Raw genomic sequence first — 144,179 nt, forward strand, 5'->3', positions numbered from 1 at the left:
ACGTATGCCTCTACTATTTTGCCGATTTGTTTCTCCAGACATGTCTGAATCATGCGCTGATATGTTACGCCGACGTTTTTGAGCCCAAAAGGCATTGTGTTAAAACAGAAGGGACCGTATGGTGTGATGAATGCCGTTGCGGCTTGGTCGGACTCCGCCATCTTGATTTGGTGGTAACCGGAGTATGCGTCGAGGAAACACAATGACTCATGTCTTGCGGTAGCATCAATGATTTGATCGATGTGTGGGAGGGGGAAGGGATCCTTTGGGCAAGCTTTATTGAGGTCTTTGAAATCGACACAAAGGCGCCAGGATATGTCCTTCTTTGGTACCATCAGCAGGTTTGCTAGCCAGTCCGGGTGTTTTATTTCTCTGATGAATCCGGCCTCCAATAACTTGGCTAGTTCCTCTCCCATGGCCTGTCTCTTAGGTTCGGAGAAATGCCGAAGAGCTTGCTTGACCGGCTTGAATCCCTTTAGGATATTGAGGCTATGCTCGGCCAGCCTGCGTGGGATTCCTGGCATGTATGAGGGATGCCAGGCGATTATGTCCCAGTTCTCGCGCAGGAACTCTCGTAGTGCAGCGTCCACAGCGGGGTTTAACTGTGCCCCGATGGAGGCTGTTTTTGTGGGGTCCGTTGGGTGGACTTGGAATTTGACTATTTCATCCGCTGGTTTAAAAGAGGTGGACTTGGATCTCTTGTCAAGTATCATGTCGTCCCTATCCACTGTGGAGCTTAGCGTGGTTAATTCCTCGGCCGAGAGGGCTTTGGATAATGCCTCGAGGGCCAGTGCGGCTGTTTTGTTTTCGGCGCGGAGTGCTTTGTCCGGATCACTGGCGAGAGTGATGATTCCGTTGGGCCCGGGCATTTTGAGCTTCATGTACCCGTAATGGGGTACGGCTTGGAAGATTGTGAACGCCTCCCGTCCTAAAAGAGCGTGATAACCACTGCTAAACAGGGCCACTTGGAATGTAATTTCTTCGGACCTGTAATTATCCGGCATGACGAATACCACATCTAGTGTGATTTTCCCAGCACAACGTGCTTCCCGACTGGGGATGCTTCCTCTGAAGGTTGTGCTACTTTGCTCAATGCGGTTCCAGTCTATTTCCATCTTTTGAAGAGTTTCCTCATAGATGAGGTTTAATCCGCTGCCGCTGTCCATGAGTACTTTGGTGAGTTGAAAGCCGTCCACGATTGGACTGAGGACTAGTGCGGCTGGTGCTCGGGCTGTTCGGAATTTAGGTTCGTCACTGGCATTGAAGGTAATAGCCGTGTCACTCCATGGATTTATTACTGCTACGTGGCAGATTTCGGCCATGCTGCGGAGTGTTCGCTTGCGCCTATTATTTGACGCGAAGGTCTCAAACACTGTTAACACCGTATTGTGATCCACGGGATGGTGCTCTGTGGTATTTGGGATAAGAAGATCCTCACCACTTTTGGCCACCTGCCGGAGTATCCAACATGCTCTAAGGCTGTGCGTTGGTATTATATCCACTGTACTATGAATTTTACAGGGTCTGTTGAGCCATCCCTCCAGTATGGTTCCATGTAGAGGGTTTTTGCTTTTTGGTAGTTGACCCGAGTGTATTGTGATAATGCACCCTTTTATTTCGGACTGGGTTTGTATTCGGGGCCGGATTATCCCAAAAGTTTGTTTCGGTTTTCCAGGCACTTTCCATCGCACAGTACTTTCGTACTATGGACGCCAAGTCAGCGAAGCGTGTTATCTCACGGCGATTTATGGCGTTAATGATTCCCTTGTCCGTGCAATTATTGCAGAAAAATAGGATTGCGTCTTCCTCGCGACGGTCCTTAACCTTGTTCATTGCAAGGAGGAATCTGGCCCAATAGTGATCTACTGTTTCCTGGGGCTCTTGCCTGATGTGGGAAAGATCACTTATGTTTGGGTGGGTGGGTGGAGTTGAATCCGAACCCCTACCCGATCTGGGATCCAGGGCCGAGGAGTTTCCAATTTTGGAAGTTCCAGTTCCGGGATGTTACCCGATAATCCTGGCCCGCTGCCTGACTCTAAGTTCAGGGATTGGATGTCCTCCCGCGAATGGGCGTCCGACTCGGAGAGCTCGGGAATTTGGACATAGTTGGTCCTCAAGATAGAGGAAAGGTCACCGCATTGTTCTTCCACCACTTCAATATGATGGGTGACCGGTGGAGAGTTAATCTCCCTTTGATCGGGTTTAAGCCCAATCCGATCATCGTCCGTAGCGACTCCCAAGGCAGCGATGCGATCCAAGAGCTCGTTTAAGGAGGCGAGCTCCATTGGATCCATCTGTTCGGCGAGTGCCGATTTGACGTGGAGGTTGTTTTCGATGACCCGAGAAGTCATCGTCGGCGCAGCGGCCGAACAGGCGGTCATGATGAAACCACCTAGTCGGAGAGTTTGGCCGATAGCCCAAGCTCCTCCAGCAGTAGTACCGTCTCTAAAGACGAGACGAGACATCCTTCCTTCTAGCGATGGCACAGAGGAACTCTCAATGAAAGCACCAATGTCGGTGTCAAAACCGGCGGATCTCGGGTAGGGGGTCCCGAACTGTGCGTCTAAGGCGGATGGTAACAGGAGGCAGGGAACATGATGTTTTACCCAGGTTCAGGCCCTCTTGATGGAGGTAAAAACCTATGTCCTGCTTGATTAATATTGATGATCTGGGTACTACAAGAGTAGATCTACCATGAGATCAGAGAGGCTAAACCCTAGAAGCTAGACTATGGTATGATTGTATGTTGTCCTACGGACTAAAACCCTCCAGTTTATATAGACACCTGAGGGGGCTAGGATTACACAAGGTCGGTTACCAAGGAGGAGATATACATATCCGTATTGTCTAGCTTGCCTTCCACGCCAAGTAGAGTCCCATCCGGACACGAGACGAAGTCAATCTTGTATCTTCATAGTCCAACAGTCCGGCCAAAGGATATAGTCCGGCTGTCCGGAGACCCCCTAATCCAGGACTCCCTCAAATCCCATCATCGGAATATACAAGCCAAGTTCTATAATGAAAATTCCCACTAGTATATGAAAGTGATAAGTCAAGAGACTCTCTATATGAAGAACATGGTGCTACTTTGAAGCACAAGTGTGGAGAAAGGATAGTAGCACTGCCCCTTCTCTCTTTTCCTCTCATTTTTTTTGTTTTTTTGGTGGGCTTCTTTGGCCTCTTTTTTTTATTTGGGCTTCTTTGGCCTCTTTTATTTTTTTGTAAAGTCCGGAGTCTCATCCCGACTTATGGGGGAATCATAGTCTCCATCATCCTGTCCTCACTGGGGCAATGCTCTAATAATGATGATCATCACACTTTTATTTACTTACAACTCAATATTACAACTCAATGTCTAGAACAAAGTATGACTCTATATGGATGCCTCCGGCCGTGTACGTGGATGTGCAATGATCTAGCGTAGCAATGACATAAAAAACGGACAAGCCATGAAACATCATGCTAGCTATCTTACGATCATGCAAAGCAATATGAAAATGATGCTCAAGTCATGTATATGATGATGATGGAAGTTGCATGGCAATATATCTCGGAATGGCTATGGAAATGCCATGATAGGTAGGTATGGTGGCTGTTTTGAGGAAGATATATGGTGGGTTTAAGGTACCGACGAAAGTTGCGCGATACTAGAGAGGCTAGCAATGGTGGAAGGGTGAGAGTGCGTATAATCCATGGACTCAACATTAGTCATAAAGAACTCACATACTTATTGCAAAAATCTTACTCATCGAAACAAAGTACTACGCGCATGCTCCTAGGGGGATATATTGGTAGGAAAAGACCATCGCTCGTCCCCGACCGCCACTCATAAGGAAGACAATCAATAAATAAATCATGCTCCGACTTCGTTACATAACGGTTCACCATACGTGCATGCTACGTGAATCACAAACCTCAACACAAGTATTTCTACAATCCACAACTACCCACTAGCATGACGCTAATATCACCATCTTTATATCGCAAAACTATTGCAAGGAATCAAACATATCATATTCAGTGATCTACAAGTTTTATGTAGGATTTTATGACTAACCATGTGAATGACCAGTTCCTGTCATCTCTCCAAATAGATATAAGTGAAGCAAGAGAGTTTAATTCTTTCTACAAAAGATATGCCCGTGCTCTAACAAATCTAAGTGAAGCAAAAGAGCATTCTACAAATGACGGTTTTCTATGTAAACAGAAACAGGCAATCCAAACTTCAAATGATATAAGTGAAGCACATGAAGCATTCTATAAAGCCATACTCAAAAGATATAAGTGAAGTGCATAGAGCATTCTATAAATAAACCAAGGACTATCTCATACCAGCATGGTGCATAAAAGAAAATGAAAACTAAATGCAAAAGATGCTCCAATATTGCACATATCGCATGAATGAAACGAATCCGAAAACATATCGATACTTGTTGAAGAAAGAGGGCATGCCTTCTGGGGCATCCCCAAGCTTAGACGCTTGAGTCTCCTTGAATATTTACTTGGGGTGCCTCGAGAATCCCCAAGCTTGAGCTCTTGCCTCTCTTCCTTCTTCTCACATCAAGACCTTCTCGATCATCGAACACTTCATCCACACAAAACTTCAACAGAAAACTCGGTAAGATCCGTTAGTATAATGAAGCAAATCACTAATCTAAGTACTGTTGCAAAGCAATTCATATTTTGGTTTTGCATTGTGTCTACTGTAATCTAACTTTTCATGGCTTAATCCACAAATATAATTCGATAGTTTCATCAAAACAAGCAAACTATGCATCAAAAACAGAATCTGTCTAAAACAGACCAGTCTGTAATAATCTGAACATTCACCATACTTCTCATACCTTAAAAATTCTACCATAATTAGGAAAAATAAAAAAATTGTATAGGAAGACAGTGCAAAAAGAATCAGAACCATTTGACGTTCCAGCTAAAAATGTAAAATCGTGCACTACAGCAAAAGTTTCTGTCCTGCACCGTACAAACCATCAAACAAATGTAAACATCCTAAAGGCAAACCTTGGCACATTATTTTTATAATACAATGGAATTTTATAAGGGGATAATTATTTTTATTGAAAAGTTTCTGTAATCAAGATTCACAAAGTTTCCGTGAGCATGAACAAAGTTCAAGGCTAGCTCCCACTTCAACAATGCTTGTCTTTCTCACTTTCGCTTTCCTTTTTGAAAAAGTTTTGGGTTCCCCTCTTTATTTTTGTTGTTTTTAAACTATATGAAAGCACTCAACAGAAATAAATGACTCTATAAAACTTCTGGGTTGTCTCCCTGGCAGTGCTTTCTTTAAAGCCATTAAGCTAGGCATATAGTGCTCAAGTAATGGATCCACCCGGATCCCAAGGTATATCAAAGCCAATTTTAATTAACAATGATTTGTAATTTACTGGCGAGCACAAGGTAACATATATCATGCAATAACGAAGTCTAACTCTCTTCCTATGCATCGGCATGCCATAAAAGAACAATTCATGCACACATAGTAAAGGCCAATGCATAGTATAAACAGTTTCTTGCAATTTTATCATATTGGAAACATAGAGAAGTGGAGATATAGTTCCTCTCTCATAATAATTGTAAGTAGGAGCAGAAAGCACATGCATATTATATTCATCAAAATCATCATGTGCAACGGTAAAAGGCAACCCATCAATATAATCCTTAATAAGTGCAAACTTCTCCGATATAGTGTAGTCGGGAGAATTCAAAAACATAATAGGACTATCATGTGTGGGTGCAATAGCAACAATTTCATGATTAACATAAGGAACTATAGCAAGTTCATCTCGATAAGCATAATTCATATTGGCATCTTGGCCACAAGCATAGCAAGCATCATCAAAAAGGGATATTTCAAGAGAATCAAAGGGATCATAATAGTCATCATAGAAATCATCCTTCGGTAAGCACAAAGGGAAATTAAACAATGTATGAGTTGAAGAGTTACTCTCATTAGAAGGTGGGCACGGGTAGCTAATCCTCTCTTCCTCCTTTGGTTCTTCGCTCTCTTCCTCATCTTTTTCATCCAATGAGCTCACAATTTCATCAATTTCATCTTCCATAGACTCCTGCAAAATATTAGTCTCTTCTTGGACATCGGAGTAGTACTCAATATATGGTTCAACATAGGCATTAGAAGCATAATTATCATAGCAATATTTAAGTATGTCAAATTTTTTAGATTTGTAAAGAGTAGCATCATACTTTTCAATCAAAGAAGCAATTTCGTAAGCACCCTTAAAAGCAACAAGTTCTTCAATTTGTTGAGCATCATAGTAACTATAAACACCCTTAGCATAAGAGGATACGATTCCGTTATCACTAAACAAACATTGATAGGGAAGGTGTTTCTTAGGGTCTTCAGAACAACAAGTATAATCATATATTTCACATAAATTCCAAGCATAACATTGCAAACGATGAATTTGATCCAGTAAATTTTTCCCTTTTTCAGATATTAGGTGTCGCAGATAACAAGCATGCTCATCTAAAGATTTTCCCTCAACTAAGCTAGTTGGGGTTTCAGCACGAGCACATAAGGATCGAAGATGATCCAAGTAATAGGCTTCAGCAGTGTGATAGATTTTGAGTGGTTCTTCAACCATTGGTTTAGTAGGTACAACTATTTTTTTGGTATTTTGCGTTTCCTACCCATAACTAAAGATAGAAAACAACTAAGAACAGCAAATAAAAATTACTTAGTGATAAAGCAAACAAGCACACACGAGAATATTCACCCCACGCTATTGCTCCCCGGTAACGGCGCCAGAAAAAGGTATTGATAACCCACAAGTATAGGGGATCGCAACAGTTTTCGATAAGTAAGAGTGTCGAACCTAACGAGGAGTTAAAGGTAGAACAAATATTCCCTCAAGTTCTATCGACCACCGGTACAACTCTACGCACGCTTGACATTCGCTTTACCTAGAACAAGTATGAAGCTAGAAATACTTTGTAGGTGTTGTTGGATAGGTTTGCAAGATAATAAAGATTACATAAATAAAAAGTAGGGGCTGTTTAAGTAAAGAAGCAATAAAGTAAATATAGCGAGTGTGGAAAAGTGGTGGTAGTAGTTGTGAAATTGTCCCTAAGCAATTGACTACTTTACTAGACCGATAGCAAGTATTATGTGGGAGAGGCCACTGCTAGCATGTCATCCCTGACTTGGAATTCTATGCACTTATGATTGGAACTATTAGCAAGCATCCGCAACTACTAACGTTCATTAAGGTAAAACCCAACCATAGCATTAAGATATATTGGTCCCCCTTCAATCCCGTATGCATCAATTTCTATGCTAGGTTGAAGCTTCTGTCGCTCTTGCCCTCCAATACATAGTCCTATCAACATACAACTAAACCTATGGTGTGATCCACGCGCGCTCTCATATAATGGGAACCAAAGGACAACAACATAACCACAAGCAAATTAAATCAATCATAGCAATACATCAACCACCGATAGGACAACGAAAATCTACTCAGACATCATAGGATGGCAACACATCATTGGATAATAATATGAAGCATAAAGCACCATGTTCAAGTAGAGGGTACATCGGGTTACGGGAGAGTGGACCGCTGTAGATAGAGGGGGGAAGGTGATAGAGACTTTGGTGAAGATGGCAGAGGTGTTGGTGTAGATCACGGTGATGATGATGGCCCCCGGTGGCACTCCGGTGCCACCGGAAGCGAGGGGGGAGAGAGCCCCCTCCTCCTCCTTCTTCCTTGACCTCCTCCCTAGATGGGAGAAGGGTTTCCCCTATGGTCCATGGCCTCCATGGCACGGGAGGGGCGAGAGCCCCTCCGAGATTGGATCTATCTCTCTCTGTTTCTGCGTTCTCAAATTCTACCCTTTCATCATTTCTTATATTCCCGGAGATCCGTAACTCCGATTGAGCTGAAATTTTGACATGATCTCTATCCGGAAATTAGCTTTCTTGCGGCGAAAGAAGGGCACCAACTGCCTTACGGGTGGCCCACAAGGGTCAGAGGCGCGCCCCCTGCCTCGTGGCCACCTCGGGCACCGTCTCGCGTGGATTTTTCTTCCCAAAAATCATATATATTCCAAAAAAAATCTCCGTCAGTTTTTATCCCGTTTGGACTCTGTTTGATATGGATATTCTGCGAAACAAGAAACATGCAACAAACAGGAACTGGCATTGGGCACTGGATCAATATGTTAGTCCCGAAAATAGTATAAAAAGTTGCCAAAAGTATATGAAAGTTGTAGAATATTGGCAAGGAACAATCAAAAATTATAGATACGACGGAGACGTATCACACACCGCAAAAGAAGATTACATCGAATAGATCTCCAAGAAGATCGAGGAGAACTTTGTATTGAGATCCAAAGAGAGAGAAGAAGCCATCTAGCTAATAACTATGGACCCGAAGGTCCGAAGTAAACTACTCACACATCACCGGAGAGGCCATGGAGTTGATGTAGAGGCCCTCCGTGATTAATGCCCCCTCCGGCGGAGCTTCGGAAAAGGCCCCAAGATGGGATCTCTTGGGTACAGAAGGTTGCGGTGGTGGAATTAGGTTTTCGTGGTGCTCCTGGATGTTTGGGGGGTACGTGGATATATATAGGAGGAAGAAGTACGTCAGTGGAGCAACAAGGGGCCCACGAGGGTGGAGGGCGCTCCTAGGGGGGTAGGCGCGCCCCCTGCCTCATGACCTCCTCGATTGTTTCTTGACGCCCACTCCAAGTCTCCTGGATCATGTTCGTTGAGAAAATCACGTTCCCGAAGGTTTCATTCCGTTTGGACTTCGTTTGAGATTCCTTTTCGGCGAAACTCTAAAATAGGAAAAAATAGCAATTTGGCCTGGGCCTCCGGTTAGTAGGTTAGTCCCAAAAATGATATAAAAGTGTAAAATAAAGCCCATTAACATCCAAAATAGATAATATAATAGCATGGAGCAATCAAAAATTATAGATACATTGGAGACGTATCATTCAACATTGTGGCACGGTCGGATCGTGCCGACCTTCCGAGGTGGTGCCGATATCCACCCTGCTCACAACGACTCGGAGTGCAACAGGCGATGGGACCAAGACCCCGAAGTGCTTAGGATGTAGACCGACGAGGACCTCTTTGCTGAGCCTAGGTAGGGCTACGACGTGTTGATCTTCAAGGCCTGGCATTAACCCAGGAAAGTGTGTCTGGCCAGAGTAATCAAGCGTGGTGGGTAATGTGGTGCACCCCTGTAGGGAAGATTATCTATTTGAATAGCCGTGCCCATGGTAATGGACGCTCGGAGTTGTATCATGATCTATTACTAGTTTACAACTAGAAATGGATACTTGAGACATGTGATGGATATGATGGCTCCGGGATTGATTTCTCGCAGGGAGTTGAGGAAGGATCTCTAGGCGTTAATGCTATAACATGCTTGTTAATTATAAACTGCTATTATATATGTACTCTTGTGAATGCTGCAAGATGCTTGAAGATGCTAGTCTTCGATAGGCTAGGCCTTCCCCTCTATTCTGGCATTATACAGTTTAGTCCACAGATACATCCCTTCCTTTGATACCAATGCATACTTAGTATAGATATCATGCTTGTGAGTACTTTGGATGAGTACTCATGGTTGCTTTGCTAACCCTTTCCCCCCTTGTCCTTCCTTCTTTACGGTTGCTGCGACCAGATGGCGAATCGCAGGAGCCAGATGCTGCCACCCCCGTCAACTACTACTACTACCCCGAGGGTGCCTACCACTACGTGGAGATCGTCGATGGCCAGGAGTAGTTAGGAGGTCCCATGCAGGAGGCCTTGCCTTTTGATACGTCTCCAACGTATCTATAATTTTTGATTGTGCCATGCTATTATATTATCTATTTTGGATGTTAATGGGCTTTATTTTACACACTTATATTATTTTTGAGACTAACCTACTAACCCAAGGCCCAGTGCAAATTGCTGTTTTTTTGCCTATTTTAGTGTTTTGCAGAAAAGGAATATCAAACGGAGTCCAAACGGAATGAAACCTTCGGGAACGTGATTTTTGGAACAAACGTGATCCAGAGGACTTGGAGTGGACGTCAAGAAACAAATGAGGAGTCCATGAGGCAGGGGGCGCGCCCTCCCCCCTCGTGGCTCAACTGACCTACTTCTTCCTCCTATATATACTCATATGCACTGAAAACATCCAGGAGCACCACGAAACCCTATTTCCACCGTCGCAACCTTCTGTACCCAAGAGATCCCATCTTGGGGCCTTTTCCGGAGCCCGGTTGGAGGGGGCATCGATCACGGAGGGCCTCTACATCAACTCCATGGCCTCTCCAATGATGTGTGAGTAGTTTACTTCAGACCCTCAGGTCCATAGTTATTAGCTAGATGGCTTCTTCTCTCTCTTTGGATCTCAATACAAAGTTCTCCTCGATCTTCTTGGTGATCTATTCGATGTAACTCTTTTTGCGGTGTGTTTGTCGAGATCCGATGAATTGTGGGTTTATGATCAAGTCTATCTATGAACAATATTTGATTCTTCTCTGAAATCTTTTATGTATGATTGGTTATCTTTGCAAGTCTCTTCGAATTATCAGTTTGGTTTGGCCTACTAGATTGATCTTTCTTGCAATGGGAGAAGTGCTTAGCTTGGGTTCAATCTTGTGGTGCTCGATCCCAGTGATAGAAAGGGAAACGACACATATTGTATTGTTGCCATCGAGGATAAAAAGATGGGGTTTATATCACATTGCTTGTGTTTATCCCTCTACATCATGTCATCTTACCTAATGCGTTACTCTGTTCTTATGAACTTAATAGTCTAGATGCATGCTGGATAGCGGTCGATGTGTGGAGTAATAGTAGTAGATGCAGGCAGGAGTCGGTCTACTTGTCACGGACGTGATGCCTATATACATGATCATGCCTACATACTCTCATAATTATTCGCTTTTCTATCAATTTCTCGACAGTAATTTGTTCACCCACCGTAATACTTATGCTATCTTGAGAGAAGCCACTAGTGAAACCTATGGCCCCCGGGTCTATTCTCCTTTATATTAATCTATTGTCAACAAGCTATTTCAATTACCTTTTTATTTTGGAATCTTTACTTTTAATCTTTATCATAAAAATACCAAAATATTATCTTATCATCTCTATCAGATCTCACTCTCGTAAGTGACAGTGAAGGGATTGACAACCCCTTTATCATGTTGGTTGCGAGGTTCTTATTTGTTTGTGTAGGTACAAGGGACTTGCGTGTGGCCTCCTACTAGATTGATACCTTGGTTCTCAAAAATTGAGGGAAATACTTACGCTACTTTGCTACATCACCCTTTCCTCTTCAAGGGAAAACCAACGCAGTGCTCAAGAGGTAGCAAGAAGAATTTCTGGCGCCGTTGCCGGGGAGATCTACGCACAAGTCAAGACATACCAAGTACCCGTCACAAACTCTTATCCCTCGCATTACATTATTTGCCATTCGCCTCTTGTTTTCCTCTCACCCACTTCACCCTTGCCGTTTTATTCGCCATTCTTCTGTTCGTCTTTCCATTTGCTTTGATGTATTACTTGGCTCGTTTGCTCATTTTGTTGGAATAGTTGTTTATTTATTGCTAAACAGAGAATCTAAGATCTATGGATCCTCATCCGCTTTCTAATCTTTTAAAGAGATCCAATTACGATGAACCAATTGCTAGTGAGTTTTGTGCACTAGATTATCTTTATGAAGTTTTGCTTGAAATTCATAAATCTGAAATTTTTGATGAAGTACTTTATGGAGTGATTCACGATGGATCTCTGAATAAAAAGCATGATTGCAATGATGATAGTATAAACTCTATTAACATCAATTGTGCTTATAATATGCAAAATCCTAAGCTTGGGGATGCTAGTTTTGCTATGTCTACTACTTGTTGCAATGATCATGATTGGGGTGATTCTTCTTTTGATCTTGAAAAATTATTTATGCCCCATGATGAATATGAGATTGATAATAATGTTTGCAATAATATTGAAAGTGGGTTTGGAAGAGTGTCAACTTTATATCCCTCATATTTGGAGAATGTTCAATCTTATGAAGTTTTTGATAAAAGTGGGTTTGGAGAGGTCATGACTTTAGTTAATTTTAATCCCACTATTTTGGAAGGGTGTCAACTTTGCATACATGTGGATCGTGTTAATAATATGTTTTGTGATATCTATATTGTTGAATTTGATTATGATCCTACATGTAATTATTATGAGAGAGGAAAATATGGTGGTAGAAAATTTCATGTTACTAAATTACCTCTAGTTATGTTGAGATTGCTATTGTTTCTTTCTGCTTCCTTCCATATGCTAGTTTTTGCTTGTCTTGATAATTTGTTTTCCTATAAGATGCCTATGCATAGGAAGTATGTTGGACTTAGATGTGTTTGTCTCGTGTTTTATGATGCTCTCTTTGTGCCTCAATTCTTGTCTTTCATGTGAGCATCGTTGAAATCTTATGCCTAGCTATAAGGCTTTAAAGAAAAGCGCTTGTTGGGAGACAACCCAATATTTTTCCTTGCTGTTATTTAATAAATAATTCATCTAGACTCTGTTCAGATGTGGTTTTATGCTTTTAATTAGTGTTTATGCCGAGTGTAACCTTTGGGAAGACTTGGGTAAAGTCTTTGCGATCTTGCTGTAAAAAACAGAAACTTTAGCGCTCACGAGATTTGCTGCCATTTTTTACTAGAGAGTGATATTTAGTTAATTATTTTTGCAGATGATTAATAGATAAATCCCTCACGTCCAGAAATTTATTTTAGAATTTGTGGGGTTCCATAAGTATTCGAAACCTACAGATTACTACAGACTATTCTGTTTTTGACAGATTCCGTTTTTCGTGTGTTCTTTGCTTATTTTGATGAATCTATGGTTAGTAATAGAGTTTATGAACCATAGAAAAGTTGGAGTACATTAGGTTTAACACCAATATAAATAAAGAATGAGTTCATTACACTACCTTGTGGCGGTTTGTTTTCTTTTACTAACGGAGCTCACGAGATTTTCTTTTAAGTTTTGTGTTGTGAAGTTTTCAAGTTTTGGGTAAAGATTTGATGGATTATGGAACAAGGAAAGACAAGAGCCTAAGCTTGGGGATGCCCAAGGCACCCCAAGTTAAAATCCAAGGACAATCAAAAGCCTAAGCTTGGGGATGCCCCGGAAGGCATCCCCTCTTTCGTCTTCGTCCATCGGTAACTTTACTTGGAGCTATATATATTTTTATTCACCACATGATATGTGTTTTGCTTGGAGCGTCTTGTATGATTTGAGTCTTTGATTTTTAGTTTACCACAATCATCCTTGCTGTACACACCTTTTGGGAGATACACACATGAATTGGAATTTATTAGAATACTCTATGTGCTTCACTTATATCTTTTGAGCTAGATAATTTTGCCCTAGTGCTTCGCTTATATCTTTTAGAGCACGGTGGTGGTTTTATTTTATAAAAATTATTGATCTCTCATACTTCACTTATATTATTTTGAGAGTCCTTTAGAACAGCATGGTAATTTGCTTTGGTTATGAATTTAGTCCTAATATGACAGGCATCCAGGATTGGTATAATAAAAACTATCATAAAAAGTGCATTGAATACTACGAGAAGTTTGATACTTGATGATTGTATTGAGATATGGAGATGGTGATATTAGAGTCATTCTAGTTGAGTAGTTGTGAATTTGAGAAATACTTGTTCTAAAGTTTGTGATTCCCATAGCATGCACGGATGGTGAACCATTATGTGATGAAGTCGGAGCATGATTTATTTATTGATCGTCTTCCTTATGAGTGGCGGTCGGGGACGAGCGATGGTCTTTTCCTACCAATCTATCCCCCTAGGATCATGCGTGTAGTACTTTGTTTCGATAACTAATAGATTTTTGCAATAAGTATGTGAGTTCTTTATGACTAATGTTGAGTCCATGGATTATACGCACTCTCACCCTTCCACCATTGCTAGCCTCTCTAGTACCGCGCAACTTTCGCCGGTACCATAAACCCACCATTTACCTTCCTCAAAACAGCCACCATACCTACCTATTACGACATTTCCATAGCCATTCCGAGATATATTGCCATGCAACTTTCCACCGTTCTGTTTGTTATGACACGCTTCATCATTGTCATATTGCTTTGCATGATGATGTAGTTGACATCGTATTTGTGGAAAAGCCACCGTTCATAATTCTTTCATACATGTCACTCATGAGTCATTGTACATCCCGGTACACCGTCGGAGGCATTCACATAGAGTCATTTTTTGTTCTAAGAATTGAGTTGTAAGTAAATAAAGTGTGATGATCATCATTATTAGAGCATTGTCCCAAGTGAGGAAAGGATGATGGAGACTATGATTCCCCCCACAAGTCGGAATGAGACTCGAACGAAAAAGAAAAAGAAAAGAAAAAAGAGGCCATAAAAAGAGAGAGAAGAAGGCCCAAATAAAAAATGAGAGAAAAAGAGAGAAGGGACAATGTTACTATCCTTTTTCCACACTTGTGCTTCAAAGTAGCAGCATGATCTTCATGATAGAGAGTCTCATATGTTATCACTTCCATATACTAGTGGGAATTTTACATTATAGAACTTGGCGTGTATATTCCAATGATGGGCTTCCTCAAAATGCCCTAGTTCTTCGTGAGCGAGCAAGTTGGATGCACAGCCACTTAGTTTCTTTTTGAGCTATCATACACTTATAGCTCTAGTGCATCCATTGCATGGAAATCCCTACTCACTCACATTGATATCTATTGATGGGCATCTCCATAGCCCATTGATACGCCTAGTTGATGTGAGACTATCTTATCCTTTTTGCCTTCTCCACAACCACCATTCTATTCCACATATAGTGCTATGTCCATGGCTCACGCTCATGTATTGCGTGAAGATTGAAAAATTTTGAGAACATCAAAAGTATGAAACAATTGCTTGGCTCATCATCGGGGTTGTGCATGATTTAAATACTTTGTGTGGTGAAGATAGAGCATAGCCAGACTATATGATTTTGTAGGGATAACTTTCTTTGGCCATGTTATTTTGAGAAGACATAATTGCTTAGTTAGTATGCTTGAAGTATTATTATTTTTATGTCAATATTACACTTTTGTCTTGAATCTTTCGGATCTGAATATTCATGCCACAATAAAGAGAATTACATTGAGAATTATGTTAGGTAGCATTCCACATCAAAAATTCTGTTTTTATCATTTACCTACTTGAGGACGAGCAGGAATTAAGCTTGGGGATGCTTGATACGTCTCCAACGTATCTATAATTTTTGATTGTTCCATGCTATTATATTATCTGTTTTGGATGTTAATGGGCTTTATTTTACACTTCTATATTATTTTGGGACTAACCTACTAACCCAATGCCCAGTGCAAATTGCTGTTTTTTGCCTATTTCAGTGTTTCGCAGAAAAGGAATATCAAACGGAGTCCAAACTGAATGAAACCTTCGGGAACGTTATTTTTGGAACAAACGTGATCCATAGGACCTGGAGTGGACGTCAATAAACAAACGAGGACTCCACGAGGCAGGGGGCGCGCCTACCCCCTGGGCACAACCTCCCACCTCGTGGGCCCCTTGTGGCTCAACCGACCTACTTCTTCCTCCTATATATACTCATATACCCTCAAAACATCCAGGAGCACCACGAAACCCTATTTCCACCGCCGCATTCTGTACCCAAGAGATCCCATCTTGGGGCCTTTTCCAGAGCTCCGCTGGAGGGGACATCAATCACGGAGGGCCTCTACATCAACTCCATGGCCTCTCCGATGATGTGTGAGTAGTTTACTTTAGACCTTCGGGTCCATAGTTATTAGCTAGATGGCTTCTTCTCTCTCTTTGGATCTCAATACAAAGTTCTCCTCGATCTTCTTGGAGATCTATTTGATGTAACTCTTTTTGCGGTGTGTTTGTCGAGATCCGATGAATTATGGGTTTATGATCAAGTCTATCTATGAACAATATTTGATTCTTCTCTGAAATCTTTTATGTATGATTGGTTATCTTTGCAAGTCTCTTTGAATTATCAGTTTGGTTTGGCCTACTAGATTGATCTTTCTTGCAATGGGAGAAGTGCTTAGCTTTGGGTTCAATCTTGCGGTGCTCGTTCCTAGTGACAGAAAGGGAAACGACACGTATTATATTGTTGCCATCGAGGATAAAAAGATGGGGTTTATATCACATTTCTTGTGTTTATCCCTCTACATCATGTCATCTTACCTAATGCGTTACTCTGTTCTTATGAACTTACTAGTCTAGATGCATGCTGGATAGCGGTCGATGTGTGGAGTAATAGTAGTAGATGCAGGCAGGAGTCGGTCTACTTGTCACGGACGTGATGCCTATATACATGATCATGCCTAGATATTCTCATAATTATTCGCTTTTCTATCAATTTCTTGACAGTAATTTGTTCACCCACCGTAATACTTATGCTATCTTGAGAGAAGCCACTAGTGAAACCTATGGACCACGGGTCTATTCTCCTTTATATTAATCTATTGTCAACAAACTATTTCAATTATCTTTTATTTTTCAATCTATACTTTTAATCTTTATCATAAAAATACCAAAAATATTATCTTATCATCTCTATCAGATCTCACTCTCGTAAGTGACCATGAAGGGATTGACAACCCCTTTATCGCGTTGGTTGCGAGGTTCTTATTTGTTTGTGTAGGTACAAGGGACTTGCGTGTGGCCTCCTACTGGATTGATACCTTGGTTCTCAAAAACTGAGGGAAATACTTACGCTACTTTGCTGCATCACCCTTTCCTCTTCAAGGGAAAACCAACGCAGTGCTCAAGAGGTAGCACCTTTTCGATCGATGCTACTTTTTTGCTAGCCTTCTTAAGGCAAACTTGTTTAACTTATGTTTGTACTCAGATATTGTTGCTTCTACTGACTCGTTTGTACTCGAGCTTATGTATTCGAGTCCTCGTGGCCCTTGGCTTGTAATATGAAGCTTGTATGACTTTTATTTGTGTTTAGAATTGTGTTGATATCTTCCCGTGAGTCCCTGATCTTGATCGTAAATGTTTGCGTGTATGATTGAATCGGGGGTGTCACATGCACATCCTGGCGTCACTTTTCCACACTCGCTATATTTCTCTTCTATTTAAATAATACCTAACTTTTACTTTCACGTTCTTTATTATCTCGCAAACCTATTCCTTTACACTTGCAAAGTAGTTTATTTCTTGTTTCTAAGTAAAGCAAACGTTTAGTGTGTGTAGAGTTGTATACATGGTCGTTAGAACTAGAGAGATTATTAGTTCTACCTTTAGCTCCTCATTGGTTTTGACACTCTTACTTATCGAAAAGGCTACAACTGACCCCCCCCCTACACTTATGGGTTATCAACACCTTTTCTGGTGCCGTTGCCGAGGAGCAATGGCGTGGGATGAATATCTCGTGTGTGCTGGTTGGCTTCATCTCTAAGTAGATTTTATTTATTGTTCTAAGTTGTTCTCTATCTTTGGTTATGGATATGAAACACGAAACACCAAAAAATAGTAGTACTTACTACACATGGAGAAGGGGAACCTCCTAAAATCCTCGATGCTGCTTATGTGTGGAACATTAATAATTACTTTGATAATCCCGAGAATCCCCATCCAATATGGTAATGAGATATACTTTGGATCAATGTGTATACTTTAGGGATTAACGTTTGACACAAAAAGGGAAACACATATGGGATCAAATAAAAATGTTACATTTTGGTATGCTTATAATTCATGCTCTATGTGTTATTTTAATTTTTGCTCTGGTATGGAGATTCAACACCTTCCCTTCCAATGTGAGTTTAATGATAATGAAACCTTGGCTTCTTATGCTAATGCTATATATGATTACTAGGATGTGGATCAAATAGAAGAATTTGTTACATTTAAGGATTCTTATGAAATTGCTTCTTTGTTTGAAAAATATAAAAAGTATGATGATGCCCTTTACAAATATGAAAATATTGCCATACTTAAATATTGATATGAAAACTATGAATACAATGCTAACATTAATGAATTTATTGAGAGAATGTCTGTTGACCTATAAGAGACTAATATTTTGCAGGAACCTATGAAAGAAGAAATTGCCTAAAATGTGAGCTCATCAGCTGAAAAAGATGAGGAGGAGAGTGAAGAACAAAAGGAGGAAGAGCGAATTAGCTACCCATGTCCACCTTCTAATGAGACTAACTCTTCAAGTCATACATTGTTTAATTTCCCTTTGTGCTTTTCAGAGGACGATTGTTGTGCTGATGAATGCTATGATCCCTTGGGTTCGTTTGAAATATCACTTTTTGATGAACTTGATGTTTGTCATGTTAATGGCCATGATGCCACTATTAATGATGCTTATGGATCAGATGAACTTGTTATAGTTCCTTATGTGAAGAATGAAATTGTTGCTATTGCACCCACACTTGATAGTCCTATTACCTTTTTGAATTCTCCCAACTATACTATATTTGAGAAGTTTGCACTTATTAAGTATTATATTGATGGGTTGCATTTTACCATTGCATGTGATGATTCTATTGAGTATAATATGCATGTTCTGGCTATTCCTACTTGCAATTATTATGAAAGAGGAACCTCATATCACTGGTACATTGACGTGCTATACAAACGGTTTTTAACCTCTTTCCACGATGGCATTTGGAACTGTCGCCAAGTGAGTGTGGGCGATAGGGGGTCCTTTCCACACGACCCAAAAACCATCGGGGATAGGACCTCCTGGCACACAAAATGAGCTCGTGTGCAATCTGGCGGGGCATCGAACCCAATTGTTTCTATTCGTATGTACATCCCACACGGTGAATCCCAGAAAATCATTTCCGTTCGTATGTATATCACACACAGTTCTTTGTGTGGAAACATTTGTGCAAGGTGGCCTAACGCAAACAGTTCGCTGCCGGAAGCCGTGTGTGATTGTTAGTTGATCAAACACGCCTACTTTCTAGAAACCGTGCTGGTTGTTTGAGTTCATCGCCCACAGTGTTGTCTGAGTATCCGTCTGCAATAGAAAACCCCAATAAGCAGCGTAATTAGCCTATTAGTGATAATCCATGTACTAATCAAATTGATATTTCTTATAAAACACACCAGATATTTCATATCCGTATAACAACAACCAGGATTTCATTATCGAATTACATCAGATAGCTTCGGCACTCAGTTACGCCATTACACAACAGCACCAAGTTTCACATGCGACATCAAAAACCTTTGGAAAGTAGCATCATACACGGTAAATAGACAGATGAATCTCATCTGGGAAACTGCAGAAGCGGAAGGCAAATATTGAGCCTTCAGTGATGTTGAACGTCCTTGCAACTTTAGGCCAGTGGCTATGGATAATGCCTGCCCAAACTTCGTACTCTTCAGCAAGACTTCAATATTGTACCATGGGTGTTGAATGAATACCTTCCTCGCCTCTTGACCATGCAGGTGGTTTGAGAGGTAATCATCGGTGAACTGCTTTGAAAAGTACTGAAAACAAAGATTTGCATAAATCACTGTTATAAATTTTGAAATGGTGCAAGGGGTAAAAACAAGGTAAAAGAGTTAGTACCATCCTATAGTTGACCGATATCTTCTTCATTGTGCAAACAAAGATCTTGCTATTATTCGTCACAAGTTTCTTCATCCTAACAATCTTTCTGAGTTCTTGACTTGACTGATATTCATGGACATCTCATTTTCCCATATGCAGAATGATCGAACAGTGGGTCTAAGTCTCTGACAGCAGGACCTACATGTGCAAGACCAAATTGTAAGAAACCTAAATATTAGAATGATTCCTGCAACTGCACAATAATGTGCTATTAGCCAAAGGACCATGCTTGAACAAACCTCGATGGTAAACCACAGTGTCTCCCATTGTTTCCCTGTGATGTCTACTACACAACCTTCTTCTTGTAGACGTTGTTGGGCCTCCAAGTGCAGAGGTTTGTAGGACAGTAGCAAATTTCCCTCAAGTGGATGACCTAAGGTTTATCAATCCGTAGGAGGCGTAGGATGAAGATGGTCTCTCTCAAGCAACCCTGCAACCAAATAACAGAGAGTCTCTTGTGTCCCCAACACACCCAATACAATGGTAAATTGTATAGGTGCACTAGTTCGGTGAAGAGATGGTGATGCAAGTGCAATATGGATAGTAGATAAAGGTATTTGTAATCTGAAATTATAAAAACAGCAAGGTAACGAATGATAAAAGTGAGCGTAAACGGTATCGCAATGTGTTGAAACAAGGCCTAGGGTTCATACTTTCACTAGTGCACGTCCTCTCAACAATAATAACATAATTGGATCATATAACTATCCCTCAACATGCAACAAAGAATCACTCCAAAGTCACTAATAGCGGAGAACAAACGAAGAGATTATGGTAGGGTACAAACCACCTTAAAGTTATTCTTTCCAATCAATCCGTTGGGCTATTCCTATAGGTGTCACAAACAGCCCTAGAGTTCGTACTAGAATAACACCTTAAGACACAAATCAATCAAAACCCTAATGTCACCTAGATACTCCAATGTCACCTCAAGTATCCGTGGGCATGATTATATGATATGCATCACACAATCTCAGATTCATCTATTCAACCAACACACAGAACCTCAAAGAGTGCCCCAAAGTTTCTACCAGAGAATCACGAGGAGAACTTGTGCCAACCCCTATGCATAGGTTCATCGGCGGAACCCGCAAGTTTATCACCAAAACATACATCAAGTGAATCACGTGATATCCCATTGTCACCACAGATACGCATGGCAAGACATACATCAAGTGTTCTCAAATCTTTGAAGACTCAATCCGATAAGATAACTTCAAAAGGGAAACTCAATCCATTACAAGAGAGTAGAGGGGGGAAGAAACATCATAGGATCCAAATATAATAGCAAAGCTCGTGATACATCAAGATCGTATCACCTCAAGAACACGAGAGAGAGAGAGAGAGAGATCAAACACATAGCTATTGGTACATACCCTCAGCCCCGAGGGAGAACTACTCCCTCCTCGTCATGGAGAGCACCGGGATGATGAAGATGGCCACCGGAGAGGGATTGCCCCCTCCGGCAGGGTGCCAGAACAGGTCTAGATTGGCTTTTGGTGGCAACGGAGGCTTATGGCGGTGGAACTCCCGATCTATTGTGCTCCCCGATCGTTTTAGGGTATATGGAGATATATAGGCGGAAGAAGTACGTCAGGGGAGCCACGAGGGGCCCACGAGGGTGGAGGGCGCGCCCAGGGGGGTGGGCGCACCCCCCTGCCTCGTGGCTTCAGTGTTGCTTCCCTTACGTGGACTCCAAGTCTCCCGGGTTGCTTTCCTTCCAAAAATAAGTTCCGTGAAGTTTCAGGTCAATTGGACTCTGTTTGATTTTCCTTTTCTGCGATACTCTAAAACAAGGAAAAAAACAGAAACTGGCACTGGGCTCTGGGTTAATAGGTTAGTCCCAAAAATAATATAAAAGTGTATAATAAAGCCCATAAACATCCAAAGTTGATAATATAATAGCATGGAACAATCAAAAATTATAGATACGTTGGAGATGTATAAGCATCCCCAAGCTTAATTCCTGCTCGTCCTCGAGTAGGTAAATGATAAAAACATAATTTTTGATGTGGAATGCTACCTAACATATTTCTCTAAGTAATTCTTCTTTATTGTGGCAAGAATATTCAGATCCATAAGATTCAAGACAAAAGTTTAATATTGACATAAAAAATAATAATACTTCAAGCATACTAACTAAGCAATTATGTCTTCTCAAAATAACATGGCTAAAGAAAGCTATTCCTACAAAATCATATAGTCTGGCTATGCTCCATCTTCACCACACAAAGTATTCAAATCATGCACAACCCCGATGACAACCCAAGCCATTGTTTCATACTTTTGATGTTCTCAAACTTTTTCAATCTTCACGCAATACATGAGCGTGAGCCATGTACATAGCACTATAGGTGGAATAGAATGGTGGTTGTGGAGAAGACAAAAAGGAGAAGATAGTCTCACATCAACTAGGCATATCAACGGGCTATGGATATTCCCATCAATAGATATCAATGTGAGTGAGTAGGGATTGCCATGCAACGGATGCACTAGAGCTATAAGTGTATGAAAGCTCAACAAAAGAAACTAAGTGAGTGTGCATCCAACTCGCTTGCTCACGAAGACCTAGGGCATTTTGAGGAAGCCCATCATTAGAATAAACAAGCCAAGTTCTATAATGAAAAATTCCCACTAGTATATGAAAGTGACAACATAGGAGACTCTCTATCATGAAGATCATGGTGCTACTTTGAAGCACAAGTGTGGTAAAAGGATAGTGGCATTGCCCCTTCTCTCTTTTTCCCTCATTTTTTAGTTGGGCCTTTCTCCCTTTTTTACGGCCTTTTTTTATTATTTAGGCTTCTTTGGCCTCTTTTATTTATTTATTTATTTTCGTCCGAAGTCTCATCCCGACTTATGGGGGAATCATAGTCTCCATCATCCTTTCCTCACTGGGACAATGCTCTAACAATGATGATCATCACACTTTTATTTACTTTACAACTCAAGAATTACAACTCGATTCTTAGAACAAAATATGACTCTATATGAATGCCTCCGGCAATGTACTGGGATGTGCAATGACTCATGAGTGACATGTATGAAAGAGTTATGAATGGTGGCTTTGCCACAAATACGATGTCAACTACATGATCATGCAAAGCAATATTACAATGATGAAGCGTGTCATAATAAACGGAACGGTGGAAAGTTGCATGGCAATATATCTCAGAATGGCTATGGAAATGCCATAATAGGTAGGTATGGTGGCTGTTTTGAGGAAGTTAAATGGTGGGTTTATGGTACCGGCGAAAGTTGCGCGGTACTAGAGAGGCTAGCTATCGGTGTCAAAACCGGCAGATCTCGGGTAGGGGGTCCCGAACTGTGCGTCTAGGTCGGATGGTAACAGGAGGCAAGGGACATGAAGTTTTACCCAGGTTCGGGCCCTCTTGATGGAGGTAAAATCCTACGTCCTGCTTGATTGATATTGATGATATGGGTGTTACAAGAGTAGATCTACCACGAGATTAGAGAGGCTAAACCCTAGAAGCTAGTCTATGGTATGATTGTATGTTATGATTGTCGTCCTACGGACTAAAACCCTCCGGTTTATATAGACACCGGAGAGGGTTAGGGTTACACAAGGTCGGTTACAAAGGAGGAGATATCCATATACGTATTGCCTAGCTTGCCTTCCACGCCAAGTAGAGTCTCATCCAGACACGAGGCGAAGTCTTCAATGTTGTATCTTCATAGTCTATCAGTCCGGCCAATGGAGATAGTCCGGCTGTCCGGAGACCCCCTAATCCAGGACTCCCTCAGTAGCCCCCGAACCAGGCTTCAATGACGATGAGTCCGGCGCGCAGTTGTCTTCGGCATTGCAAGGCGGGTTCCTTCTCCAAATTCTGCGTACCTGTCGAAATAATGTCCGGTTCCTTCTGATGGTTTGTATTTCTTGGCTTCCACGCCCAATAATGGCTACTTTCCACGTGTCGAGCGAATGTGTAGAGCCAGGGTGTTTTCACATTTACCCCCTTAGCTATGCAAATGAGCCGCCTATTTAAAAAGACGAGGATTCAGATCCAAATCACATCATCCTCCCTTGCCGAGTCTTCATCAGAGCGTACTCGACAGAGATCCATTCCACCATGGCCGGTCGACGTAGCTCCTCCTCTCGCACCCCTAGGTCCAAGCCTGGAGATTGGGAGAGATGTTCCATCCCGCATAGCAAATTGGTGATGCTTCAGTCCAAGGGATTTCTTCCCCCAGCGTACCTGGTCCCAGTTCAAGCCGGGCTTGCCACCTATAATGGTGGAGAGCAAGCGGAGAGCCATCCCAATCCCTCCAAGGGAGAGCGGGTGTGCCTTGTCCCTTATCTGGTAAGAGGGCTCGGATTCCCAATCCATCCGTTTCTCCGAGGGCTCCTGGAGTTCTATGGCCTCCAGCTGCACAACCTCATGCTTGCTTCTCTGCTGCATATCACGGGATTCGTAGCCCTTTGCGAGTTATTTTTGGGCTGTGAGGCTCATTTCGCTCTGTGGAAGAAGATGTTCTGTCTGGTGCCCCATTCTAAGAAGGGATCAATATATCAAGTGGGCGGAGCTGAAGTGTGGCGTATCGCCGGGACCGGATACCTATCCGGGACCCCAAAGAAGACGTCCAAAGACTGGCCTTAAGAATGGTTTTATATAGAAGATGTCCCCCTTCCGGACCCTATTCGGATCGGCCATCCAGAGTTTGACAACGCCCCTTTGAGGAAGCGTCAGAGCTGGCGTCCACAGAGCCCCCTGGAGCAAGACGACCGGGACATTCTTTATCTGATGAGCCGGATAAGCTCTTTAGCTCGATCCGGATTGACCATGATGGAGGTCATGGCTATATGCATTATGCGAGGGGTGCAGCCGCTCCAGTATAGAGGCCACCCCATGTGGGATTTCAACGGGGAGGATGACGCCACCCGCCATGGCCGCAAAGGGCCGGGATCGGCTGCTGATCTAATAAAGATCTTGTCCACTCTGTACAAGGGAGAAGAGGAGGAATTCCTCCGTGTCAACCCGCATGGCGGATTCTCGATGTACAAGCCTCCGAATTGGGTAAGCGGAGATCTTTCTCGCCCATCTGTTTCGTATTCCTGTAGTTTTAAGTATTCATTCTAGCGATTTCGTCACAGGAGCTGCGCCAGGCAGTAAAGGAGATAAACAGCCCCCCCCCCACAGCCTAAGGACCCTGGACGGTCCCTTGACCCGGCCTCCCAGGAGGATCCGGACATATCGGTGGAGCTGATCGACGGGGTGTTTTACCAAGGGAGTAATGACAATACCTTGGTGGCCATTACGACCGATTACCCTGGGCTAGTTCCAGCCTCACAGGTGACTGAGACCGAAATCCCAGCAAAAAAGGGATCCGTCCTTGTGCTCTTTTTATTGCCGTATAACAGCCGTGTTTTGCAGGGGAGATCCTCGGGGCAGAAGGCCAAGCCCGTGGCAACTAGCCAACAAGGGGCCGCTAGGCCAGGCAGGCTGAAAAGATCCGCAGTCCGGATTGAGGCACCGGCGTAGAGGTATGGCGCGCCGTCCTTATTACAAGACATTATTTACAGAGGCATACTAACGCCCATGCCTTCTTTTCAGGAAAAAGAGCGCTCGCCAGACTATACCCGGAGAGGCTACCAATCGCGCCTCCACAAGCCAGGCTCCAAGGCCAGACTCAGAGTTGGGTACGAGTACAAGGCGTGCGCCGGGTGCTCCTCCGACAGAGGGTACGGATAGACTGTCCGCCACCCATTCCAAGGTGGAAAGAGCCATGAACCACAAGCGTCGCCGGACTGTTCTTCGTGACGCTTGTTTCTCCCTAGAGGCATTGGATGCCTTCAACTCGGGAGACGCACACCTCCGTGCCGCTCAAGATGGTCTAGCCAGAGCCACGAAGCAGTATATAAAAGACATACGGGTGAGAAAATTGGATGATTATATATATCAGTAGCCCCTGAGACTTGAAACAGTTAGTATAACGGATTTAAGGATCATTTGTTTTGTAGGTTCTGACAGAAAAGAATACTCAACTGTCCCAGGAGCTGGAAGAGTGCAAAGCCCAACTTCAGGCCACACTGTCCGCTGCAGGGGAGCACAAAGAGACCCCTGCTGGTAACATATCCGTTAAATGATAAGTATTATATTAGAGTGCAGCTTTATATGCAAATCGGACGAAAAAATTGCAGATGACGCTGGAGTGAATCTGGATAAGCAACAGCTCAAACGCCAGCTGAAGGCTGGTGAGAACGTGCTTACAAGGGTGAGGCAGGAGAAGAATGATCTCCAAGATGCCAACGCCAAGCTGGGCGTGGAACTGAAAGATGTTCGTGCCCAACTGTCGGACTCTGTTAAGGAGAATCGACGGCTTCGGCGCGGCATATTTAGTAAGTGCTTGAACGAACTTAAAAAGAGTTCAGTAGGGAAGCTAACTGATAGAGTTATGTCTGTAGGTATGTTAACAGGTCGTCCTGCCGAGGAGATGCCTTGTTCGATGGGTGATCTTCTTCCCGAGCTCGCACAGTTGCACGAATGAGTTCGGCAGGTGATGCGAGGCGTTGCCCAGGCCTTGTGGCCATCCGTCTCCCTACCCAAAGGCCTTGGAGACCTTGTAGAAAAGCTAAACGGAGCATGGTGGTGCTTCCGATGATGGAAGATATCGGCCTGCCATCAGGGTGCCTGGGAAGCTTGGGCGATGGTGAAGACACAGTACACGAAGGCTGACCCGAACCAGATGGCTGAAGTCGGACCTGTGGGGCCTGATGGCAAGGAGATCCCTGTAAATTTAGTGTACGGCCAAGTAGAATTGGCTGCAAAGTATTCCCAACAGGACTTTAGACTAGACAGCCTATTGGATGGCATTGAAGAGGAATTCAACCAGTCAAATTGACTATGTAATTGTAAAGTGACATATATGATGCCTTCTAGCCGGATTGTAGATCGTTTGTCGTGGCGGACCTTTTCGCTTCAACCTCGGGACCCGACAGTCCGGAGTGTATCCGAATACCCTCGCGGTTATATAAGAACCGAGGCATGCGTGGAGACTAGGCATAGGGGTCATTAGTGCTTTATTAGACAAGTGCCCAACTAGTTATGTTATATTACATGGGTAGTAAGAAACATCTTCCAGAGAGAATAGTTCCGTTAAGGGTTCCTTTCCCTGGGTAGACATGCCCTAAAGTGCATCTCCGGACTGCAACAAGAAGCGCAGTAAAAATGTCAGGGGGCAGATATGGTTAATAAATAAAAGTCATCTTTTGTTCACCGACCGAATATTCTCTTAAGAACGCTAGCTTTCGGCTTCACCCAGTCTGAGGTACACGTCCGGCTGACCCGGCGGTAACAATTGCAGAGGTGCTCCCCTTATGCCCTAGCCGAATTAACGGGAACGTAGGGCATAAATACAAGAGCCAGGCAACCCAGCTTGGCCAAAACTTAAGTCATATCGATGCATATAATGGTGAAAAAAGGTACATGTGGAAGTATAACGCATGTGTTGGGCGTAATGCCCAGGTAAATAATTTTAGCTTCTGTGAAAGAAGCCCCCAGGTGTAGATAGTGCGGCTAGCACCTCTGTAGTGTACAAGTGAGGCACAAGGTGACCCTTGAAGACCTAGAGGAATAAAAGAAAGAAAGGGAAACAAGATAGACGACGCATATGCAGAAAATGGACAAAGGGAAGGGACTAACATAAGGTCCAGTGTTAGGCGTAGAATCTTCGGAGCCTGGCTGCGTTCCATGGGTTCAGCTTGAGTCGACTAGTCGATGCATCCCGCAGTCGGTACGCTCCGCCGGTCAGAACTTGGTCGATGACGAAGGGACCGTCCCATTTGGGCTCTAGCTTGTTCTTTTTCTTATTCGGCAGCCGGAGAACTAGTTCGCCAACGTTATAATTTTTGGCTCGTACTTCTCTGCTTTGGTATCTGCGGGCCTGTTGCTGGTAAAATGCGGAACGGGCTTTGGCTACATCGCGCTCTTCCTCCAAGGTGTCTAGACTGTCCTGCCGATCGAGCTCGGCTTCTCTTTCTTCGTACATGCGCACTCGAGGTGAGTCATGAATTATGTCACAGGGCAGGACTGCCTCTGCGCCGTATACCATAAAAAATGGTGTGTATCCAGTACTACGATTCGGCGTGGTCTGAGCCCACAAAGTATGGAGTCGAGCTCTTCTACCCAGTGTGTGTCCGACTCTGTTAAGGAGCGCACTAGTCTGGGTTTAATGTAGCTCATTATAAGACCATTTTCTCGTTCGACTTGACCGTTGGTTTGTGGATGGTAGACTGAAGCATAATCGAGCTTGATGCCCATTTTTCTACACCAGAGTTTTACCTCGTCGGCCATGAAGTTCGTGCTGTTATCAGTGATGATGCTGTGGGGGACGCCGTTGCGATGTACAACCGCGGATATGAAATCTATCACCGGTCCGGATTCGGCTGTTTTAACCGGTTTAGACTCTATCCATTTGGTGAATTTATCCACCATGACCAATAAGTATTTTTTCTTGTGGGTTACACCTTTAAGGGGTCCAACCATGTCAAACCCCCAGACCGTAAAGGGCCATGTGATGGGGATTGTTCGGAGGGCGGTGGGTGGAATATGGCTTTTATTTGCAAAGAGGTGGCAACCGGCGCAACGCTGGACTAAGTCATGTGCGTCTACCCGGGCCGTTGGCCAATAGAATCATGTACGGAAGGCCTTGCTCACAAGAGCCCGGGCTGTGGCGTGATGACCGCCGAGTCCGGCATGAATTTCTGCCAAAAGGTTCCGCCCTTCCTCTTCGGAGATGCACCGCTGAAGGACTCCGGTAGCGCTTTTCTTGTACAATTCTCCCTCGTGGACCCTGTAGGCCTTTGATCACCGCTGTCGGTGTCAAAACCGGCGGATCTCGGGTAGGGGGTCCCGAACTGTGCGTCTAGGACGGATGGTAACAGGAGGCAAGGGACACGGAGTTTTCCCCAGGTTCGGGCCCTCTCGATGGAGGTAAAACCCTACGTCCTGCTTGATTAATATTGATGATATGGGTAGTACAAGAGTAGATCTACCACAAGATCGGAGAGGCTAAACCCTAGAAGCTAGCCTATGGTATGATTGTTGTTGTGTATGTTGTCCTACGGACTAAAACCCTCTGGTTTATATAGACACCGGAGAGGGTTAGGGTTACACAAAGTCGGTTACAATGGTAGGAGATCTACATATCCGTATCGCCAAGCTTGCCTTCCACGCCAAGGAAAGTCCCTTTCGGACACGGGACGAAGTCTTCAATCTCATATCTTCATAGTCCAAGAGTCCGGCTAAAGGTATAGTCTGGCTATCCGAACACCCCCTAATCCAGGACTCCCTCAGTAGCCCCTGAACCAGGCTTCAATGACGACGAGTCTGGCGCGCAGATTGTCTTCGGCATTGCAAGGCGGGTTCCTTCTCCAAGTACTTCATAGAAGATTTCGAACACAAAGATAGTGTCCGGCTCTGCAAAATAAGTTTCCGCATTTTGCTATAGAGAGAATAATATTTACACAAATCTAATCTGTTGACGTATTCTGTAGTGTGACACACCACAGCCAAGCCTTTATCCGAGTCGTTTCATTATCTCACCTCAGCGCGTCATGCGAGGCGGTTTCCTTGGCACGTCTTGTTAAAGCAGATAACGTGTCCCCTTATTCCGGGATTCTCATCAATACGGGCGTGGGTAACCCAACTGCGCCATTGATTACGGCGCTTGGAGATAAGTGAGTTTTACCAGGCTGGTGGGGACACGTAGTTGCGTCCACCCATATAAGGGGATAAGGATCCACCTTTTCACCTACGCCTTCTTCCTCCCTTGCTTATCCATTCTCGCGCACTCGAGCTCCAGCGCCCAAGCCCGCACTCCCCACCTCAACCTTCTCCAGCCATGTCCGGAGCGGGAGGCAAGTGGATGGTCTCCTCCGTCATGGAGGGACACATCAAAAAACTGAGGAAGGTCGGATACTTGTCTAATGACATCGCGTACCGGCTTCCCGAAAAGGGGCAGCTCATCCCCACCCCTAGGCCCCATGAGAGGGTGGTGTTCCTCCCCCATTTCCTCCACGGACTAGGCTTCCCTCTCCACCCATTTGTCCGGGGGCTCATGTTCTACTATGGCCTGCATTTCCACGATCTGGCCCCGAACTTTGTCCTCAACATCTCGGCGTTTATCGTCATGTGTGAGGCTTTCCTACGCATCCGCCCCCATTTCGGCCTATGGCTCAAGACTTTCAATGTCAAGCCGAAGGTGGTGCGCGGCAACCAGGCGGAGTGCGGAGGCGCCATGGTGGGCAAGATGCCCAACGTCTTATGGCTCGAGGGCTCCTTTGTGGAGACCCTGAAGGGGTGGCAATCGGGGTGGTTTTACATCACCGAGCCGTGCGACCCCGAATGGGTCGCAGCCCCCGAGTTTCGATCCGGACCCCCTACGTGGCTCACCTCCTGGAAGGAGACGGGCCTGTTGTGGGGTAAAAAAGGAGAGCTGACTGGACTCCAAACATGCGTCCAAACCCTGGCAGACAAGAAGCTCAAACTTGTCAACGTAGTCCAGGTTATGCTCATCCGCCTGATCCTCCCGTGTCAACAATGGGCTTTCAACCTGTGGGAGTTCGACCTGGCGCGGCACCGAACTCTAAGCAGGCTCTTCGACACGACATACGAAGATGCCTGCAAGGTGCTTTTCAAGGGTGCCGAGGCCCCCGCATCCGCTACCGAGGATCGCGGATTCAGTACGCAGCGTCACGCTCATGCGGTATGCTGTTTTTTTCCTTTTACAGGGTATCAGTTTTTCATAGTTTGACTCCATGCGGGATCTAAGCTTCCTTACCTTTGACAAGATTGGCAGGAGACGTCCGGACAGATCAACTGTCCGGCTCCTTTGCCCGAAGGCCCAGCGGATGCTCGTTTGGCGAAGCTGCTGGTTCCGGCACCCCATGTGGTGCCGGAGAAGAAGGCCAAGAGGAAGGCCACGGGGACTCGAAAGAGTGCCCGGCGCCTGGAGGTGTCGGATCCCTCATTCGACGACTCCAAGACGCACTCCTCCCATGAAGACGAGGAGGAGGAAGAAGAGACCCCTCCCCCTCCAGCGGGGGAAGGGAAGAAAAGGAAGGCCACCCCAACTGGGGAGGCCGAAGGGTCCAAGAAGGGGAAAACCCTTCCTCCGGACTACTCCACTGACGCCGATGATGGCGGAGAGGAGTGGCCGCTCAGGGCCATGCCCCTGGCCAAATCGTTAAGTATCCGGATACCAGAGTAATTCATAGTATTCGTTTATTGCACAGCTTTCCCTTATGTCGAATATGTTTATGCAGCCCACCCAAAGACCATCTCGACGCGTCGTCGAGCAGCTCACTGGACTCGTCGGATGTGAACTCGCTTCCGACGGCTTCCTCCCCCCGCCCTACGGACAACACGGAAGTGTTGTCCCAACAGGTTCCAAGCTGGGAGGAGGTGGTCCTAGAGGCGCGCGAGGCAACCTCCCGGACTCCAGGAGTAAAGGGGATGAAACCCCCCAGGGCTCCAAGTCCGGCTCTAGGCCGGACACCGCTCCGGAACCTTCAAAGGTTCCAGAGTCCGGCGGGGGACCTCCTTCCCAAAGGAGCAAGCCCATCGTGCCGGTGACCCCCGTCCAACCGGAGGCGCCGGTCAATCTGTTGGAGGCGCTCCAACGCGCCTCCATCGACGAGGAGCACCGCACCATTATGAGTGCGGTGGTCCAGAAGGTTCAGTCCGCCAAGAGCAGACTGACTGAAGCTTGTACTAGCCTTTTAACAGGCATTGAGGTAAGTAAAGAATGTGTAAATAATATTACCGCATAGACAGTAGCCCCTGATGCTCTGTTTGGCGTTCGGGAAGAAAAGCCGAATAGAGGATCAAATAAAACTCGCAGGAGTCTAACAAAAAGGAGTCAATATGCGTATGCAGGCTTCTCTGCTTGCGTCCGCCGCGCTGACTGCGGAAGTGGACACGCTAAAGCAGAACCTCGAGCGGTCCGAGCAAGAGCTCGGGCATGCCAAGAAGCAGCTCGAGGACAATGAAGGTAAGAAATACCTTGTTTAAATATATATATAAAAAGGTGCAATTGCAAAAAATGACAGGATTATCGTGGCTATTGTAGGGGCCACGTCTGAGGTGGCGACCCTTAAGCAAGCGCTGGTCGAGGCCGAGAAGAGGGCAGCCACGGAGCGCACCGAGCGGGAGAAGTACGAGGCCCAGGTTGGCAAGGTGCAGCAAGAGCTCCAGGTTCTCATGAAAAAACATGAGAGTTTGGAGCTTGACTCAAAGACGCGAGTGTCCGAGCTCGCGGCGGCTATTGAAAATGCCAAGTCTGCCAAGGCCGAATCCCAGAAGACCCTCCAGGAGTTGGATGAGGTGAACAAGATAGCGGCGGGTAAGGCATTCTTTATGCAAAGCAAACACATAAACATGAGTTACTTGTTACTTACCCGAATCCGGAGCTCTCCAGGAGCGTTCGCAGATCTTCCCTGGAGTGTGTCCGATGCCGCCGCATTCTATCGAGCCGAGGAGGGCAGCTCGACAGAGAAGGTATTCTAGTCTCAGTATGCTGAGGCCGGACACCCCGTGCCCCTGAGCGACCAGCTGAAGCAACTGGTCGAGCTCCACAAGGCAGCCGAACAGGCCATGAAGGGCCTCATAGTTCGGCTATGGCCTGGAGAGGCTCTGCCTGGGAGCTATTTCGGGCTGGTGCGGCGGCTGGTGGAGGCCTGTCCAAGGCTCGAAGTCATCAAGCGCTCCGTCTGCATTGAAGGTGCCCGTAGGGCCCTTGCCCGTGCTAAGGTGCACTGGGGCAAGCTGGATGCTGAGAAGCTTGTGAAGGACGGGCCATTGCCGGGGAAAGAGCATCGCAAGCACGAGAATTATTATAAGGATGTTCTGAAGGGTGCCTGCCTTGTGGCGGATGAATGTTCTAGGGATGTAATTTTTGAGTGAAACTTGCTCGTTTTGTCCTGCGCGCTGAAAACTTGTTCATATGCGCTAAGCAATGCTGTTGGAATTTAAAATATTACCTTTTGTGCGGCTGTTTATCAATTCTGAGAGATGGAGAGTCGTCGGCTTCTGCCCCCGTGCTGCTAGTGCTGGGGGTGTTCGGGGATAAACCTGAGCACTCTTTTTCCCATGTTTGGGTCCTTCGAGGGAGGTGCTCAGCCCAACGAACAAGGCTATCGGACTATAATGCTTGAACACTCTCACTTAGCAATAGAATTCTATAATTTTAAATTTCGGCGAAGCCCCTGGTATTCGGAAGACTGAGTTTGGGGCGCTATCCACGCCTTGGCCGGACAGAGCCGACTCCTCGCTCTAAGCGGCATAAGTCTTTAGGGACTCGAAAAACCTCTCGAACAGCGACCAGCTCTCGCTTCATCATGACAGTTAGTTTTAGCTTTCTCCACTGAGGTGCTCAACGCAGCTCAACTGGGGCACAATCGCAGTGGTTCTCCTAGTGCTACCTTAGCCGATATAGTGGGACGTAAGGCACCAAAACATAGGAGCCGGGCAAACCCAACTATTGACCCAAGACATGATTCGGAGCCGATGCATATAATGCTATAAGTTCGGGGTGCCGCACTTGTTAAAGTGTTCGGACTTCTCACACCATATTGAGGGGTACTAAAGCCCCTGGCGTATTTTGGCCGTACCAAAGTGTATGGGTGCAACATGTCGTTAAGGAACATATATAAAAAAAGCATAATGCGAAAATAGACAAAAGCTATGCATTGTTTATTAAAAAGGGCTGCGATCAAAGCAGAACGATACAAATAATGCGATAAGCAAAAGGTTGGACTATTTAACTTGTCCGTTACAGGGGCAGGCTGCGGAATGGTATGCGAAACAGGTATACTGCTCGTGATAGAGACCACCTGGGAGTTCCGTAATGCGGCGTGGCTTGTGTGCTTCCCTGGTTCTTGCATCGTTTGTGCGGCAATTGAACTACCGAACAGGCCTTCCGAAGAATGGAGTCCTGAAAGTAAGAGAAAATTAAAAAATCGGCAGCCCCTGGTGCGGTTTAAGCCGTGTTTCGGGCGTGCCGTGATGGTGCCCCTCCCCCTGTACCCATGGTATTTCTAGAGCGTAGTTGTGTATGCGAAGCACTGGCGTCGCCTTTTTGCGAGGGCTGGGGTTGGGGCCGCATTGCTACACCTGCTCGGATCGTGCTAGGTGGTCTTGTTGTAGGTTACTCCGGGCGCGCTTGACGGTGTCCGGTCGTTTAATGGCCGGACTGGAGAACTGCGTGGAGAGGCTGCTTTGTACTTCTGCTGCAAGGGCCGCCGTGTGCTCCTCTATTCGGAGGGAGCGTTTAGTGTTTCCATTGACCATAATTACTCCTCGAGGGCCTGGCATTTTGAGCTTAAGATATGCGTAGTGCGGTACCGCATTGAACTTGGCGAATGCGGTTCGCCCGAGCAGTGCGTGATAGCCACTGCGGAATGGGACTATATCGAAGATTAACTCCTCGCTTCGGAAATTATCCGGAGATCCGAAGACCACTTCAAGTGTGACTGAGCCTGTACAGTTGGCCTCTACACCTGGTATTACGCCTTTAAAGGTCGTTTTGGTGGGCTTAATCCTCGAGGGATCTATGCCCATTTTACGCATTGTATCCTGGTAAAGCAGATTCAGGCTGCTGCCGCCATCCATGAGGACTCTAGTGAGATGAAATCCGTCAATAATTGGGTCTAGAACCAATGCAGCGAATCCGCCATGACGGATACTAGTGGGATGATCCCTTCGATCAAAGGTGATCGGGCAGGAGAACCATGGGTTGAACTTTGGGGCGACTGGCTCTACCACGTATACGTCCCTTAACGCGCGCTTCCGCTCCCTTTTGGGGACGTGGGTTGTGTATATCATGTTCACCGTCCGCACTTGTGGGGGAAAACCCTTCTGTCCACTGTTGTTTGGCGGCCGGGGCTCCTCGTCGTCATCGCTATGCAGCCCCTTGTCTTCATTTTCGGCATTTAACTTGCCTACCTGCTTGAACACCCAAGAATCCCTGTTGGTGTGATTGGCCGGCTTTTCGGGGGTGCCATGTATCTGGCACAAGCGGTTGAGTATTCGGTCCAAACTGGACGGGCCCCTAGGATTCCTTTTGAATGCCTTTTTCCGCTGACCGGATTTAGAGCCTCTGAATCTGGCATTAACTGCCGTATCCTCGGCATTGTCGCCGTTAATGCAGCGCTTCTGCTTGTTGCGACGCGACCTGCCACTACTGTCCCTGGTATCCGAATTACTAGGGTTCTTGGTCATATTGTTGCTATGAGCAAGCCAGCTGTCTTCTCCCGTGCAAAAGCGGGTCATGAGTGTCATGAGTGCTACCATAGACTTCGGCTTTTCCTGTCCAAGGTGCCGGGTAAGCCACTCGTCACGGATATTGTGCTTGAAGGCTGCTAGGGCCTCGGCGTCCGGACAGTCGACTATTTGATTTTTCTTTGTTAGGAACCGTGTCTAGAATTGCCTGGTCGATTCATCTGGCTGCTGAATTACGTGACTTAGGTCATCGGCATCTGGGGGTCACACATAAGTGCCCTGGAAATTGTCGAGGAATGCGGCTTCCAGGTCCTCCCAACAACTGATTGATCCTGTTGGCAAGCTGTTAAGCCAATGCCGAGCTGGTCCTTTAAGCTTGAGTGGGAGGTATTTGATGGCGTGGAAATCATCGCCGCGGGCCATGTGGATATGAAGGAGATAATCCTCGATCCATACCACAGGATCTGTTGTGCCATCATATGATTTGATGTTTACGAGTTTGAAACCCTCGGGGATTTGATGATCCATTACTTCGTCTGTGAAGCATAGTGGGTGTGCGGTGCCTCTATACTGGGCTATGTCACGACGTAGCTCCAATGAGCTTTGTCTACTGTGTTCGGCCCTGCCGAATTTGTGGCCAGCGTGACGGTTACTGTCTCGAGTCGTGGGGCGCCCACACGATCCGTAGATCGATCTTGTTTGCCTTTCCTTGTCCTCCAACATATCTCGCAAGTCCGGCGCATTTTCCCGTGCCTTCGTACGGGGTGCGGCTTGAGTGGAGGGCCGAGAGGCCTCTCTGTCACGGCCACGAGGTGGCCGATCGGCCGTATCGAGTGTAGGTGATGTAGGTTTAAGTGCTTCCTCCTCTAATCGGGGTAGCAACCTGCGCTTTGGTTAGCTCTTGGAGGGGCGTTCGAGTTTATGCTCTTCGGCCGCAAGGACTTCAGTCCATCTGTCGACTAGCAAATCTTGATCAGCTCTAAGTTGTTGCTGTTTTTTCTTGAGGCTTCTTGCCGTGGCCATAAGCCTGCGTTGAAAACGCTCTTGCTCGACGGGATCCTCTGGCACGACGAATTCGTCATCGTCGAGGCTTGCCTCGCCTTCGGAGGGAGGCATATAATTATCGTCCTCGACCTCTCTGTCTGCCGCTCTCTCATGAGGGCTGGTTTCTCCATCCTCCTGTGCTAAATCTTGCTGGAGGGGGTTTTCTTCGGCACTTTCCGGAGTATTATTATCTCCCATGCTGGAAGCACCGTATTTGTTTTGGCGGGATTTTGAGCGGCGCCGCTGACGCCGGCGCTTAGGCTGTTTCTTGGAGGGGTCATCCTCCGCTGTTCCATCGCCATCTCCTTCTTTTGGGGTGTCCACCATGTATATGTCATATGACGAGGTGGCTTTCCAGGGCCTGATAGGCGCTGGTTCTTCAACGTCTCCTTCATCGGCGTCCATACCGTCGATTTCTTCGGAGTCGAAGTCGAGCATGTCGGTTAAATCGTCGACAATGGCTACAAAGTGGGTGGTGGGTGGGCTTTGAATTTCTTCATCATCCGTACCCCAACCTTGCTAACCGTAGTCCGGCCAGGGCTCTCCTGATAAAGAGAGAGACTCCAGTGTCTTCAGAATATCGCCGAAAGGCGAGTGCTGAAAGATGTCTGTGGAAGTAAACTCCATGATCGGCGCCCAATCGGATTCGATCGGCAGGGGCACGGAGGGTTCGGAGTCCGGAGAGGAGTCCGGCTCCTTGGAATCACGAGTCTCGTGGAGTGCGGGGCTGGTGTTCGTCTCAATCGCCGTTGTGATCGCAGCCCCCGAGGCGGCGTCCAACCGCCCATCCTCGATCGGCGCAGTTGGCTCCGAATTAAGGGTCGAAGCCGATGCGGGTGCGGCCTCCAGGGCACGTTTTGGCGGCAGAGCTAGATCATGCTCGTCGGGACATTGCGGCGCGCTCGGCAGTGGCTCGAATCCGTCGAAGATCAAGTCCCCGCGGATGTCAGCTGTGTAGTTTAAACTTCCAAATCTGAACTGACGGCCAGCGGCGTAGCTTTCGATCTGCTCCAGATGGCCAAGTGAATTGGCCCGCAGTGCGAAGCCGCCAAAGACGAAGATCTGTCCGGGGAGGAAGGTCTCACCCTGGACTGCATCATTATTGGTGATCGTAGGAGCCATCGAGCCTGACGGCGATGACACAGAGGAACTCTCAATGAAAGCATCAATGTCGGTGTCAAAACCGGTGGATCTCGGGTAGGGGGTCCCGAACTGTGCGTCTAGGCCGGATGGTAACAGGAGGCAAGGGACACGAAGTTTTACCCAGGTTCGGGCCCTCTCGATGGAGGTAAAACCCTACGTCCTGCTTGATTAATATTGATGATATGGGTAGTACAGGAGTAGATCTACCACGAGATCGGAGAGGCTAAATCCTAGAAGCTGGCCTATGGTATGATTGTTGTTGTGTATGTTGTCCTACGGACTAAAACCCTCCGGTTTATATAGACACCGGAGAGGGTTAGGGTTACACAAAGTCGGTTACAATGGTAGGAGATCTACATATCCGCATCGCCAAGCTTGCCTTCCACGCCAAGGAAAGTCCCTTCCGGGCACGGGACGAAGTCTTCAATCTCATATCTTCATTGTCCAGGAGTCCGGCTGAAGGTATAGTCCGGCTATCCGAACACCCCCTAATCCAGGACTCCCTCAGCCGCACTATGCAGCGTGCCTCATTTTGGTCCTCCGAGAGTTCCTGTCTAGTTAAGTAGGCCAGGAATGGTTCTGTCCACGGGGCGATAATAGCCATTATTTCATGGGCTGATTGTGTTATTTCGGTGGCGGATCCTCCGATTGTGTCAGAGAGTTCGGTATCGGGTATTTTGGCCGGGTCCGGACTGTTGTTACCGGTGTCCCCTTCCCATGCTACGGATGGCTTGAAAAGCCTTTCCAGAAAAATGTTGGGAGGGACCGCGTCGCGTTTTGCGCCAATGCGGGCGAGGATATCTGCCACCTGATTGTTTTCCTGAGCCACATGGTGAAATTCGAGCCCCTCGAAACGGGCTGGCATTTTTAGGACGGCATTGCGATAAGCGGCCATTTTTGGATCCTTGGCATCAAAGTCTCCATTTATTTGGGATATTGCAAGGTTTGAATCCCCGCGCACCTCTAGGCGTTGAATGCCCATGGATACTGCCATCCGGAGACCATGTAGAAGGGCCTCGTATTCGGCTGCATTGTTGGAGTCCGTATACATTATCTGTAGTACGTATTGAACTGTGTCTCCTGTTGGGGACGTCAAAACGACGCCGGCCCCCAGACCAGCCAACATTTTGGAGCCGTCGAAGTGCATGATCCAGTTTGAATATGTGCCGTACTCTTTAGGGAGTTCGGCTTCCGTCCATTCAGCGACGAAGTCAGCCAAAACTTGCGATTTAATAGCTCGTCGTGGCTTGTAAGTTATGTCGAACGAGAGGAGCTCAATGGCCCATTTGGCAATCCGACCCGTCGCGTCGCGGTTGTTTATAATATCGTTAAGTGGTACTTCCGAGGCTACCGTTATCGAACACTCTTGAAAGTAGTGTCGCAGCTTCTTGGATGCCATAAATACCGCGTACGCTATCTTTTGATAATGAGGGTACCATGATTTGCATGGAGTAAGGAAAGTGGACACATAGTAAACCGGCTTTTGAATGGGAAATTTGTGTCCGTCCACTTCTCGCTCGACGACAAGCACTGCGCTTACCACTTGGTGAGTTTTCGCAATGTATAATTGCATTGGTTCGCCAATGTTTGGCGCGGCCAGGACTGGGTTTGTTGCCAACATGGCTTTTATTTCGTTGAGTCCGGCCGTGGCGGCGTCCGTCCACTCGAAGTGTTTGGTACGCCAGAGGAGGCGATAAAGGGGTAATGCCTTTTCTCCCAAGAGGGAGATAAAGCGGCTTAGAGCCGCCACACATCTAGTTAGTTTTTGTATTTGTTTGATGTCTGTTGGGGTAGCCAACTGTGACAACGCTCAGATTTTGGCCGGATTATCTTCAATACCTCTATTGGAGACAATGAATCCCAGGAGCTTTCCTGCTGGTACGCCGAAGACGCATTTTTCCGGACTGAGCTTGATGTCATATGTTCGGAGGTTGTCGATTGTGAGCCTCAAGTCGTCTACTAAAGTTTCGACATGCTTGGTTTTAATGACCACGTCATCCACGTATGCCTCCACTATTTTGCCGATCTGGTTTGCCAGGCATGTTTGAATTATGCGCTGATATGTTGCACCGGCGTTTTTTAGCCCGAAGGGCATTGTGTTGAAGCAGAATGGGCCGTATGGTGTGATGAATGCCGTTGTGGCTTGGTCTGGCTCTGCCATTTTGATTTGGTGGTAGCCGAAGTATGCATCGAGGAAACACAATGAATCATGTCCTGCGGTAGCATCAATGATTTGATCGATGCGGGGGAGTGGGAAGGGATTCTTTGGGCAGGCCTTGTTAAGGTCCTTAAAATCGACGCACAAGCGCCAGGATTTGTCCTTCTTTGTTACCATCACCAAGTTTGCTAGCCAGTCCGGATGTTTTATGTCTCTGATGAATCCGGCCTCCAATAGCTTGGCTAGTTCCTCTCCCATGGCTTGTCTTTTAGGCTCGGAGAAACATCGAAGAGCCTGCTTGACTAGCTTGAACCCTTTTATGATATTTAGGCTGTGTTCAGCCAGCCTGCATGGGATTCCTGGCATGTCTGAAGGGTGCCAGGCAAAAATATCCCAGTTCTCGCGTAGGAACTCTCGTAGTGCGGTGTCAAAACAGGGTTTAATTGTGCCCCGATGGAAGCTGTTTTTGTAGGGTCCGTTGGATGGACTTGGAATTTGACTATTTCGTCCGCCGGCTTAAAGGAGGTGGACTTGGATCTTTTATCGAGTATCACGTCATCCCTGTTTACCGTGGAGCGCAGCGCAGTTAGTTCTTTGGTCGCTAGGGTTTCGGATAATGCCTCAAGGGCCAGTGTAGCTGTCTTATTTTCGGCGCGGAGTGCTATGTCCGGATCACTAACAAGAGTGATGATTCCGTTGGGCCCGGGCATTTTGAGCTTCATGTACCCGTAATGGGGTACGGCTTGGAAGATTGTGAACGCCTCCTGCCCTAATAGAGCGTGGTATCCGCTGCTGAATGGGGCCACTTGGAATGTAATTTCTTCGGGCCTGTAATTATCCGGCGTGCCGAATACCACGTCTAGTGTGATTTTTCCGGCGCAGCGTGCTTCCCGACTAGGGATGATTCCTCTAAAGGTTGTGCTGCTTTGCTTAATGCGGCTCCAGTATATTTCCATCTTTTGAAGAGTTTCCTCGTAGATGAGGTTTAATCCGCTGCCGCCGTCCATGAGTACCTTGGTGAGTCGAAAGCCGTCCATGATTGGACTGAGGACCAGCGCGACTGGTACTCGGGCTGTTAGGAATTGAGGTTCGTCACTGGCATTGAAGGTAATAGCCCTGTCGCTCCAAGGATTTGTTTCTACTATGTGGCAGATTTTGGACGTGCTGCGGAGTGTTCGCTTCCATCTTTTATTTGACGCAAAGGTCTGGAAGACCGTTAAGACCGTACTGTTATCCTCGGGGTGGTGCTCTTTGGTTTTTGGGAGGAGTAGATCCTCACCACTTTTGGCCACCTGGCGGAGTATCCCGCATGCTCTAAGGCTGTGCATTGGTATCGCATCCGTTGTACTATGAATTTTGCAGGGTCCGTTGAGCCATCCCTCCAGTACGGTTCCTTGCCCCGTAGAGGGCTTTTGCTTTTTGGTAGTTAACCCAGGTGTATTGTGATAATGCACCCTTTTATTTCGGACTAGGTTTGCATTCAGGGCCGGATTATCCCAAAATTTTATTTCGGTTTTCCGGGCGCTTTCCATCGCACAGTACTTTTGCACTATGGACACCAAGTCGGCAAAGCGTGTAATTTCGCGACGACTTATGGCGTTGAGGATTCCCTTGTCCGTGCAATTATTGTAGAAGATGAAATTGCGTCTTCCTCGCGGCAGTCCTTTATCCTGTTCTTGATCAGGAGGAATCTGGCCCAGTAATGGTGTACTGTTTCTTCGGGCTCTTGCCTAATTTGGGATAGATCGCGTATGTTTGGGTGGGTGGGTGGAATTGAATTCGAATCCTCACCCGATCTGAGGCTCAGTGGCCAAGGAGTTTCCGAACTCGAAAGCTTGGATTCTTGAACGTTTTCTGGTAAATCTAGCCCGCTGCCTGATTCTGGGTTCAGGCTTTGAGTGACATCCTCCCCTCCGCGGGTATTCGGTTTGGGGGGATCGGGAATCCGGACGTAACTAGTCCTTAAGATAGGTGGAGTTTTGCCACATTGTTCTTCCACCACTACAACGTGGTGGGTGACCCGGGGAGAGTTAATTTATCTTATATCAGGTTTAGGCCCAATCTGATCATAGTCTGTAGCAACTCCCAGGGCGGCGATACGATCCAAGAGCTCATTCAGGGAAGAGAGCTCCATTGGATCTAACTGCTCGGCGATTTCCGAGTTGATGTGAAGATTGCTTTCGGTGACCCGAGAAGTCATCGTCGGTGCAACGGCTGAACAGGCGGTCATAAGAAAACCACCTAGCCGCAGAGTTTGGCCAATAGCCAGAGCTCCCTCAGCGATAGTGCCGTCTTTAAAGACGGGACGAGACATCCTTCCTTGTGGCGACGGCACAGCGGAACTCTCAATGAAAGCAGCAATGTCGGTGTCAAAACCGGCGGATCTCGGGTAGGGGGTCCCGAACTGTGCGTCTAGGTCAGATGGTAATAGGAGGCAAGGGACACGAAGTTTTACCCAGGTTCGGGCCCTCTTGATGGAGGTAAAACCCTACGTCATGCTTGATTGATATTGATGATATGGGTGTTACAAGAGTAGATCTACCACGAGATCAGAGAGGCTAAACCCTAGAAGCTAGCCTATGGTATGATTGTATGTTATGATTGTCGTCCTACGGACTAAAACCCTCCGGTTTATATACACACCGGAGAAGGTTAGGGTTACACAAGGTCGGTTACAAAGGAGGAGATATCCATATACGTATTGCCTAGCTTGCCTTCCACGCCAAGTAGAGTCTCATCCGGACATGAGGCAAAGTCTTCAATCTTGTATCTTCATAGTCTATCAGTCCGGCCAATGGAGATAGTCCGGCTGTCCGGAGACCCCCTAATCCAGGACTCCCTCACTAGCAATGGTGGAAGGGTGAGAGTGCGTATAATCCATGGACTCAACATTAGTCATAAAGAACTCACATACTTATTGCAAAAATCTATTAGTTATCAAAAGAAAGTACTACGTGCATGCTCCTAGTGGATAGATTGGTAGGAAAAGACCATCCCTCGTCCCTGACCGCCACTCATAAGGAAGACAATCAATAAATAAATAATGCTCCGACTTCATCACATAACGGTTCACCATACGTGCATGCTACGTGAATCACAAACTTCAGCACAAGTATTTCTCAAATTCATAACCACTCAACTAGCATGAATCTAATATCACCATCTTCATTTCTCCAAACAATCATCAAGCATCAAACTTCTCATAGTATTCAATGCACTCTATATGAAAGTTTTTATTATATCCCTCTTGGATGCCTATTAGGACTAAATTCATAACCAAAGCAAATTACCATGCTGTTCTAAATACTCTCAAAATGATATAAGTGACGCATGAGAGTTCATCTATTTCTATAAAATAAAACCACCACCATGCTCTAAAAATATATAAGTGAAGCACTAGAGCAACAACAAACTACTCCGAAAGATATAAGTGAAGATTAATGAGTGGTCGAATAATTATGCAACTATATGAAGACTCTCTAACATTTAAGAATTTCAGATCTTGGTATTTTATTCAAGCAGCAAGCAAAACTAAATAAAATAAAATGACGCTCCAAGCAAATCACATATCATGTGGTAAATAAAAATATAGCTCCAAGTAAAGTTACCGATGAACGAAGACGTAAGAGGGGATGCCTTCTGGGGCATTCCCAAGCTTAGGCTCTTGGTTGTCCTTGAATATTACCTTCGGGTGCCTTGGGCATCCCCAAGCTTAGGCTCTTTCCACTCCTTATTCCATAATCCATCGAATCTTTACCCAAAACTTGAAAACTTCACAACACAAAACTTAACAGAAAGCTCGTAAGCTCCGTTAGTATAAGAAAATAAATCACCACTTCAATGTACTGTAACGAACTCATTCTTTATTTATATTGGTGTTGAACCTACTGTATTACAACTTCTCTATGGTTTATAAACTCTTTTACTAGCCATAGATTCATTAAAATAAGTAAACAACACACGAAAAACAGAATCTGTCAAAAACAGAACAGTCTGTAGTAATCTGAATCAAACGTATACTTCTGAAACTCATAAAATTCTCAAAATAAATTGCTGGACGTGAGGAATTTATCTATTAATCATCTTCAAAAAGAATTAACTCAATAGCACTCTCCAATAAAAACTGACAGCAATTCTCGTGAGCGCTAATGTTTCTATTTTTTACAGCATGATCGCAAAGACTTTCCCCAAGTCTTCCCAAAGGTTGTACATGGCACAAACACTAATTAAAAGCATAAAAACTCAATCATAACAGAGGCTAGATAAATTATTTATTGCTAAACAGGAGCAAAAAGCAAGGAACAAAAATAAAATTGGGTTGCCTCCCAACAAGCGCTATCGTTTAACGCCCCTAGCTAGGCATGATGATTTCAATGATGCTCACATAAAAGATAAGAATTGAAATATAAAGAGAGCATCATGAAGCATATTGATAACACAAAGTATAACCCATTTCCTATGCATAGGGATTTTGTGAGCAAACAATTTATGGGAACAATAATCAACTAGCATAGGAAGGTAAAACAATATAGAGAGGAAACTTGATATTATTGCAATTCCTACAAGCATATGTTCCTCCCTCATAATAATTTTCAATAGCATCATGAATGAATTCAACAATATAACCAGCACCTAAAGCATTCTTTTCATGATCTACAAGCATAGAAATTTTATTACTCTCCACATAAGCAAAATTCTTATCATTCGGAACAGTGGGAGTATCATAAGAAACTTGAATACTATAAATTGTTTCCACATTAAAAGAGTAATGTTCAGAAAAGGGATAACCATAATCATGCGAAGTTTTATAAATATAATCACTAATTTTTATAGCATACGTATCATCACAATAATCATCATAGGTAGGAGGCATGCTATCATCATTATAAATTTGCATGTCAAAACTTGGGAGACTAATAATATCGTCATTAAACATAGCCTCCCCAAGCTTGGGACAAACATTAATGGCAGCAAATATATTCTCAAAAACATCATCTTCATCAAACATAGAATCCCCAAGCTTGGGCCTTTTCATATCATAAGCATAATCACTCTCAACATTAATAGTATGGATAGCACCAATAGTATAGGAATTATTATATTCTTCCAAGCAAGTACCAAAAAGATTTTCAAGATCATAAGAAGTATCATTATCTTCCACAATTATATTTTCATGAGGCATAATAGTAATATGAGCAGCATTATTTGGGAGAGATATCTTTTTACCTCTCTTCCTTTTTCTTTTCTTCTTCTTCACCACATCATGTGTGGGTTCAATCCTCTTTTTGGAGCTCCTTATTAATGAGATTGGTTGAATAGGAGGCTCCTCCTCTTTACCTGATTCATCATAAGAAATAATAGAAGGGTATTGGGAAGTCTCTTCCCTTTCATTAGTATTCTCTTCATCCTCTATTTGTTTTCTTTTCTTTATGTAATTAGCAATATAAGGATTTTCAATGTAGTTCACCGCATAATACATATAAATTTCCTCTAGGTCAAAGCCAAGCATTTTATAACGGGCAAATTATGGAAGATCCCCAGTTATATGTTTCATTTCTTTGGAACCCATAAGCAAGCTAAGTTCATTATAATGTGCAAGGGAATCAAGTCATCACAATTTTTGGACACGATACGATCATGAAACAATTTGCATTGAGTATTGAAATGATCATGTTCATTGCAAAGCTCACAAGTATGGCCAAGATAATTTAAATTTTCAACACATTCATCTAGCCTTTCTTGCAACAATTTAGTTTCTAAGTACTTATGCCTCTTGCAATATCTATCTTCCCTATTTGGTGTGTACTTACAAACCCAATGTACTCCACAAAAATTGACATGTTTATAGAAGACATCATAACTAGTGCAATCATCATTAGTATCATGGATCTTCAAAGAATTTGTACTAACAACAATTCAATCATGCTCATCATTCAAAGATTTAGTGCCAAACATTTTATGGACTTCTTCCTCTAGCACTTGAGCACAATTTTCCTTTCCATCATACTCACGAAAGATATTAAAAAGATGAAGCGTATGAGACAAACTCAATTCCATATTTTTGTAGTTTTGTTTTATAAACTAAACTAGTGCTAAAACAAGAAACAAAAAGACTTGATTGCAAGATCTAAAGATATACCTTCAAGCGCTAACCTCCCTGGCAACGGCGCCAGAAAAGAGCTTGATGTCTACTACACAACCTTCTTCTTGTAGATGTTGTTGGGCCTCCAAGTGCAGAGGTTTGTAGGACAGTAGCAAATTTCCCTCAAGTGGATGACCTAAGGTTTATCAATCTTTAGGAGGCGTAGGATGAAGATGGTCTCTCTCAAGCAACCCTCCAACCAAATAACAAAGAGTCTCTTGTGTCCCCAACACAACCAATACAATGGTAAATTGTATAGGTGCACTAGTTCGGCGAAGAGATGGTGATACAAGAGCAATATGGATAGTAGATAAAGGTATTTGTAATCTGAAATTATAAAAACAGCAAGGTAACGAATGATAAAAGTGAGCATAAACGATATCGCAATGTGTTGAAACAAGGCCTAGGGTTCATACTTTCACTAGTGCAAGTCCTCTCAACAATAATAACATAATTGGATCATATAACTATCCCTCAACATGCAACAAAGAGTCACTCCAAAGTCACTAATAGCGGAGAACAAACGAAGAGATTATGGTAGGGTACGAAACCACCTCAAAGTTATTCTTTCCAATCAATCCGTTGGGCTATTCCTATAGGTGTCACAAACAGCCCTAGAGTCCGTACTAGAATAACACCTTAAGACACAAATCAATCAAAACCCTAATGTCACCTAGATATTCCAATGTCACCTCAAGTATCCGTGGGCATGATTATACGATATGCATCACACAATCTCAGATTCATCTATTCAACCAACACATAGAACCTCAAAGAGTGCGCCAAAGTTTCTACCGGAGAATCACGACGAAAACTTGTGCCAACCCCTATGCATAGGTTCAAGGGCGGAACCCGCAAGTTGATCACCAAAACATACATCAAGTGAATCATGTGATATCCCATTGTCACCACAGATATGCACGTCAAGACATACATCAAGTGTTCTCAAATATTTAAAGACTCAATCCGATAAGATAACTTCAAAAGGGAAACTCAATCCATTAAAAGAGAGTAGAGGGGGGGAGAAACATCATAGGATCCAAATATAATAGCAAAGCTCGCGATACATCAAGATCGTATCACTTCAAGAACACGAGAGAGAGAGAGAGATCAAACACATAGCTACTGGTACATACCCTCAGCCCCGAGGGAGAAATACTCCCTCCTCGTCATGGAGAGCACCGGGATGATGAAGATGGCCACCGGAGAGGGATTGCCCCCTCCGGCAGGGTGCCAGAACGGGTCTAGATTGGCTTTTGGTGGCTACGGAGGCTTCTGGAAGCGGAACTCCCGATCTATTGTGCTCCCCGATCGTTTTAGGGTATATGGAGATATATAGGCCGAAGAAGTACGTCAGGGGAGCCACGAGGGGCCCGCGAGGGTGGAGGGCGCACCCAGGGGGCGGGCGCACCCTCTGCCTCGTGGCTTCCTTGTTGCTTCCCTTACGTGGACTCCAAGTCTCCTGGGTTGCTTTCCTTCCAAAAATAAGTTCCGTGAAGTTTCAGGTCAATTGGACTCCTTTTTATTTTCCTTTTCTGCGATACTCTAAAACAAGGAAAAAACAAAAACTGGCACTAGGCTCTGGGTTAATAGGTTAGTCCCAAAAATAATATAAAAGTTTATAATAAAGCCCATAAACATCCAAAGTTGATAATATAATAGCATGGAACAATCAAAAATTATAGATACATTGGAGACGTATCACCCTGCAACACACATAAGGAAGATCTTGATCAGGTTAACTGAGAGTTGCCATACTATCAGTAGAATATGTATTGAGTACATCCAAATTCGATTGGTATCACATGCATAACAATACAAAATTGTACCCACAACAAATGAAAATCAAATTGCAGACCTGAACCAAATAGTTAAATGGACAATAGACCAAATGAACCAAAATAGTTAACTGAGCATGACATTGCAGAATAGAAACATGTACTAGAAGATAAGACAGTTAACAAAACAAAGAATGCTTGAGAACAATACTACGAAATGTAGCAATTGTTGGACCAAAGTGTTAACTGAACATTACATTTCAGAGGACCAAACTGTTAACTGAACATCAGATTGTATATTAACATTATAGAGGAAAAATCACTGGAAGGCACTAGCGGTGGCCTCAAGAAAACATGACGAACTGTATTTTGAAGTAGAGAACCGCGTGGCGGTGTCGACGGTGGCCTCGAAGACGAGGTGCTCCTCCAAGATCTGGCGGTCGGCACGCATGGCAGCCATAGTGACCTCGTGCGCGCGTGCGGCCGCATGCTACTGAGCTCCATGTTATACTGTGTGCAAAATGGCTGTGGGGGGCGCTTAATTGGACGAGGGTACAGTGATTTCGGCGGAAGGTGTAGCACCATCAGTGGGGGCATGTGGGACAGGAAAGGAGGAAGATGATGTGGGTGGGGTGTGGATTACCTGACCATATCGACGAGGCTGCGCAGCAAGAAGAAGGGTCAGCGGCGAGGAGGCCATGCAGCAAGAAGAAGGGTCGCCGGCGAGGAGGCGGCACCGCAAGAAGAAGGGTCATTGGCGAGGAGGCAGCGCGACAAGAAGAAGTGGTAGCCAGCGAGGAGGAGGCGCTGCAAAAAGAAGGGTCGCCGACGAGGAGGCTGAGCTACCAGTAAGTAGCAGTGAAGGTTTGAACTTAGAAAGAAAGGAGGAACAGTGGAAATGTGGCTTTTTCTGGGAGGGAGGGGGCGGGGAGATAGATATTTCCATGGTGGCAAATAAATTCGCTCGGTGCCGTGAGAAACTGCCGCGCAGGTGTGGTTCAAGCGGGGGTGGTGGACTGTAGACGACGAAGCTTCCTGCGTAAGCCAGACAAGACGGTGCGCCAAGATATTTTATATCGCATCCCACACGATTCTTTCTATAAAACTGTTTGTGGTATACCTGATTTTTTCATTTTGTTTTGAAAGACAAAATGGTGTTACGGAGGGAAAGGATGGTATTTGAATTGCTAGTACATTTACGTATAGTGAAGATGCAACTAGTACATGAGTGTCGTGTTTAAATTTGGAATTATTCTGGGTTCGTTTGGCAATTTTATGCATTAATTGAGTTTCTGGACATTTAATGTGCATAATTCAAATTCAAACTACAAGCACATGCTCTAGTGCACCAAAGTTTGTTGAAAAATCACATGTGTGTCTTTGGGTGAATTTATAGGTCCCATGCAAGAAATGAAAATGAGATTCAAACATCTGGGTGTTGTGGCTCGGCCGGAAAGATTGAGAAACTTTGTTTTTTAATTCCTGTAAATTCAAAACACGCCTGAAATTCATGAAACTTGGCATGGTGTCATGACGTGGCACCAACATACGTACACTGGGACAAGCTTTGGTGTAAGCTTCTTGCAAACCGGAGCTTCCCTCAAGAAGGCTCGTGGTTCCGAAAGGGAACGTGGCACCTCCATGTGTGAAACAACATACGTACACTGCCTTCTCCTGCTTAATTTTTTTACACAGGCAGATTAGACCAAATAGAAGTATTGTGCTAAATTTTGGAATTATTCCGGGTTTGTTTGGCATTTTTTATGCATTAGTTGAGTTTTTGGGCATTTAATGTGCATAATTCAAATTTGAACTACAAGCACATGCTCCAGTGCACCAAAGTTGGTTGAAAAATCACATGTGTGTCCCTGGGTGAATTTCTAGGTCCCATGCAAGAAATGGAAATGAAAATCAAACATCTGGGCATCGTGGCTCGGTCGGAAAGATTGAGAAACTTGGTTTTTTAATTCTTGTAAATCCAAAACACGTCTGAAAATCATGAAACTTGTCATGGTGTCATGACATGGCACCAACATGCTGCGGTAATTTTTTTGGCCGAATTGGGACAAGATTTGGTATAAGCTTCTTGCAAACCGGAGCTTCCCTCAAGAAGGCTCGTGGTTCCGAGAGGGAATGTGTCACCTCCGTGTGCGAAACGACATACGTACACTGCCTTCTCCCACCTTAATTTTTTTACACAGGCATATTAGACGAAATAGAAGTATCATGCTAAATTTTGGAATTATTCCTGGTTCGTTTGACCTTTTTTATACATTAATTGAGTTTCTGGGCATTTAATGTGCATAATTCAAATTTGAACTACAAGCACATGCTCCAGTGCACCAAAGTTGGTTGAAAAATCACATGTGTGTCCTTGGGGTGAATTTCTAGGTCCCATGCAAGAAATAAGAATAAATTCAAACATCTGGGCATCGTGCCTCGGCCGTAAAGATTGTGAAACTTGGTTTTTTAATTCCTGTAAATCCAAAACACGCCTAAAAATCATGAAACTTGGCATGGTGTCATGACATGGCACCAACATGCTGCAGTATTTTTTGGACGAATTGGAAAAAGCTTTGGTGTAAGCTTCTTGCAAACCGGAGCTTCCCTCAAGAAGGCTCATGGTTCCGAGAGGGAACGTGTCACCTCCGTGTGCGAAACGACATACGTACACTGCCTTCTCCCACCTTAATTTTTTACACAGGTAGATTAGACCAAATAGAAGCATCGTGCTAAATTTTAGGTTTCGGGTTCGCTTGGCCTTTTTATGCATTAATTGATTTTCTGGGCATTTAATGTGGATACTTCAAATTTGAGCTACAAGCACATGCTCTAGTGCACCAAAGTTGGTTGAAAAATCACATGTGTGTCCTTGGGTGAATTTCTAGGTCCCATGCAACAAATGGGAATGAAATTCAAACATCTGGGCATCATGGCTCGGCCGGAAAGATTGAGAAACTTGGTTTTTTAATTCCTGTAAATCCAAAACATGCCTGAAAATCATGAAACTTGGCATGTTGTCATGACATGACACCAACATGCTATGGTAATTTTTGTGTCCGATTTGTGAAGGCGCACACATTAACAATCAACAAAGTCATTTTGGAACAAGTACTGTCACGTTACAAATCGGAAACACAAGTATTATTGAAACCGTGGGCGTTCTACTTACCAATTACGTGCCGCCATGCGTCCCCTTTTTTATTGGCCAGGAGGTGCCGTGCGGGTAGCTATTTGAGATCGGGTGTCGGGTGGTAGGTCCGACATATGCCAACGGGTGGCTTATCATTGTGGGAGCCAGTAAGACGTCGCCGGTGCCTGGAAGCGGGATGAGGCGAAGACATGCACGCCGGCGAATCTTACCCAGCTTCGGGGCTCTCCGTGGAGATAACACCCCTACTGCTGCTCTGCGGGGTATCCGCATGATCACTAGATGAACGAGTGGCTACAAGATGCTCCTTAAGCTGCTTGGCGAGAGGAAGAAGAAGGGCACGGCTAGCTCTCCTCTCCTCTCTATGTGGTGTCTAATACTAGCTCAGATCAACCCTTTGCATGGGTGCCCCGGGGGGTTTATATAGGCTCACCCCCCGGGGGTACAATGGTAATCCGGCTGGGCGTGGGCCCCAGCCATCTGTGCCTACACTCGCCGGCTTCTGCGCCGGCTGCTAGGGCCCGCCGGCTGTCGGCTCCTTGGTCGACAGGCAGGCCCCACTATCCAGGGCCTTGTCGGTGGCTGGTTACTGTTGCCTCAACCTGGTGACGAGGGCTTCGCCGAGGTGAGCGTGGCTACAGTGCCGCCGCTCGGCGGGCGATCGTTGTAGCCTCACCGCGTCTTGTCTCCTTAATGGGGCGTCTCCTTCGAGGGAGGAGGCAAGCCGGCCGTGGGGAGCCGGCCCCGTCTCAGGCCGACTGGGGGAGGCCTAGCCACCTTCGGGTGTCTCTCTGCCTGAAGGGGCCCACCGCCCGTGGGCCGCGCTGGCAGCCCGTCGTGGGTGACATCAGGGTCAACATGGCAACAGTGCCACACCGGACGGGTCATGGCTACCCCGTACGGCGTACTGTGCCAGGCGTGCTTCGGGATTCGGGGGTGGCAGGCTTTACTGTAGCCATGCCCTGTCGCATCGCCGTTATGTGGATGCAGACTTCGAGGGTACGATCTTGACCGCTTTGTGGGAGTCGGCCTCTTGGAGTCGGCCTTCTCGTGGCCGGCTTCTCAGAGCCGGCCCTCCCGCGGCTTTCTTTATGAAGGCTAAAGCCGAGTCACCTTCCGTTAGTTGGCCTGGGAGACAGCCGGCAAGGGGAAGGCGGCCCCACGTCTTGGATTCTTGAGGGCCGGATCGGCTCGTAATTTTTTCAGAAGGGCCAGGGGGAGCCGGCTAGGCTACCCGTGGTCATTTACTCCGACAGTATTTCCCGAAGCTGATCGAGCTTCGAGGCTGACAAAGGGACGAGAAGCTTGGTCAGCTTCCTATCCTGAGGAGCTGGCTTTGCTTATGCGTGCCGTCTTCGGAAAGCTCCGTTTCTTGTAGGCGGGAACGTGGGTCAGCTTGCGAGCTGACCGCGCGCCATCCCGCGAGCCACGTGGCAAACCTGCCAATGCACGCGCGCGATGGGACGCCGCCGCAGGCCCGGGCCCGCCACTCCTAGGCCTCGGCCCGAGCACAGATCTTCTGCGGCCCACAATGGACCGCTCGCCTTCCCGTGGCAGTTTTATTACTCCATCAGGGCGCACTAATCGCGGGACATGGGGGAGTGGGCGCAGTTGATCCCACGTTCCCCCACACCATGCCTCCTCGGCTCCGCCGCGTGGGTCTATAAGTAGGGGGGAGGGGGAGCGGCAGAGGCTCGCACGCTCTCCCTCGCTCCGCCCCTTCTAGCCTTCCTTCTTCTTCCCATCGCCGCGCCGCTCCGCCGTCGGACCTCTCGGTTTCTTTGGTCCTGCCATAGCGGGGTCGTGCGCTTCTCCGCCGTCGCATCGTCTTGTTCCTCGCCGCGTCGTTCCCATGGTGTTGTCGAGCTCGTGGGATGGCTCCAACGTCCATGAGGACCATGTTGAGTTCCTCCGACGGACGCGGCGTCTGCCGGGCGAGAACTGCGTGCGGGTGCGTCAGGCGCCGGCGAGGGAGATTTCGCCGGCACCGGAGGAGGGCGAGCGGGTAATCTTCCGCTCGCACTGCCTACGCGGCTTCGGCCTCCCGGCGAGCGGATTCCTTCGTGCTTTTCTTGAATTTTACCACCTCTAGCCGCATCACCTCACGCCCAACACGGTGATGCTGCTGTCGGCTTTCGTCACCTTGTGCGAGGGCTTTCTTAGGGTTCTCCCCACTCTCGAGCTCTGGGGAGAATTCTTCCAGAGCAAGCTCGGCACCGTTGTCGCGGGCGTGCCCGCCCCCTGCGGAGCCTTCATTGCCATGAGGTGGACGGGCGAGAACAATCTGTTCCCACCCATCCCGCTGATCCAGTCGGTGAAGCTCTGGCAGAAGTCCTATTTTTACGTTTAGAATGTCGCCCAGCAAGGCGACTACGTCAACCTACCGGCTTACGTAGCCGGCCCACCGGCTGGGAGGCAACCCTCGTGGAGCTACCGGGCCAGGTCGTTGTCTCAGGCCGGGAACGCAGCCGTCTCCCGGCTCCGGGTGATGATCCAGTCGGAGGGCCTGACCGGAGCCGACCTGGTGGCCGCCTTCGTGGAGCGCCGAGTACTTCTGCTCTAAGGCCGGCCTCACATGATTTGCCAGATGAGCGGCCGCTTCGACCCGTGCCAGCTGAGCACCAGGGAGATGCCTCATGCCGAGGTGTCTTACATGGTGAACTACATCTCCAACTGCAAGCTCGCCGAGGATTGGCGATACGGCGAGGGGCCGTATTCTCGCGCCAACCCTCAGCCTGCCGTAAGTTTTTCTTCTTTTTTGTAGCCGGCCTTATGATGGCCGACTTCTGATCAATTGGTTTGCCCTTAGCAGAACCCTCTTCTTCCGCCGACGGCCGGGGCCGCAGGGGTAGAGCGCCAGCTCCTCCCCGACCGCACGGTGGACGACAGCGATGATCCGGACCTGGGAGCGGCCGCCATGGAAGATGCCATCATGGGGGAAGGCGACGAGGCAGGAGGCGCGGGGCTCGGGGCCGGCCTCGAGGACTGGGCGGACGATGACGAGGTCGAAGCCGCCCCGCACCGCCAGTCGGCGCTTGATCATCAAGGCGCGGGCCCGTCTGCCGCGCCGGCTGCCCATGGCGGCGCGCAGAAACGCCGGGCCGCGTCGACCTTCTTCGGCAGCCGGCCGAAGAAATCCAAGGCTTCCACGGCGGCGACCAAGCGGGATGAGGCGGCCGTGAAGGCGGCCCGCTTCCGCAAGGCGGTGAAACAACCGCAGGCGATCTCGGCGTAAGTCGTCAAATGTCTTGTAATAATTTTTTTTGTTGTCCTCTTCGATTGAGGCTCTTCTAAACCTTTCTTTGCTCGCCGGGCAGGGCACCACTTTCCCTCGAGCGAGGTCCTGGCGGCTCCGTAGTCGGGCCGACTAGAGGGTCCTCAGGCTCCCGCCGCGTGGATCCCCGCGCCGACCTCATGGAGGCCACGGAGTGGAACGCACGGGAGGTGCGGGAGGAGCGGGAGGCGGCGGAGCGAAGGACCGCCCAGGCGGCGAAGGAGCAGGCCGATGCGGCGGCCAAGGCCCAGGCGGAGGCGGCAGCCGCAGAGACGTAGTCAGAGGCCTCGCACAACCAGCCTCCGCTGCTCGTTGTTCCCCTCCGCGCCATGGCTCCCGACATCCCCGTGCCCCCGTCGGAGGAGGTTGACCAAGACCCGCCGGTGATGGAGAGGAGGGAGGACCATGTGGTCTTCGTGGAGTCGGCACCACAGACGGTGCCGACTGGAACGGGCCAAAGCGGCCAACCAGCCGCGGCGCCAGAGCAGCCGGCCGGGGGCGAGCCGGAGGCAGGGGCCGGCCTCGAGGTGCAGCCGGCATTTCGCCGGCGCGCAGGGGGAGCTACCTCCGTGCCGGAAATGCACCGAGCTGCGGGCGCCAGCCAGACGGCGGATGCCCTGGAGGCGGCCAGCGCCAGCACGTCCGAGTGGACGCCCAGTGGGGGGACGACCGAGCTAAACACGACGGCCCAGGAGGTCCGGAGCTGGCTTCAAGCCCAGGCCGCCTCACTGCAGCGGTATACCCAAGAGTTCCTCGCGACGCGGGCCGTCATCCAGGTGAGCCCTTTGGCCTTGGTTGTTTTTCTTTTTTGATTTCTTCCGTGGGGGCGCGTCAACACACCCACTGGGTGTAGTCCCCGAGTTCCGAGTCGGCTGCTGAGCAGGCGGCTTGGAACTTACTAGGTCCTGACAGCTATCTTATTCTTGCATCCTGTCTGATCTTCCAGGAATACCATAACCTCCGCGCTGCTGCCTTCAACTCCCAGGCTCAGGAGCTGGGTCGGAAAACCGAGGACCTAACCAACAGCCGGAGTGCGTGCTTTGTCTCGTTCATCTCCTGTGGGGGCGCGTCAGCGCACCCACTGGGTGTAGTCCCGAGATTCGGGCCAATTGCTGAGCAGTCGGGTCGGATCTTCCCTGACGACTTCTTCCTTATTGATTTTTCCTTTGTCTTCATGCTTGCAGGAGCCAATGCCGACTTGAGGGGGCAGCTCAGCGGGGCCCAAGCCGCCCTTCGCGCCAAGGAAGCCGAGTAAAACGCCTTGGTCCTGGAGCGTGACCGCCTAGCCAAGAAGTTGGCCGACCAGGAGGAGAGCCACAAGGTGGCCCTGAAGAAGGCGCAGGACAGCGAGGACGCCCTGAAAGCTGAGTTCGAGACCGAAGCGGCGGGCTGGGCTGAGGCAAAACAAGCGCTGAGCGAGGGCTTCGGCCGGATTGAGGATCTGATCGATGGTAAGCCGCCTTCCTCACTCCTTGCTTGCCCCTTGCCCCCTGATTTGTGTTCTGACTTGTGCTGCTTTTTGTTCTTTGTGCAGACTACTTCCCCGGCTACTCCGTCTTCGCCACTCAAACCATCGAGGCTCACCGCGAGGCGCGCCGGCAGGCGGGGGCTGAAATCGCTCCGGACGCGAGCCGGACGCTTGAGGAGCAACTCTTGTCGGTCCAAGACCGGCTGCAGCTGGCTCACCGCATGCTCCTCCGCCTCCAGTGCACCGGGGCGCAGGTGTTGGCCGTCCTCTGGCCAGGCGAAACGATTCCCCGCACCCCAAGTCGGACTGCCGACTGACTGGAGGTTGCAGTTGGCCGCTTCGAGGCCTGGAAGGCATGGGCGGCCCGGCTTGGAGCTGGGCGGGCGCTGGAGTTCATCCGAGCCTGGTATCCCGGGCTGAACCTGGACCAGCTGCGCACCTGGCGGCTGGAGGCCGACGAGGAGATGGCGGAGGTGCGGCCGGCTATCGCTCAGCGTGCCTCGACGATTGCCGAGTGCACTGACATCAGTGTCTTTGCTCCTAAAATAAATGACGATGGCGTTGCCCAGCCGGAGGAATGGTTTGGGCTGGACCCGGCAGCGGGTGAAGACTCGGCGGAGGAGATCGCTTCCAGCGATGAAGGTGAAGACGACGAAGGAGAGGAAGGCGAAGACGTCGAGCCGGCCGGTGAAGCAGCCAGCCTGCCCCAGCCTGACCGTGCCTCCAGCAACGAGGTGCGTGCTAGCGCACCCTCTGCGGGAGGTGGTGATCATGCCGAAGTTCGCCAGCCGGCCACTCCTCCAGCCAGCACTGCCGTCTCTACCGACCTGCCCGACTCGCCTGTCGCTCCCTTGGCATAATCTGTCGTCCTTGCTTTTCCTGCTTGTTACTCTTTGAACAATTTTTGTTAAACTTGCACAGTTCCACCCACTGGGGGTGTATTCAAACTATGTTGAATGCTGGCCTTTCGAAGGCCTTTTGTGTAAATATGACCGTGTGTGTGTCTGGCTTCCATTCATGTATGCTTTTTATCTTTAGGCTGTTTCCTTTGCCGCCTTCCCCTAGCTGCTACCTTCCCAACCGGCAGCTGCTCTGCAGCATGCGGCTAAGGGAGAACTTGGCTATATTTATTATTATTTTTGGGGAAGGCAAGTACTCGAGCTTTCTTAGATTGAAGCGAGGTGAATGGAAGCCGGCCGGCCGGCTACTCTGGTAGTCGGTCGGTGGTGGGAGAAAACCAGCTTTTGTTATATTAGTCTGTTAGTCCATAGCCGTTTTTCGTGTGGGCGTCCTTTCCTGCCTTTAACTCTTGCCAGCCGGACAGCCGATTCTTCGAACTGCGACTTTTGGCAAGAGAAGGCTTGGGTGCCGGCACACTACTTGTCTGACCGCGGGTAGGACTTCTAATATAACTGAAGGCGGCCAGTCCCCGGGCCGACTAGTCGAACCCGGTGCCGGACGAAAAAAGTGAATGTAATGACATGATCATAAGCATGATACTCTTCTTTTATGGATAAAAGATGGCAGTCCCCGAGCTCTCCTCGGGGGGCCTATTGTCTAGTACTTAGTACAAAAGTTAGCGTGATACATACTGCATTTCAACTGTAAAATCTTCGGAGGAGGTTGGCGTTCCATGGTCATTTCGACTCTTTGCCGGAGTCATCTCTCTTTCGTGCCTTCGGCTTCTGTGCGTTGATCAGGTAGTAGGAGTCATTTCCCAGCGCTTTGCTGATGACGAAGGGGCCTTCCCAAGGGGCCGAGAGCTTGTGCTGGCCGGCTATTCACTGGATCAGCCGGAGCACGAGGTCGCCTTCTTGGAAAGATCTTGGTTTGACCTTCCGGCTGTGGTAGTGGCGCAAGCCCTGCTAGTATATGGCGGACCGGCTGAGGGCTAACAGCCGGCTTTCTTCCAGCAGGTCGACGCCGTCTTCTCGTGCTTCCTTGGCCTCCGCCTCTGTGTACATGGTTACCCGAGGCGAGTCATACTCGATGTCGGTTGGGATGACCGCCTCGGCACCATACACGAGGAAGAAAGGAGTGAAGCCGGTTGACTTGTTTGGGGTAGTGTGCAGGCTCCAGAGGACGGCCGGCAGCCCATCGAGCCAACAGCCGGCCGAACGTTCCAGTGGTACGACCAGTCGAGGCTTGATGCCGGAAAGGATGAGGCCGTTGGCTCGCTCGACTTGGCCATTTGACTACGGGTGGGCAACGGACGCTAAGTCCAACTGGATGCCCTGCGTCGCGCAAAAACGTGCCAATGCTCCCTTGGCGAAATTCGTGTCGTTGTCGGTGACGATGCTGTGTGGCACGCCGTAGCGAGTTGTTATATCTACGATGAATGTCACGGCAGTCAGCCCATTCAGCTTCTTGATCGGCTTGGCCTCAATCCATTTGGTGAATTTGTCCACGGCGACAAGCAGGTGTGTCATGCCGCCGCGTGCCGTCTTGAATGGGCCCACCATGTCCAGTCCCCAAACAGCGAAGGGCCAAGTGAGGGGAATGGTCTTGAGTGCCGAAGCCGGCATGTGTTGCTTGGAGCTGAAGACTTGGCACCCTTTGCAATGTTTAACTAACTCCTTGGCGTCATCCAAGGCAGTCGGCCAAAACAACCCATGGCGGAAAGCTTTGGCGACGAGTGACCTTGAGGCCGCATGGTGGCCGCATTCTCCTTGGTGGATGTCTCTGAGGATTGCAATGCCCTTCTCTTGCTCGATGCATCGCTGGAAGACTCGAGTGACACTGCGCCTGACGAGCTCTCTGTTGACGATTGTGTATGCTCCGGCTCGGCGTTGGACTTGTCTTGCCTCTGTTTCGTCAGTCGGCAGATCTTGGTTTATTAGGAAGTTGAGGATGGACTGAGCCCATGATGGAGTTGCGACTTCTTCTATTGCCAACACGGCTACTGCGACCAGGGCGGGCGGGCTGGGTGGTGAAATGCTGGAGTCGGCCGCCGCCTGTTGTGTTGGTGCAGTCTCCGGGCCAGCTACCGCAGTCCCCGAGCCGGGTGTGGCCGTCCCCGGGTCAGGCGTAACTACGGAAGTCCCCGAGCCGCTTACTGACGTCCCCGGGCCGACTATCAAAGTCGCTAGGTCACCTGCTTGGTTCTTCGAGCCGGACCCGGCCGCGTCGGGGTCATGCGGCACGAAGATGGAATCGGACTCTGGAGACGGCTTGATAGACGGCTTGAGGAGGCGTTGCAGAGAGACACCGGTTGGTATTGCCTGCCGAGTGGAGCCTATTCGGGCCAGGGTATCAGCCGGCTCATTGTCGGCTCGCGGTACGTGGAGGAACTCGCATCCTTCAAAGTACCCGCTGATCTGCTAAACGAGGAAGCGGTAGCTTGCCATATTTGCGTCCTTGGCGTCCCAGTCGCCGGATGATTGCTGGAGTACCAAGTCCGAGTCGCCGTAACATAGGATCCAGCGTATGCCGAGCTCTTTGGCAAGCCGGAGCCCGTGTATGAGCGCCTCGTACTCGGCCACGTTGTTGGAGGCGGCAAAGTGAATTTGCAGCGTGTATCTGAGCTTGTCGCCTTTGGGAGAGGTGAGGATGACGCCGGCTCCCAAGCCGGTGCGCATCTTGGACCCGTCGAAGTGCATGCGCCAATGAGTGGAGTCGGGAGCTGGCGGTAGGTACTGGGTCTCGGCCCAGTTGACGAGGAAGTCGGCCAATGCTTGGAACTTGATGGCGGTGCGAGGCTGGTAGAAGATCGTGTAGGGGGGCAGCTCGATGGGCCATTTCGCCACTCGGCCGGATGCATCCCGGATGCCTATGATCTCGGCAAGCGGGGCGGTGCATACGACCGTGATGGGGTGCTCTTGGAAGTAGGGCTTCAGCTTCTTGGCAGCGAAGTACACGCCATAGCACATCTTCTGGTAGTGCGGGTAGTTCTGCTTCGAGGTAGACAGCACCTCGCTCAAATAGTACACCGGCCTCTGGACCGGCTGGGCTCGGCCCTCTTCTGGGCACTGGACTATGATGACAGTGCTGACCACCCGGTTGGTTGCAGCAATGTAGAGGAGCATGGGCTCTTTCTCAGTCGGCGCCGCCAGGACAGGCGGCATGGCCAGCATCTTCTTTAGCTCGTGAAAAGCTTGGTCGGCTTGGTCGTTCCACTCGAAGTGAGTGGTCTTCTTCATGAGGCGGTAGAGGGGGAGAGCTTTCTCTCCGAGCCGGCTGATGAAGCGGTTTAGGGAGGCCAAGCACCCGGTGAACTTCTGGACGTCTCGAAGTTTGGTGGGAATCGCCATTCTCTCAATGGCCTTGATCTTTATTGGGTTGCATTCGACGCCGCGTTCGGAGACCAGGAAGCCTAGGAGCTGGCCGGCTGGCACTCCGAACACGCATTTCTCGGGGTTGAGCTTGATCTGGAACCCGCGCAGGTTCTCAAATGTTTCCTTGAGGTCCCCCAGCAAGGTGTCGCGCTTCTTCGTCTTCACCACAATGTCGTCTACGTAGACGTGGGCATTTCTGCCGAGCTGCTTGAGGAGGCACTTCTGCATGCAACGCTGAAAAGTGGCACCGGCATTTCTTAAGCCGAATGTCATGGTCAGGTAGCAGAAAGCTCCGAATGGCGTGATGAAGGCGGTCTTCAGGCGGTCAGCCGGATCTAGCTTTATCTGGTGGTATCCTGAGTAAGCATCCAAGAAACTCAACAGCTCGCATCCGGCCGTAGAGTCTATCACTTGATCAATCCTTGGCAGGGCGAAGGGATCTTTGGGGCAGGCCTTGTTGAGGCTCGTGTAGTCTATGCACATGCGCCACTTGTTGTTCTTCTTTAGCATGAGGACCGGGTTGGCGAGCCACTCTGGAAAGAAAACCTCCATAATGAAGCCGGCTGCCAGAAGCCGGGCTATCTCCTCTCCCACAATCCTTCTTTTCTCCTCCGACAGTCGGCGGAGGGGTTGTTTGACTGGTTTTGCGCCTTCTCGGACATGTAGCTTGTGCTCGGCGAATTCCTTCGGAACACCCGGCATGTCCTTAGGGGACCATGCAAAGATATCCCGATTCTCACGGAGGAAATCGGCGAGCTCACCTTCCTATTTGCTGTTTAGGTTTGCCCCGATGACGGCAAACCTTTCTGGGTGCTCGGTGTCAAGAGGTATCTTCTTCGTCTCCTTGGCCGGCTGGAAAGATCCTTGGGCATCACGCTCCTTGGGATCGGGGGACAGGGCCGGCTGTTTGCTGGCCATGGCCACGACTCGGTCCAACATCTTCTTTTCTTCGGCAATCACAAGGGACTCGGCCAGCCGGCTGCTGGCTGCAGCGCACTCGGAAGATTTCTTGTAATCGCCGGCTACGGTGAGGATGCCCTTGGCGCTCGGCATCTTCATTTTGAGGTAAGCATAGTGGGGAACAGCCATGAACCTGGCCAAGGCAAGACGGCCAAGCAATGCATGGTAGGGGCTCTCCAGGTCCACCACTTCAAACCAGATCGCTTCTCGGCGGAAATGATCCTTGTCCCCAAAGAGTACATCAATCTTGATCTTGCCAATGGGGGCGCAGGACAGGCCAGGTACAATGCCATGGAACACAGTCCGAGTAGGCATGAGTTGCTTCGTCTTGACGTTCAGCTTCTCCAGGGTGTCACGGTACAGGATGTTGATGCTGCTCCCGCCGTCTATCAGCACTCGGGAGAAACGGGCGGCGTGTCTGTCCGTTGCAAGGGTGGCATCCAAAACCAACGCATAAGAGCCGGGAGATGGCATCACCTCTGGGTGGTCAGCCCGGCTCCAGCTGATAGGCTTTTCTGACCAGTGCATGTGCTCGGTGGGGTTGGTAGCGACCACGTTGACTTCTTGGTGCTCTCGGAGTCTGCTATGCCGGCCTTCGGGCTGGCTTGTGAAGACGACATAGGCGGCATGCTCGTCGGGGAACTCATCATGCACAGCTCCGATTGCTGGCCGAGCGGTCGGCGGCTGCGGAGCCGGAGGCGGCGGGCCAGCAGATGGAAGCGGCGCGAGCCCTTCGCCTTTGGAGATTCGGGTGAGCCAGTGGCACTTCCGGGTTGTGTGGTTGGACGGATTCGCGCCGCTGTGGAACTTGCATGGGGCGTCGAGGGTGAAGGAAATATGCCCTAGTGGCAATAATAAAGTTATTATTTATTTCCTTATATCATGATAAATGATTGTTATTCATGCTAGAATTGTATTAACCGGAAACTTAGTACATGTGTGAATACATAGACAAACAGAGTGTCACTAGTATGCCTCTACTTGACTAGCTCATTGAATCAAAGATGGTTAAGTTTCCTAGCCATAGACATGATTTGTCCTTTGATTAACGGGATCACATCATTAGAGAATGATGTGATTGACTTGACCCATTCCGTTAGCGTAGGACGATGATCGTTTAGTTTGTTGCTACTGCTTTCTTCATACCTTATACATGTTCCTCTGACTATGAGATAATGCATCTCCTGAATACCTGAGGAACACTTTGTGTGGTACCAAACGTCACAACGTAACTGAGTGATTATAAAGGTGCTCTACAGGTGTCTCCGATGGTACTTGTTGAGTTGGCATAGATCGAGATTATGATTTGTCACCCCGATTGTCAGAGAGGTATCTCTGGGCCCTCTCGGTAATGCACATCACTATAAGCCTTGCAAGCAATGTGAAAAATGAGTTAGTTGAGGGATGATGTATTATAGAACGAGTAAAGAGACTTGCCAGTAACGAGATTGAACTACGTATTGAGATACCGACGATCGAATCTCGGGCAAGTAACATACCGATGACAAAGGGAACGACGTATGTTGTTATGCGGTTTGACCGATAAAGATCTTTGTAGAATATGTAGGAGCCAATATGAGCATCCAGGTTCCGCTATTGGTTATTGACCGGAGATGAGTCTCGGTCATGTCTACATAGTTCTCGAACCCGTAGGGTCCGCACGCTTAACGTTCGGTGACGATCGGTAATATGAGTTTATGTGTTTTGATGTACCGAAGGTAGTTCGGAGTCCCGGATGAGATCGGGGACATGATGAGGAGTCTCTAAATGGTTGAGACCTAAATATCGATATATTGGACGACTATATTCGGACATCGAAAAGGTTCTGAGTGATTCTGGTATTTTTCGGAGTACCAGAGAGTTACGGGAATTCGCCGGGGAGTATATGGGCCTTATTGGGCTTTGAGGGAAAGAGAGAGGGGAGGCTGCATGCCCCCCAAGGCTTAGTCCGAATTGGACTAGGGGGAGGGGCGGCGCCCCCTCCTTCCTTCTCTTCTCTTTTCCCTTTCCTTCTCTCCTACTTCTACTACATGGAAGGGGGGAATCCTACTCCTGGTGGGAGTAGGACTCCCCAGGGCGCGCCATAGTAGAGGGCCGCCCCCCTCCTCCACTCCTTTATATATGGGGGAAGGGGGCACCCCATGGACACACAAGTCGATCAGTTGAACTTTTAGTCGTGTGCGGTGCTCCCCTCCACCATAATCCACCTCGGTCATATCATAGCGGTGCTTAGGCGAAGCCCTGCGTCAGTAGCATCATCATCACCGTCATCACGCCGTCGTGCTGACGTAACTCTCCCTCGAAGCTCTGCTGGATTGGAGTTCGTGGGACGTTATCGAGCTGAACGTGTGCTGAACTCGGAGGTGCCGTACGTTCGGTACTTGGATCGGTTGGATCATGTAGACGTACAACTACATCAACCGCGTTCTCATAACGCTTCCGCTTACGGTCTATGAGGGTACGTGGACGATACTCTCCCCTCTCGTTGCTATGCATCACCATGATCTTGCGTGTGTGTAGGAATTTTTTTGAAATTACTGCGTTCCCCAACAGTGGCATCCGAGCCAGGTTTATGCATAGATGTTATATGCACGAGTAGAACACAAAGGAGTTGTGGGCGTGGGTATATACATATTGCTTGCCGTCACTAGTTGATTCTTGATTCAGTGACATTGTTGGATGAAGCAACCCAGACCGACATTACGCGTACGCTTACGTGAGACTGGTTCTACAGACGTGCTTCGCACACAGGTGGCTAGTGGGTGCCTATTTCTCCAGCTTTAGTTGAATTGGATTCAATGAACAGGGTTCTTTCTGAAGATCAAAGAGAAATCACTATACCACGTTGTGGTTTTTGATGCGTAGGTAAGAACGGTTCTTGCTCAGCCCGTAGCAGCCACGTAAAACTTGCAACAACAACGTAGAGGACGTCTAACTTGTTTTTGCAGGGCATGTTGTGATGTGATATGGTGAAGACGTGATGAGATATAAATTGTTGTATAAGATGATCATGTTTTGTTGAAGTTATCGGCAACTGGTAGAAGCCTTATGGTTGTCTCTTTATTGCATAAGATGCAAGTGCCATGTAATTGCTTTACTTTATCGCTATGCGATAGAAATAGTTGCAAAAGTAATAGTTGGTGAGACGACCATGTGACGACACATTGATAGAGATCAAGATGATGGAGATCATGGTGTCATGCCAGTGACGATAGAGACCATGACGGTACTTTGGAGATGGAGATCAAAGGCGCAAGATGATCATGGCCATATCATGTCACATATTTTGATTGCATGTGATGTTTATCCTTTATGCGTCTTATTTTGCTTAGTTTGGCGGTAGCATTATAAGATGATCTCTCACTAAATTTCAAGGTATAAGTGTTCTCCCCGAGTATGCACCATTGCGACAGTTCGTCGTGCCGAGACACCACGTGATGATCGGGTGTGATAAGCTCTACGTTCACATACAATGGGTACAAGCCAGTTTTGCACATGCGGAATACTCGGGTTAAACTTGACGACCCTAGCATATGCAGATATAGCCTCAGAACACTGGAGACCGAAAGGTCGAGCGTGAATCATATAGTAGATATGATCAACATAGTGATGTTCACCATTGAAAACTACTCCATCTCACGTGATGATCGGACATGGTTTAGTTGAATTGGATCACGTGATCATTTAGATGACTAGAGGGATGTCTATCTAAGTGGGAGTTCTTAAGTAATATGATTAATTGAATTTTAATTTATCATGAACTTACTCCTGATAGTATTTGCATAACTATGGTGTAGATCAATAGCTCGCGATGTAGCTCCCCGTTTATTTTGATATGTTCCTAGAGAAAAACTAATATGAAAGATGTTAGTAGCAATGATGCGGATTGGATCCATGATTTGAGGATTATCCTCATTGTTTCACAAAAGAATTATGTCCTTAATGCACCGCTAGGTGATAGACCGATTGCAGGAGCAGATGCAGATGTTATGAATGTTTGGCAAGCTCTATATGATGACTACTTGATAGTTTAGTGCACCATGCTTTACGGCTTAGAATCAGGGCTTCAAAGACGTTTTGAACGCCACAGAGCATATGAGATGTTCCAAGAGTTGAAACTAGTATTTCAGACTCATGCCCATGTCGAAAGGTATGAGACCTTTGACAAGCACTTTGCCTACAAGATGGAGGAGAATAGCTCAGCTAGTGAGCATGTGCTCAGAATGTCTGAGTACTACAATCACTTGAATCAAGTGGGAGTTAATCTTCTAGATAAGATAGTTATTGAAAGAGTTCTCTAGTCACTATCACCAAGTTACTGGAACTTCGTGATGAACTATAATATGCAAGGGATAACGGAAACGATTCCCAAGCTCTTCGTGATGCTGAAATCGACGAAGGTAGAAATCAAGAAAAGCATCAAGTGTTGATGGTTGACAAGACCACTAGTTTGAAGAAAAGGGCAAAGGGGAGAAGGGGAACTTCAATAAGAACGGCAAGCAAGTTGCTACTCAAGTGAAGAAGCCCAAGTCTAGACCTAAGCCTGAGACTAAGTGCTTCTACTGCAAAGGGACTGGTCACTAGAAGCAGAACTGGCCCAAGTATTTTGCGGATAAGAAGGATGGCAAAGTAAAAAAAGGTATATTTGATATACATGTTATTGATGTGTACTTTACTAGTGTTTATAGCAACCCCTCAGTATTTGATACTAGTTCAATTGCTGAGATTAGTAACTCGAAACGGGAGTTGCAGATAATGAACAGAGACTAGTTAAGGGTGAAGTGACGATGTGTGTTGGAAGTGGTTCCAAGATTGATATGATCATCATCACACACTCCCTATACTTTTGGGATTAGTGTTGAACCTAAATAAATGTTTTTTGGTGTTTGCGTTAAGCATGAATATGATTTGATCATGTTTATTGCAATACGGTTATTCATTTAAAGTCAGAGAATAATTGTTGTTCTGTTTACATGAATAAAACCTTCAATGGTTATACACCCATGGTGAATGGTTTATTGAATCTTGATCATAGTGATACACATATTCATAATATTGAAGCCAAAAGATGCAAAGTTAATAATGATAGTGCAACTTATTTGTGGCACTGCCGTTTAGGTCATATTGGTGTAAAGCGCATGAAGAAAATCCATGCTGATGGGCTTTTGGAATCACTTGATTATGAATCAGTTGATGCTTGCGAACCATGCCTCATGGGCAAGATGACTAAGACTCCGTTCTCTGGAACAATGGAGCAAGCAACAGACTTGTTAGAAATAATACATACTGATGTATGCAGTCCGATGAGTGTTGAGGCTCGCGGCAGGTATCGTTATTTTCTGACCTTCACAGATGATTTGAGTAAGATATGGGTATATCTTCTTGATGAAACATAAATCTGAAACAATTGAAAAGTTCAAATAATTTCAGAGTGAAGTGGAAAACCATCATAACAAGAAAATAAAGTTTCTACGATCTGTTCATGGAGGAGAATATTTGAGTTACGAGTTTGGTCTTCATTTGAAACAATGCGGAATAGTTTCGCAACTCATGCCACCTGGAACACCATAGTGTAATGGTGTGTCCGAACATCGTAACCGTACTTTATTAGGTATGGTGCAATCTATGATGTCTCTTACCGATTTACCATTATCGTTTTGGGGTTATGCATTAGAGACAACTGCATTCACGTTAAATAGGGCACCATCTAAATCCGTTGAGGCGACGCCATATGAACTGTGGTTTGGCAAGAAACCAAAGTTGTCGTTTCTTAAAGTTTGGGGTTGCGATGCTTATGTGAAAAAGTTTCATCCTGATAAGCTCAAACCCAAATCGGAGAAATGTGTCTTCACAGGATACCCAAAGGAGACAGTTGGGTACACCTTCTATAACAGATCCGAAGGCAAGACATTCGTTGCTAAGAATGGATCCTTTCTAGTGAAGGAGTTTCTCTCAAAAGAAGTGAGTGGTGGGAAAGTAGAACTTGATGAGGTAACTGTACCTGCTCCCTTTTTGGAAAGTAGTTCATCACAGAAATCTGTTCCTGTGACTCCTACAACAATTAGTGAGGAAGCTAATGATGATTATCATGTAACTTCAGATCAAGTTAGTACCGAACCTCGTAGGTCAACCCGAGTGAGATCCACACTAGATTGGTACGGTAATCCTATTCTGGATGTCATGTTACTTGACCATGACGAACCTACGAACTATGAGGAAGCGATGATGAGCCCAGATTCCGTGAAATGGCTTGAGGCCATGAAATCTGAGATGGGATCCATGTATGAGAACAAAGTATGGACTTTGATTGACTTGCCCAATGATCGGTGAGTCATTAAGAATAAATGGATCTTCAAGAGGAAGACGGATGCCGATAGTAGTGTTACTATCTACAAAACTCGAATTGTCGCAAAATGTTTTCGACAAGTTCAAAGTGTTGACTATGATGAGATTTTCTCACTCGTATCGATGCTTAAAAGTCTGTCCGAACCATGTTAGCAGTTGCCGCATTTTATGAAATCTGGCAAATGGATGTCAAAACTGTATTCCTTCATGGATTTCTTAAAAGAAGAGTTGTATATGATGCAACCAGAAGGTTTTGTCGATCCTAAAGGTGCTAACAAAGTGAGCAAGCTCCAGCGATCCATCTATGGAATGGTGCAAGCATCTCAGAGTTGGAATATATGCTTTGATAAAGTGATCAAAGCATATGGTTTTATACAGACATGCGGTGAAGCCTGTATTTACAAAAAGTGAGTGGGAGCACTACAACATTTCTGATAAGTATATGTGAATGACATATTGTTGATCGGAAATAATGTAGAATTTTCTGGAAAGCATAAAGGTGTGTTTGAAAAGAGTTTTTCAAAGAAAGACCTCGATGAAGCTGCTTACACATTGAGCACAAAGATCTATAGAGGTAGATCAAGACACTTGATAACTTTTTTCAATGAGTACATATCTTGGCAAGATTTTGAAGTAGTTCAAAATGGAATAGTCAAAGAAGGAGTTCTTGTCTGTGTTGGAAGGTGTGAAGTTGAGTAAAGACTCAAAACCCGACCACAACCGAAAATAGAAAGAGAATGAAAAGTCATTCCCTATGCCTCAGTCATATGTTCTACAAAGTACGCTATGCTGTTTACCAGTCCTATTGTATACCTTAGCATCTTTCTGGCAACAGAGTTCAATAGTGATCTAGGAGTAGATCACTAGACAGCGGTCAAAATTATCCTTAGAGGACTAAGGAAATATTTCTCAGTTATGGAGGTGATAAAAGAGTTTGTATTAAGGAGTTACGTCGATGCAAGATTTTTACATCGATCTAGATGACTCTAAGTCTCGATCTGGATAGATATTGAAAGTGGGAGCAATTAGCTAGAGTAGCTCCGTGCAGAGCATTGTAGACATAGAAATTTGCGAAATACATACGGATCTGAATGTTGCAAACCCGTAGGCTAAACTTCTCTCACAAGAAAAACATGATCACTCTTTGGGTGTTAATCACATAGCGATGTGAACTAGATTATTGACTCTAGTAAACCCTTTGGGTATTAGTTACATGGAGATGTGAACTAATCACATAAAGATGTGAACTAGATTATTTACTCTAGTGCAAGTGGGAGAATGAAGGAAATATGCCCTAGAGGCAATAATAAAGTTATTATTTATTTCCTTATATCATGATAAATGATTGTTATTCATGCTAGAATTGTATTAACCGGAAACTTAGTACATGTGTGAATACATAGACAAACAGAGTGTCACTAGTATGCCTCTACTTGACTAGCTTGTTGAATCAAAGATGGTTAAGTTTCCTAGCCATAGACATGAGTTGTCATTTGATTAACGGGATCACATCATTAGAGAATGATGTGATTGACTTGACCCATTCCGTTAGCTTAGCACGATGAACATTTAGTTTGTTGCTACTGCTTTCTTCATGACTTATACATGTTCCTCTGACTATGAGATTATGCAACTCCAGAATACCGGAGGAACACTTTGTGTGCTACCAAACATCACAACATAACTGGGTGATTATAAAGGTGCTCTAGAGGTGTTTCCGATGGTACTTGTTGAGTTGGCATAGATGGAGATTAGGATTTGTCACTCCGATTGTCAGAGAGGTATCTCTGGGCCCTCTCGGTAATGCACATCATTATAAGCCTTGCAAGCAATGTGACTAATGAGTTAGTTGAGGGATGATGTATTACGGAATGAGTAAAGATACTTGCTAGTAACAAGATTGAACTAGGTATTGAGATACCGACGATCGAATCTCGGGCAAGTAACACACCGATGACAAAGGGAACGACATATGTTGTTATGTGGTTTGACCGATAAAGATCTTCAAAGAATATGTAGGAGCCATTATGAGCATCCAGGTTCCGCTATTGGTTATTGACCGGAGACGAGTCTTGGTCATGTCTACATAGTTATCGAACCCGTAGGGTCCGAACGCTTAACGTTCGGTGACGGTCGGTAATATGAGTTTATGTGTTTTGATGTACCGAAGGTAGTTCGGAGTCCCGGATGAGATCGGGGACATGATGAGGAGTCTCTAAATGGTTGAGACCTAAATATCGATATATTGGACGACTATATTCGGACATCGTAAAGGTTCCGAGTGATTCGGGTATTTTTCGGAGTATTGGAGAGTTACGGGAATTCGCCGGTGAGTATATGGGCCTTATTAGGCTTTAAGGGAAAGAGAGAGGGGAGGCTGCACGCCCCCCAAGGCTTACTCCTAATTGGACTAGGGGGAGGGGCGGCGCCCCCTCCTTCCTTCTCTTCTCTTTTCCCTTTCCTTCTCTCCTACTCCTACTACATGGAAGGGGGGAATCCTACTCCCGGTGGGAGTAGGACTCCCCAAGGCGCGCCATAGTAGAGTTCCGTCCCTCCCCCTCCTATACTCCTTTATATACGGGGGAAGGGGGCACCCCATGGATACACAAGTTGATCAGTTGATCTTTTAGCCGTGTGCGGTGCCCCCCTCCACCATAATTCACCTCGGTCATATCGTAGCGGTGCTTAGGTGAAGCCCTGCATCGGTAGCATCATCATAACTGTCATCATGCCGTCGTGCTTACGGAACTGTCCCTTGAAGCTCTGCTAGATCGGAGTTCGTGGGACATCACTGAGCTGAACATGTGCTGAACTCGAAGGTGTCGTACGTTTGGTACTTGGATCGGTCGGATTGTGAAGACGTACGACTACATCAACCGCGTTCTCGTAACGCTTCCGCTTATGGTCTATGAGGGTACGTGGACGATACTCTCCCCTTTCGTTGCTATGCATCACCATGATCTTGCATGTGCGTAGGAATTTTTTTGAAATTACTGTGTTCCCCAACAGTATCCACCTCTTTATATTTCTAATACGATAAAATTGCAAGAAATTACCTACCCTATGGATAGGCCTTTACCATGTGTGCATGAATTGTTCTCTTATCACATGCCAATGCATAAGAAGAGAGAGTTAGACTTTGTTGTCTTATGATATATGTTACCTTGTCAAAATATTTAAGACCAAAATATTTGTTGATTAAAATTGGTTTTGATGTACCTTGGGATTGTAATTTAATGATTCTTCAGCACCTTTATGTCTAGCTTAATGGCTTTAAAGAACTGCCTGAGGGACAACCTAGAAGTTTTAGCGATTCATTTTATTCTTTTATGTGCTTATAAATTTTTCAAAAAATAAAAACATAAAGTGGGGAACTTAAAACTTTTTCTAATAGAAAAGTGAAAGTGAGAAAGATGAGCACCGTGGAAGTGGGGGCTAACCTTGAACTTTGTTCATGCACATGGAAACTTTGTGAACCTTGAAGCAAAGAAACTTCAGAACAAAAATAATGATCCCCTTGTACAAATCTTTTGTGTTATAATAATAATGTGCCAAGATTTTCGTTTAGGAAGTTTAAATTGCAAGTTTTTTCGTAGTATTTGAATTTACATATTTAATTGGAGCGTGAAAAGTTTCTGAAATTTTAACTCAATAAGATTTTATAAATTATTTATTATGTCCTAATTATTCAAAATATTTGGAGTTACAGGAGTATAGGTTCCATCAACATCTTTACGGACTCTTCTAATTCTTATAGATTGCTGCTCTTGTTTCTTTATCTGCTTATGTTTGCAATTTTGTTGAAGCCCCATTGATGTGGGAGTTCATGGAAATATGCCCTAGAGGCAATAACAAAATGGTTATTATTATATTTACTTATTCATGATAAAGGTTTATTATTCATGCTAGAATTGTATTGATCGGAAACTTAAATACATGTTTCTAGTGTCCCTAGTGAGCCTCTACTAGACTAGCTCATTGATCAAACATGGTTAAGGTTTCCTAATCATAGACATTCATTTCATAACGAGATCACATCATTAGGAGAATGATGTGATGGACAAGACCCATCTGTTAGCTTAGCATAATGATTGTTCAATTTATTGCTATTGCTTTCTTCATGTAAAATATATATATATATATATATATATATATATTCCTTCGACTATGAGATTGTGCAACTCCCGGATACCGGCGGAATACCTTGTGTGCCTATATTTCATAATCATTGCCTTAGATATCATCATAACTTTGTGCTTTTCTATCAATTGCTCGACAATAATTTGTTCACCCACCGTATTATTTGCTATCTTGAGAGAAGCCACTAGTGAAACCTATGGCCGCCAAGTCTATTTTCCATCATATAAGTTTCTGATCTACTATTTTCCATCATATTAGCTTCTGATCTACTATTTGGCAATCTTTTACTTTCCGATCTATAAAGCAAAAAACCCAAAAATATTTACTTATCTTTTGTTTAGTTTTATCTATCTCTATCATATCTCACTTTTGCAAGTGACCGTGAAGGGATTGACAACCCCTTTATCGCGTTGGGTGCAAGTTGTTTGATTGTTTGTGCAGGTGATACGTCTCCAACATATCTATAATTTTTTATTGTTCCATGCTATTATATTATCTGTTTTGGATGTTTTATATGCATTAATATGCTATGTTATATTATTTTTGGGACTAACCTATTAACCTAGAGCCAGTGCCAGTTTCTGTTTTTTCCTTGTTTCTTTAGCTTCGCGGAGAAGGAATACCAAATGGAGTCCAAATGGAATAAAACCTTCACGATGATTTTTCTTGGAACAGAGGACACCTAGGGAACTTGGAGATCAAGTCAGAAGAGCCACGAGGCGGCCATAAGGTGGGAGGGCGCGCCCCCTGCCTTGTGCCCCCCCCCCCCCGTGACTCCCCTGACCTAATTCTTCGTCCTATATATTCACATATATTCCCAAACCACTAGAGGCATCTACGAAAACACTTTTCTACCGCCGCAACCTTGTGTACGCTTGAGATCCCATCTACGGGCCTTTTCCGGCACCCTGCCGGAGGGGGATTCGATCACGGTGGGCTTGTACATCAACTCTATTGCCCTTCCGATAAAGCGTGAGTAGTTTACCTCAGACCTACAGGTCCATAGCTAGTAGCTAGATGTCTTCTTCTCTCTCATTGATTCTCAATACCATGTTCTCCTCGATGTTTGCTACCTCTTGAGCATGCGTTGGTTTTCCCTTGAAGAGGAAAGGGTGATGCAGCAAAGTAGCGTAAGTATTACCCTTAGTTTTGAGAACCAAGGTATCAATCCAGTAGGATATTACACACAAGTCCCTCGTACCTGCATAAACAAACAAGAACCTCGCAACCAACGTGATAAAGGGGTTGTCAATCCCGAAAGTGAGATTAGATAGAGATAATAAGATAAATATTGTTGGTATTTTTGTTGTATAGCTTGGAAAGTAAATATTGAAAAATAAAAGGCGGCTGAAATAGCAAGTATATAGGAAAATAATATGATGGAAGGTAGACCCGGGGGCCATAGGTTTCACTAGTGGCTTCTCTCAAGGTAGCAAATTCTACGGTGGGAGAACAAATTATTGTCGAGCAATTGATAGAAAAGCGCATAGTTATGAGAATATCAAGGCATGATCATGTATATTGGCATCACGTCCGCGACAAGCAGACAAAAACGATTCTGCATCTACTACTATTACTCCACACATCGACCGCTATCCAGCATGCATCTAGAGTATTAAGTTCATAAGAACAGTGTAATGCTTTAAGTAAGATGACATGATGTAGAGGGATAAACTCATGCAATATGATATAAACCCCATCTTTTTATCCTCGATGGCAACAATACAATACGTGCCTTGCTGCCTTGATCCTCTTTTGATGATTGCTTGAGCAACCTTGATCGAGGTTTGCGGAGATGTGAAGAAACTAACCTTGTCTTGAATTGGGAGAAGCGCCACTTTATGGTTAATGAAGGTATTTTCTTGGGGCATAAAACTTCTGAAAGAGGTATTGAAGTTGACAAAGCTAAAGTTGATGCTATTGAAAACATGTCGTGTCCCAAGGACATAAAAGGTACAAGAAGTTTCCTTGGTCATGCCGGTTTTTATAGGAGGTTCATTAAGGACTTCTCAAAAATTTCCCGGCCTCTAACTAACCTATTACAAAAAGATATTCCTTTTGTCTTTGAAGATGATTGTGTAGAAGCATTTGAAATACTTAAGAAAGCTTTGATTTCTGCACCTATTGTTCAGCCAGCTGATTGGAATTTACCCTTTGAAATTATTTGTGATGCTAGCGATTATGTTGTCGGTGTTGTTCTAGGAAAAAGAGTTGATAAGAACCAGAATGTTATCCAATATGCTAGTAAAACTCTAGATAGTGCCCAGAGAAATTATGCTACTACTGAAAAAGAATTTTTAGCAGTTGTTTTTGCTTGTGATAAGTTCAGACCTTATATTGTTGATTCTAAAGTAACTTTCACATTGATCATGCTGCTATTAAATACCTTATGGAAAAGAAAGATGCTAAACCTAGACTTATTAGATGGGTTCTCTTGCTACAAGAATTTGATTTGCACATTATTGATAGAAAGGGAGCTGAGAATCCCGTTGCAGACAACTTGTCTAGGTTAGAAAATGTTTTTGATGACCCACTACCTATTGATGATAGCTTTCCTGATGAACAATTAGCTGTCATAAATGCTTCTCGTACTGCTCCATGGTATGCTGATTATGCTAATTACATTGTTGCTAAATTCATACCACCTAGTTTCACATACCAGCAAAAGAAAAAGTTTTTCGATTTGAGACATTACTTTTGGGATGACCCACATCTTTATAAAGAAGGAGTAGATGGTATTATTAGACGTTGTGTACCTGAGCATGAACAGGAACAGATCCTACGCAAGTGTCACTCCGAGGCTTATGGAGGGCACCACGCTGGAGATAGAACTGCGCATAAGGTATTGCAATCCAGTTTTTATTGGCCTACTCTCTTCAAGGATGTCCGTAAGTTTGTCTTGTCTTGTGATGAATGTCAAAGAATCGATAATATTAGTAGACGTCAAGAAATGCCTATGAATTATTCACTTGTTATTGAACCATTTGATGTTTGGGGCTTTGATTATATGGGACCTTTTCCTTCCTCTAATGGGTATACACATATTTTAGTTGCTGTTGATTATGTTACTAAGTGGGTAGAAGCTATTCCAACTAGTAGTGCTGATCATAACGCCTCTATTAAGATGCTTAAAGAAGTTATTTTCCCGAGGTTTGGAGTCCCTAGATATTTAATGACTGATGGTGGTTCACATTTTATTCATGGTGCCTTTCGTAAAATGCTTGCTATGTATGATGTTAATCATAGAATTGCATCCCCTTATCACCCACAGTCTAGTGGTCAAGTAGAATTGAGTAATAGAGAGCTCAAATTAATTTTGCAAAAGACTGTTAATAGATCTAGAAATAATTGGTCCAAGAAACTTTATGATGCATTATGGGCCTATAGAACTGCATATAAAAACCCTATGGGTATGTCTCCGTATAAAATGGTTTATGGTAAAGCATGTCACTTACCTCTCGAACCAGAACATAAGGCATATTGGGCTATCAAAGAGCTCAACTATGACTTCAAACTTGCTGGTGAAAAGAGGCTATTTGACATTATCTCACTTGATGAATGGAGAACCCAGGCCTATGAGAATGCCAAACTGTTTAAAGAAAAAGTTAAAAGATGGCATGACAAAAGGATACAAAAGCGTGAGTTTAATATAAGTGATTATGTATCGCTATACAACTCTCGTTTGAGATTTTTTGCACGCAAACTCCTCTCTAAATGGGAAGGTCCTTACGTCATCGAGGAGGTCTATCGTTCCGGTGCTATAAAAATCAACAACCTCGAAGGCACAAGTCCGAAGGTGGTGAACGGTCAAAGAATCAAACATTATATCTCAGGTAATCCCATATATGTTGAAACTAATATTATTGAAACCGTAACCCAGGAGGAATACATAAGGGACACTTTCCAGAACGTTTCAGACTCCAAAAAGGAATAGGTACATGGTACGGTAAGCAAACCGACTCCAAAACAGTACTAATGGCAATATTTCTCCATTTTGGAATATATAAAAAAATAGGAAAAATAAGAAGTAGACCGGAAAGGACACAGGGCTTCCACGAGGTTGGAAGGCGCGCCCTACCCCCTGGGCACGCCCCCTGCCTCGTGGGCACCTCGTGTGCTCTCCGGACTCCGTTTTCTTGCATGATACTTATTTTTGTCAGTAAAAATTCATTATATAATCTCCCGAAGGTTTTGACCTCCGTATCACGCAATTATCCTCTGTTCTTGTTTCGAGTTGTTTTTGCCACAGATTAGCGTAAGATGTCTTCTCAAGAGTCAGTCGGGGAGAGTCGGGTGTCTCATCCGACACCAGGTCCAGGGGCAAACAACGATGCCTATCACTTTGGGCCCTCAACGGAGGAGGAGATGGAAGATGACTTGAAAAGGATAGATGCCATGGAGGAGGACCAAGAAGTTACTTCTCGTTTTCGGGCAGGATTGACGATGGGGGAAATATAGAGCTCAGCTATTCAAAACTCAGTCATCCCTTCCAATGTTAGATTTCTTTCTTATGAAAATATGAAAAAGAGTGTTACTTGTTCTCCCGCAGCTATGCAACATCCTTGGGTGAAAGGAGCTTTAGCCGTCACGGGCAAGCTCCGTAAGGAAATAATGGGCCTCAAGCAACAAGTCAATAAGCTCGAAGAAGAGAATCGTATCTTGAGGGGCATCATCGCCAAGAATATCACATCACCACCCCGGAAGAAGGAGACATAAACACATGGGTGGAAAGGGCACTCCCCTTGGCAACTACCAAGCTTGGGGAAGTGCCCCGGTATTGTATCACCATCACTTTTATCTTTACCATTTTTCTTAGTTCGATCCTTTTGATAATATCTTGATCTAGTAGAATAAAGTTTTAGTATGATCTAGTTGTGAATTTTGCTTTATGATCTTCTTATGTAATCGAGTCCGTGAGCTATATATAATAAAGATTAGTGTTGAGTCAAGGGCTTGATTATTTTTCTATGATCTTGAGGGAATAAAATAAAAGAGAAGAAATAAAAGAAATAAAGAGATCATATGGATCTTATGGAGAGTAATGAGCTCACATATAAAGAGTATGATGAATAAAAGTTGTTGAGAGTTGACAAACATAGTTTTGGTCATCGTTGCAATTAATATGAAGTAATAAAGAAAGAGAGGTTCACATATAAATATACTATCTTGTACATCTTTTATGATTGTGAGCACTCATTAAAATATGAGATACAAAAGAGTTGATGTTGGACAAGGAAGAAAACGTAATGGGTTATGTTCTCTTGCATCTGAGATAAATTATATTGTCATCGATCATCCAACATGTTGAGCTTGCCTTCCCCTCTCATGCTAGCCAATTTCTTTGCACCAAGTAGAGATACTACTTGTGCTTCCAAATATCCCTAAACCCAGTTTTGCCATGAGAGTCCACCATATCTACCTATGGATTTGAAGGAAATATGCCCTAGAGGCAATAATAAAGCTACTATTTATTTCCTTATATCATGATAAAAGTTTATTATTCATGCTAGAATTGTATTAACCGGAAACATAATACTTGTGTGAATACATAGACAAACAGAGTGTCACTAGTATGCCTCTACTTGACTAGCTCATTGATCAAATATGGTTATGTTTCCTAGCCATCGACATGAGTTGTCATTTGATTAACGGGATCACATCATTAGGAGAATCATGTGATTGACTTGACCCATTTCGTTAGCTTAGCACTCGATCGTTTAGTATGTTGCTATTGCTTTCTTCATGACTTATACATGTTCCTATGACTATGAGATTATGCAACTCTCGTTTACCGGAGGAACACTTTGTGTGCTACCAAACGTCACAACGTAACTGGGTGATTATAAAGGTGCTCTACAGGTGTCTCCGAAGGTACTTTTTGGGTTGGCGTATTTCGAGATTAGGATTTGTCACTCCGATTGTCGGAGAGGTATCTCTGGGCCCACTCGGTAATGCACATCACTTAAGCCTTGCAAGCATTGCAACTAATGAGTTAGTTGTGTGATGATGTATTACGGAACGAGTAAAGAGACTTGTCAGTAACGATATTGAACTAGGTATTGAGATACCGATGATCGAATCTCGGGCAAGTAACATACCAATGGCAAAGGGAACAACGTATGTTGTTATGCGGTCTGACCGATAAAGATCTTCATAGAATATGGGGGAGCCAATATGAGCATCTAGGTTCCGCTATTGGTTATTAACCGGAGACGTGTCTTGTTCATGTCTACATAGTTCTCGAACCCGTAGGGTCCGCACGCTTAAAGTTTCGATGACAGTTATATTATGATTTTTGATGTACCGAAGGTTGTTCGGAGTACCGGATGTGATCACGGACATGACGAGGAGTCTCGAAATGGTCGAGACATGAAGATTGATATATTTAAAGCCTATATTTGGACATCGGAAATGTTCCGGGTGAAATCAGGATTTTACCGGAGTACCGAGGGGTTACCGGAACCGGCCGGGGGCTTAATGGGTCATAGTGGGCCTTATTGGAGAAGAGGAGAGGCGGCTAAGGGGAGGGCCACATGCCCCTCCCCCTCTAGTACGAATAGGACAAGGAGAGGGGGCGGCTCCCCCTCGGTGGGAGTAGGACTCCTCCTGGCGCGCCTCCTCCTGGTCGGCCGCACCTCCCCCCTTGCTCCTTTATATACGGGGGCAGGGGGCACCCCATAGACACAACAATTGATTTGATCTTTTAGCCGTGTGCGGTGCCCCCCTCCACCATAGTCCACCTCGATAATACTGTAGCGGTGCTTAGGAGAAGCCCTGCGTCGGTAGAACATCATCATCGTCACCATGCTGTCGTGCTGACGAAACTCTCCCTCAACACTCGGCTGGATCGGAGTTTGAGGGATGTCATCGGGATGAACGTGTGCTAAACTCGGAGGTGTCGTGCATTCGGTACTTGATCGGTCGGATCATGAATATGTATGACTACATCAACCGCGTTGTGCTAACGCTTCCGCTTTCGGTCTACGAGGGTGCGTGGACAACACTCTCCCCTCTCGTAGCTATGCATCACCATGATCTTGCGTGTGCGTAGGAATTTTTTTGAAATTACTACGTTCCCCAATAGTGGCATCCGAGCCTGGTTTTATGCGTAGATGTCATATGCACGAGTAGAACACAAGTGAGTTGTGGGCGATATAACTCATACTGCTTACCAGCATGTCATACTTTGGTTCGGCGGTATTGATGGATGAAGCGGCCCGGACCGACATTACGCGTACGCTTACGCGAGACTGGTTCTGCCGACGTGCTGTGCACACAGGTGGCTGGCGGGTGTCAGTTTCTGCAACTTTAGTTGAACCGAGTGTGGCTACGCCCGGTCCTTGTGAAGGTTAAAACAACACCAACTTGACAAACTATCGTTGTGGTTTTGATGCGTAGGTAAGAACGGTTCTTGCTCAGCCCGTAGCAGCCACATAAAACTTACAACAACAAAGTAGAGGACGTCTAACTTGTTTTTGCAGGGCATGTTGTGATGTGATATGGTCAAAGCATGATGCTAAATTTTATTGTATGAGATGATCATGTTTTGTAACCGAGTTATCGGCAACTGGTAGGAGCCATATGGTTGTCGCTTTATTGTATGCAATGCAATCGCCCTGTAATGCTTTACTTTATCACTAAGCGGTAGCGATAGTCATAGAAGCATAAGATTGGCAAGACGACAACGATACTACGATGGAGATCAAGGTGTCGCGCCGGTGATGATGGTGATCAGGACGGTGCTTCGGAGATGGAGATCACAAGCACAAGATGATGATGGCCATATCATATCACTTATATTGATTGCATGTGATGTTTATCTTCTATGCATCTTATCTTGCTTTGTTTGACGGTAGCATTATAAGATGATCTCTCACTAAATTTCAAGATAAAAGTGTTCTCCCTGAGTATGCGCCGTTGCCAAAGTTCGTCGTGCCCAGACACCACGTGATGATCGGGTGTGATAAGCTCTACGTCCATCTACAACGGGTGCAAGCCAGTTTTGCACACGCAGAATACTCAGGTTAAACTTGACGAGCCTAGCATATGCAGATATGGCCTCGGAACACTGAGACCGAAAGGTCGAGCGTGAATCATATAGTAGATATGATCAACATAGTGATGTTCACCATTGAAAGATACTCCATTTCACGTGATGATCGGTTATGGTTTAGTTGATATGGATCACGTGATCACTTATAGGATTAGAGAGATGTCTATCTAAGTGGGAGTTCTTAAGTAATATGATTAATTAAATTTAAATTTATCATGAACTTAGTACCTGATAGTATCTTGCTTGTCTATGTTGATTGTAGATAGATGGCCCGTGCTGTTGTTCCATTGAATTTTAATGCGTTCCTTGAGAAAGAAAAGTTGAAAGATGATGGTAGCAATTACACGGTCTAGGTCCGTAACTTGAGGATTATCCTCATTGCTGCACAGAAGAGTTACGTCCTGGAAGCACCGCTAGGTGTACCACCTGCGCCAGCAACTGCAGACATTGTGAATGCCTGGTAGTCACATGTTGATGACTACTAAATAGTTCAGTGTGCCATGCTTTATGTCTTAGAACCAGGACTTCAACGACATTTTGAACGTCATGGAGCATATGAGATGTTCCAGGAGTTGAAGTTAATATTTCAAAAGAATGCCTGGATTGAGAGATATGAAGTCTCCAATAAGTTCTACAGCTGCAAGCTGGAGGAGAATAGTTCTGTTAGTGAGCATATACTCAAGATGTCTGGGTACTGCAATCACTTGATTCAACTGGGATTTAATCGTCCGGATGAGAGCATCATTGACAGAATTCTTCAATCACTGCCACCAAGCTACAAAAGCTTCGTGATGAACTATAACATGCAAGGGATGGATAAGACAATTCCTGAGCTCTTCGCAATGCTAAAGGCCGTGGAGGTAGAAATCAAGAAGGAGCATCAAGTGTTGATGGTCAATAAGACCACCAGTTTCAAGAAAAGGGCAAAGGGAATAAGAAGGGGAACTTCAAGAAGAACAGCAAGCAAGTTGCTGCTCAAGAGAAGAAACCCAAGTCTGGACCTAAGCCTGAGACTGAGTGCTTCTACTGCAAGCAGACTGGTCACTGGAAGCGGAACTGCCCCAAGTATTTGGCGGATAAGAAGGATGGCAAGGTGAACAAAGGTATATGTGTGATATACATGTTATTGATGTGTACCTTACCAGAGATCGCAGTAGCACCTGGGTTTTTGTTACTGGATTTTTTGCTAATATTTGCAACTCGAAACATGGACTACGGATTAAGCAAACACTGGCCAAGGACGAGGTGACGATGTTCGTGGGAAACGGTTCCAAAGTCGATGTGATCGCCGTTGGCACGCTACCTCTACATCTACCTTCGGGATTAGTATTAGACCTAAATAATTGTTATTTGGTGCCAGCGTTGAGCATGAACATTATATCTGGATCTTGTTTGATGTGAGACGGTTATTCATTTAAATCAGAGAATAATGGTTGTTCTATTTATATGAGTAATATCTTTTATGGTCATGCACCCTTGTAGAGTGGTCTATTTTTGATGAATCTCGATAGTTGTGATACACATATTCATAATGTTGAAGCCAAAAGATGCAGAGTTGATAATGATAGTGCAACTTATTTGTGGCACTACCGTTTAGGTCATATCGGTGTAAAGCGCATGAAGAAACTCCATACTGATGGACTTTTGGAACCACTTGATTATCAATCACTTGGTACTTGCGAACCGTGTCTCATGGGCAAGATGACTAAAACGCCGTTCTCTGGAACTATGGAGCGAGCAACTGATTTATTGGAGATCATACATACTGATGTATGTGGACCATTGAGTATTGAGGCCCGTGGTGGGTATCGTTATTTTCTCACCTTCACAGATGATTTAAGCAGATATGGGTATATCTACTTAATGAAACATAAGTATGAAACATTTGAAAAGTTCAAAGAATTTCAGAGTGAAGTTGAAAATCATCATAACAAGAAAATAAAGTTTCTACGATCTAATCATGGAGGAGAATATTTGAGTTACGAGTTTGGTCTACATTTGAAACAATGCGGAATAGTTTCGCAACTCATGCCACCCGGAACACCACAGTGTAATGGTGTGTCCGAACGTCGTAATCGTACTTTACTAGATATGGTGTGATCTATGATGTCTCTTACTGATTTACCGCTATCATTTTGGGGTTATGCTTTAGAGATGACCGCATTCATGTTAAATAGGGCACCATCGAAATCCGTTGAGACGACGCCTTATGAACTGTGGTTTGGCAAGGAATCCAGATTTCACAAGAGAACCCAGCACATCAAGAGATGCTTCAATTCCATCCGGGATCTAGTCCAGGTGGGAGACATAGAAATTTCGAAGATACATATGGATCTGAATGTTGTAGACCCGTTGACTAAGCCTCTTCCACGAGCAAAACATGATCAGCACCAAGACTCCATGGGTGTTAGAATCATTACTGTGTAATATAGATTATTGAGTCTAGTGCAAGTGGGAGACTGAAGGAAATATGCCCTAGAGGCAATAATAAAGTTATAATTTATTTCCTTATATCATGATAAAAGTTTATTATTCATGCTAGAATTGTATTAACCAGAAACGTAATACTTGTGTGAATACATAGACAAACAGAGTGTCACTAGTATGCCTCTACTTGACTAGCTCATTGATCAAAGATGGTTATGTTTCCTAGCCATAGACATGAGTTGTCATTTGATTAACGGGATCACATCATTAGGAGAATGATGTGATTGACTTGACCCGTTCTGTTAGCTTAGCACTCGATCGTTTAGTATGTTGCTATTGCTTTCTTCATGACTTATACATGTTCCTATGACTATGAGATTATGCAACTCCCGTTTACTGGAGGAACACTTTGTGTGCTACCAAACATCACAACGTAACTGGGTGATTATAAAGGTTCTCTACAGGTGTCTCCAAAGGTACTTGTTGGGTTGGCGTATTTCAAGATTAGGATTTGTCACTCCGATTGTCGGAGAGGTATCTCTGGGCCCACTCAGTAATGCACATCACTTAAGCCTTGCAAGCATTGCAACTAATGAGTTAGTTGTGGGATGATGTATTACGGAACGAGTAAAGAGACTTGCCGGTAACGAGATTGATCTAGGTATTGAGATACCAACGATCGAATCTCGGGCAAGTAACATACCGATGACAAAGGGAACAACATATGTTGTTATGCGATCTGACCGATAAAGATCTTCGTAGAATATGTGGGAGCGAATATGAGCATCCAGGTTCCGCTATTGGTTATTGACCAGAGACGTGTCTCGGTCATGTCTACATAGTTCTTGAACATGTAGGGTCCGCACGCTTAAAGTTTCGATGACGGTTATCTTATGAGTTTATGAGTTTTGATGTACCGAAGTTTGTTCGGAGTACCAGATGTGATCACGGACATGACGAGGAGTCTCGAAATGGTCGAGACATGAAGTTTGATATATTGGAAGCCTATATTTGGATATCGGAAATGTTCCGGGTGAAATCGGGATTTTACCGGAGTACCGAGGGGTTACCGGAACCCCCCGGGGGCTTAATGGGCCATAGTGGGTCTTAGTTGAGAAAAGGAGAGGCAGCTAGGGTAGGGGCCGCGCGCCCCTCCCTCTCTAGTCCGAATAGGACAAGGAGAGGGGGGCGGCACCCCCCTTTCCTTCCTCTCCCCTTCCTCTTTCCCCCTTCTCCTAATCCAACAAGGAAGGGAGGGAGTCCTACTCTCGGTGGGAGTAGGACTCCTCCTGGCGCGCCTCCTCCTGGACGGCCGCACCTCCCCCCCTTGCTCCTTTATATACGGGGGTAGGGACACCCCATAGACACAACAATTGATTTGATCTTTTAGCCGTGTGCGGTGCCCCCTTCCACCATAGTCCACCTCGATAATACTGTAGCGGTGCTTAGGCGAAGCCCTGCGTCGGTAGAACATTATCATCGTCACCACGCCGTCGTGGTGACGAAACTCTCCCTCAACACTCAGCTAGATCGGAGTTCGAGGGACGTTGAGGGAGTCCTGGATTAGGGGGTGTTCGGATAGCCGAACTATACCTTCAGCCGGACTCCCGGACTATGAAGATACAAGATTGAAGACTCCGTCCCGCGTCCGGAAGGGACTTTCCTTGGCGTGGAAGGCAATCTTGGCGATACGGATATGAAGATCTCCTACCATTGTAACCAACTCTATGTAACCCTAACCCTATCCGGTGTCTATATAAACTGGAGGGTTTTAGTCCGTAGGACAACATACACATCAACAATCATACCATAGGCTAACTTCTAGGGTTTAGCCTCTCTGATATCGTGGTAGATCTACTCTTGTACTACCCATATCATCAATATTAATCAAGCAGGACGTAGGGTTTTACCTCCATCGAGAGTGCCCGAACCTGGGTAAAACTTCGTGTCCCTTGCCTCCTGTTACCATCTGGCCTAGACGCACAGTTCGGGACCCCCGACCCGAGATCCGCCGGTTTTGGCACCGACATTGGTGTTTTCATTGAGAGTTCCTCTGTGCCGTCGCCGTCAGGCCCGATGGCTCCTACGATCATCAATGGCGATGCAGTCTAGGGTGAGACCTTCCTCCCCGGACAGATCTTTGTCTTTGGTGGCTACGCACTGCGGGCCAACTCACTTGGCCATCTAGAGCCGATCGAAAGCTACGCCCTTGGCCGTCAGGTTAGATTCGGAAGTTTAAACAACACGGCTGACATCCGCGGGGACTTGATCTTCGACGGATTCGAACCACTGCCGAGCGCGCCGCACTATCACGACGAGCATGATCTAGCTCTGCCGCCGAACAGTGCCCTGGAGGCCGCACATGCATCGGCTCCGACCCTTAGTTCGGAGCCAACTGCACCGATCGAGGATGGGCGGTTGGACGCCACCTCGGGGGCTGTGATCCCAACGGCGGTTGAGCCGAACACCAGCCCCGTACTCTACAAGACTCGTGAATCCATGGGGCCGAATTCTTCGCCGGACTCCGAACCCTCCGCGCCCCTGCCAATCGAATCCGATTGGGTGCCGATCATGGAGTTCACGGCCGCGGACGTCTTTCAGCACTCGCCTTTCGGCGATATCCTGAAGTCACTGAAGTCTCTCTCTTTATCAGGAGAGCCCTGGACGGACTACGGTCAGCAAGGTTGGGGTACGTTCGATGAAGAAATTGAAAGCCCACCCACCACCCACTTTGTAGCCACTGTCGATGACTTAACCGACATGCTCAACTACGACTCCAAAGACATCGACGGTATGGACGCCGATGAAGGAGATGATGAAGAACCAGCGCCTACTAGGCCCTGGAAAGCCACCTCGTCATATGACATATACATGGTGGACACCCCAAAAGTGGGAGATGGCGATGGAACAGCGGAGGATGACCCCTCCAAGAAACAGCAAAAGCGTCGGCATCAGCGGCGCCGCTCAAAATCCCGCCAACACAAAAATGGTGATTCCAGCACGGGAGATAATAATACTCCAGAGAGTGCCGAAGAAAACCCCCTCCAGCAAGGTTTAGCACAGGAGGATGGAGAAACCAGCCCTCATGAGAGAGAAGCAGACAGAGAGGTTGAGGACGATAATTATATGCCTCCCTCCGAAGATGAGGCAAGCCTCGACGACGACGAATTAGTCGTGCCAGAGGATCCCGTTGAGCAAAAGCGTTTCCAACACAGGCTTATTGCCACAGCAAGAAGCCTCAAGAAAAAACAGCAACAGCTCAGAGCTGATCAAGATTTGCTGGTTGACAGATGGACTCAAGTCCTTGCGGCCGAAGAGCATAAACTCGAACGCCCCTCCAAGAGTTACCCAAAGCGCAGGTTGCTACCCCGATTGGAGGAGGAAGCACTTGATGCGGCGGAATGGCCACCTCGTGGCCGCGACAAAGAGGCCTCCCGGCCCTCCACTCAAGCCGCACCCCATACCAAGGCACGGGAATATGCGCCGGACTTACGAGACATGTTGGAGGACAAGGCAAGGCAAACACGATCGATCTACGGATCGCGTGGGCACCCCACGGCTCGAGACGGTAACCATCATGCCGGCCTCACATTCGGCAGGGCCGAACACAGTAGACAAAGCTCATTGGAGATACGTCATGATATCGCCCAGTACAGAGGCGCCGCACACCCACTTTGCTTTACAGATGAAATAATGGATCATCAAATCCCCGAGGGTTTCAAACCCGTAAACATCGAATCATATGATGGCACAATAGACCGTGCGGTATGGATCGAGGATTATCTCCTTCATATCCACATGGCCCGCGGCGACGATTTTCACGCCATCAAATACCTCCCACTCAAGCTTAAAGGACCAGCTCGGCATTGGCTCAACAGCTTGCCAACAGGGTCAATCAGTTGTTGGGAGGACCTGGAAGCCGCATTACTCGACAATTTCCAGGGCACTTATGTGTGACCCCCAGACGCCGATGACCTAAGTCACGTAATCCAGCAGCCAGAGGAATCGTCCAGACAATTCTGGACATGGTTCCTAACAAAGAAAAATCAAATAGTCGACTGTCCGGACGCTGAGGAATTGATCTTCGAAATAGTCCCATTCCGCAGTGGCTATCATGCACTGCTCGGACGAACCGCATTCGCCAAATTCAATGCGGTACCGCACTACGCATACCTTAAGCTCAAGATGCCAGGCCCTCGTGGAGTAATTACGGTCAATGGAAACACCGAACGCTCCCTCCGAACGGAGGAGCACACGGCGGCCCTTGCAGCGGAAGTACAAAGCAGCCTCTCCAGGCAGTTCTCCAGTCCGGCCATTAAACGTCCGGACACCGTCAAGCGTGCCCGGGGTAACCTACAACAAGACCGCCTGGCACGTTCCGAGCAAGCATAGCAATGCGGCCCCAACCCCAACACTCGCAAAAAGGCGACGCCAGTACTTCGCGTCCATAACTACGCTCTGGAAATACCATGGGCATAGGGGGAGGGGCACCATCACGGCACGCCCAAAACACAGCTTAAACCGCACCAGGGGCTGCCGATTTTTTTTACTTTTCTCTTACTTCCAGGACACTACTCTCCGGAAGGCCTGTTCGGCAGTTCAATTGCCGCACAAACGACACAAGAACCAGGGAAGCAGACAAGCCATGCTGCATTACGGAAATCCCAGGTGGTCTCTATCACGAGCAGTATACCTGTTTCGCATACTATTCCGCAGCTTGCCCCTGGAGCAGACATGTTAAATAGTCCAACTTTTCGTTTATCGCATTACTTGTATCGTTCTGCTTTGATCGCAGCTATTTTTAATATACAATGCATAGCTTTTGTCTATTTTTTGCATTATCTTTTTATAAATAAATGTTCCTTAACGACATGTTGCACCCGTACAACTTGGTATGGCCAAAATACACCAGGGGCTTTTAGCACCCCTCAATATGGTGTGAGAAGTCTGAACACTTTCACAAGTGCGGCACCCCGAACTTATAGCACTATATGCATCGGCTCCGAATCATGTCTTGGGTCAATAGTTGGGTTTGCCCGGCTCCTATGTTTTGGTGTCTTACGTTCCGCTATATCGGCTAAGGTAGCACTAGGAGAACCACTGCGATTGTGCCCCAGTTGAGCTGGGCCGAGCACCTCAGTGGAGAAAGCTAAAACTGACTGTCATGATGAAGCGAGAGCTGGTCGCTGTTCGAGAGGTTTTCTTTGAGTCCCTAAAGACTTATGCCGCTTAGGGCGAGGAGTCGGCTCTGTCCGGCCAAGGCGTGGATAGCGCCCCGAACTCGGTTTTCCGAATACTAGGGGCTTCACCGAAATTTAAAATTATAGAATTCTATGGCTAAGTGAGAGTGTTCACGCATTATAGTCCGATTGCCTCGTTCGCTGGGCTGAGTGCCTCCCTCGAAGGACCCAAATATGGGAAAAAGAGCGCCTAGGTTTATCCCCGAACACCCCAGCACTAGCGGCAAGGGGGCAGAAGCCGACGACTCGCCATCTCTCAGTATTGATAAACATCCGCATAGAAGGTAATATTTTAAATTCAAGCAGCATTGCTCAGCGCATATGAACAAGTTTCAGCACACAGGACAAAAACGAGCGAGTTTTACTCGAAAATGACATCCCTAGTACATTCATCCGCCACAAGGCGGGCACCCTTCAGAACATCCTTATAGTAATTTTCGGTCTTGCGATGCTCTTTCCCCGCTGGCGGGCCGTCCTTCACAAGCTTCTTCGCATCCAGCCTGCCCCAGTGCACCATAGCACGGGCAAAGGCCCTACGGGCACCTTCAATACAGACGGAGAGCTTGATGACTTCGAGCCTTGGACAGTCCTCCACCAGCCGCTGCACCAGCCCGAAATAGCTCCCAGGCAGAGCCTCTCCAGGCCACAGCCGAACTAGGAGGCCCTTCATGGCCTGTTCGGCCGCCTTGTGGAGCTCGACCAGTTGCTTCAGCTGGTCGCTCAGGGGCACAGGGTGTCTGGCCTCAGCATACTGAGACCAGAACACCTTCTCCGTCGAGCTGCCCTGCTCGGCTCAATAGAATGCGGCGGCATCGGATACACTCCGGGGAAGATCTACAAATTCCCCTGGAGAACTCCGGATTCGGGTAACCATCAAGTAACTCACGTTTATGTGTTTACTTTGCATATAGAATGCCTTACCCGCCGCTATTTTCTTCACCTCATCCAACTCATGGAGGGTCTTCTGGGATTCGGCCTTGGCAGACTTGGCATTTTCAATAGCCGCCGCGAGCTTGGACGCTCGCGTCTTCGAGTCAAGCTCCAAACTCTCATGTTTCTTCATGAGAACCTGGAGCTCTTGCCGCACCTTGCCAACCTCGGCCTCATACCTCTCCCGCTCGGTGTGCTCCGCGGCCGCACTCTTCTCGGCCTCGAGCAGCGCTTTCTTAAGGGTTGCCACCTCAGATGTGGCCCCTACAATAGCTATGTTAATCCTGTCATTTCTTGCAATTGCACCTTTTTTATATACATATTCAACCAAGGTATTTCTTACCTTCCTTCTCCTCGAGCTGCTTCTTGGCATGCCCGAGCTCTCGCTCGGACTTCTCGAGGCTCTGCTTCAGCGTGTCCCCTTCCGCAGTGAGTACGGCGGACGCTAGCAGAGAAGCCTACACACGCATATTGACTCCTTTTGTTAGACTCCTGCGAATTTTTTGATCCTCTATTCGGCTTTTCTTCCTCAACGCCCAACAGAGCATCAGGGGCTACTGTCTATGCGGTAATATCATTTACACATTATTTACTTACCTCAAAGCTTGTCAAAAGGCTAGTACAAGCTTCAGTAAGTCCGCTCTTGGCGGACTGAACCTTCTGGACCACCGCACTCATAATAGCACGGTGCTCCTCGTCGATGGAGGCGCCTTGGAGCGCCTCCAACATATTGTTCGGCGCCTCTGGGTGGACGGGGGTCGCCGGCACGGTGGACTTGTTCCTCTTGGAAGGAGGTCCCCCGCCTGACTCCGGAACCCTTGAAGGTTCCGGAGCAGTGTCCGGCCTAGAGCCGGACTTGGAGCCCTGGGGGGTTTCATCCCCTTTACTCCTGGAGTCCGGGAGGTCGCCTTGCGGCGCCTCCGGGAACACCTCCTCCCTGCTTGGAACCTATTGGGACAGCACCTCGGTGTCGTCCATAGGGCGGGGGGAGGAAGCCGTTGGAAGCGAGTTCACATCCGACGAGTCCAGCGAGCCGCTCGATGACGCGTCGAGCCGGTCTTTGGGTGGGCTGCATAAGCATATTCGACATAAGGGAAAGTTGTGCAATAAACGAATACTATGAATTACTCCGGTATCCGGATACTTACGATTTTGCCAGGGGCTTGGCCCTGGGCTGCCACTCCTCTTCGTCGTCGTCGGCGTCATTGGAGTAGTCCGGAGGAAGGGTTTTCCCCTTCTTGGACCCTCCGGCCTCCTCAGAGAGGGCGGCCTTCCTTTTTGTAACGCCCTCGATGCGGCTATATCTCCCACGTGTCGAAGCACGACTTAGAGGCATAACCGCATTGAAAGCAATGTCGCAAGTGAGGTAATCTTCACACAACCCATGTAATACATAAGGGAAAGAGATACATAGATGGCTTACAATCACCACTTCACACAATACATGAATAAAGCATTACAACATCCAAATACAATCAAGGTCCGACTACGGAACCAAAATAAAAGAAGAACCCCAAATGCGACAAGGTCCCCGATCGACCCCAACTGGGCTCCACTACTGAACAACTAGAACGAAACAACACAAAGGACAAGATCTTCATCGAGCTCCTCCTGAGCTTGGTTGTGTCATCTGCACGGGCTCATCGGCACCTGCAAGCTAGTTTTGGAAGTAATCTGTGAGCCACGGGGACTCAGCAATCTCGCACCCTCGCGATCAAGACTATTTAAGCTTATGGGTAAGGTAAAGGTATGAAGTGGAGCTGCAGCAAGCGACTAGCATATATGGTGGCTAACATACGCAAATGAGAGCGAGAAGAGAAGGCAAAGCACGGTCGATAAAAGTATGATCAAGAAGAGATCCTAGAATAAACTACGTCAAGCATAACTCCAACACCGTGTTCACTTCCTGGACTCCGCCGAGAAGAGACCATCACGGTTACACACGCGGTTGATGCATTTTAATTAAGGTCAACTTCAGGTTTTCTACAACCGGACATTAACAAATTCCCATCTGCCCATAACCGCGGGCACGGCTTTCGAAAGTTCAAATCCCTGCAGGGGTGTCCCAACTTAGCCCATCACAAGCTCTCACGGTCAACGAAGGATATTCCTTCTAATGGGAAGACCCGATCAGACTCGGAATCCCGGTTACAAGACATCCTCGACAATGGTAAAACAAGTCCAGCAAGACCACCCGCTGTGCCGACAAATCCTGATAGGAGCTGCACATATCTCGTTCTCAGGGCACACCGGATAAGCTAAGCGTACGGGAGCCAACGTAACCCAAGTTGCCAAGGGACGGCCCCGCACGGTGCTCTAGGTTGGACCAACACTTAGACAAGCACTAGCCCGGGGGTTTAAAATAAAGATGACCCTCGGGATGCGCGACTCCCAAGGGAAAAAGGCTAGGTGGCAAATGGTAAAACCAAGGTTGGGCCTTGCTGGAGGAGTTTTATTCAAGGCGAACCGTCAAGGGGTTCCCATTATAACCCAACCACGTAAGGAACGCAAAATCCGGGAACACAACACCGATATGAGGGAAACTAGGGCGGCAAGAGTGGAACAAAACACCAGGCATAAGGCCGAGCCTTCCAACCTTTACCAAGTATATAGATGCATTAATTAAATAGGATATATTGTGATATCCCAACAAGTAAAACATGTTCCAACAAGGAACAACATCTCCATGTACCAACAAGGAACAAACTTCAATCTTCACCTGCAACTAACAACGCTATAAGAGGGGCTGAGCGAAGCAGTAACATAGCCAAACAACGGTTTGCTAGGACAAGGTGGGTTAGAGGCTTGGTTCAACAATATGGGAGGCATGATAAGCAAGTGGTAGGTATCGCAGCATAGGCATAGCAAAATAGCGAGCAACTAGCAAGCAAAGATAGAATTGATTTTGAGGGTATGGTCATCTTGCCTGAAATCCCGCAAGGAAGAAGAACGAGTCCATGAAGAAGAGAAATGAATGTACACGAACGGGTCCTCACAAACACGACGTTACCGGAACCAACCCGAAGAAGCAAACACCGGAAAGAAGCACACAACATAGTAAACAAACCACACATGAACATGGTATGATATGAGGGCTGCGGTATGCGATGCATATGCATGATTTGCAGAGGAATGATTGAACCTGGCCTCAACTTGGAAATCCAAGTGTGCCACTGGAAAGGTGAGGTGATTTCGGTTGAAATTGATATAAAGATCACCGGAATCAGATGCACGGTTTGGAAATGGCAAGCAAAACAAATATGGCACCGGTCTGCGATGAACAGCAAGTAGCCATCTAAATGCAACAAGTTAAACATGCTACAGCACTCAAACATGGCAAAACAATATATGGCAGGGATCCATTCATGAAGTTTGACAAAAGATGAACACTGAGCTACGGCCAAATCATCCATTAACAGGTTCAAACAATCATGGCAAAAGTGCAATTGATAAAGAGGTTTCAGACTTGTGAAATTAACACAAGCCTGGAATTTCAGATCAGGTAGCACACTTTGGAGCATGAAAACTATATGCTACAGGAACTTAACATGGCAAAGCAAGGCATGGCATGTAGCTACTCATAGAGCTTACCAAAAGTCCCTTAGTGACATTGAGCCAAAAGGGATCAGAAAATACAATTGCAAGCATGTGAACATGGCAAAAACATAATCAGATCTCAGACTTAGTGAAAAACTGGAGCATGCAAATCAGATATCAAGTAGGCATGTTTATGAGCTTGATGCACTCACTACAGAGCAAGGCATGACAAACTAAGCATACACCCATCAAGAATACACATTATATAAGGTAGACATGGCAAGAACAACAACATAACATGCACGGATCAACAACAACATCCTCGACAAAATCGCTAACAAGTAGACAATCTGTCCAGATTCACGAAATAGCAAAAGTAGAGCTCGATTGACTCAAGCTAGGGTGCTCCATAAATGCAAGCAAAGACATGGATGGGTAGACCACTACAATATTAACAAAACATCCTTACTGATCATCCTCAAAAGAGGCGGAAACAACATGAACATATGGCATATTGATAAAAATAGATCAAGGACTTAGTGGAATTGCTAAGTCCCTGAAATCAGCATTAACGAATGCACCACTTTGCAAGCTTGTGCTAGTCACCACACATATCACACAAATACATGGATAGCACCTCTGGAAAGGTGGCAAAGCATATAACAAAACTCATGTAGAGCTCAGGGGCACATCATGCACACATTAATCATGGCAAAAATGACAAATAGCTATTTGGAGCATCAGATCTGGCAATTAACTCAAATAGCACTCTTCCAATAGTATTTTGGGCATCAAGATGAGCTCAAATGAAAATGATGCAATGAGATGCAATGATGTACTCTCTGAGGCGAACATTTCGATATGCTATACGCGCAAATCGGAGTTACGGGTGACGAGTTGTGGCATGATGAACATGGGCATATGAAACTGGGAATTTCGGGGACTTAGTAGAAATTACCACTCCAAAAACAGATCTAGGGTTTGGACCCGGGTGCACGCAGATTGAGGCGGAGCCGGACCTTCGCCGGAGTTGGCGCCGGAGACAGGGGAGGCGGTGGCCGGCTCGAGGAGGAGCTCGTCGCTGGCTCGGGGCGGCGACCGGAGAGGAGTGGATGCGGCGGCCTGGCGCGGTCACCGGCGAGGCAAGCCGCGGTGGCCGGAGCAACTGGCGGCGGAGACGAGCGCGGTGGCGGCGGATCTTGTCGCCGGCGCGGGAGGAGGCAGGCCGCGGTGGCTGGCGGCGCCGGCATGGTGGCGGACGAGGCGGCGGCGCGCAGCGCCGGCGGATGGGCATCGGCGAGGCGCCTCGGGCACGGATGACAGGCGGCGGCGGATCCCGGCCCGGTTCGGCTCCATGCGGGCCGGATCTGGGCCGGCGGGCTCGGCGGTAGGAGGAGAGAGAAGGCGGCGACAGGTGGCGGCTTCCGGTTGGTGGAGGGCGGCGGCCAGATGATGTGGCGAGGCCTGATTGGCCGGAACGAGGTGGCAGCGGCGGCTGGACATTGTCCGGCGCGGTGAGGACGCGTCCGGCGGCGGGAGGGAAGGAATTTTTAGGGTTTCGTCCGCGATTTTCGGGAGGGGAGCACATATATATAGGTAGAGGGAGCTAGGAGAGTCCAAATGAGGTGCGGTTTTCGGCCACGCGATCGTGATCGAACGCTCTAGAAGATGGAGAGGGTTTTGGGCCAAAATGGAGGGGTGTTGGGCTGCAACACACACGAGGCCTTTTCGGTCCCTCGGTTAACCGTTGGAGCATCAAACGAAGTCCAAATGGTACGAAACTTGACAGGCGGTCTACCGGTAGTAAACCAAGGCCGCTTGGCAAGTCTCGGTCCAATCCGGAAATGTTTAACACCCACACACGAAAGGAAGGTAGAAAGGACCATCGGAGGGGATAGGAACGCCGGAATGCAAAACAGACAACGGGGAAAATGCTCGGATGCATGAGACGAACATGTATGCAAATGAAATGCACATGATGACATGATATGCAATGCATGACACGCAAGCAATGACAAGGCAACAACAGCGAATAACTGGAGGACACCTGGCACATTGGTCTCGGGGCGTTACAACACTCCACCACTACGAGAGGATCTCGTCCCGAGATCTAGAATGGCACCGGAGGAAAAAATGGAAGATAAAGAGAAGAGGTAAAGCTAAGTTGCTCCTTTGACAAACGAGTGAAACCAAAGAACCTTGAGAGGTTGTACACATTGAAAGAAAGAATACAACATAGATGAACAAAGTTGAAAACACTCCGTTTGAGAAGAGTAACGAGGAAGAACAAATTCGGGCAGCACTCCGATTGAAAAGTGGTACAAGCCTTGATAAGACGAAAAGAAGTTGAGGAAAAAGGCACAACACTCCGGTTAAAAACAAGATAGAGAGGGAAAGAATGGTATAGTTTGGGCAGCACTTCAACTGAAAATGGAAGGAACTGAACATGATCTTGACAACCAAGATGATCGGTTGAAGAGAGCAACATCACAATGCCTCCGGAAGAGAGAAATAGAAGATAGATCATTGAGATAAAAGAATGTAGAAGAAAATGCCAACTTCTGCTACGAAAGAGGTTGAAAAGGTATCCTTAGGAGAAGTGTCGAACGGAGTTGTTGGAAAACCAACAACGAAAAGAGTAAGCTTGATATGGTCTTATGGAATGCATCTCAAATTATGAGGTGACAACCTGCCACTCAGGGAAAAAGAATTGGATTGGTATGACCAAGGAGACGAGAAAATATTTCACTGGGAGGATAAAGAAGAACTTGGATCATTTATAAGCACCATAGATAGCAACATTCCTTAGGGAAAGCTTTAGGTGAAATATAACTCAATGTAACTCCAATGACGAGATTGATGGATTTAGAATACCTCATTTTTAATAACATGTGAATCATGAAACATGAACTCAAATTATCAAGAATGGCATAATACCACCTCCAAAGATACGGTAGAAAGAAATTGCACTCCGGATTGCAAGATGAAGAAATACTTGAGCTCCCTAGAAATGAATTCGATGAAAACTTCGAGAAGGAATTAAGTCCTTGATGAAACACCTTGTCGAGCCTCCATGAAGAACTCCTGGTAACAAAGGAATGAAAAGAAAGAGAAATTGAAAACACAAGGTGGATCCTTGCAATGATTTAGATGGAGCTTCGCGACGATATAATGCGGAAAAACTTGGAACTCCGGAAAAGAAAGATGAAACAAATGAAAACAAGAATTTGATGAGCCTCCGGAATTGGGAATTAATCACTTGGATGGAACAATAATAAGAATTACGTTATGCGTATCCTTCACCAATTTAAATTGATGACAAACAGCGGATTTGGCATACTACTTATTCTCGTAGAAAAGATTAAGAGAGATATCGATAACTTGATAAGGACTTGATGGAACCGCCGGTGGAATTTGGAACAACGAATGAATTGATATGATAAACAAGGAAGAGAAATCTTGAACAAACCACCGTAAGAATTAAAATGAACGAAAATACATGAGAGAGTTTAGATACAAGAGAGCAAAGAGATCATGAACTGATTAGAGAATATACTTGAATGATGCACTGGTTAGATTTGGAGAATGAGAGCTGACAACTGAGAATGAATAAACCTGAATTTATGGACTCCCGGATAATCAAACTGAGAAGACTCCTGAATTGCTCCGGATAGGTGAAAAGAATTTTCCCAATCCAAAAACAACTATGAGAGGATGGCAACAAGCTAGAATGACGAATCTTGAAGAGAATGGAGCAAGAATGGGAGAAACTCTTCTTCGGTCTTCAAATGTTGAGAATGACAAGGAGAAACACCACCATGAATTATTGAGGCACACCGGAATGAAAAAATGGAAAGGTTGAGCCAACGATGAAAAGATTTTTAAACATCTTGGAGAAAGGCATTTGACTGATGATAATTCATACTTACGTCAAACTTTGAAACGAATTAAGGATAGCTCCTGGAAAATAAGAAGAGTCAGGTAAGATCCTGGGAAAAGACCTGTGGGTTAGGGCCCACTCAAGAGAAACACTGTTGATGATTTAAAATATAGATTGCGCCAGTTGATTTAAATGGCTTGAATGAGATAACATCCTCGAAAGATCTTGAACGAAAGCAGAGTAGAAACATGAATCTTCGAGATATCTTGAGCACTCCGGAACAAAAGAATAGCAAGGAGTGGATGATTAAGAGGTGGCTCGGCATAAGAACACATTTGAAACGTGGAAAAAGGATGTGATCAACACCAAAAGCTTGAATTGAATCCACCGGAGAAGAAAAAGAATGAAGAATAACGAACTTGAAGAGCATCTTCATGAGAACCGCCGGGTAAGGACATTGACGGAAAAGAATGGAGAGACTTCATAATCATAAGATAGATACATGATTAAGAAATCTGAATCCTTGGAGAAAACAAAGGGAGGGAGGGTGGGAAAAACAAAGACAATTTGGAATGGATGCAACGAACACCGTTGAGAAACTTAGAATTGATCTTGCGGATGTTGAAATGATCGGACCCACTTGAAGAGAAGTGCACCGGTTGAGAAAGGTTGTCAGGACAATCTCGATTATCCTGAAGGATCAGTATTCGCATCAGAGTATGAGAACAACATTAGAGAACGTATGGCATCAACATTTGACTTCGAAGCAACTCGAATACCACATCTCAAAACAAAAACAAGGATTGGCTTGCAGAATAAGCCGGAACAAACATATGATAGAGATTTCGTCCGAAGTTTTCATGGTGGGGCCTACACGGGCTCGATCGTACAACACCATCATGTACAAGGCAGTGCACATGACATACGAAGCGTCCCCGAGTCGGCATAGCCAAGGACTCTTTAAGACACAACAAGACCACTGTAAAACCGACCATGAATAGGCGGACCACTAGACGTCGACCCCAATTTCATATCATACATCTGTCGGAAAGATATTCTAAGAGCTACTTGAATTCCCACCTATGGAACTCCCAAACCTTTCTGGTTATGCAATCAGGTGTTGGGGATACAGGGGAAGCATAATATCTCACCCAAAACTAGCAAATCCTACATCCAGTTGTATCCATCCTTCAACACATAACCAAGAAACCTTCGGAAATCATCTACCTCAACCTTCGAAAAGCATCTTTTATACGAGTTATGGCAATACTCCCGAACTCCCGCCCCAGTACTGGGTGGCGTTGAGGTTATCTCACCAACAACTGCATAAAAGAGATTTTCGATGTCGGCGAACTAAACTCAGGTATTCCAGAACTGCAACGATAAAATTGTAACGACAACACCTCAGAGCTCAACTCCTCGGGACACTGCCACAACCCCTAAATGACAGGAGGCACCAAGAACAATGTTCTCGTCACAAATCGATCGGAATGATTCCAAGATACCCGTGTGATCCTAAATTTTTTTTAGTGAAATTTGAGAAGAGAAGAGTCAAAACTCCACGTCAGGATGCCTTACCAGAGCGATGAAGGGACTGGGGAGTAAAAAGAATTCCTAAACTCTCCGGTATATAATTCCTAAATGACTCAAAACATTTTTCTAGACTCGACTCGTCCGCTAATTCGATCAAGCAATGGGGCTCCTAAGGTCGGGGAAGGCTCTGATACCAACTTGTAACGCCCTCGATGCGGCTATATCTCCCACGTGTCGAAGCACGACTTAGAGGCATAACCGCATTGAAAGCAATGTCGCAAGTGAGGTAATCTTCACACAACCCATGTAATACATAAGGGAAAGAGATACATAGATGGCTTACAATCGCCACTTCACACAATACATGAATAAAGCATTAATACATCCAAATACAATCAAGGTCCGACTACAGAACCAAAATAAAAGAAGAACCCCAAATGCGACAAGGTCCCCGATCGACCCCAACTGGGCTCCACTACTGAACAACTAGAACGAAACAACACAAAGGACAAGATCTTCATTGAGCTCCTCCTGAGCTTGGTTGCGTCATCTGCACGGGCTCATCGGCACCTGCAAGCTGGTTTTGGAAGTAATCTGTGAGCCACGGGGACTCAGCAATCTCGCACCCTCGCGATCAATACTATTTAAGCTTATGGGTAAGGTAAAGGTATGAGGTGGAGCTGCTGCAAGCGACTAGCATATATGGTGGCTAACATACGCAAATGAGAGCGAGAAGAGAAGGCAAAGCACAATCGATAAAAGTATGATCAAGAAGAGATCCTAGAATAAACTACGTCAAGCATAACTCCAACGCCGTGTTCACTTCCCGGACTCCGCCGAGAAGAGACCATCACGGTTACACACGCGGTTGATGCATTTTAATTAAGGTCAACTTCAGGTTTTCTACAACCGGACATCAACAAATTCCCATCTCCCATAACCACGGGCACGTCTTTCGAAAGTTCAAATCCCTGCAGGGGTGTCCCAACTTAGCCCATCACAAGCTCTCACGGTCAACGAAGGATATTCCTTCTAATGGGAAGACCCGATCAGACTCGGAATCCCGGTTACAAGACATCCTCGACAATGGTAAAACAAGTCCAACAAGACCACCCGCTGTGCCGACAAATCCCGATAGGAGCTGCACATATCTCGTTCTCAGGGCACACCGGATAAGCTAAGCGTACAGGAGCCAACGTAACCCAAGTTGCCAAGGGACGGCCCCGCACGATGCTCTGGGTTGGACCAACACTTAGACAAGCACTGGCCCGGGGGTTTAAAATAAAGATGACCCTCGGGATGCGCAACTCCCAAGGGAAAAAGGCTAGGTGGCAAATGGTAAAACCAAGGTTGGGCCTTGCTGGAGGAGTTTTATTCAAGGCGAACCGTCAAGGGGTTCCCATTATAACCCAACCGCGTAACGAACGCAAAATCCGGGAACATAACACCAATATGACGGAAACTAGGGCGGCAAGAGTGGAACAAAACACCAGGCATAAGGCCGAGCCTTCCACCCTTTACCAAGTATATAGATGCATTAATTAAATAAGATATATTGTGATATCCCAAAAAGTAAAACATGTTCCAACAAGGAACAACATCTCCATGTACCAACAAGGAACAAACTTCAATCTTCACCTGCAACTAACAACGCTATAAGAGGGGCTGAGCAAAGCGGTAACATAGCCAAACAACGGTTTGCTAGGACAAGGTGGGTTAGAGGCTTGGTTCAACAATAAGGGAGGCATGATAAGCAAGTGGTAGGTATCGTGGCATAGGCATAGCAAAATAGCGAGCAACTAGCAAGCAAAGATAGAAGTGATTTCGAGGGTATGGTCATCTTGCCTGAAATCCCGCAAGGAAGAAGAACGAGTCCATGAAGAAGACAAACGAACGTAGACGAACGGGTCCTCACAAACGCTACGTTACCGGAACCAACCCGAAGAAGCAAACACCGGAAAGAAGCACACAATATAGTAAACAAACCACACATGAACATGGTATGATATGCGGGATGCGGTATGCGATGCATATGCATGATTTGCAAAGGAATGATTGAACCTGGCCTCAACCTGGAAATCGAAATGTGCCACTGGAAAGGTGAGGTGATTTCGGTTGAAATCGATATAAAGATCACCGGAATCGGATGCACGGTTTGGAAATGGCAAGCAAAACAAATATGGCACCGGTCTGCGATAAACAACAAGTAGCCATCTAAATGCAACAAGTTAAACATGCTACAGCACTCAAACATGGCAACAAAATACATGGCAGGGATCCATTCATGAAGCTTGACAAAAGATGAACAATGAGCTATAGCCAAATCATCCATTAACAGGTTCAAACAATCATGGCAAAAGTGCAATTGATAAAGAGGTTTCAGACTTAGTGAAATTAACACAAGCCTGGAATTTCAGATCAGGTAGCACACTTTGGAGCATGAAAACTATATGCTACAGGAACTTAAAATGGCAAAGCAAGGCATGGAATGTAGCTACTCAAAGAGCTTAAAAAAAGTCCCTTAGTAACCTTGAGCCAAAAGGGATCAGAAAATACAATTGCAAGCATGTGAACATGGCAAAAACATAATCACATCTCAGACTTAGTGAAAAACTGAAGCATGCAAATCAGATATCAAGTAGGCATGTTTATGAGCTCGATGCACTCACTACAGAGCAAGGCATGACAAACTAAGAATACACCCATCAAGAATATACATTATATAAGCTAGACATGGCAAGAACAACAACATAACATGCACGGATCAACAATAACATCATCGGCAAAATCGCTAACAAGTAGACAATCTGTCCAGATTCACGAAATAGCAAAAGTAGAGCTCGATTGACTCAAGCTAGGGTGCTCCATAAATTCAAGCAAAGACATGGATGGGTAGAGCACCACAAGATTAACAAAACATCCTTACTGATCATCCTCAAAAGAGGCACGGATCACTAGGAAACAACATGAACATATGGTATATTGATAAAAACAGATCAAGGACTTCTTGGAATTGCTAAGTCCCTGAAATCAGCATTAACGAATGCACCACTTTGCAAGCTTGTGCTAGTCACCACACATATCACACAAATACATGGATAGCACCTCTGGAAAGGTGGAAAATCATATAACAAAACTCACGTAGAGCTCAGGGGCACATCATGCACACATTAGTCATGGTAAAAATGACAAATAGCTATTTGGAGCAGCAGATCTGGCAATTAAATCAAATAGCACTCTTCCAACAGTATTTCGGGCATCAAGATGAGCTCAAATGAAAATGATGCAATGAGATGCAATGATGTACTCTGAGACGAACATTTCGATATGTTATACGCGCAAATCGGAGTTACGGGTGATGAGTTGTGGCATGATGAACATGGGCATATGAAACTGGGAATTTCGGGGACTTAGTAGAAATTACCACTCCGAAAACAGATCTAGGGTTTGGACCCGGGTGCACGCAGATCGAGGCGGAACCAGACCTTCGCCGGAGTTGGTGCCGGAGACAGGGGAGGCGGTGGCCTGGCGCGGTAGCCGGCGAGGCAAGCCGCGGTGGCCGGAGCAACTGGCGGCGGAGACGAGCGCGGTGGCGGCGGATCTTGTCGCCGGCGCGGGAGGAGGCAGGCTGCGGTGGCTGGCGGCGCCGGCGTGGTGGCGGACGAGGCGGCGGCGCGCAGCGCCGGTGGATGGGCGGCGGCGAGGCGTCTCGGGCGCGGATGTCAGGTGGCGGCGGATCCCGGCCCGGTTCGGCTCCGCGCGGGCCGGATCTGGGCCGGTGGGCTCGGCGGCGGGAGGAGAGAGAAGGCGGCGGCCGGCTGACGTGGCAAGGCTGGACTGGCCGGTGCGCGGTGGCAGCGGCGGCTGGACATTGTCCGGCGCGGTGAGGACGCGTCCGGCGGCGCGAGGCAAGGAATTTTTAGGGTTTCGTCCGCGATTTTCAGGAGGGGAGCACATATATATAGGTAGAGGGAGCTAGGAGAGTCCAAATGAGGTGCGGTTTTCGGCCACGCGATCGTGATCGAACGCTCTAGAAGATGGAGAGGGTTTTGGGCCAAAATGGAGGGGTGTTGGTCTGCAACACACACGAGGCCTTTTCGGTCCCTCGGTTAACCGTTGGAGCATCAAACGAAGTCCAAATGGTACGAAACTTGACAGGCGGTCTACCGGTAGTAAACCAAGGCCGCTTGGCAAGTCTCGGTCCAATCCGGAAATGTTTAACACCCACACACGAAAGGAAGGTAGAAAGGACCATCGGAGGGGATAGGAACGCCGAAATGCAAAACAGACAACGGGGAAAATGCTCGGATGCATGAGACGAACATGTATGCAAATGAAATGCACATGATGACATGATATGCAATGCATGACACGCAAGCAATGCCAAGGCAACAACAGCGAATAACTGGAGGACACCTGGCACATCGGTCTCGGGGCGTTACACTTTTCTTCTCTCCTCCCGCTGGAGGGGGAGAGGTCTCTTCTTCTTCCTCCTCGTCTTCATGAGAGGAAGGCGCTTCGGGACCGTCGGATGACGAATCCGACACCTCCTGGCGCAGGGCACTCTTTCGAGTCCCCGCGGCCCTTTTCGTGGCCTTCTTCTGCGGCACCACATAGGGCGCCGGAACCAGCAGCTTCACCAAGCGAGCGTCCGCTGGGCCTTCGGGCAAAGGAGCCGGACAGTTGATCTGTCCGGACGTCACCTCCCAATCCTATCATAGATAAGGGAACTTAGATCCCGCATAGAGTCAAACTATGAAAAACTGATACCCTGTAAAAGGACAAAAACAGCTTACCGCATGAGCGTGATGCTGAGTACTGAATCCGTGATCCTTGGTAGCGGATGCGGGAGCCTCGGCGCCTTTGAAAAGCATCCTCCAGGCATCTTCGTACGTCGTGTCGAAGAGCCTGTTTAGAGTTTGATGTTACGCCGGGTCGAACTCCCATAGGTTGAAGGTCCGTCGTTGACACGGGAGGATCAGGCGGATGAGCATAACCTGGACTACGTTGGCAAGCTTGAGCTTCTTGTCCACCAGGGTTTGGATGTATGTTTGGAGTCCGGTCAGCTCTCCTTTTTTACCCCAAGACAGGCATGTCTCCTTCCAGGAGGTGAGCCGCGTAGGGGGGCCGGATCGAAACTCAGGGGGTGCGACCCATTCGGTGTCGCGCGGCTCGGTGACGTAAAACCACCATGATTGCCACCCCTTCAGGGTCTCCACAAAGGAGCCCTCGAGCCACAGGACGTTGGCCATCTTGCCAACCATGGCACCGCCGCACTCCGCCTAGCTGCCGCGCACCACCTTTGGCTTGACGTTGAAAGCCTTACGCCATAAGCCGAAATGGGGGCGGATGCGGAGGGATGCCTCGCACACGACGATAAACGCGAGATGTTGAGGACGAAGTTCGGGGCCAGATCGTGGAAATCCAGGCCGTAGTAGAACATGAGCCCCCGGACAAATGGATGCAGAGGGAAGCCCAGTCCGCGGAGGAAATGGGGGAGGAATACCACCCTCTCATGGGGCCTAGGAGTGGGGATGAGCTGCCCCTTTTTGGGAAGCCGGTGCGCGATGTCGTTACCCAGATATCCGGCCTTCCTCAGCTTTTTGATGTGTCCCTCCGTGACGGAGGAGACCATCCACTTGCCTCCCGCTCCAGACATGACTGGAGAAGGTTGAGGTGGTAGTGCGTACTTGGGCACTGGAGCTCGAGTGCGCAAGAATGGATAGGCAAAGGAGGAAGAAGGCGTGGGTTAAAAGGTGGATCCTTATCCCCTTATATGGGTGGACGCAACTACATGTCCCCACCAGCCTGGTAAAACTCGCTTATCTCCAAGCACCGTAATCAAAGGCGCGGTTGGGTTACCCACGCCCGTATTGATGAGAAACCCAGAATAAGGGGACACGATCTCTGCTTTGACAAGACGTGCCAAGGAAACCGCCTCGCATGACGCGCTGAGGTGGGATAATGAAACGACTCGAATAAAAGCTTGGCCGTGGTGTGTCGCACTACGGAATACGTCAGCAGATTAGAATTGTGTAAATATTATTCTCTCTATGGCAATATGTGGAAAACTTATTTTGCAGAGCCGGACACTATCTTTGTGTTTAAAATCTTCTATAAAGTACTTGGAGGAGGAACCCGCCTTGCAATGCCGAAGACAATCTGCGCGCCGGACTCGTCGTCATTGAAGCCTGGTTCAGGGGCTACTGAGGGAGTCCTGGATTAGGGGGTGTTCGGATAGCCGAACTATACCTTCAGCCGGACTCCCGGACTATGAAGATACAAGATTGAAGACTCCGTCCCGCGTCCGGAAGGGAATTTCCTTGGCGTGGAAGGCAAGCTTGGCGATACGGATATGAAGATCTCCTACCATTGTAACCGACTCTATGTAACCCTAACCCTATCCGGTGTCTATATAAACCGGAGGGTTTTAGTCCGAAGGACAACATACACATCAACAATCATACCATAGGCTAGCTTCTAGGGTTTAGCCTCTCTGATCTCGTGGTAGATCTACTCTTGTACTACCCATATCATCAATATTAATCAAGCAGGACATAGGTTTTTACCTCCATCGAGAGGGCCCGAACCTGGGTAAAACTTCGTGTCCCTTGCCTCCTGTTACCATCTGGCCTAGACGCACAGTTCGGGACCCCCAACCCGAGATCCGCCGGTTTTGACACCGACAGACGTCATCGGGCTGAACGTGTGCTGAACTCGGAGGTGCCGTGCGTTCGGTAATTGATCGGTCGGATCATGAAGACGTATGACTACATCAACCGCATTTTGCTAACGCTTCCCCTTTCGGTCTACGAGGGTACATGGACAACACTCTCCCCTCTCGTTGCTATGCATCACCATGATCTTGCATGTGCGTAGGAATTTTTTTGAAATTACTACGTTCCCCAACAGGATTGAGTAAGATCCATCAAGTAAGTTGTCATCGGTGCAAGCAATAAAAATTGCTCTCTAAATATGTATGACTTATTAATGTGGAGAAAATAAGCTTTATACGATCTTGTGATATGGAAGAAATAAAAGCGATGGACTGCATAATAAAGGTTCATATCACAAGTGGCAATATAAAGTGACGTTCTTTTGCATTAAAATTCCGTGCATCCAACTATAAAAGCGCATGACAACCTCTACTTCCCTCTGCGAAGGGCCTATCTTTTATTCTTGTCTTATACTTCATGCAAAGAGTCATGATGATATTCACCTTTCCCTTTTACATTTTATCCTTTGGCAAGCACGATGTGTTGGAAAGATCCCAATATATATAGCTAATTGGATGTGAGTTTTCATGAACTATTATTATTGACATTACCTTTGAGGTAAAACGTTGGGAGGCAAAACTATGAGCCCCTATCTTTCTCTGTGTCCGATTAAAACTTGATACCCATAAATATTGTGTGAGTGTTAGCAATTGTGAAAGACTAAATGATAGTTGAGTATGTGGATTTGCTGAAAAGCTCTTATATTGACTCTTTCCTATGTTATGATAAATTGCAGTTGCCTCAATGACCGAGATTAGAGTTTGTTGGTTCTCAATGAAGTTTATGATTCATACTTGAAATTGTGATTGAATTGTTACTTTAGCATAAGAGATCATATGACAATATATATATGTGTGTGTTTGTGTGTGTGTGTTGCTGTTCTAAGAATGATCATGATGCCCTCATGTCCGTATTTTATTTTATCGGCACCTCTATCTCTAAACATGTGGACATATTTTTCGATATCGACTTTCGCTTGAGGACAAGCGAGGTCTAAGCTTGGGGGAGTTGATATGTCCATTTTGCATCATGCGTTTATATCGATATTTATTGCATTATGGGCTGTTATTACACATTATGTCACAATACTTATGCCTATTCTCTCTTATTTTACAAGGTTTACATGAAGAGGGAGAATGCCGGCAACTAGGATTCTGGGCTGGAAAAGGAGCAAATATTAGAGACCTATTCTGCACAGCTCCAAAAGTCCTAAAACTTCACGGAAGTTATTTCCAGAATATATAAAAAATATTGGGCGAAAGAAGTTCTAGAGGGGGCCCACACCCTGGCCACGAGGGCGGGGGGCGCGCCCTACCCCCCTGGGCGCGCCCCCTTGCCTCGTGGCCCCCTTGGTGGCCCTCTGATGCCCATCTTCTGCTATATGAGGTCTTTCGTCCAATAAAAAAATCATAAGCAAGCTTTGGAGAAGAAACTCCGTCGCCATGAGGCGGAACCTTGGCAGAACCAATCTAGGGCTCCGGCAGAGCTGTTCTGCTGGGGAAACTTCCCTCCGGGAGGGGGAAATCATCGCCATCGTCATCACCAACGATCCTCTCATCGGGAGGGGGTCAATATCCATCAACATCTTCATCAGCACCATCTCATCTCAAACCCTAGTTCATCTCTTGTATCCAATCTTTGTATCCAAACCTCAGATTGGTACCTGTGGGTTGCTAGTAGTGTTGATTACTCCTTGTAGTTGATGCTAGTTGGTTTATTTGGTGGAACATCATATGTTCAGATCCATTATGCATATTAATACCCCTCTGATTATGAACATGAATATGCTCTGTGAGTAGTTACGTTTGTTCCTGGGGACATGGGAGAAGTCTTGCTATAAGTAGTCATGTGAATTTGGTATTTGTTTGATATTTTGATGAGATGTATGTTGTCATCCCTCTAGTGGTGTCATGTGAAGTCGACTACATGACACTTCACCATTGTTTGGGCCTAGAGGGAGGCATTGGGAAGTAACAATTAGATGATGGGTTGCTAGAGTGACAGAAGCTTAAACCCTAGTTTATGCGTTGCTTCGTAAGGGGCTGATTTGGATCCATATGTTTCATGCTATGGTTAGGTTTACCTTAATACTTCTGTTGTAGTTGCGGATCCTTGCAATGGGGGTTAATCATAAGTGGGATGCTTGTCCAAGTAAGGACAGTACCCAAGCACCGGTCCACCCACGTATCAAATTATCAAAGTACCGAACGCGAATCATATGAACGTGATGAAAACTAGCTTGACAATAATTCCCATGTGTCCTCGGGAGCGCTTTCCTTCATATAAGAGTTTGTCCAGGCTTGTCCTTTGCTACAAAAAGGATTGGGCCATCTTGCTGCACCTTATTTACTTTTATTACTTGCTACTCGTTAAAAATTACCTTATAACAAAACTATCTGTTACCGATAATTTCAGTGCTTGCAGAGAATACCTTACTGAAAACTGCTTATCATTTCCTTCTGCTCCTCGTTGGGTTCGACACTCTTACTTATCGAAAAGCTACGATAGATCCCCTACACTTGTGGGTCATCAATAATCTTGATCATAAACCCACAATTCATCGGATCTCGACAAACACACCGCAAAAAGAATTACATCGAATAGATCTCCAAGAGAATCGAGGAGAACTTTGTATTGAGATCCAAAGAGAGAGAAAAAGCCATCTAGCTAATAACTATGGACTCGAAGGTCTGTAGTAAACTACTCACACATCAGAGAGGCTATGGTGTTGATGTAGAAGCCCTCCGTGATCGATTCCCCCTCCGGCGGAGTGCCGAAAAAGGCCCCAAGATGGGATCTCACGGGTACAGAAGGTTGTGGGGGTGGAAATAGGGTTTCGTGGTGCTCCTGGATGTTTTCAGGGTATATGGGTATATATACGAGGAAGAAGTACGTCGGTGGAGTTGCGAGGGGCCCACGAGGGTGGGGGCGCGCCCTCCTGCCTCGTGGCCTCCTCGCTTCTTTCTTGACGTCCACTCCAAGTCTCCTGGATCACGTTTTTTCCAAAAATAACTCTCCCGAAGGTTTCATTCCGTTTGGATTCCGTTTGATATTCCTTTTCTACGAAACACTGAAATAGGCAAAAAACAGCAATTTGCTCTAGGCCTTTGGTTAGTAGGTTAGTCACAAAAATAATATAACAAGGTATATTAAAGTCCATTAAACATCCAAAACAGATAATATAATAGAATGGAACGATAAAAAATTATATATACATTGGAGACGTATCAAGCATCCCCAAGCTTAATTCCTGCTCGTCCTCGAGTAGGTAAATGATAAAAACAGAATTTTTGTTGTGGAGCGGAGTGCTACCTAGCATAATTCTTAATATAATTTTCTTTATTGTGGTAGGAATGTTCAGATCTGAAAGATTGAAGAAAAATGTTTAATATTGACATAAAAATAATAAGGGACAATTGCTTTTTTACCCCTAGTTGGTTCCTACCCATGGGTTTTGCCCTTACTTTTCGAGCTTGCTCAGTTTTGCCCTTACTTTTTCCATCGTGGTCCCTCGAATGCCCTTTGACTGTTTGACCAAAATTTTGACAATTCATAAATAATTCATATGAACTCAGAAAAATGCAAATAAGATATCAAAATGTTCAGATAAACATTACCTTTATGTGCATATCATTTGCATTCAGGACAAAAGCACCCTTTAAACTACCCGAGGTAATTAATGTTATTAACATTATTAAAAATAAAAAGGTATAAAAATATATTTTCATGAATAAAAATTACATGCAAATGTAGGTGATATTTTCTGAACATCCTGATATCTTATTTGCATTTTTCTGAGTTTGTATCATCTTGTTATGAATGTTCATACGACTTTGACCATTATTTGGAAACTTCATAACAAATTGATACGAACTCAGAAAAATGCAAATAAGATATCAGGATGTTCAGAAAAAATCACCTACATTTGCATGTAATTTTTATTCATGAAAAATATATTGTTTATACCTTTTTATTTTTAATAATGTTAATAACATTAATTACCTCAGGTAGTTTAAAGGGTGCTTTTGCCCTGAATGTAAATGATATGCACATAAAGGTAATGTTGATCTGAACATTTTGATATCTTATTTGCATTTTTCTGAGTTCATATGTATTAGTTATGAATTTTCAAAGTTTTGGTCAAATGGTCAAAGGGCATTCGAGGGACCTCGACGCAAAAAGTAAGGGCAAAACTGAGCAAGCTCAAAAAGTAAGGGCAAAACCCATGGGTAGGAACCAACTAGGGGCAAAAATGCAATTGTCCCAAATAATAACAATTCAAGCATACTAACAAATCAATCATGTCTTTTCAAAATAACATGGCCAAAGAAAGTTATCCCTACAAAATCATATATTCTGGCTATGCTCTATCTTCATCACACAAAGTATTTAAATCATGCACAACTCCGATGACAAGCCAAGCAATTGTTTCATACTTTTGATGTTCTCAAACTTTTTCAATCTTCACGCAATACATGAGTATGAGCCATGGATATAGCACTATAGGTGGAATAGAATGGTGGTTGTGGAGAAGACAAAACGGAGAAGATAGTCTCACATCAACTAGGCGTATCAACGGGTTATGGAGATGGCCATCAATAGATATCAATGTGAGTGAGTAGAATTGTCATGCAACGGATGCACTAGAGCTATAAGTGTATGAAAGCTCAACAAAAGAAACTAAGTGGGTGTGCATCCAACTCGCTTGCTCACGAAGACCTAGGGCATTTTGAGGAAGCCCATCACTGGAATATACAAGCCAAGTTCTATAGTGTAAAACTCCCACTAGTATATGAAAGTGACGACATAGGAGACTCTCTATCATAAAGATTATGGTGCTACTTTGAAGCACAAGTATGGTAAAAGGATAGTAACATTGTCCCTTCTCTCTTTTTCTCTCATTTTTTATTTGGGCCTTTCTCTTTTTTATGGCCTCTTTTTTTCTTTCTTTTTTATTTTTCGTCCGGAGTCTCATACCGACTTGTGGGGGAATCATAGTCTCCATCATCCTTTCCTCACTTGGGACAATGCTTTAATAATGATGATCATCACACTTTTATTTACTTAAAACTCGATACTAGAACAAAATATGACTCTATGTGAATGCCTCCGACGGTGTAACGGGATATGCAATGAATCATGAGTGACATGTATGAAAGAATTATAAAGGTGGCTTTGCCACAAATACGATGTCAACTACATGATCATGCAAAGCAATATGACTGTGATGTAACGTGCCATAACAAATGGAACGCTGGAAAGTTGCATGGCAATATATCTCAGAATGGCTATGGGAATGCCATAATAGGTAGGTATGGTGGCTGTTTTGAGGAAGGTATATGGTGGGTTTATGGTACCGGTGAAAGTTGCGCGGTACTAGAGAGGCTAGCAATGGTGGAAGGGTGATAGTGCGTATAATCCATGGACTCAACAATAGTCATAAAGAACTCACATACTTATTGCAAAAATATATTAGTTATCGAAACAAAGTACTACGCGCATGCTCCTAGGGGATAGATTGGCAGGAAAAGACCATCGCTCGTCCCCGACCGCCACTCATAAGGAAGACAATCAATAAATAAATCATGCTCCGACTTCATCACATAACGGTTCACCATACGTGCATGCTACGGGAATCACAAACTTTAGAACAAGTATTTCTCAAATTCACAACTACTCAACTAGCATGAATCTAATATCACCATCTTCATATCTCAAAACAAGTATCAAACTTCTCATAGTATTCACTGCACTTTTTATGAAAGTTTTTATTATACCCATATTGGATGCCTATCATATTAGGACTAATTTTATAGCCAAAGAAAATTACCATGTTGTTCTAAAAGAGTCTCAAATTAATATAAGTGAAGCATGAGAGATCAATAATTTCTACGAAATAAAACCACCACCGTGCTCTTAAAGATATAAGTGAAGCACTAGAGCAAAAGTACCTAGCTCAAAAGATATAAGTGAAGCACATAGAGTATTCTAATAAATTCTGATTCATGTGTGTCTCTCCAAAAGGTGTGTACAGCAATGATGATTGTGGTAAACTAAAAAGCAAAGACTCAAATCATACAAGACGCTCCAAGCAAAACACATATCATGTGGTGAATAAAAATATAGCATCAAGTAAAGTTACCGATGGACGAAGACAAAAGAGAGGATGCCTTCTAGAGCATCCCCAAGCTTAGGCTTTTGGTTGTTGATACATCTCCGTCGTATCTACTTTTCCAAACACTTTTGCCCTTGTTTTGGGCCCTAACTTGCATGATTTGAATGGAACTAACCCAGACTGGCGTTGTTTTCAGCAGAATTGCCATGGTGTTATTTTTGTGCAGAAATAAAAGTTCTCGGAATGACCTCAAAATCAAAGAGATTGTTTTTGGAATATATTAAAAATACTGGAAGAAGAATCCACGTCAGGGGCCCACACCCTGTCCATGAGGGTGGGGGCGCGCCTACCCCCTGGGCGCGTGCTACCTCTTGAGCACTGTGTTGGTTTTCCCTTGAAGAGGAAAGGGTGATGCAGCAAAGTAGCGTAAGTATTTCCCTCAGTTTTTGAGAACCAAGGTATCAATCCAGTAGGAGTCTACGCGTGAGTCCCTCGCACCTGCACAAAACAAATAAATCCTTGAAACCAACGCGATAAGGGGTTGTCAATCCCTACACGGTCACTTATGAGAGTGAGATCTGATAGATATGATAAGATAATATTTTTGGTATATTTTTGATAAAAATGCAAAGTAAAATAAAAGGCAATGAAAATAACTAAGTATTGGAAGATTAATATGATGAAGATAGACCCGGGGGCCATAGGTTTCACTAATGGCTTCTCTCAAGAGCATAGGTATTTTACGGTGGGTGACCAAATTACTGTTGAGCAATTGACAGAATTGAGCATAGTTATGAGAATATCTAGGTATGATCATGTATATAGGCATCACGTCCATGACAAGTAGACCGACTCCTGCCTGCATCTACTACTATTACTCCACACACCGACCGCTATCCAGCATGCATCTAGAGTATTAAGTTCATAAGAACAGAGTAACGCCTTAAGCAAGATGACATGACGTAGAGTGATAAATTCATGCAATATGATAAAAAAACATCTTGTTATCCTTGATGGCAACAATACAATACATGCCTTGCTGCCCCTACTGTCAATGAGAAAGGACACCGCAAGATTGAACCCAAAGCTAAGCACTTATCCCATTGCAAGAAAGATCAATCTAGTAGGCCAAACCAAACTGATAATTCGAAGAGAATTGCAAAGATAACCAATCATACATAAAAGAATTCAGAGAAAATTCAAATATTGTTCATAGATAAACTTGATCATAAACCCACAATTCATCGGTCTCAACAAACACACCACAAAAAGAAGATTACATCGAATAGATCTCCACAAGAGAGGGGGAGAACTTTGTATTGAGATCCAAAAAGAGAGAAGAAGCCATCTAGCTAATAACTATGGACCCGTAGGTCTGAGGTAAACTACTCACACTTCATCAGAGAGGCTATGGTGTTGATGTAGAAGCCCTCCTTGATCGATGCCCCCTCCGGCGGAGCTCCGAAACAGGCCCCAAGATGGGATCTCGTGGATACAGAAAGTTACGGCGGTGGAATTAGGGTTTTGGCTCCGTTCTAATCGTTTGGGAGTACGTAGGTATATATAGGAGGAAGAAGTACGTCGATGGAGCAACAGGGGGCCCACGAGGGTGGAGGGCGCGCCTGGGGGGTAGGCGCGCCCCCTACCTCATGGCCTCCCTGTTGGTTGCTTGACGTAGGGTCCAAGTCTCCTGGATCATGTTCGGTGAGAAAATCACGTTCCCGAAGGTTTCATTCCGTTTGGACTCCGTTTGATATTCCATTTCTTCGAAACCCTAAAATTGGCAAAAAACAGCAATTCCGGGCTGGGCCTCCGGTTAATAGGTTAGTCCCAAAAATAATATAAAAGTGGAAAGTAAAGCCCAATAATGTCCAAAACAGTAGATAATATAGCATGGAGCAATCAAAAATTATAGATACGTTGGAGACGTATCAGCGCGCCCCTGCCTCGTGGGCCCCCTGACGCTCCACCGACCTCAACTCCAACCCCATATATTCATGTTCAGGGAGAAAAAATCAGAGAGAAGGATTCATTGCGTTTTACAATACGGAGCCGCCGCCAAGCCCTAATCTCTCTCGGGAGGGCTGATCTGGAGTCTGTTCGGGGCTCCGGAGAGGGGAATCCGTCGCCATCATCATATCAACCTTCCTCCATCACCAATTTCATGATGTTCACCGTCGTGCGTGAGTAATTCCATTGTAGGCTTCCTGGACGGTGATGGGTTGGATGAGATTTATCATGTAATCGAGTTAGTCTTGTTAGGGTTTGATCCCTAGTATCTATTATGTTCTGAGATTGATGTTGCTATGACTTTGCTATACTTAATGCTTGTTACTAGGGCCCGAGTGCCATGATTTCAGATCTGAACCTATTATGTTTTCATAAATATATGTGAGTTCTTGATCCTATCTTGCGAGTCTATAGTCACCTATTATGTGTTATGATCCATTAACCCCGAAGTGACAATAATCGGGATACTTACCGGTGATGACCGTAGTTTGAGGAGTTCATGTATTCACTAAGTATTAATGATTTGGTCCGGTACTCTAGTAAAAGGAGGCCTTAATATCCCTTAGTTTCCAATAGGACCCCGCTGCCACGGGAGGGTAGGACAAAAGATGTCATGCAAGTTCTTTTCCATAAGCACGTATGACTATATTCGGAATACATGCCTACATTACATTGATGAACTGGGGCTAGTTCTGTGTCACCCTATGTTATAACTATTGCATGAGGAATCGCATCCGACATAATTATCCATCACTGATCCATTGCCTATGAGCTTTTCATATATTGTTCTTCGCTTATTTACTTTTCCGTTGCTACTATTACAATCACTATAAAACCAAAACTATTACTTTTGCTACCGTTACCGCTACTATCATACTACCTTGCTACTAAATACTTTGCTGCAGATATTAAATTTCCAGGTGTGGTTGAATTGACAACTCAGCTGCTAATACCTGAGAATATTCTTTGGCTCCCCTTGTGTCGAATCAATAAATTTGGGTTGAAAACTCTACCCTCGAAAACTGTTGCGATCCCCTATACTTGTGGGTTATCAAGACTATTTTCTGGCGCCGTTGCCGGGGAGCATAGCTCTATTCTTTGAGTCACTTGGGATTTATATCTGCTGATCACTATGAAGAACTTGAAAGATAAAAGAACCAAGATTTTTCCCTCAACTACGAGGGAAGGTAAGGAACTGCCATCTAGCTCTGCGCTTGATTCACCTTCTGTTTTGAGTAAACTTGCGACACCTACTCCTGCTCTTCATTCTGATACGTCGCATGTTATTGATGATGCCACTTCCGCTTTGCATGATACTTATGATAAAACTACTTCTATGCTTGATAATACTGTGCCACTAGGTGAATTTCTTGATGAACAACTTTCTAGGGTTAGAGAGAATGAAATTATTGAAACTGATAATATTGATGAAAGTGATGATGAAGATTCTCCCCTAGATAGGAATTGCTGGTTGTGCCTAAGGGTTATGTTATGGATGAAGAAACTACTAGAGACTTCTTAGCTTGCAATGATAGATCTGATCTTAAGAAATTATTAGCTAATCTTAAAGAAAAGTCTTTGAATGCTAGAATGAAATATGACCCTGATTTTGCTACTTCACCTATCTTTATTTCCGATAAAGATTATGATTTCTTTGTCGATCCTGAGTTAATTACTTTGGTTGAATCTGATCCTTTTTATGGATATGAATATGAAACTGTTGTGGCACATCTTACTAAATTAAATGATATAGCCACCCGGTTTACTCATGATGAGAAAAATCTCTATTACTTTATCCTTAAGTTGTTTCCATCCTCATTAAAGGGTGATGCTGTAACATCCCAAATTTTCAATTTGGAATGTTATACATTAGATCATCATTGCATATCATATTTTATTTTGCATTTTGGATGATCCTAGAAATTCTACGCAACTCCGTGACCCACGGAGAGAGTTGGGGATTTCATTATTTTCATATTTGAGTTTTCTCAAATTTTGAGAATAGGATCATTTGATTTTATTTATTTTATCATCAATTATTTCTACTACAAAATTATGAGAGAGGGAATAAAATGACTTTCCCAAAATAAAGAAATATTGACGATTTAATAATAAAATCAAATAAGATTTTATTTCGGAGTTTTTCGGTGTTTTTTTTGAATTTAGGATAAATGTGCGTTTTTCAAAATTGCATTTAGGTCCCAAATAAATGTTCACCTTGTGCGGCTTGAATTTAGAAGCCCGTGAAAATTTATTTCGGAATTTTTGGAGTCCGTTTAGTATTTCTTTTTATTTTTCTTCCGAGCGGAATAATTTAAAAAAAACGAACAGACCTACGGGCCGTGTCCGACTAGGACTCCGGCCCGAGGGGGGGTCTTTATAAGCCGGGGCAGCCCACCCGGGGGAAACCCTAGCCCAGCCGCCACCCTAGCCGCCCGCCCCAGCCGCCGCCGCCGTCGCCGCGCCGCCGTTGCCGTACACCGGCGCCGCCGCCGAGGTTCGCCGCCGCCGCCTCGACTTCCGTGCCAACGTTTTAAAAAAATCGGTTTTCGTCAGTTTTTTTTAGTTTTGGTTTTTTAAATAGATCGGTTTTTTCGATTTATTCAAATAGCGTGCGTTCGTCCATTCGTTCGTTCTAGCGAGCGTTCGTTGTTTTTCTTTTTTCTCGGATTAAATCCGCGATTTTCTGATCGCGATTCCTGATCCGATTTTCGTTTTAGTGTAACTTTTCGCTCGTTTAACGGAATCAGGCGATTCAAGCGCCTAGATTTTCTTCTCAAAACCCTCTATCCGTTTAACCAACTTAAACAAGATTTTGCTACTGTAAAATTTGCCCTAGATCCAGATTACTAGAACGAAGTTGTTTTCTTTCGCCGTTTGACTTTCGTTGCTTCGTTCGATTTGGTTCTTTTTGCCAACCAGAGTTCTTAAGTTGAACCTTCTGGTTAGATCTCTTATTTGAGTTTTACCCGTGCATTAGATGAGTACTTATTGTATGCTTGTTTGTTTGTCTGCGATAGAATACCCGGAGTGCGCCGCCTGTTACTTCGAATCGTTAGGTTTCGCGGATCATCAGCAAGGCAAGTAACACTTTGATCGTACCTTTTCTATTACCCAGTTTTCTTGCATTAGATCAATCCTCACACATTGCATGAATAGGATCTAATTAAATTGTGGGATGGGAAGTAGATGAGGTAGTACCTATTACCTGTTTATTATCAAACCTTTGGGAGTTACTTCTACGTTTGCTTATTATGCCATGCTATGCTAGTAGACGTGGATTGGGTGAGTGATATCCATGACAGATGTGAGTTTTGTTAATTAATGGTTTATCTAAGGTGCCAACTTAAACACACATCTGGGTGGATTGAGGCACCTGGGTATTCCAGGACTTGCCTGTTTTCTTTTGGACCGCCACCCAGGCTCAAAGGGATCATGAGACTATTCATACTAGAAACTTCCGTGTGCAGCGACAAGCTATTATGGGCTCTAGCATAGTTGACTAAGTCGTGGGAACTCTTACAGTGGTAGACTAGCAGATGTAGGGGATGTAGGTGGTACGGTCTACCCGATCGTAAGGTGCTAGCGCTTCTGAAAGACTATGTCTCGGTCATCCGTCTTCTCAAACACCATGTAGTGCGAGAAACCAAACGGAGGCGATCGAGTCTTGTGGGGAAAAGTGCGCAAACCTCTGCAGAGTGTAATAAACTAATCATGGTTAGCCATGTCCCCGGTTATGGACATCTTGAGTATCTAGTACTTGGATTTTCATGTGAATCTCAACATGTTACTCTAAATTAATTTTGTGGGGTTATGTTTAATGATGATGCTTAATTGGGATTGAGAATGTTGTCAACCATTCTCAATGTTTAACAACTACCATGATAGTTAAATAAATTTATTCCTTTGAAGTAGGGAAAAATTGGCTTTACGCAAAACTGTAACCATAGAGCTTTCCACCAGCCAAATATGCATATGGTATAGCTGTTTCATTCCATTACTCTCTATGTGTTACATTGCCAGCATATTCCATGTGCTGACCCGTTTCGGGCTGCAACATTAATGTTGCAGACTTTTCAGACGATGATTAAGGAGTTTTTTAGGTCGTGGTTCTATACTCAGTGATGTCGTTGGAGTTGATGGACTCACTTATCTTCCAATCCTTCCGTTGTTATCGTTATTAGATGGCCTTAAGCCATACTTATTGTAATAAGTTCTCTTCTAAGACACTCGATGTAATAAGTGTGTGATTGCTACTCTGCTATAAATCCTCCGAGTACTGTGTGGTGTCAGCATTACTGATCCAGGGATGACACCGGAGCACAGAGATCAGACTATTTGAGGTCTGGTCGCTACAGATGCTAAAACATGGTTTAATTCTCTTGATCCTGGTTGTGTGTGTAGTCCCTAGGATATGATTTATTACTTATCTGCTAAATATTTCCTTGCTCATAAGAAACAAGCTGCTTTAAGGGAAATATATAATTTTGTGCAAATTGAAGAAGAGAGTCTCCCACAAGCTTGGGGGAGGCTTCTCCAATTACTTAATGCTTTGCCTGATCATCCTCTCAAGAAAGATGAAATACTTGATATCTTTTATAATGGACTAACCGATGCGTCCAAAGACTACGTGGATAGTTGTGTTGGTTGTGTTTTTAGGGAAAGAATTGTTGATCAAGCTGAATTGCTATTGAATAATATGTTGAGTAATGAAAATGATTGGACACTTACTCAACCAACTCTTAAGCCAACTCCGAAGAAAAGGGGTATTCTATTTCTCAGTCCTAAAGATATGCAAGAGGCAAAGAAATCTATGAAAGAAAAAGGTATTAAAGCTGAAGATGTTAAGAATTTACCAGCTATTAAAGAAATACATGGTCTTGATAACCTGACACAAGTAGTAAAGGTAAATTCTCTCTATAGATTTGATGAAGGCGATATTCCCCGTTATAAGTCTGCTAGCCAATGCTTAGATGAGTTTGATAATTTTATTATTAAACAAGAAAACTTCAATGATTATGTTGGTAGACAATTGAAACGCAATGCTGATATGCTTGAACACTTGAGTGATTATATGTCTAGAGTTAAAGGTGAACTTAAACTTATTAGTAAACATGCTTCTATGGTTACCACTCAAGTAGAACAAGTACTTAAGGCTCAGAATGATTTGCTTAATGAATTAAATAATAAGAAAAATGATAATGATGTTAGAGTTATGACTAGAGGGGGTAAAATGACTCAGGAACCTTTGTATCCTGAGGTCCATCCTAAGAGAATTGAGCAAGATTCTCAGAGAACTAATATTGATGCACATAGTTCTTCTAAGAAGAAGAAGAAAAATGATAGGACTTTGCATGCTTCTAGTGAACCTGTTGTTGACACACCTGAGAATCCAAATGATATTTGTATTTCTGATGCTGAAACACAATCTGGTATTGAACATGAACCTAGTGATAATGCTAATGATGATGTTCATGTTGATGCTCAACCTAGCAATAATAATGATGAAGAGATTGAACCTGCTGTTGATCTTGATAACCCACAATCAAAGAATCAACATTATGATAAGAGAGACTTTGTTGCTAGGAAGAACGGTAAAGAAAGAGAACCATGGGTTCAGAAACCCACGCCTTTTCCTCATAAACCATCCAAGAAAAAGGATGATGAGGATTTTGAGCGCTTTGCTGAAATGATTAAACCTATCTTTTTTGCGTATGCGTTTGACTGGTATTTTTAAAATGAACCCTTATGCTAAGTACATGAAGGATATTGTTACTAATAAAAGAAAGATACCGGAAGCTGAAATTTCCACCATGCTTTCTAATTATACTTTTAAGGGTGGAATACCAAAGAAACTTGGAGATCCAGGAGTACCAACTATACCATGCTCCATTAAAAGAAACTATGTTAAAACTGCTTTATGTGATCTTGGAGCCGGTGTTAGTGTTATGCCTCTCTCTTTATATCGTAGACTTGATTTGAATAAGTTGAAACCTACTGAAATATCTTTGCAAATGGCTAATAAATCAACTGCTATACCTATTGGTATTTGTGAGGATGTGCCTGTTGTGGTTGCAAACGTTTCTATTTTAACGGACTTTGTTATTCTTTGTATTCCCGAGGACGATAGTATGTCGATTATCCTTGGTAGACCCTTTTTGAATACTGTAGGGGCTGCTATTGATTGAAACAAAGGCAATGCCACTTTTCATTTTAATGGTAATGAGCATACGGTACACTTGTCGAGGAAACAACCTCAAGTCCACAGTATCAATTCTATTGGTAAAATTTCAACAATTACTATTGGAGGTTTTGAATTTCCTCTTCCTACTGTCAAGAAGAAATATGATATTATTATTGTTGGGGATGTGCATATCCCCGTTGAGGTAACCTAGTGTTGTTCGAAATTTCTCCGGTTTCATGCGATTCGGAATGAGTTTGTTAACAAGACTTGATCAACCTTGTTAGTGGATTCCTTTTGATGAGCATGAGATGGATGGAGTTAGAAAGCACAACCTTCTGTACCCTCCTTTTACTTTCTGTTATTTATTTTAAATAAAGGAAAAATAGTATTTTCTGTCTGTTTTCTGAATTATCCTTGCAATAAAAATACCCCAAAAATAGAAGTTCTCCAAATGCCCTGAAAATGAAATGTGATTTTTTCCAGAATATTTAAGAATTACTGGCACTGAGAACACACCAGGGGGACCCACCATGTGCCCACGAGGGTGGAGGGCACGCCCTACCCCCCTGGGCGCGCCCCCTGCCTCGTGGACCCCACGTGGGTCCCCTCCAGTTATTCTTGCACCCACACACTTCGTCTTCCTCCAGAAAAAATCACCCACCAGCTCAAACCCGTGTTCTAGCTCATCCTGCTGCCATTTTCGATCTCCTTGCTCAAAGCTCCATTCACAAAACTGCTTTGGGGGATTGTTCTTCGGTATGTGACTCCCCCAATGGTCCAATTAGTTTTTGTTCTAGTTCTTTATTTATTACAAATTTTTGCTGCTTAGGTGATCCTGTTCTTGAGCTTGCATGTCAAATTTATTTGGTCAAATGTAGTTTTAATGCATGTTATGGCGTCTAGACACTTGTAGGAGTAGTTGCTATCAATTTTGTTGAGTTTGGTTCACTTTTATTTTGAGTCACTAAAAATTTCAGAATTTTTTGAAGGAAGAAATATGTTTAGGAAAATATACCAAGGTGGTTCCTCAAGGAAGCAAGGCCCAAGGCCCGCAATACGCGAGCCGGATAATGAACTACCAAGGGAGGCTCAAGTGCGGCCTTATGAATGGCCGTCAGAGGATTTCATGGTCCAGGCAGGCATCAAGGAAGAATTTGACGCATATGTGTGTAACACTGATCTTGAGAGCTTTGAGGCAGATAAGTGCTCGCAATACCTCTATTTAACTAATTCATTTGTGAGAAGGTTTAAATTTACATCCTCGCGCAATTCTCACAATATCCTATTTGATCTTTATGATAAATCTTATACCATGGACTTAGAAGATTTTAATACTACTTGTAAACTCCCACAGTGGGGTAGCTCTAGTGAACCTCCCAAATCTGAATTTAAAGAATTTCTTGCTAGTATCACGGTGGGGGAATCTAGAGAAATAACACAAGCTATCATAGGGAGCATTCATTTTCCTGTTATACATTATTTTGCTCTCTTCATGGGTAGATGCATTAACGGTAAGGATGAGGCATGTCACATGTGTATTCCCGATCTTAGTGTTCTCAAGAGTGCTGTATTAGGAGATAAACAATACAACTTGGGTGCTATTGTTGCACGTAGGTTGCATCTTAATGGTTTAACTGGAGATTTGTTTGGTGGAATTTATGCAACTCGTGTAGTGTAACGCCCTCGATGCGGCTATATCTCCTACATGTCGAAGCACGACTTAGAGGCATAACCGCATTGAAAGCAATGTCGCAAGTAAGGTAATCTTCACAACAACCCATGTAAATATATAAAAGGGGAAATGATACATAGTTGGCTTACACTCGCCATGTCACACAAATACATGAATAACATTACAATCATCCAATACACTCATGGTCCGACTATGGTACCAAAATAAAGATCAACCCCAACATGCGACACAGTCCCTGATCGCCCCAACTAGGCACCACTACTGATCATTTGGGAAAGACACATAGTAACGGCGAGAGTCTTCATCGAACTCCCACTTGAGCTTAAGCGCATCGTCTGGAACGGTATCATCGGTCCCTGCATCTGGTTGTGGAAGTAAACTATGAGTCATGGGGACACAGCAATCTCGCACCCTCGCGATCAAGACTATTTAAGCTTATAGGTAAGGCAAGGTAATATGTGGAGCTGCAGCAAGCGACTAGCATATATGGTGGCTAACCTGTTCGCAAGAGAGAGCGAGAAGAGAAGGCAAAAGCATGGTTGAACAACTATGATCAAGAAGTGATCCTAGAACAACCTACGTCAAGCATTACTCCAACACCATGTTCACTTCCCGGACTCCACCGAGAAGAGACTATCACGGTTACACACGCGGTTGATTCATTTTAAATAAGTTAAGTTTCATGTTATCTACAACTGGACATTAACAAATTCCCATCTGCCCATAACCGTGTGCACGGCTTTCGAAAGTTCAAATACCTGCAGGGGAGTCCCAACTTAGCCCATCACAAGATCTCACGGTCAACGAAGGATATTCCTTCCCCCGAGACATTCCGATCAGACTCGGCATCCCGGTTTTACAAGACATCCTCGACAATGGTAAAACAAGTCCAGCAACACCGCCTGAATGTGCCGACAAATCCTGATAGGAGCTGCACATATCTCGTTCTCAGGGCACACTCAGATGAACACTACATACAACTAAAACCAACCCTCAAGTTTCCCCGAGGTGGCACTGCAAGTGGCTCTGTTTGGACCAACACTCAGAGGAGCACTAGCCCGGGGGGGTTTAAATAAAGATGACCCTTGGGCTCCGGAAACCCAAGGGAAAAAGAGGCTAGGTGGCAAATGGTAAACCCAAGGTTGGGCATTGCTGGAGGAGTTTTATTCAAGGCGAACTGTCAAGGGGTTCCCATTATAACCCAACCGCGTAAGGAACGCAAAATCCGGGAACATAACACCGATATGACGGAAACTAGGGTGGCAAGAGTGGAACAAAACACTAGGCAAAAGGCCAAGCCTTCCACCCTTTACCAAGTATATAGATGCATTAAGATAAACAAGATAATATGGTGGTATCCCAACAATAAACAAAGTTCCAACAAGGAACGATCTCCAATCTTCACCTGCAACTAGCAACGCTATAAGAGGGGCTGAGCAAAGCGGTAACATAGCCAAACAATGGTTTGCTAGGACATGGTGGGTTAGAGGTTTGACATGGCAATTTGGGAGGCATGATAAGCAAGTGGTAGGCATCGTAGCATAGGCATAGCAAAAGAGCGAGCATCTAGCAAGCAAAGATAGAAGTGATTTCGAGGGTATGATCATCTTGCCTGCAAAGTTGTCAGAGTTGACTTGATCCTCATAAGCAAACTCAACGGGCTCCTCGTTCGCGAACTCGTCTCCCGGCTCTACCCAAACAATACAAACAAGCAAAAGGAACACAATCAATCACGTGTAATGCTCAAACAACATGACGCAAACATGGTATGATATGCGGGATGCGATATGTGATACATATGCAAGATTTGACAAGGAATGATTGAACCTGGCCTCAGCATGGAAATCCAAGAGTGCCACTGGAAAGAAGAGGTGATTTTGGTTGAAATCGATATAAAGATCACCGGAATCGGATGCACGGTTTGGAAATGGCAAGCAAAACAAATATGGCACCGGTCTGCGATAAACAGCAAGTGACCAACTAAATGCATCAAGATAAATATGCAACAACACTCAAACATGACAACAAAATACATGGCAGGGATCCACTCATGAAGCTGGACAAAAGATGAACACTGATCTACGGCTAATTCATCCATTAACAGGTTCAAACAAGCATGGCAAAAGTGCAAACGATAACATGTTTCAGACTTAGTGAAATTAACACAAGTCTGGAATTTATCATCAGAGAGCACACTTTAGAGCATGAACACTACATGCTACAGGAACTTAACATGACAAAGCAAGGCATGGCATGAAACTACTCAAAGCACTTAACAAAAGTCCCTTAGTGACCTTGAGCCAAAAGGGGTCAGAAAATACAATTGCAAGCATGTGCACATGCCAAAAACATAAAGAGATCTCAGACTTGGTGAAAACTGGAGGATGCAAATCAGTTAACGAGTAGGCATGTTTACGAGCTCGATGCACCCACTACAGAGCATGGCATGACAAACTAAGCATACACCCATCAAGAATACATGGAATAGACGCTAGACGTGGAAATAACAACAACATATCATGCATGGATCAATAGCAACATCCTCGGCAAAATCGCTAACAAGTCAACAATCTGCCAGGATTCACGATATAGCAAAAGTAGAGCTCGATTGACTCAAGCTAGGGTGCTCCATAAATGCAAACAAAGAAATGGATGGATAGAGCACCACAATGTTAACAAATCATCCTTACTGATCATCCTCAAAAGAGGCACGGATCACTAGGAAACAACATGAACATATGGCATATCAACAAAATCAGGATAAGGACTTAGTGAAATTCTAAGTCCCTGAAATCAGCATTACCGATTACACTACTTTGCAAGCTTGTGCTAGTCACCACACATATCACAAAAATACATGGTAAGCACCTCTGTAAAGATGGCATGGCATATAACAAAACTCATGTAGAGCTCAGGAGCATATCATGCACACATTAATCATGGCAAAAATGACAAATATCTATTTGATGAAACAGATCTGGCAAATACACCACATAGCCCTCTTCCAACAGCATTTCGGCCATCAAGATGAGCTCAAATGAAAATGATGCAATGAGATGCAATGATGTACTCGTTGAGACAAACATTTTGATATGCTACACGCGCAAATCGGAGCTACGGATGCAAAGTTACGACATGCCAAAGTATGCAAAAAAATATCTGGAATTAGGGTTTCGGGGGAAAGTTAACCGAGGTGCAATTCCAGATCCAGATCGACCCGATGTGTACTATAGCAGCGCGCGGCCGAGATCGCCGGAATGGAGGTCGCGGTGGTCGGATCTCTCGCCGGAGAGCGCGGGGAGCCGCCGGAGTAGCCGCGGGGCTCGCCGGACAACGAGGAGGACGAAGGCGGTGGTGGTGGCGTCAGCGGCGAAGTGCGGCGGGACCGGCGCCTGCCGGCGACGAGGCAGCGGTTGGCGCGAAGGCAGCCGGTGGCGAGGCGCGCCACGGTGGAGGCGGTCGGCGATGAGGCGCGCCGGGGCGGAGGCGGTCGGCGGCGCGGCGGCCGGACTTGAGGAACGGCGTCGGGGGCGACCCGAGGCGAGCGGCGCACCCCGATGGGCCTGGAGGGCCCGGCACGGGCCTTCCCGGGCAGGCGGCGGGAGGGAGGAGGCGGTGACACGTGGAAGGAGCTGAGAGTGCACGGGCGGAGGCGGACGTTGTCCGGCGCCGGCGGACACGTCCGACGCGCGGAGAGGAGCGGGGAGCTAGGGTTTGCCCGAGATTTTTGGAAGGGGATCTATATATAGGCATAGAGGGAGCTAGGAAGCTCCAAATGGAGTGCGGTTTTTGGCCACGCGATCGAGATCGAACACTCTAGACGATGGGAGAGGTTTTGGTGGGTTTGGGGCCAAATTGGAAGGGTGTTGGGCTGCAACACAAACAGGCCTTCTCGGTCCCTCGGTTAACCGTTGGAGTATCAAACGAAGTCCAAATGGCACGAAACTTGACAGGCGGTCTACCGGTAGTAAACCAAGGCCGCTTGGCAAGTCTCCGTCCAATCCGGAAATGTTTAACCCCCACACACGAAAAGAGGTAGAAAGGGGCACCGGAGGAGATAGGAGCGCCGGAATGCAAAACGGACAACAGGGAAAATGCTCGGATGTATGAGACGAACACGTATGCAAATGCAATGCACATGATGACATGATATGAGATGCATGACAAAGGCAACAACACACGGAGACAAAAACCCGACACCGATGAAATAAAATAACGTAGCGCCGGAAATGGCAAGAGTTTGGATATAGATAAGGTAAATTACATCCGGGGTGTTACAACACTCCACCACTATGAAAGGATCTCGTCCCGAGATCTAGGACTGGAAAAATGCCGGGTACTCACAACGGAGGTGATCCTCGCGTTCCCAGGTGGCTTCACGGTCGGAATGGTGTGACCACTTGACTTTGAGGAATTTGATTGACTTATTGCGAGTCTTGCACTCAGTTTCTTCAAGTATAGCAACGGGGTGCTCATGATAAGAAAGGTCTTCTTGGATATCGATGTCTTCAAAGTTGACGGTGCGGTCAGGAGTCTTGAAGCACTTGCGGAGTTGAGAGACATGGAACACGTCGTGCACATTTGCAAAGTTGGAAGGAAGTTCGAGTTGATAGGCGAGATCGCCTCTCTTGCTGACGATCTTGAAAGGACCCACGTATCTAGGGGCAAGCTTCCCTTTGATACCGAAGCGACAAGTACCTTTCATTGGAAAGACGCGGAGGAAAACATGGTCTCCGATCTCGAAAGCCAAATCACGATGCTTACTATCATAGTAGCTCTTCTAGCGCGATTGCGCTGCTTTGAGGTTATCACGAATGACTTTGCACATTTCCTCTGCCTCTGTGATCAAGTCATTTCCGAGAAGTTGACATTCTCCAGTCTTTGACCAGTTAAGAGGAGTATGGCACTTCCTGCCATAGAGAGTTTCAAATGGGGCCTTGCCCGAACTCGCATGAAAACTGTTGTTGTAGGAGAACTCGGCATATGGAAGACAATCTTCACACTTCATACCGAAAGAGATAATGCAAGCCCTGAGCATATCTTCAAGAATCTGATTGACACGCTCGACTTGACCGCTAGTTTGAGGATGAAACGCTGTGCTGAAATGGATGTTGGTGGCCATGGCCTTCTGAAAAGAATCCAAAAATTTGGAGGTAAAGATGCTGCCACGATCTGAAGAGATCAACTGTGGAATGCCGTGCAGAGAGACAATCCGAGAGGTATAAAGCTCCGCCAATTGAGCTGCAGTGATAGACTCTTTGATGGGCAGAAAGTGAGCCACTTTAGTGAGTTTGTCGATGACAACGAATATAGCATCATTGCCACGCTTGGACTTTGGAAATCCCATCACGAAGTCCATCTCAATGTGGTCAAACTTCCATTCTGGAATGGCAAGAGGTTGGAGGAGACCAGCTGGTCTTTGGTGTTCTGCCTTCACTCTTCTGCAGACATCACATTCATTCACGAACTGAGCAATCCCGCGCTTCATTCGAGTCCACCAAGACACCTGCTTGAGGTCCTGGTACATCTTCGTACTCCCAGGGTGGATGGAGAGGAGTGAATTGTGAGCCTCGTTCATAATGACTTTACAAAGTTCACCTTTAGGCACAACAATGCGATCCTCGAAGAAGAGAGTATCCTTATCAGCAAGGCGATAGCACTTGTACTTGGGTTGACTCTTGGCAATCCCAATCTTCACCTTCTTCACCATAGCATCAAGAAGTTGGGCCTCGCGAATCTGATCTTCCAAAGTAGGAGAGACTTGAAGGTTGGCGAGGAAACCTTGAGGAACAACTTGCAGATTGAGTTTGCGGAAAGCTTCACAAAGCTCGGGTTGGTAAGGCTTGAGAATCAGACTGTTGCAGTAAGCCTTCCTGCTCAATGCGTCAGCAATTACATTGGCCTTCCCTGGAGTATATTCGACACTCGGATTATACTCTTGAATCATTTCGACCCAACGAGTTTGCCTGAGGTTGAGATTAGGCTGAGTGAAGATGTACTTGAGACTCTTGTGGTCAGTGAAGATGTCCACTTTTGTTCCCAATAAGAGATGTCTCCAAGTCAAAAGAGCATGCACAACTGCCGCCAACTTGAGGTCATGAGTGGGGTAGTTCTTCTCGTTGGGCTTCAACTGACGAGAGGTATAAGCCACAACTTTCTTCTCTTGCATCAACACTGCACCAAGACCTTGAAGAGAGGCATCACATAAGACCTCGAACGGTTTGGATTCATCAGGAGGAGTCAGAACTGGAGCAGTGACCAATTTCTCTTTCAAAGTGTTGAAAGCGATGTCACATTCCGGAGACCAAACGTACTTGACGTGCTTCTGGAGAAGGTTTGAAAGAGGCTTCGCGATCTTTGAAAAGTTCTCAATGAACCTTCGATAGTAGCTTGCGAGACCAAGGAAGCTACGGAGTTACTTCACGTTCTGAGGTGGTTCCCAATTCACAATTGCAGACACCTTCTCAGGATTCACCGCTATGCCCTTGGCAGAGATGATATGCCCAAGATAGAGAACCTCATTGAGCCAAAACTCGCACTTTGAGAACTTGGCGTAGAACTGATGTTCCCTGAGCTTATCGAGCACCAAACGCAAGTGCTTGGCATGATCTTCCTTGTTCTTCGAAAAGACCAAAATGTCATCGAGGTAGACCAAGACGAAGTCATTTGTGTAGGGGTTGAAAATGAAGTTCATCATGCGAGAGAAAGTCGGAGGAGCTTTGACGAGGCCAAAAGACATGACAGTGTATTCATATGAACCATAGCTTGTTCTGAAAGCCGTCTTGGGAATATCTTGCTCACGGATTCGAATCTGGTGATAGCCCATACGGAGATCAAGCTTGGAGAATAGTTGAGCACCTTTGAGTTGTTCAAACAGCTCGTTGATGTTGGGAAGTGGGTACTTGTTCTTTATAGTCTTCTTGTTCAATGGACGGTGGTCAACACAAAGTCGGCCCGTTCCATCCTTCTTCTTCTTCACAAAAAGAACTCCACAACCCCACGGAGAAGAGCTAGGTCGGATGAGACCCATTCGCTCTTGAATATCGAGTTGCTTCTTCAGCTCCTTCAACTCTTCAGGTCCAAGCTTGTAAGGACGTTTGCAAACAGGTTCCGTGCCAGGCTCAAGATCGATGACGAATTCAACTGGCCGGTGCAGAGGCATTCCTGGAAGCTCTTCAGGAAAGACGTATTGATATTCGCAAACGACTGGAATTTGAGAGATGGCATCCAGTTCACCCTTCTCATTGAGAGAAAACAGACGGATGGTATCGTCATTAGCAGCAAAGACAATTACATCCTCAGACGAATGAGTCAATTGAATCTGCCTGGCTGCACAATCAAGCTAAGCCTTGTGCTTACAAAGCCAATCCATTCCAAGAATAAGATCAATATCCGAGTTACCAAAGACCACTGGAGAGGATAGAAACTTGTAGTCGCCCAAAGTGATAGTAACATCCGGGACACAATTGTTAGAAGTCATTTGCTTGCCCGGAGACACAATCCTCAACGGGAAAGGAATCCTTTCGGTCACAAAATCATGCTTGGCAACAAATGGTCTTGAAATAAAAGAAAGAGATGCACCAGTGTCAAAAAGAACTTTTGCAGGAACATCGTTAACAGGAAGGTTACCCATGATGACATCTGGCGAGTCCTCTGCCTGAGCTGCGTTCAACAAGTTGACCTTGGCGTGCTTGGGGTTATGCTTGACCACAGCTGTACTTGCCGATCTCACAGGAGGGGGAGGAGGGAGACGCCTCTGATTGAAGCATTTGTTGGCATAGTGACCCTTCTATTGGCACTTGTTGTACGTGACCTCTGAAAGTGGATGGTGATACGGAGCACTTGATCTTGGAGCTTGAGACGAAGTCTTGTTCTGAAAGCTAGGGTTGGGTGGGTGGGAAGATCCACTGCCACCTTTGCTCTTCTACTGATAAGGCTGACAGAACGGATGAGGAGGAAGCCAATACTTCTGCTGCTTAGCCACTTGAGTCGAGGAAGAAGGAGTGGCATCTCTGACTCGCTTCTTGGAAGCATCGCACTTCAGTTGAGCAGTTTCTTGCTTCATTGCCATGTTGTAAAACTCATCGTACCTCTTGGGCTCAAAGAGGACGAGAGCTAGCTGGATTTCTTCTCTGAGACCACCCCTGAACTAGTATATCATGCTCTTCTCGTCCGGGGCGTATTGCTTAGCAAAACGGGCGAGCTTCTGAAACATCTTGTTGTACTCATAAACAGACATCGAGCCTTGCTTTAGGTTGCGGAATTCCTCACGCTTGCTTTCAACCACGCTCTGAGGAATATGATGAACTTTGAAGTCTTGACGGAAATCATCCCAGGTAATCACACGGCCTCCTTTGGAATCTTTGTACTGCTGAAACCATTCTGCAGCTTGGTCTTTGAGTTGGAAGGAAGCGAACTTGACAAAGTCCTCAGGCCTGACGTTACTGCACTCGAAATGCTTGCATATGTCCACGAGCCAATCATCAGTGTCCGTTGCCTCAACACAATTGCTGAAGGTCTTTGGCTGGTTAGCAAGGAACTGGTTGAGTGTAGCAAACTGATTCTGATTGTTGCCATGACCCTGGTTCCCTTGGTTGCGCTCTTGAAGAAGTTGCATGATCAGCTACGTGTTTGCATTGGTAGCGGCCATCACAGCTTGCCATGCCTCCAGAGGTGGAGGTGGTGGTGGCGGATCAGGATTCGGAGTCGTGCGTGTTGGAGGAGCCATCCTGAAGAGGTTGACATCCGTTAGCACATTGACAGACAAATATTGAAGCTGAATCAAACGGGTTGAAATTGCAACATATATTCTTCACATCCGAACAAAACGAACGAATGCATTCCAATTGAAATGGTCACATATCCATAAATTGAGAAGCCACTTAGAATTGAGGTAGAAGAAAAAAAACAAGGTACGGAACAAGAACAAATACTTGGTGAGGATTACCCAATCCCAAACCAAATATCCGCGGAAGAAGAACTAGAGCTACAAGAATTCCCACCTATGAAACTCTCGAACCTTTCCGGTTATGCAATCAGGTGTTGGGGATACAGGGGAAGCATAATATCTGACCCAAATCTAGCAAATCCTACATCCAGTTGTATCCATCCTTCAACACATAACCGAGAAAAACTTCGGAAATCATCTACCTCAACCTTCGAAAAGAATCAGTTATACAAGTTATGGCAATACTCCCGAACTCCCACCCCAGTACTGGGTGCCGTCGAGGTTATCTCACCAACAACTGCATAAAAGAGATTTTCGATGTCGGCGAAACTCAGGTATTCCAGAATCTCAACGATAAAATTGTGACGACAACACCTCGGAGCTCAACTCCCCGGGACACTGCCACAACCCCTAAATGATAGGAGGCACCAAGAACAATGTTCTCGTCACAAATCAATCGGAACGATTCCAAGATACCCGCGTGATCCTAAATTTTTTTTAGTGAAATTTGAGAAGAGAAGAGTCAAAACTCTACGTCAGGATGCCTTACCAGAGCGATGAAGGGACTGGGGAGTAAAAAGAATTCCTAAACTCTCCGATATATATAATCCTAAATGACTCAAAACATTTTTTCTAGACTCAACAACGCCAATGATTCGATCAAGCAGGGGGCTCCTAAGGTCGGGGAAGGCTCTGATTACCAACTTGTAACGCCCTCGATGCGGCTATATCTCCTACGTGCCGAAGCATGACTTAGAGGCATAACCGCATTGAAAGCAATGTCGCAAGTAAGGTAATCTTCACAACAACCCATGTAAATATATAAAAGGGGAAAGGATACATAGTTGGCTTACACTCGCCACATCACACAAATACATGAATAACATTACAATCATCCAATACACTCATGGTCCGACTACGGTACCAAAATAAAGATCAACCCCAACATGCGACACGGTCCCCGATCGCCCCAACTAGGCACCACTACTGATCATTTGGGAAAGACACATAGTAATGGCGAGAGTCTTCATCGAACTCCCACTTGAGCTTAAGCGCATCGTCTGGAACGGTATCATCGGTCCCTGCATCTGGTTGTGGAAGTAAACTATGAGTCACGGGGACACAGCAATCTCGCACCCTCGCGATCAAGACTATTTAAGCTTATAGGTAAGGCAAGGTAATATGTGGAGCTGCAGCAAGCGACTAGCATATATGGTGGCTAACCTGTTCGCAAGAGAGAGCGAGAAGAGAAGGCAAAAGCATGGTTGAACAACTATGATCAAGAAGTGATCCTAGAACAACCTACGTCAAGCATTACTCCAACACCGTGTTCACTTCCCGGACTCCGCCGAGAAGACACCATCACGGTTACACACGCGGTTGATTCATTTTAAATAAGTTAAGTTTCATGTTATCTACAACCGGACATTAACAAATTCCCATCTGCCCATAACCGTGTGCACGGCTTTCGAAAGTTCAAATCCCTGCAGGGGAGTCCCAACTTAGCCCATCACAAGATCTCATGGTCAACGAAGGATATTCCTTCCCCCGAGACATTCCGATCAGACTCGGCATCCCGGTTTTACAAGACATCCTCGACAATGGTAAAACAAGTCCAGCAACACCGCCTAAATGTGCCGACAAATCCCGATAGGAGCTGCACATATCTCGTTCTCAGGGCACACTCAGATGAACACTACATACAACTAAAACCAACCCTCAAGTTTCCCCGAGGTGGCGCTGCAAGTGGCTCTGTTTGGACCAACACTCAGAGGAGCACTAGCCCGGGGGGGTTTAAATAAAGATGACCCTTGGGCTCCGGAAACCCAAGGGAAAAAGAGGCTAGGTGGCAAATGGTAAAACCAAGGTTGGGCATTGCTGGAGGAGTTTTATTCAGGGCGAACTGTCAAGGGGTTCCCATTATAACCCAACCGCGTAAGGAACGCAAAATCCAGGAACATAACACCGATATGACGGAAACTAGGGTGGCAAGAGTGGAACAAAACACTAGGCAAAAGGCCAAGCCTTCCACCCTTTACCAAGTACATAGATGCATTAAGATAAACAAGATAATATGGTGGTATCCCAACAATAAACAAAGTTCCAACAAGGAACGATCTCCAATCTTCACCTGCAACTAGCAACGCTATAAGAGGGGCTGAGCAAAGCGGTAACATAGCCAAACAATGGTTTGCTAGGACATGGTGGGTTAGAGGTTTGACATGGCAATTTGGGAGGCATGATAAGCAAGTGGTAGGCATCGTAGCATAGGCATAGCAAAAGAGCGAGCATCTAGCAAGCAAAGATAGAAGTGATTTCGAGGGTATGATCATCTTGCCTGCAAAGTTGTCAGAGTTGACTTGATCCTCATAAGCAAACTCAATGGGCTCCTCGTTCGCGAACTCGTCTCCCGGCTCTACCCAAACAATACAAACAAGCAAAAGGAACACAATCAATCACGTGCAATGCTCAAACAACATGACGCAAACATGGTATGCTATGCGGGATGCGATATGTGATACATATGCAAGATTTGACAAGGAATGATTGAACCTGGCCTAAACTTGGAAATCCAAGAGTTCCACTGGAAAGAAGAGGTGATTTTGGTTGAAATCGATATAAAGATCACCGGAATCGGATGCACGGTTTGGAAATGGCAAGCAAAACAAATATGGCACCGGTCTGCGATAAATAGCAAGTGACCAACTAAATGCATCAAGATAAATATGCAACAACACTCAAACATGACAACAAAATACATGGCAGGGATCCACTCATGAAGCTTGACAAAATATGAACACTGAGCTATGGCTAATTCATCCATTAACAGGTTCAAACAAGCATGGCAAAAGTGCAAACGATAACAGGTTTCAGACTTAGTGAAATTAACACACGTCTGGAATTTATCATCAGGAAGCACACTTTAGAGCATGAACACTACATGCTACAGGAACTTAACATGACAAAGCAAGGCATGGCATGAAGCTACTAAAAGCACTTAACAAAAGTCCGTTAGTGACCTTGAGCCAAAAGGGATCAGAAAATACAATTGCAAGCATGTGAACATGACAAAAACATAAAGAGATCTCAGACTTAGTGAAAAACTGGAGCATGCAAATCAGATAACGAGTAGGCATGTTTACGAGCTCGATGCACTCACTACAGAGCATGGCATGACAAACTAAGCATACACCCATCAATAATACATGGCATAGAAGCTAGACATGGAAAGAACAACAACATATCATGCACGGATCAATAGCAACATCCTCGGCAAAATCGCTAACAAGTCAACAATCTGCCAGGATTCACGATATAGCAAAAGTAGAGCTCGATTGACTCAATCTAGGGTGCTCCATAAATGCAAACAAAGAAATGGATGGATAGAGCACCACAATGTTAACAAATCATCCTTACTGATCATTCTCAAAAGAGGCACGGATCACTAGGAAACAACATGAACATATGGCATATCAACAAAATCAGGACAAGGACAGTGAAATTCTATGTCCCTGAAATCAGCATTACCGATTACACTACTTTACAAGCTTGTGCTAGTCACCACACATATCACAAAAATACATGGTAAGCACCTCTGTAAATATGGCATGGCATATAACAAAACTCATGTAGAGCTCAGGAGCATATCATGCACACATTAATCATGGCAAAAATGACAAATATCTATTTGATGAAACAGATCTGGCAAATACACCACATAGCCCTCTTCCAACAGCATTTTGGCCATCAAGATGAGCTCAAATGAAAATGATGCAATGATATGCAATGATGTACTCGTTGAGACAAACATTTTGATATGCTACACGCGCAAATCGGAGCTATGGATGAGAAGTTACGACATGCCAAAGTATGCAAAAAAATATCTGGAATTAGGGTTTCGGGGGAAAGTCAACCGAGGTGCAATTCCAGATCCAGATCGACCTGATGTGTACTGTAGCAGCGCGCGGCCTTGATCACCGGAATGGAGGCCACGGTGGCCGGATCTCTCGCCGGAGTGCGCGGGGAGCCGTCGGAGTAGCCGCGGGGCTCGCCGGACAACGAGGAGGACGAAGGCGGCGGTGGTGGCATCAGCGGCGAAGTGCGGCGGGACCGGCGCCTGCCGGTGACGAGGCAGCGGTCGGCGCGGAGGCGGCCGGCGGCGAGGCGCACCGCGGCGGAGGCGGTCGGCGATGAGGTGCGCCGGGGGGAGGCGGTCGGCGGCGCGGCGGCCGGACGCGAGGAACGGTGTCGGGGGCGACCCGAGGCGAGCGGCGCACCCCGATGGGCCTGGACGGCTCAGCACGGGCCTGCCTGGGCCGGCAGCGGGAGGGAGGAGGCGGTGACACGTGGCAAGAGCTGAGAGGGCGCGGGCGGAGGTGGACGTTGTCCGGCGCCGGCGGACACGTCCGGCGCGCGGAGAGGAGCGGGGAGCTAGGGTTTGCCCGAGATTTTTGGAAGGGGATCTATATATAGGCATAGAGGGAGCTAGGAAGCTCCAAATGGAGTGCGGTTTTCGGCCACGCGATCGTGATCGAACACTCTATACGATGGGAGAGGTTTTGGTGGGTTTGGGGCCAAATTGGAAGGGTGTTGGGCTGCAACACAAACGAGGCCTTCTCGGTCCCTCGGTTAACCGTTGGAGTATTAAACGAAGTCCAAATGGCACGAAACTTGACAGGCGGTCTACCGGTAGTAAACCAAGGCCGCTTGGCAAGTCTCGGTCCAATCCGGAAATGTTTAACCCCCACACATGAAAAGAGGTAGAAAGGGGCACCGGAGGAGATAGGAGCGCCGGAATGCAAAATGGACAACGGGGAAAATGCTCAGATGTATGAGACGAACGCGTATGCAAATGCAATGCACATGATGACATGATATGAGATGCATGACAAAGGCAACAACACACAGAGACAAAAACCCGACAACGATGAAATAAAATAACTTAGCGCCGGAAACGGCAAGAGTTTTGTCATGGAATTGTCACGGCAGATGTCCTTAGTGTCAGGACTTAGTCGCGAGACGAACGCATCTATGTGGTAGCTTGAGAGGGGTTGAGCGGGACGAGAGACACGATGTTTTACCCAGGTTCGGCCCCTCACGGTGGAGGTAAAAGCCTACATCCTGCTTCATTGATATTGATGATGATGACCACGGTTACAAGAGTGCTCTATCTCGAGAGCTATTGTCTAAACCTAACTTGTCCAACTTGTGGAACTTGTAAATCTTGTCCCCTTTTGGGGAGCCCTGCCCCTCCTTATATATGTTGAAGGGGCGGGTTTACATCTGGAGTCCAACTCGGACTTTAACTTAAACTATTTTGACTTCCCTTCCTGGGCTTCTTAATGTTTGCCGGTTTAACATTGGTCTGCCGGTTTAACATTGTCTGCCGGTTTAACACCAGCCGATTTACCGTCTGTCTTAACCATCTGTCTTGACTCTGTCTTAACTCTCCGCCGGTTTACCATTAACATAAACCGGCCTGCCGGGCCTTGGTCCTTGTCATCCATCTGGAACACGCGCCGGGTCACCAATGAGTCTTCAGGCTCGTGAATCGTCATACCAGTGAACTGCCACACATGTAAGTCGCCAATCCTCTGGCGGTTTACCAATGAAACGCCTAGTCCGGCCGGGTTATACTTCCGGCCGGTTTATGCCGCGGGGTATATCCCCGACATTAGCCCCCAAGTTTATCTTGGATTTATCCATGGTAAACTTATGCTACAAAACAAACACAAGAACAAATTTGACAGGTTGTGCTCCGGGTTAAGAATTCTTGTAAACCGGTACCTGATCACCCTTAAGTCCTTGTTATTTCCTCCTTCTGGGAAGTCCGGGTCAACAGACCAGCTTCATAATCAATTTGCTGACATTGGTTTGTCACAGAGAAATATTGTGAAGAATAACTCCTTTGACTCGGCTCCCAATGCGCCAGTTAAGAAATATGGGTCTTGAAATACTTATCTGATATTCAGTCGGTTTGAAGATGTAAAACTTGCCGGTTTAATATTACCAAAATGGCCGGTTTATAAATATTGATGGCACTGGGTCATAATTGTTGTCAACACCGGGTCATGTAATTGATCTTCCTGATTTGCTCAAAATCCAATAAGTGTTTCAACCTTGAAGAAATCCGGTTTGTTCATCTCAATCATAGTCAGAATTGAGTATTCTACATATGTAGCCCCCAAGTGCCGGGTCGTCATGCTTGCAGCAACCTGGGACATGAAATTGCCTTATTCTCATAAAAAACTTCAACTAGTGTAGCCCCCAAGGGTCGGGTCAGTATGCAATAATGAGCAGGGACTTTGTAAATATGATCATGTAAACTTGAGCAGCAATATGTAGCCCCCAAGGGCCGGCTCAGTAAGATAATATTGAGTTGGGACTTTGATATATTCTTCAATGAAAATAACATCATATGATGTAACCCCCATCATGGGGCTTGAATTCACGTCCACAAGGTTAAGAGCCTTGTGCTTTACCAACTGAGTAGTGGACCCTTCAATGTAATGGATAAAAAGCTTTGTACCTTAAATTGTTGACAGAGGAAATTGGTAGCCCCCAAGGGCCGGCTCATTACAATGTGATGAGTCGGGTCTTCAATAAGGTGAACAAAAAATGACTTTGCATTAGCCCCCAAGTGTCATGGTGCATGCTTGCAGCGACATGAGACATGTGTATTTGATGTAATTTCAATTTGAATAATGTAGCCCCCAAGTGCCGGGTTGTAAGCATGCAGCGACTCGGGACTATTCCTTCCATTGTAGAATAAATCATATCCTTTGATAAAATAATAGACATTGCGCTAAAGCGACTTTGAAAACTTTAATCATAATACTGGTTATTGATAACCATAATAAAAATCCAGCCATGTTGGCTATTTGAATAATATACCCAATGATTTATAAGTGCATAATTCCAATGGCACAATCCAAATACATACTGGCGACTTATAGTCCAAAGCCAGGCCGGTTCAATAAACACCGGTGATTTGTAATTATGATTTATTCAACCTGTTTCTGCATACAACAAGTTTTAAAGTGTCCTGGCGGTTTACCGCCGGACAGGTCATAACGCCCAACATATAACCCGGGTTTATAACCAAGGCTGCACCTTAAGAATAATCAAATATGAAATAGATCATACCTGTGACATTGAATCACATCGTTGGTTTACCAACTTTTTTTTAGTAAGGGTGATAACCCAAATCTTGAGTATGATAACCCAAATCTTGAGTATGATAAAACCGTGCCGGGTTGTGAAATACACCGGATTAACCATATATAATACTGGCAACTTGTAGTCAAAACCATACCGGGTTGATAATCTCCGGATTATAACTGACCATATATTGACAAATTGTAGTTGAAAACCGAGTCGGGTCAAAGACACCGGTATGATACATGCTATGATGATATAATGATGACGTATGATGTAATATACATGTATGATCAAGAGGGTTTAAGTTATGATTCGGATATGACCAGAGCCCCCATGTAGTCATAATTGTGGCTTTGCGCCGATCAAGAGGTGTAGCTATGGTTCGAATACGACGAAGCCCCCAAGTGATTTCCCTGGTGGCGTTATGCCTATCAAGAGGTGTAGCTATGGTTCGGATACGACCAAGCCCCCAAGTGATTTCCCTGGTGGCCCTTATGCCTATCAAGAGGTATAACTATGGTTCGAACCCATAGCCCCCAAATGATTTCCCTGGTGGCCCTTATGCCTATCAAGAGGTGTGACTATGGTTCGAACATAGCCCCCAAGTGATATTGTGAGCTGTGCTCAAGGGATACCCATGTTTGAGCTGTGCTGTGCAGCAGACTCTCTTTGGCCCCTTATGATAATATTGGCTTGATAGCCGGATCAACAGGGTAGTAACGCTATGTTCTCTTCGGTGAATACACCTATGTTTGAACAGAAAGCCCCCAAATGATATAGTGAGCTGTGCTCAAGAGGCACCTATGTTTGAGTTGTGCTATGCAACAAACTCTCTTTGGTCCCCTTAATTTCTTCTGAGAACTCGAACTTGCGAGAGAGTATTCTTTTGAACCGGAAATTCTTAAACCGGATTTGAGAGCTTATGAGCTTTGTGGGAGAACAGATTTCCCTTGAACCGGATTTTAAACCGGCATTCTTTATTTTGAACCAGAAATTTTCTGGCGGCCTTCAAATTGCCATCAACATGGTAGTAGCCTCCGGGATCGGGTTATCTTTCTCTCCAATGTCCTGGGGTTCTTAACTTCACTGAAAACCGGCAACATTTGCTGAGTCATATTACTGTAGCCCCCTAGTCTCAAGGTGACTCGAGGAGTTGACTTGAAATTCTCCATTTTTGACCGTGATATAAACCGGTATGGGTTATCCAATAGCTCAGTGATATAATAATCCCTTTTTTGCAGTAAACAATTTGTCCTGCATTGGAAAACTTGCAAGGCAGAGTAATTGCTCTTTTAAAGAAAGCAATATAAAAAAATATAATGGAGGGATTTCACCTGATATGTTAGGCCAGAAAATATCCACCGCAGAGTTGATGATCACCAAGGTGAAGTGAAATAAATCATGGACAAGTCGGCCATACGAGCAAACGGATGAACCGGCTGCGGCTTTAGAAAACCGGTACAGACGAGCAAGTTGTCCTCCGCGTTGCAAACCGGCGCGGATGTGTGAACCGGCCGCGAGAGTGGACGGGAGAGCCGGCCGTGGCATTGTAAGCCCGACTGGGTGAATCGGCCGCGGTGTTGGAAATCAGCATGCACCGGTGCGGACTGACGAGTCGGCCACGGCAGTAGTAGTTGGTGCAGGCGCGAGAGTTGGCCATAGCATTTAAGCTGGCGTAGGAGCGAGAATTGGCCACAACATTTAAACCGGTGCGAGCCTCCTGTTCATAGCACGGTGCCACTTTTGTAGTGGACTTTATCCTGCATAAAATATATTGAAAGACAGAGTAATTGTTCTTAAACAATTTAATATGTGGTAATACAATATATGTTAGATGGATACCACCTGACTCGTCCGGACAATAAATGAGTCGGCTGCGGCGTTGTAAGCCGGTGAGGACGGAAGAGTCGACCGTAGTGTTGTAAACCGATGCAGGAGTTCATCGAGTAACGACGACCACCTAATTTGTCCGGCCGACGGATGAGATGGAAGCGTCTGTGCGGTGGCAGCCGGTTGACGAGGCACGGATGGGTCTAGGCTGCGCTAAGGGCACAGCCCCCTGCGTCGCACTCGGAGCTGTGGTGATGGTGACCCGATGGATTCCCGAGCCGCCCGTACGTGGTCACCGAGTCTGTGACTAAATCCGTCTCTGGATCATGGCAGTTTTGACTCACCCATGTCCGGGTTTCTTTCTGGGTACTCCTGGTTTAATCCGTCTGATGATAGCGGATCGATCTTGCTGATGAACACGGCGATTTGAAGCGGAGGCGGAGTCACTTGGCGAAACCGGCTCAGAAAAAGGGCCGCCCGGCGGAAGACCATGGCGGTGATTTGGCAGCGAACAACCAAGGTTTCCTGGTAGTCCGTTTTCCGAGTCACAGTTAATTTGTCCATCCACATCCGGGTCTTCTTCCAGCTCATGGACCCCACTCTTTTTGTTTCTTTCCTTAAAAAATACCCTGATGATGATCCGGCAACAGCTCTTGGACTTTTCTGACTCGGATGGATGAAGTAATCTGATCTAGTAGCACTCAAGTAGTACTAGTTTTGATCACGTACTAGTTGATTTTTCCGGTATTTGACTATTCTACACGCCAGGTTAACAAGGTAGCAGCAGAATGTTGATTCCCAAGGCCTGGGAGTAGTAGTAGAACTCTGGCGGATTAGGCCGTAGCTTCGGATGACTTGCACATATACAGAATTCTTGTCGGTCTTGGCCTAGGCAGCGTTCCAAACATTGATCTAGCTTCAGATCGCTATACTTTTAAGGGACAAAACACCACCAGCTCATCCGGAAATTTGCAGACTTCCTGATCCCTGAAAGAAATGCCTCCAAGAACTCAACACCACCGTGCGCAGGCCCCACGGTGGGCGCCAACTGTCGTGGAATTGTCACGGCAGATGTCCTTAGTGTCAGGACTTAGTCGCGAGACCAACGCATCTATGTGGTAGCTTGAGAGGGGTTGAGTGGGACGAGAGACACGATGTTTTACCCAGGTTCGGCCCCTCACGGTGGAGGTAAAAGCCTACATCCTGCTTCATTGATATCGATGATGATGACCACGGTTACAAGAGTGCTCTATCTCGAGAGCTATTGTCTAAACCTAACTTGTCCAACTTGTGGAACTTGTGAATCTTGTCCCCTTTTGGCGAGCCCTGCCCCTCCTTATATATGTTGAAGGGGCGGGTTTACATGTGGAGTCCAACTCGGACTTTAACTTAAACTATTTTGACTTCCCTTCCTGGGCTTCTTAACGTTTGCCAGTTTAACATTGGTCTGTCGGTTTAACATTGCCTGCCGGTTTAACACCAGCCGGTTTACCTTCTGTCTTAACCATCTGTCTTGACTCTGTCTTAACTCTCCGCCGGTTTACCATTAACATAAACCGGCCTGCTGGGCCTTGGGCCTTGTCATCCATCTGGAACACGCGCCGGGTCACCAATGAGTCTTCAGGCTCGTGAATCGTCATACCAGTGAACCGCCAGACACGTAAGTCGCCAATCCTCTGGCGGTTTACCAATGAAACGCCTAGTCCGGACGGGTTATACTTCCGGCTGGTTTACGCCACGGGGTATATCCCCGACAAGTTTGGATACAATTAAGGTAAATTACATCTGGGGTGTTACATGTAGCTAACTTTCTTGGTATACCCATACGTGGGGATGATATTGAGTTGCCTCCTGCTTATGTAGATTATAATGCTATGGTTCGTCATCAGTTTGTTGAGGGGAACGATCAGTTCCTCCAGTACCGACTAATCTTTGACAGACGGCGCACCATCCATGTTGCTCTCCCTGCTCCTGCTTTCTTTGATTATCAGACAAAAAGAAAACACAAAAAGATTTCTCGTTCTTCTTTTGCTTGTTGGGAGCTTTCCCGTGTAAATAATTTTGTTTCTTTTCTTTTTCTCTGGGGATCGAGAGGAGAAGACCATAATGAAAATGGTGTGTGGCTCTTATATGCATTATTGTTGATCTAACAAAGAGCCCATATTACCTTGTCTTCTCCCTTGTATTGAATGTTTCCAGATTCCAGCTTAGTCCAATGCACATGCACTATTATTATTATCCACACCGTTCGGTCGTGCAAGTGAAAGGCAATAATAACGATACATGATGAACTGATTGAGATGAGAAAAGCTGGTATGAACTCGACCTCTCTTGTTTTTGTAAATATGATTAGTTCATCATTCTTGATTCAGCCTATTATGAATGAAACATGTTTGCAATGACGATTAGAGATTATAGTTGCTCATGCCATGCTTAATTTGCTAGGAGTTTATAATGGTTTACCTTGCATGCCAACATGCTATTAAAATGGTTGTGATGTGGTATGATAGGGTGGTATCCTCCTTTGAACGATTCGAGTGGCTTGACTTGGCACATGTTCACGCATGTAGTTGAAACAAAATCAACATAGCCTCCACGATATTTATGTTCATGGTGAATTATATCCTACTCATGCTTGCATTCAGTGTTGATTAATTTTAATGCATGTTCATGACTGTTGTCGCTCTCTAGCTGGTCGCTCCCCAATCTCTTTCTAGCCTTCACTTTTACTAAGCGGGAATACTGCTTGTGCATCCCACTCCATAAACCCCAAAAGTTATTCCATATGAGTCCACCATACCTTCCTATATGCGGTATCTACCTGCCGTTCCAAGTAAATTTGTATGTGCCAAACTCTAAACCTTCAAATAAAAATTCTGTTTGTATGCTCGAATAGCTCATATCAACTAGGGCTATCTGTATCTTCCATGCTAGGCGGGTTATTCTCAAGAGGAGTGGACTCCGCTCCTCACTCACGAGAAAATGGATGGTCACCAGGATGCCTAGTCCCATGCTCAAATCAAATCAATATAATTGCAAACAAAACTCCCCCAAGATTGTTGTTGGTTGGAGGCACCCGTCGGTTCGGGCAAGCCATGGATTGATGCTTGTTGGTGGTGGGGGAGTATAAACTTTACCATTCTACTTGGGAACCGCCTATAATGTGTGTAGCATGGAAGATATCGAGATCTCTCGGTTGTTATGTTGACAATGAAAGTATACCGCTCAAAATATTATTCATCTCTATTTCAAAATCGAGCTGTGGCACCTCTACAAATCCCTGCTTCCCTCTGCGAAGGGCTTATCTACTTACTTTTATGTTGAGTCACCATCCTCTTATTAAAAAGCACCAGTTGCAAAGCACCGCTGTCATTTGCATGTATTATTATTAGTTTACATTGAGTATGACTTGACTGGATCTCTTTTACCATGAATTACAATTTACAGTCAGCCCTTGATCTTCAGGGGTGCTCTGCATTTATGTTTTGCGGTCCCAGAAAGGGCTAGCGAGATACCATCTTGTTATATCATATTATGATTGTTTTGAGAAAGTGTTGTCATCCGAGATTTATTATTATTGCTCGCTAGTTGATTATGCCATTGATATGAGTAAACATGAGACCTAAATGTTATTGTGAATATGGTTAGTTCATAATCTTTGCTGAAAACTTGAATGCTAGCTTTACATATTTACAACAACAAGAGCAAACAGAGTTTGTAAAAGTTTTTCTTTATCACTTTTAGTTTGTCAACTGAATTTCTTAAGGACAAGCAAAGGTTTAAGCTTGCGGGAGTTGATACGTATCCACTGTATCTACTTTTCCAAACACTTTTGCCCTTGTTTTGGACTTTAACTTGCATGATTTGAATGGAACTAACCCAGACTAACGCTGTTTTTAGCAGAATTGCCATGGTGTTATTTTTGTGCAGAAATAAAAGTCCTTGGAATGACCTGAAAATCAACAGAGAATATTTTTGGAATATATAAAAAATACTGGCGAAAGAATCAAGGCCAGGGGGCCCACACCCTGTCCACGAAGGTGGGCGGCGCGCCTACCCCCTGGACGCGCCCCCTACCTCGTGGGCCCCCTGGTGCTCCACCGACCGCAACTCCAACTCCATATATTCACGTTCGGGAAGAAAAATAGGAGAGAAGGATTCATCGTGTTTTACGATACGGAGCCGCCGCCAAGCCCTAATCTCTCTCGGGAGGGCTAATGTGGAGTCTGTTCGGGGCTCCGGAGAGGGGAATCCGTCGCCATCATCATCATCAACCTTCCTCCATCACCAATTTCATGATGCTCACCGCCATGCATGAGTAATTCCATCATAGGCTTGCTGGACGGTGATGGGTTGGATGAGATTATCATGTAATTGAGTTAGTCTTGTTAGGGTTTGATCCCTAGTATGCATTATGTTCTGAGATTGATGTTGCTATGACTTTGCTATGCTTAATGCTTGTCACTAGGGCCCGAGTGCCATGATTTCAGATCTGAACCTATTATGTTTTCATGAATATATGTGAGTTCTTGATCCTATCTTGCGAGTCTATAGTCACCTATTATGTGTTATGATCTGTTAACCCTGAAGTGACAATAATCTGGATACTTACCGGTGATGACCGTAGTTTGAGGAGTTCATGTATTCACTAAGTGTTAATGCTTTGGTCCGGTACTCTTTTAAAAGGAGGCCTTAATATCCCTTAGTTTCCAATAGGACCCCGCTGCCACGGGAGGGTGGACAAAAGATGGCATGCAAGTTCTTTTCCATAAGCATGTATGACTATATTCGGAATACATGCCTACATTACATTGATGAACTGGAGCTAGTTCTGTGTCACCCTATGTCATAACTATTGCATGAGGAATCGCATCAGACATAATTATCCATCACTGATCCATTGCCAACGAGATTTTCATATATTGTTCTTCGCTATTTTACTTTTCCGTTGCTACTGTTACAATCACTATAAAACCAAAGCTATTACTTTTGCTACCGTTACCGCTACTATCATACTACCTTGCTACTAAATACTTTGCTGCAGATATTAAGTTTCCAGGTGTGGTTGAATTGACAACTTAGCTGCTAATACTTGAGAATATTCTTTGGCTCCCCTTGTGTCGAATCAATAAATTTGGCTTGAATACTCTACCCTCGAAAACTGTTGTGATCCCCTATACTTGTGGGTTATCAGAGGGCTACCTCCTATACCGTTGCACGAATAAGGAGGACTTTGTGGGGCAGATGCCCCTTTTTGATGAGTGGGGGTTGCGCCTGGCCGGCCTTGAAGGGCCCTACGAGAACCCCGTCCTTGTGGTTCCTCTGCCGCCGTCCCCGCGGTGCACACCCTATAGGTGGATGCAGGGGGCGGGCGCCGCCAAGGGGCGGGGCAGCTGCTGAAGAGGCGACGCATCCCGGCGCTCCTGAGGTGGCAGCCCTTGAGGCTCGGGTGATCTGTCCTGAGGGGGCGGCCGAAGAGCTGGTGCAATCCGAAGCTCAGACAAGTAGTCTTGAGATGGAGGCTGGGGAGCTGCCGAAGTCCGACGCTCCCGAGGTCGCCACCTCAGGAGCCCCGCCGAATGCCCCAGACGCTGATGGTCGCGCCCAGGGCTTCGGCCAACTTTGCCTGAACCTCGAAGCACTTCACAAGAGGAAGGAGGGTCCAAGCTGCAGTGGTGATGGCCACCAGCCGCTGAAGTATAGGAAGTACAGAGCCACGGACGAGTGATTACCTTATCTTCACGATTTCTTGTGTGATGCGTCCTTTCCTGACAATGGCTCTTCAGGGTCCCTTCGGCTACAGCGGCGAGGCCTCCCGAGGCACTGCCTTCACCAGTCCTTAGCTTGCTCCTGGTCTCAAGCCCCCCACATCTGACCACTGTGCGAGGCACAGGGCCTACCCAAGAGGCGGACGCACCGATGGGGGGTCTTGATCCTGCTTTCCTGGCGTCCTTCCTTCACGATCTGGCCTGGGTGCACAAGGCGTGCCAAGGGCTCCTCCATTGGTCATCACTGGTGGCTGGGCAGCCCCAGCACCGGCTTCCTCTTCCGGTGGCAAGGCCGCACCACCCAGCACCTCCGTCGCGGCCTGAAAGGTGGCAGGCAAGGCACCGGCCTCCAGCCCCCCGCCAGGGGCAGGCAGGCCACCTCAAGCTTACCCAACAACCCTCGGCGAGGAGGATGGGCTTGGATGTGCGCTGGAGCTCGCGCGCGGGCATGGTGCCGTACGCCACGAGCTCTTCCGGGAGGCGATGGGTGCGCTGAGCCGGCTCAAAGAAGAGCTTGTTGACATCGACGCTCGCCTTGAAACGAAGGACCTTCGCCTGGGTCACGAGTGGCACCAGTTGAAGGTCGCTATCAACCTTGGGCATCTTCAGCATGAGCACGCCAACGCAAAGGCCACGGTGTCCCTTGCGACCTCATGAGAGGCTTGTGCCCAGGCCTTGGAGGAGGCCAGAGCGGCCAACCATCGTCGTGAGGCTTCCGAGGAGCGTGAGTGAGAGCTCCAGGCCTCGAACGCTGCCCTTGAGCGGCGGATTGAAGTGCGCAGGGCCATCTTGGCTACGTCACCGGGGGGAGCACCTTCCGAAGAGAGGGAGACCCAGAAACGCGAGGAGGCACTGGCGTTGTAGGCCTTGGAGCGTAGCCTGGAGCTTGAGCGGCTGGAGGTGAGGCAGTGCCAGGTGGCCTCGGCTGAGGACGCCATCACCGCGTGAGAAGCTAAGATCCAGGAGGAGGGTGGCAAAGGCTCGCGCGGATCTTGCCAATGAGTACCGCCTGAAGCTGGAGCTCCTAGAAGCAGAGGTTGTGGGCAGGACCGCCTCCCTTAAGGCAAAGCTGAACGAGGCGGAGCAGCACGAGAGGGCCGTCAAGGCAGCTCAGGCTTTGGCCCAGGCTGACTTGGCGTCCACACACGCCGACTTGCTCTCACTCCAGCGGCAGATCGATGGCGTCGCATCCCTCGTGAAGAAGAACACGGATGAGGCGTGCCGTCCGTGGACGCTGTAGCTCGAGCATGCTTCTATGCTCCAGGCCCTCAGGGTGAGGGCCAACCGAGCCTTGAGCACCATCTACAAGGAGAGCGCCCCTCACCCACGCGAGGACGATTAC

The sequence above is a fragment of the Triticum urartu genome, chromosome 2A (genome assembly GCF_056163025.1).
Source record: "Triticum urartu cultivar PI428250 chromosome 2A, HENAU_Tu73, whole genome shotgun sequence".
Taxonomy (NCBI): Eukaryota; Viridiplantae; Streptophyta; class Magnoliopsida; order Poales; family Poaceae; genus Triticum; species Triticum urartu.